Source organism: Tursiops truncatus, chromosome 18 (assembly GCF_011762595.2).
Source record: "Tursiops truncatus isolate mTurTru1 chromosome 18, mTurTru1.mat.Y, whole genome shotgun sequence".
NCBI lineage: Eukaryota > Metazoa > Chordata > Mammalia > Artiodactyla > Delphinidae > Tursiops > Tursiops truncatus.
The window spans coordinates 52,040,495-52,184,673 of record NC_047051.1 but is presented as its reverse complement, the minus strand read 5'-3'; the positions used below and the strand labels follow the sequence as shown (position 1 = coordinate 52,184,673).

The window sequence follows — 144,179 nt, the reverse complement described above, 5'->3', positions numbered from 1 at the left end:
TATCTTTCTCCATTAGAAAGTCTCTCTTCCAGGCTCTTACACAGCCCCAATGAGCAAATGGGGTTCCCACTTAAACAACAAGGAAGATTCTACAGTGGAGTTGCAGCCACAAAGGTCAAATTTGTCATCTTCATTTATGAAGAGGAACTGTATACACCACTTCCGCTGCAGAAGTAGGCTGCTCATGGTTTTGTACTGCAGGAGATCACTCATTCAACTAACCCCAAATCCAGATTTCCTTGAAACTTGGTGCCTTTGGGTTCTTTATATTCCTTTATCTGGGCCCTAAAAGGACATATCTGGTAGACAAATTACCTGGAAACTCAAGCCTTGTGCTGCATACTTTCATGAATGATGAAAACAGGAGGAAATGAATCCAATGTGTCATAAAGGAAGAATTAAGCCCTGGAGGATGGCAGGGTTTCTGAGGTCATTCAGACTGTGACCATTATGATCATGGTGACAAGAGGCAGTGTAGTGAAGTGGTTAGAACAGTTTTAACTACAATATGGTATCCTGGAGGGAAACCTGGTACAGTAAAAGGACATTAGGTAAAAACTAAGAAAAACTAAATAAATTACGGACTTTGGTTGATATTAACATCAATATTCGTTCATTTTTTTAAATTTATTTATTTTTGGCTGCACTGGGTCTCCACTGCAGCACGCGGGCTTCTCATTGCAGTGGCTTCTCTTGTGGCGGGGCACCAGCTCTAGGCGCGCAGCCTCAGTAGTTGTGATGCATAGGCTCAGTAGTTGTGTCTCGCAGGCTATAGAGTGCAGGGTCAGTAGTTGTGCATGGGCTTAGTTGCTCCGTGGCATGTGGGATCTCCCTGGACCAGGGCTCGAACCTGTGTCCCCTGCATTGGCAAGCGGATTCTTAACCACTGCGCCACCAGGGAAGTCCTGGTTCATTATTTATAACAAATGCATCATACTAATATAAGACATTAATCACAGGGGAAACTGGGTGTGAGGTATGTGGGAACTCTGTAACATCTTCCCAATTTTTCTGTAAATCTATAACTGTTCTAAAAAATAAAATTTTAGAACCTGGGGAGAGGGAATTGATGAGGGAATAGATGAAACAGGATTAGACCCAGAAATAATAATTATTGAAGCTGGGTCATGGGTACGGGAAAGTTCATTACACTGTTCTATTTAGCATGCTTGAAATTTTCCATTGAAAAAGTTTTTTTTAAATAACTTTCATTAAGAAAATAAGATTAAGAAATACTGTCCTAGACAACATTTCCCCCACAGTTCTATTTAAGCATCAGTAAAATTACCAACTACTAAAAAAATTTTAGAAATAAGAGGCTTGATTTTGACATACCAACTCAATCTAAAGCACCATTTGTTTACTAAATAAAGTCCTCTCACGTGATATTTATAGCTACTACAGACAGCAGACAGCCGTGCTCTCTAAGGAAATAGGTTTGTATGTATGCATAAATTTGCAGATGCTATACATCTATTTCAATTAAATTGACCCATATTAATATTCCAGAGTAGACTTACTCTCTAGCTTTAAGATTGTTGTTTCTTATTGCTTTGCTATCTCCAGCCTCTAGGCTTGGGATGAAGGCTATGTAATGAGCTAGTGAGCGTCCACCACAAGCAACCCTAACTCATATATTTTACATGACTTATTACATAATGGATAATATGTAGCTTTTTTGTTGAAGTTGAGTAAATAACAGAATAATGGTACTTGACATGTTAAAAATCTTTCAAAATGATCATGAAACAAGGAAAAATATACTCTCTCACATATCTTCTAAGACAATTTACTCTCAAAAAGACTAGTCAAACTACATAGTTAAATGCAATAAAATAATAATTAGTGTAAGGGTACCTTACAATGAGGGTAGAAATAAGTATTTTATAAACAGGGAAACTGAATGAGAGATTAAATCCAAACTCACAGAACTGGTGAGTGACAAAGCCAGATATATAAACAGAAGTCTGAACGAAGTTAGAGCCCATGGTTTTTGAATTAGATCAGATGCCTTTCTTCTAAAATATTCAATATAAAGACTCAAACTGAAAAATCTAAATTGCACCCTTAACCTACAGTCAACATCTTTCTTCTCTAGGATAGAGACCAATGAGCCAACACTAGCATTCCAGGAATTGTGCCACCATGTTAGAAGACACATATAGCCTAGGTTTTGTTCTTCTTCTCCTTCAATTCCCCTGTGCAACTCATTTTTCTTTATATTTATCAAGGTAATGCTATTATTCTTTTTGCTATATTATTTAATCCCCAAACAACTGTTTTCACCTTTTTTGTCATTGGCAAAGTTATGGAGGGTTATAGGGTTATTGAGTTCCCACCTTACAACACAAGGGAGTTTTGCTATTATTTATTAAATATGCTGGACTGCAAGTGTGCAAAATATCTGCATACAAAAGCAAGGTTGACCCAATTTAAGAAACTGCCTGCAGGGGCAGAAATAAAGACACAGACATAGAGAACAAACGTATGTACACCAAGGGGGGAAAGCTGCAGGGGGTGGTGGTGTGATGACTTGGGAGATTGGGATTGACATGTATACACTGATGCATATAAAATGGATGACTAATAAGAACCTGCTGTATAAAAAATAAAATAAAATTCAAAAATTCAAAAAAAAGAAAAAAGAAAAAAAGAAACTACCTGCAAGAAGAATTATGTGGGAGTTGCACAATCCAGAGTTTGATATTAATGAAAGAGGAGTCTTGACAATACACTCTACAATCCCGTCATTTCAAACCTCGCCTCCTTGGTTCATATATTCCGTTGTATATTTATTGACATATATTTATGAGATGTACTTCAGGCTTGATAACACACTGAGAGTGGCCTAGGGAGTAACTCCCAAATACAGTGCCTCCCTCCACTGTAGTGCATTCGGGTAGATGAGGCAGAAGTAAGAGAACACTGGATGTGAACAACCCCTTCAGCAAACCACTCTGTGTCCACCGCCTTTCTGACAGCATAATACTTCACACCTGCTCAATGATGAAGAGCTTGATGAAAGAATGAATCATACCTGTAAACCCTGGATGCTTTCTAAACTAAGGTTACCATATACAGAGTTCACCCAGGTAACACTTTTTTTTTTTAATTTCTTTCATTTATTTATTTTTGGCTGCGCTGGGTCTTCGTTGCTGCGCGCAGGCTTTCTCTAGTTGCAGCGAGTAGGGGCCACTCCTTGCTGCGGTGTGTGGGCTTCTCACTGCGGTGGCTTCATTTGTTGCAGAGCACTGGCTCCAGGCACACAGGCTTCAGTAGTTGTGGCTCGCAGGTCCAGTAGTTGTGGCACACGAGCTCTAGAGCTCAGGCTCAGTAGTTGTGGCGCACGGGCTTAGTTGCTCCGTGGCATGTGGGATCTTCCCAGACCAAGACTTGAACCCGTGTCCCTGCATTGGCAGGTGGACTCCCAACCACTGCATCACCAGGGAAGCACCCAGGTAACACTTTAACAAGCTGCATGATTTCTGTGTGTCACCAAGAAGACTCACTGTTTCGCTCTGCCGTTATTAGTGTAGCTTCCAAGGGAAAAAGCCAGTTTCTTGCCAGGGGCCTCAGTAACATGTAGAATTCTCAGAAACACTGAATTCTAATGCCGGTGTTAATCCTCGGCGATTTTTTTGAAACTCTGCATGGTTTAGCTTCACCTACACAAGACCTAACAGAGATTTTCTACAGAACAAACATCAGCAGAGAGAATAATTGTAAGGCCTTTTACAAAAACAACTGTTAAGACTATTTAGAGACAGCCAGCAACGTACAAACCTGTCCCCACTTGCTGAGAAACCCAGAAGCTGTTCTGTTGAACCAGCCTAACTCACCCAGTAGACAAGCCTCCCAGCCTAGCTCATGACGGGTCTTGTCATAATTCAGCTGGAGCCACTGGTAAATATCCACCTGTCTATTACTCATTAATAGAGACAGGATGTCAGCTGTTTCCGTGACTTGGAGAAACATAGGCTTTTACCACCTTCTGGCTTACTCTCAAAGTAATATTAGAAACAATAAGGCAGACAAAGAAAAGAAGGACAGGAAGATGCAATGTCAAAAATAAAAATAAATCATCATTGTCTGATGGATACAAAGATTACAAAGCAAGCCTTTAACTTGCTTTACAGGTTTTCGTAATTCAACTTCGGCAGTTTGGTCACCTTCTTAGGAGATGGAGAAAAAAGTCTCCAAACTGATTTATGTATTAGCACATTTTATTCTGCTAAGGCTGATAGGTATTTTCATCTTGGGAAGTTATTAACCCCCATCGGTGATCTCTCGATTACATAACTGGTGCTGACATCTGTTTGGGCAGTAAATAATTTGTCATACAATGTTTACTTATGATATGATTAGAGATCTTCTAATTTGAATATTAAACAGAATTGCTTCCTGTCTTCAATTTTAATCTCAGGATGTACTTTCTGTGTCAGTTACCACACCAGTGGTTGTAACAAATCAGTGTGCAAATTCAATGGTTCAACCCAACACAAGTTTATCTCTCACTCATCTAGCAGTCCAGGGTGTGTGTTCTGGGACAGCAATGAGCTTTCCATCACACGAGGAGTCAAGGACCCAGGCTCTGCCCGGGCCATGGCTCTCCCCTTCTCCCATTCCTTAGAAACATGTCATCATCTGCATTCAGCAGTGGGAAGGGACAGGAAGCATGAAGAAGGTACAGCCCTGATTAGATGCCTTGGCGTTGAAGCAACACACATCACGCATGGGCAAGGGAACTAGAGTCAAGGGGACTCTCACATGCAGTCCTTACTGGGAAGCCACTTCCATGGCGTCTACACCTTGGAAGGAGGAACACAAATTCTAAGAGACAAGTGAGCGCCCCCTCTGCCGCAAGCACAAACCTATAGGGATGAGGAGACACACAAAGCGAATTATTTCCAAATGCCTTCCAATTCATTGGGCAATGCCTGAAATTTTACAAAGTCTTTTATTTAGGTTCAGACTGTGACCACCTGTTACAAGGTAAACGTGCTTCCAGCTGTTCAGTTATTTACATCGTGAACGACTCTCTACTCCTTTCTTTAGAGAAGATATTGGTAGCGTGAAAGCGGCATGAGGAGAGCCTGAGTACATGGAGGGGAGAAAAAGGACCAGGAGGATGGTTGTGGAATTCCTTCCTCTGAGGTCTTCTCAAACCTATAGCCAGAGCCCTGGGACCCACAGAGATACCTTCATCCTCAGCGAAACTGCAGACAAATTCTGACCCTGACAATGAAAACTGAGGATCCTGAATTAAGTAGCTCTGGAAACTCAAGGTCAGTCACACCTGCAGCCACTCAGGCTCTGGTCCTATAACCAGGACTCGTGTTTGGCCTTCGGTCAGCTGCCGTGACAAAGTCCCCGCCTTAAACAATTCCTATAACTGGCTCTTTGCCTCTATATCTGAGTAATGACTTAACTTTGCGTGGCAATTTCATGGGCATCAGTCTTATATAATCTTTGCAATAATTCATGCGTAGAGGAGGCATTACTATTCCCTTCATAAAAATGAAGTAGCAGAATCATAAGCAGGTTAAGTACTCACTCAATTAATGCAGCTATTACATGGCAGAGCCAAGAGCTGAAATCAGACCTCTCATTCTCCATCCAGTATTCCTTCCACTAGGAAATACTGTCTTACTGAATATGCTTCTTCCTCTAGGCCTCAGGTTTTGGGCCTATTTGCTGGCACAGTCCCCTAGTCCTCTCTGTGTCTAGAGTTCTGTTTCTTTGATGCCTTTATCCCATAGATAATTAATTATGGATCATTACTATCTGCCAAGCACTTCCAAACCAAACAGGCTGCTTCTCCTTATAGAGGTTAGTCTATTCACCAACAAATAAGTGTATACTTTCAGATAATAAGTGCTACAAAGGAAACAAATGGTAAAATATAAGAAATGCAAGTGGCAGATGTAGAGACATGGGAGGAGGAAACCTACTTGGACAGGGCTGTCAGGAAAGCCTCTCTATGGTGTCATTTAAGCCAAGACCTGAGAAATGCTGGGTCAGCAGTGAGAAAAAAGTGGTGGTATTTGTGGGTGGGAGTCTCTGGACCAAGAAAGAGACAGATAGGAACAAGGAAGGGGAAGGGAATCCATGGAACTGAAGCAGGGTGGGGGAGAGGAGCAAAGATGTGTTTGGAGAAGTAGCAAGGTCCAATCATGGAGGAGTTTGGATTCTATTTGGTTTACATTTGGGATCCCCTGAAAGGTTTTTTAAACAGGAAAGTGATGTGATCACATGTATTAAAAGATTAGTCTCCCTGTGCTAAGGAGAACAGAGGGGGAGAGGGAACAGATGAAGGCACAGAGGCATTCAGTGGCTCAAGGATGAGAGGATGGTATCTTGGAATATGATCGTGGCAGACAGATGGAGCTCAGAGCAGAGCTGAGATGTACTTTGGAGGGAGATTGACAGGACTTGCTGATGGAATGGCTTTGAGCACCAAGAGAAAGGGAAGAATTAAGTTTCTCTTTTCCAGCCTTTGGCTTTTGCAACAAGTTTCTAAAGGTAGTATCTTTCTTTTTTGATATAACTTTATTTTTTAAATTTTTATTGGAGTATAGTTGATTTACAACATTACGTTAGTTTCAGGTGTACAGCAAAGTGAATCAGTTATACATATACATATATCCACTCTTTTTTTTTAGATTCCTTTCCCATATAGGCCATTACAGAGTATTGAGTAGACTTCCCTGTGCTATACAGCAGGTTCTTATTAGTTATCTATTTTATATACAGTAGTGTGTATATATCAATCCCAGTCTCTCAATTTATCCCTTCCCCCCATCCCCTGGTAACCGTAAGTTTTCTTCTACATCTGTGACTCTACTTCTGTTTTGTAAATAAGTTCATCTGTACACTTTTTTTAAGATTCCATGTATAAGCAATATCATATGATATTTGTCTTTCTGTGTCTGAACCTTCAAGTTGCAAACTTTCAAAGATGCGACCGTGCAATCACCTGTCCAATCACGTAAGTTAGCTCACATGTCTGGGGTACATTGTCACGTGCGTGCATCCTCTACAAGTGGTTGTGCTTTTGTGTACTTTACTGTACAGTAGTACAGTATCTTTATTTTTGAGGCACAGGACCCAAACGTAGAACGGTACACAAAGGTTGTAACAGCTGTTCAGAATGCAATCCAGTGCTACTGTGTCATCTATGATGAGAAAAAAAGAGCTACTACCCAGACATCATTAGATCGTTTTTTCAAGAAGGTCCATAGAATTGAATCCAGCAAGGAGCCAGAACCTGTGCCATCCACGTCAGGCGTGAGTGAAATTGCAGCTTGCCCTCCGTCTCCTGTTGCTGACGACCCTTCAGCTCTGCCACCTCCCACCTCCTCTCCCTCCTCCAGTCAGTAACTCTTCTTGCCTGTTCCCTCGATGCCAGCCCGTATGCCAGCTGTTGTACTGTACTACTGTACTTTTCAAGGTACTGTACTGTGAAACTAAAAATGTTTTCTTTATTTTTTGTGTTTGTTTTTTATGTATTATTTGTGTGAAAAGTATTATAAACCTATTACAGTACAGTACTATATAGCCGACTGTGTTAGTTGGGTACCTAGGCTAACTTTGTTGGACTTACGAACGCGCTCTCAGAACAGGACTCGTTCATGTATGTGTAGGGAAATTACTGTACTTTGATTTTCTCTGCTTTAGCAAGTAAGAAATGATTTTGATTGCCTTGTTGTGGGGAGGAACATCTTCACCCAGGAAAGCTAAACAGACAATGGGTGTCTAATGTCTAAACCCTACCCAGTATGCTATCACGCATGACAATAAGAGAAAGAACCAACTATTTGTATTCAGAGGGTTAATGCAACCTGATCTCTAGGTGGGTGACCAGAGAGGATAAGGGGCAACCAACCTGCATACAGTAGCTCTGGGCTGAGGGGGCAACACCTCAGCACTGATGCAAGGACCAGCCTTGACAAACCATGCTGACCCATGCCAGGAGCTAGGTGTGAAAATAAACAAATATCAATGATGGCCTCACATGCAGTGTTCTTGGACACACCCATGGTTCTTAATTAAGGTAGCATGGAATTATATACAGGCTTCACTGTTAGAAAAGCAATTACAAAAATCCCAATTCAGGGAATAAAAATGGCATCAATTTTATGATATTAATATAAAGTACCAATAAGCATCAGATATGCAGATAATGCCAATGGGATTAAGGATTTGCTTGAGGAAGGATCTATTCCTCTTTAACATTGTTTCAGTTGAGGACCACATCAATGAAAAATAATTTTGTTGACCCTTTTTTTTTTTTTTTTTTTTTGCGGTACGCAGGCCTCTCACCATCGTGGCGCCTCCCGCTGCAGAGCAGCAGGCTCCGGACGCGCAAGCCCAGCGGCCATGGCTCACGGGCCCAGCCGCTCCGCGGCATGTGGGATCCTCCCGGACCGGGGCACGAACCTGCGTCCCCTGCATCGGCAGGTGGACTCTCAACCACTGTGCCACCAGGGAAGCTCTGTTAACCCATTTTTGATAATTATTTGAAGATGCCCAGTAATTGGTCTGGGTTGACATCACAGGTACCAATACTGCATTCACTGTTTGCCTATTCTGAGCAAGACACGGTCAGTGTCATTCATTCTTCCTTAAATATCAGAATTCTGTTACGACCCACTGTGTTAGCTCAGGAAATGTTTTCTAATAAATGTCAGACCACCCCCACACAAAAGATTTTATTCCCATTTTACTGGTATGGAAACTGAGGCTTAGAGAGGCTTTGAGACTAAAGTCACCCAACTAATAAGCATGAGAGCCAAACTCAAACAGTTTTTTCTCCTTCTTCAAAACTCTTCCTATTCTTGTTTCCATGTGGCCATCTTCCTGAGAGGTGGAAATATCTGAATGGGACTCTTATCAGATATACCAGAATATATGGTATTGTGCTTCAAAGTATACTTCAGGGGGCTAGTTAGCCCCTAACCACCAGTTTCAACTTAGAACTCTTTCCTGGAAACTGCCTTCAGAGCCTGTTTACAAACTGCAGAAGATAATGAGTCTGAAGTTTATAATCATCTCTCAGAAAGAGAATAAGTAGCTGCCTCCTCTGTGTGAGTTTAGGGACATGAAAAATGCCTCAATATCTTCCCCAGATAACTCTCTCACCCACTGGGTGAAGCCTGAAATCCCCCCAATAAGAGCTTAATCCCTTTAATTTAAAAGTTTGATCCCATGTTAAAATGGAAAACCCTGCAAGAAGAGTAACAAAGGATCTAAAAGCAAAGTGCCAAGCTGGCTCATTCTCACTGCAATTATTCTAATTCTCTCTTATCCTATTGTGAATGCTCACTTATTCACGTTTTTTTTCTCTCACTTTTGCTCCTGAGTTTGAGAAACAAACTCATGCTGGAATGCTAATATCTATGTTTGTAATTAATGTCTTATTTGCCCAAAGTAATTTGCATATTTTAATAGTTTTCTGGAAATACATTCTTTTTTTTTTTTGGAAATACATTCTGATTGGTAAAATTTTCAAGCCAATAGAAACTATTTTTGCTGATGTATCATCCCATGTTGATAATCATTTTTCAATCTCTTAAATTCCATTTCTTCTAATTAGAATATGGTTTTGGAGAATCAATCAGGTTTCATATGGAAACTTGTTTTGCAGTCAAAAATTCCTAGGAAATTTCAATCTATCCCAATTGTTTTCTACAAGAAGAAAAGTAGAATTACTGTGACTCTTTGTTTGGCATGAGTAGAGGTCTTTTAAAAAATAATTGATACAATGCATTTGCTATTCCTTTTAGCAGCCATGCAGAATTATTTATTTTACTACCTATAACTGAAATACCGTAAAAAATCTTATTTCCAAACCACAGAATGACATTTTAGAATTTAGAACATGGATGTTTTTATCCTCTTACACGACCAAACAAAAAGTAGTAAGTCCAAGCATTCAAATTAGTAGTGCATAAAATATCCTAAATACTCATCAAATATCGCCTTCACTTTGTGCTGCACAGACATGCACGCAGATATGAATAGAAGAAACACAGCCACGTCTGTGTTTGTGAGAACAGGACCTCATACATCAAAAAAGACCATATTACATTCCCATTTTCTTGTTTCCTCAAGTTCTGTCACTCATTTAACATTGACTTAATACTTACAAAAGATAATTGACAGAAAGTCTTTCTATCGGAAAGCCACAATTTAGGTCACATACTTTGCTTATTCTGTTTCTAAGTCTTGAAGCAAGTGGCAGTGAAAAAAGTTATTCTCACACCCAGCCTGCGGTGATCAGTATTTGAAACAAAAGGGAAAAACAAATCTATAACCACCCCACTTAATCTTTAACCTTGACTTTGTCCCTATCCAATTCTTATAACTAAGAATATTCAGAGGAATTATTTTAGATTGGAAGGAATAAAGCAAAGACAGAGAAAGAGAAAGAGGAAAGAAAATAAAATCGGTGTTCTAGAGAGAGTTACACCTACTTACAGTAAAGCAAAATAATTAAAGACAGACCCTCTTTGCTTTCCCTCCCTCAAGCACACGGTTAAATAATTTGCAAAATGGTGGGGCAAAGAATCTTTGCTTTCTTCTTGCATTCTCCGCTTTCAATGTCTCAATACCTTCAGCAAGTTTTTTGGTTCATCAAATCCCCTCCTCGTATTCTATTTAAATGACATTAACATTTGCCCACTGGGAATAGGACTGATATTATCAACTTACTTGTAACAAAAGCTATGAAATTTGAAACAGACTGTGGGAAAATGTTGGCTCAATGGACAGTACTATATTTCTGTTTCTCTTTTCTGGGCCAGAATGTCAAAGAGATAAGTCTCTGAATTCACACAAGTTACTTTCCCTGCCCTGGTTGCACATTGCATGGCAGATGGCCGAGTGTGGACTAATGTTCTTTAGTAACTTAAGTGTGGGATGGAACCAAAGCCAAGTTATTATCTTCACTTTTTTTTTTTCTCTTGATCAGAGAAACAGCTTCAAAACTCATGACCCCATTCTTAAACAGTGAAATGTCTTCTTTTAAAAAATCCTGGGTCATTTTAAGTAACAAACCAGGGAGAGACTATAGTCTATGCTTTTGTCACAAAGCTACAAGAGCAAGAGGTTTTTAATAAATAGCTATTTTCCAGGCAATATTTTTCTTTCATTAAAAAATGTTTTTATAATCTACCTACCAAATAGTATATAAAACATTCTTTTGTATACATTTTATATAGAATGTATATAGAGAAATAGATGTTACCAATATAGCACACGACTCCTGGGTGCCCCTCCTTGAACACCTCTCCCTTCCCTCCAAGGACAATCACCATCCTGAATTTATTAATCATTCCTTTCCTTTTATAGTTTTACTTTGTATATGTGGATCACTAAACAATTTGTTAGTTTTGTCATCTTTGAGCTTTACATAAATAAAATCATGGAGTATGCATGCTTACATGATTTGCTTCTTCCACTTAATATATTTTAAGATTCATCTATGTTGACATTGTAGCTTTCATTCATTTATATATACTGCTATATAGTACAAATACACCAGAATTTATTTATACATTCTATAGTTGGTGAACATTTAGGGGTTTTTTTCTGGTTCTTAACTCCTCAGAATCATGCTACTATGAACATTCTTGTACATGTCTGATAATGTTGCCGTGAAGGAATTCTTCCAGGAGTTTTATCAAAGGGTCCTAAACACAAATTCTACCTTTACTGGATAGAGGTAAACTCTTTTGCAAAGAGACTCTACCAGTTAACACTCCCACCAGCAGTGGATGAGGTTTCCATTGATCCACATCCTTTCCAACACTTGATACTATCTAACTTTTCATTTTTGCCAGTTTGATAAGTATTATATGGTATTTCATTGGAGTTTTATGCTTCATTTTAGTGATTACTAATAAAAGTAAACATTTTCATATGTGTGTCAGCCAGTCAAGTATCCTTTTCTATAAAAGACAAGTTTGTTCATGTCTTACCTACTTTACTATTGAGGAAATTTGTGTATGTCTCTCTTCTTTATTAGTAGGAACTCTTTATATATTTACAGTACCAATCCTTTGTAGCTGTAGATGTTCATAATATCTTCTCCCAGCTTTTTGCTCATCTTTTCATTTTCTTTGTAGTTATCAAAAGTTGTTCATTTTAATGTGGTAATTCATCAATTATTCTATGTATGGTTTGAATGTTTAACGTCTTAAAAAATCCTTTCTTGCACAAAGACTATAAAATCATATGAAATAAGTGATGTGCTTGTTTCCTTTACAGTTCTTTTCCTCCCTTCCTCTTCTGTCTGCCACCTAGCCCATGCTAGGACCACTTTCTTGATTATAGCCCAGTCTAGTCCTACTCCCTGGGAATAATGCTCTATAACTCCTGGCTCTGTGCTCTTGGTTCTACCCTCTGAGTCATCCTTCCTTTTCCATAAAAATAGCCCAAGGTTATAGCAGAGTAGAATTCTAAGCTTGTTCCTGTTAGCAGTAAGTTGGAAATCCAAAGTCCTCTTTTCACTTTGTGCTGGCTCTGTGCTCTTCGTTCCAAGTTAGTATAAACAGATATTTAACTTACCAGTATAAAATGCTAAGACAGATAGCAATAAATTAAAAGTATACTCAATATTTATATAAAGAGATAATTAAGAAAATAAGCAGTTTTAATCTCCAATGCCAGGCAGACTTTAGTCAAACACAATCAACCACTTGCTAGCTCTGTAAACACAGGCTCCTGTTAAGTTCTCTTTATTTCAGTTCTATTATCCTAAAATGTGGATAAGGAATGTAAATGAGTCAACATTTAAAATACTTTCAGGACCTGCTACGTGGTGAAAACTAAATACATTTTGGTTATTGAACAATGACTCTTATTCCTTCCCACATAGCATTTATGTTCAGATTAACAAGAAAAAGTTGACAGTAAGCAAAGAAGAATCACAAGCTATTTAGCCATTTTAACCAAGATTTTTAAAAATATAATAAGTAGTGGTAGAATTGTTTTTGCAGTTTTATATTGTTTCATTTTATTTATTTATTTATTGGGCGGGTAAAAGCAGTACTGTTTAATGAAAAAAAGCACTGAACAGAGTTAGAAGTCTTGGCTTTTCATACTAGTTCCTCCTCTGACCAATAACTATTTGATGTGAGTAACTCACAACCCTCTTGAGGCTTAGTTTTTATATCTGCAGAATAGGAATTCTACCCCTGCTCTGTTTTCTCTCCGTGGTTATTGTCACTATCAAATGATACAAAGAGGCTGTCCAAAGGAGACAGAACCATCACTGAGTTCTGTGATGTGTGGTCTCCCTTTTAGACCTCTCAAATACCCTGATTTTGAGCAACTCACATATAATGAAACAGACTCAGAAAGTTTAAGCAACTTGTTTCGGCTTACTTGCTAAATAGTGGAGCTGGATTTGAATCGAGATGTGTCTCCAGCCCACACACTTTCTCATGACACTGCACTTGGAAAACGATCATCCTTTTGGCATTACGTCCTGGATCGTGTTAACCAGGATGAATGAGGCGGACTCGGGAAGACACACCTGGAAGCAGGTGTGCTCACAGAGGTGAGGGTGGGGAGTGAGTGGGGCAAAGCCAGTGCTGGAATGAGAGTCAGAGAGCCAGAGCCTAGGTGGGTAGCAGCAGAACAGTCGGATAGATGTAGGCAATCTAAAAGGAGGGAATCAAACACCTGGTTGGAATGGCAGCCATAAGGGACCCACAGGTGAAGAGGCTTGCAATCAAGACAGATCAATTAGCTTCAGCATAAGGACACCAGCAGCAGACAGGTGAACCTCTGAGTTAGAGATCACGGGAAGGGAGAGATTTTTATCTGTTTTACTCACTGCTGTACTCCCTATGGCTGGTAGATAGTAGGTGCTCAATAAGTAATTGTTGGATAAATTTGGGGGCTCTAAGAAGAAGACAACAGAGTTCCAGAAAGTTACTGAGACAGTGAAGCTCAGTTATCAGAACTAAAAGATCACTGCCCCCTAATCAGCAGGAATGACTTACTGCCAAGTCAAGAAACCCTGTCCTACAGGGACCTCTGATTTAAAGTCAAAAATAAACCTTGGAATTCAGGTAAGGTTAGACCAGCAGGTGGGAGAAAGGACTAGGGGAGAAGAATCAAGCCCATCCCCTTCTCAATCTTACCTCACGTTGCTTCATGCAAGTCCTACCTGTCCTAACCCCATTCCAGCTGCCACCTCCTCCCTGGATCAGTAAGCACGGGCATCCCGGTACATTTGTAACTGGGCTCTGAAAACATTTTCTTCAGGTAGCCAGATCCTAGTTCTTGCTCAAAGCTCTCTTTGGAGGAAGAACTCTAGCTCTCAATTCCAGCTGGTTCCTGCAGAATTCAGTCTGTGTTTCTGTGGCCTCAATTCTCTGGTGGCCCTTTCGTTGATACGAAACACAAATTCATAATGCGATTGTCTTTTCATACAGAGCATTGCCATCACTGAAAAGGAACTATCAGAATGTACCTTTAACTCTCCCTGGCAGAGAAGAATGTCCATACTGACCCCTCCCTAGAGCCGGACCCAAGTCTGTCCTTGATGTGTGAACTTATGGGAAAGGACTGGGCTTCACACAGGCCCATCCTCAGTTTTCACTTTCTCCCCTCCATCCCCTCCATGTCAGTAATCTCTCTCTCCTCACTCCATCCCTAGAGCTTAGCAGGAATTGCCATCTTGTTTCATGGCCAGAACGGACTTTACAATGTGCAGGTGGTATCCTTATCCTGCTAACTGTTCCCAAATATGAGTTCTGGAAAGCTGCTTTATTTTCAGAACCTCTTAACTCAGGATAAGGTATGGGTCCTACAAACTGTTAGAAAGCTTTGGACTTTGGTTTAAGGGAACTACTCATAATCTGCTCCAGTTATTGAAAATAGCAAAATAAAGTTCCCTGTGGTCTTTTAGTATGTCGGTCTCCAAATACCGAGAAAATAATGTATCAGCTGAGTTGGACAAATGAGTTGGTTAACAATGCTCTGAAAGGAGATAACACTTAACCAACATCATCCTCTGTGCAGTAGAAAAGGAAGGGCCATAATTAGCACAGAGGATTTACATTTATTTTTCCGTTATGATCTGAGCTTAATCAAGATATACACTGGTCATATTTATGTCTATCCAACACAAAATAATTGAGTAAAAGCAATCATTATCTATCTTTATTTTAACACCTGATGCAGATGCAAATACTCCCAGAATGTCTACTGAAGCTTAACGATCAAATTAACCGCAGCAATTCCCCACAGCAGAATATTTAATTATATTCTAAAATGTGGATAAAGGGAAACAGTAAAAACATTGATTTGGAGACAGCATAAAAGGCAGATGTCATCAGTAAGATTACACTTTGAATTTTATTTAATGTAGGGCAAAAGAGAAAAAAATGCTTTTCTCCCAACTATATTTTTTCATAGAGGACATAGGCACTTTTTGTCCCTCAGAAAATTACTGAATGGAGGAATACAAATGCTAATAAAAACCTTTTGGCTTCTTTTCAGTTCCTAACACATACTCTGGAGTTCATGCTACGGTTATCAGGAGAAATCTATGGAAAATAAAGCTGAACAGAACTGCAGATCATCACCTGGCTTAACCTTGTCAAGCAGGGATGAGACCGGAAGTGCCAGGTGACACTGACTGACAGAAATGAAAACCCGTGAAGAAAACACACTGAGGAAAGGATAGTGAAAAACTTAATGAGATCTGTACCCTACCATGGCCAAGATCAGAGAAAAGTGATATACGCATTATGTGTTCCAGCAAACGGATAAGTTCCAGCAGCCTTTTTTAGCCTTTCCACAACCCTCTTTACACAGTCTTGATGATGGGCAGAGGGTCATTTGGAGAGATAATATTTCTAATTGTATAAATTATATTCCTGATGTCCTAATACCAAGGTTATTACAGTTCAAAAATCATTCAGTGGATTATGCAAGGTCATAAATTAAAGAAAAAAGATTTGGAAACCACAGGAATTTTTAATTTCCTAGAATTTTTTATTATATTCTTGTTTTAATTGTGGTAAAATATGCATAATATAAACTGTACATTTTTAAATGTGCAGTTCAGTAGTATTAAGTATAGTCACACTGACAACCAATCTCCAGAACTCGTTTAATCTTGCAGAAAACTGAAACTCTATTTCTATACCCACTAAACAACAACTCCCTCCCCCCAACCCCTGACAAACACCATTCTACTCTCTATATCCATTAATTTGACTTCTCTAGGTATTTCATATAAGTAGAATCATACAGTGTTTGTCTTTTTGTGTCGGGCTTATTTCACTTAGCATTACGTCCTCAGTGTTCATCCATGTTGCATATGTGTCAGAACTGCCTTCCTTTTTAAGGCTGAATAATATTCAGTTGTAGCATGTATCACATTTATCCATTCATCTATCGCTGGACACTTGGGCTGCTTCCACCGTTTGGCTGTTGTGAACAACGCTGCTACAAACTAGTCTTTCCACTTTAATCCTATGTTTGTGCCTCAGACCTGCAATCATGAAAAACTGCCATATCAGGTCCTTCACATTCCTGCTGAATGGGAAGACTGACCACAAAAATGTGATGCGTCTCCTACTAAGATACTGAATTCTATTAAAGAACCCTGCCCCATCCCTCCTCCCTTCTGTTGTTTTAATGTGTACCTATAAGACATTTACAAAAACCTTAAGGAAGAGGCATAACATACGAACTTTGAAAAATTATATCCCACCTGGGGAGAAGGAGGTGTGTCAGAATCTGGGGCAAGGGGCTAATGTGTATGACTTTAAAAATCCTGTACTTTATCCTGACACACATAACGTCTTGAGACCTACACCAATGGCTCCCTGGCTTTAAGATTTGACTGCCCAGTTAAATGTAAAAAAAATATTCCTTAAAGAAAAACATTCAAAATTAAGTAGTTTGGAATTTAAGGAAATTCCTTAACTGTAAAAGATTTAACTCAATGAAAAATTCACTTCTTTGCTAGAACAAATAAAAACTATCTCAAGCACATCCCACAGGAACCAATGGTCTGTAACGTGAAATCAGCACCTCACTAGTTACAAGTCAAGTTCCTCCCTTCCTGCCACATGACCTTCACCAGGCCCAAGAGAAAGAGCAGGAGCTGTTAGATCCGTTTCAGGGCTAAGAAAACTCATGCGCTGGGTGGGTAAATGAGCTGCCATAGGCACCATGATCAGCAAATGGCAAAAATCAAATGTAGAACCCTAGACTTTTCTGTGGAACACAGAACTGAGAGTATTTAGAAACCTTTATAGCAATTTACAAAGCACATTCTGTCTGTTGAATCTAAAAAATAAATTAGGGTTTGTACTTTATGTCCTGGGAGTTTTCTTTTTTTTTTTTTTAACATCTTTATTGGAGTATAATTGCTTTACAATGGTGTGTTAGTTTCTGCTTCACAACAAAATGAATCAGTTATATATATACATATGTTCCCATATCTCTTCCCGCTTGCGTCTCCCTCCCTCCCACCCTCCCTATCCCACCCCTCCAGGTGGTCACAGAGCACAGAGCTGATCTCTGTCCTGGGAGTTTTCATTTCATTTCTCATAATTAATTTCACTGTATTCTAAAAAGTATATCAGCCCACAAAAATTTGAGGGTTAAAGAAACTAATCCTTCACCACGGTTGGACTCAAATTCCTCTCAAAAGCAAATCAACCCCTAATGGGTGTAGGTGAAAATAAGCATGTATCAGGAATTCTATACACCATCTCAAAATACTTTATAAGTAATAGTTAAGAAATGCAAATATTCACAAAATATGAGAATTTTCTAACCAGCTTATCAAAAACAGCATACAGTGCACAAAGAGGTAAACACTGCACTTCAAAATACCAGATGTCAAGGACAGAATCTGAAAGTGAAGGTTAAACGTTACCATCAAGGACAAAAGATGGTTTGACAAGGCATAGTTCCTTCTTCATGGCACATAGAAGAAACCACAGCCCTGCGCAACCACTGCCCCGTTGCTGACCATTCCAGGGGTCTCTGGTTGTCAACCATTCCTTAGGTCACTGAACCTCCCTGCTGGAGAGAACATCCAGTGTCTTTTCGTCACCTAGGGTCACTCTACAGGTCAGGAATAAATGGCAAAAGGGGCATCTTTGGCACCCAGCTAAATAACCACGTCATCTGCTTAGTGCACTCCTGTAGTGTTTTCTTTTTTTCTTTTAGATAATAGTTAAATTCAGGTTCAATACAATTTATAGCATTAAAACCAGATTCTTTTTTGAGGTAATAAACTAGGTTCTACAGTTTCTCTCTCTGGTAAATTGGTCCTTTAAAGCCGCAAAGTTTATAACAGATCTGCCATGAACACTCTTGTAAACATGAATTTTTTCATATTCAGGTTTCTTTTCGTTGCCTTAATTTTCAGGTAATTATACTCTTTTGTTCCACCCCAAGCAGCACATTACCTTCCTTGGTATTTATACATCCCAATAATTGCAGATGGTTATCAAAGCCTATCTTTGCTGTCGCTAAGCCCAGATGAACCTATTTAATTCCCTTACGTGTCCTCTTAAGTCAGTCCCTCCAGCCCCCTCAATCATCTCCCTGACTCCTTGTCGGAATGTTTTCCAAGAAAACGTCTACATCTTTCCTGGTCTCGGCCTCCCAGAACAAATGTGGTTTTCAGGTGCCATTTCATCAGGATCACTTCCCTACCCCGGGGTAAATCTCTTGAATTCTTCACATCCCTTTGGTCTTTTTCCCCCTTCCTATATCCAGCATGGGTCCACGGTATTTTGCTGCCCAAGGCAAAATGAGGCTTCTCTTCTTTTATGCCATGTAATTGGATTTATTTCAGAAAGTTTCACATTCTCTCCTCCACTCTCCCCACTCCTCCTTCTGTTCCTGAATTATAGATACACTGCTAAATTATCTGGCTGCAAAAGACCATCAACAAATCCAAAGTCTTGTAGTATTTGGAAAGGTCAAACGCTCTAGGAAGTGTGGACCCTGATAAGTCATTTCTAAAAGCCTCGGTGTCCTGTCTGTAAAAGTGGGCAATGACAAAAATAAGAAAATGTTTGTAAAAATATGAAAGAATATACAAAATTATTTGTAACAGGGAAGGAATTCTATAAAGTAAGCGTTTTGTTCTTTTTTATAATAATTCAGGCTTTGTTAGAAATAACAAGGTCACAAAATGACTTAGCAAAAGTAAATACTGCATGTGGAAGAAATGCTACCAGTAATCCAGACTTTATGCTTCCTCTCTCAAAAGTCTTCAAAATTATGAAAGGTCTGTTGCTTAAATATTGTCCTGTATATTTAAGGACTATAAATATAGTCCTATCCGGGAAGGGATTTTGTATAAGGATGAACAGTTGGCCTGCTGGACATAAGGACTGCCTCACTGGGAGAAGGGAGAGCACAGAAAGCCCCTCCCACAGGTAGCAGTTCAATTGTTAAAACTTTCCCAAGTGGAGATCTGGGCCTCCGTGCCCGGGAATGCATGCGCTGATGCCACATATCAGACATTTGGATGCATGTTGCTGGGATCAATAGATGCTTTGGGGAAAGACCATAAACTCCTGAGAGTGACTGTCACCAATTAAAGCATAACTGTTCACGCCAGGGAACTCCTTAAGCTGTACACAAAGAGACTCTCATCTTTTACAACCAGAAGGCAAGAAAAATTTAGGATCCAACCCCAGAATTACTTTAAGAGCAGCAGAGCTCCAGGAGAGGTTGTATTCTCAATCTTGACCCATTCATGACTCCAAGGTCAGGGCTCTGATTCTGAAGTAGTGGGAACGTAAGATACGGGGTGAAGATACCTGAGTGGATACATTAAAAAAAATATTAAATCCTAAGATTTTCCTGAGCCTTCTGGGCCTGCAGAAGTGGTCCACTCCTCCCTGTTAAAGGCTAGTGTCAATGCAACTAGTCACTAAACAATCTATGATGAGGAATAGAAGAGAGTTTTGTTCGAGCCAAGTTGAGGACTCTAGCCAGGGAGCCAGAGATTCGAGAAGCATTCGAATTGTGTTCCACTGGACTACAAAGCAGAGGAGGCTTATCTAGGCAAAAACTGCAAAATTGCACAAATTGTTTGTCAAGAATTAGGATTGGAGCTGGCAAGAAGTAAGGGTGCTTGTTAAACAAGGATTGGTCACATAGTGACAAGGGGAGACCTCAAGACCATAAGGTTGCAGCTAGGAGCTGGTAGCAGATAACTGTTTTGAGTACAGCTGGTGGTATCCTTGAATCTGATACAGTTCAGAAAATTCAAGTTCTCAGTGATGCAGAAACATGTCTGAAACCACACCCATAATGGCCACTCGGCTCCATTTTGGATGCCTGAGCCACAGTTACTCCATTTGGTTTGTAAACGATTTTAAATATGTCATCACTAGTGACAGACCTCCCTTTCTTAAAAATTATGAAGGAACTTCTGCCTTACAAGATCTCACACACACACACACACACACACACACACACACACACAGCATTCTTGATCTACTCCCACTTCCTGGCCACCAGACAATAACTAGGACTAAGTCAAAATAAAATCCTGCTGAAGAAGTATTGGATCTGCTAACAAAGCAAAGAGATTATAGCTTAATATTGCCTCAGGGCCCGAAGATGTACGAGCAGAAACTGGAGGAGTACAAGATGGAATTCCAAGTACCACATCAATAGGAGCAGAACATACAACTGGACTAGAAAGAGTTTCTAGGATGGCAGCACTCTTCTGGGATACACAACTTCACATACCGGCAAGGATCCCGGGAGATAATACTCCTACATTGCTAGGACGGCTCTGGGAAGCTTGGAGAAAGTGATAGCACTCACTAAATGAGTAGAAATGCCACAACTATCACGGTTAATAGTAAAGAAGGGGTCAAAAAACTCAGAGACGTGGGCATGCTAGAGTGGAATATAAATGGTAAAAATGAATGCATAAATGAATAAATATCTTCCCTTACCTTGGAAAGACACATTTATACACTGCTGCCAGAATTTTCTTTCTAAAACTCAAATCTGATCACATGACTCTTCATTCACACATACCAAACAAAATTTAATTGTTTTAGATTTATTCTTTTTATTTTTATTATCTGTGCCTGGCATGTATTTGCCATATCAAAAAATACTTGTTGAATAAATGAAAGGACCTGCTGAGCTCTCAAGACTCAGTTCCTCCTGCTACCTTCTCTTCTAAATACCTCTCATTTGAAAGGACAGACAGGATGTCTTTCTCACCACTCCCCAAATACGACAACCATTCACAGCCTGGGCCTCTATATAAGCTGATCACTCTGCCTCAAATGCTATCTCAACCTTCTTTCATCCATTCACCCAACAAATGTTTACTGAGTGCTACACACACCCTCTCTGCCAATTCCAATTCACTCTTTATGACATCCTCTCTGAGAAGGGATTCCTGTCTTCCCCAAGATAAGCGGGCTTCTCTGGGCCATGGCACCTTGAACCTTCCCCTCTAGACACCTCCCCTTTGAACTGCTATTTGTCAGTTTACATGTCTTTCTCTCCACTTCACTGAGTGCACTCAAAGCAGGAAGACCACCCTCTAGCTCAGACCCCAGTGAACAGGAAGATGTGTTGCGGATACCTATTTCTTTCATCTGCCTGGTCTCATTTTCAACGTTCTTGTAGCAACACTCCTGCTTCTTTGAGGAACTACTGCACTCTCCCCCTGCTCCCCACTCTGTGTGGCTCCAACTTCTAATCCCAGTTCATCAGTCATGGGTATCACACATGCCCTTAGTCACAGAGGTGGGCACGTGACCCAAGCAGGGACCTGTGTGGTCCCTGCACAGGAAGGAGCTCCCTCTTCCCAAGGGGTGGGGGGGTCACTAACTTAAAGCAGCCTGTGGCCATGACCTCCTGCTCTCAACCACATGAAGGAAGCGCATCTGAAATAGGGAGAATGTGGCCAACAAGCAGAGAGAAGTAGAGCGGGGATAGCAGACCTAACATTGTTTTAGTCTCTGAAGTCCCTGAGGCCGGATGCACCCCGAGTCATTCAGGTAAATCATCCCAAAAAATTGTTGAATGAACACAAATGAAAATTTTAAATATACTTTCAAAACAGTGTTCATTGTCAAAACTCAAATCAAACATATTAAATTATTCGATAAATTATTATCGAGCCTCTACTGTGGGCTGGGCCTTCTTTTAGATGTTAGGCTGGCACAAGCCACTTACTCTTTTCATAATATAATGCTAATTCGAAATTAGCACTTACCTCCAAAAAAGGAAACAAGCCCTTAGAATTTTATTAAATATTTGTATCTTAGAGTGATAAGCCCAGTCTTTTTTATTGTATCTATTCTTGGTTATTGGGATAATTTATGTTCTAATGTGAAAGCAGATAATAGCCCTCCAAAATGGTATAGATATTGGATCAGTCATGCAAAAGTCAGCTAAACAGTAAACATAATATATCAAATGAGGTCAGGAATAAAAATGTATATTTTACCCACAATTGTATATATTTACCCACAAGAATTAAGATGGATTTGATTCTCAATAAGGCAAGAATGATAATGTAAGAATCGTATTACTTGTTAATGATCTAACTAACTTGCCACCTAAAGGCGCTGACACATTTCCCCTGAAATAGAGTAGCATGGAGTGGAGGTACCAGATGGCACACTCAAGAGGTCAGTGTTCTCTTGGAAAGCATGCAGCCTGAAACTTAACATCCCTAAAGATGTGATCTACCCCAAACAGAATACAGGATTCCTACCACCTGGTACTGTGAATCCTGACTGTAGAATTTTGGCATTCAAGGATTAAATACATGAGGTATAAACTCCTAGAGAATAACTCAAATCAGTGACATGTATTTTTCCCAAGGCACCAAATAACAAGGCTGGTAATTTCAAGCAAATCTCTTAGCTAGACCTATGTGTGTTTCCCAAATCTGGCTATGTCTCAGAATCACAGCTTTTTAAAACTAAAGCTATCTGGGTACTTACCTACCAGTCAGATTCTGAATCAATGGATCTAAGATAAAGCCTGAGCACCAGTATTTTTTTTTCAGTTCCCAAGATCAAAGCGATGTAAAGCCAGATTTGAGATCTAGGAAACAGTCCAGCACTCCTATCTGAATAAATCTTTCTTTTTCTCTACCAGTCATCATGCACACTCAACTTTTTTTGATGTCCATTAAGTGAGATATAAAATTTCAGCTAATATTGGAGAGATGGTTAACTTGCGTCATGAAGCTATACTTAGGAAATGTGATGTTTTTCCATATCCAAGAATTGGGGAATTCATGAAGATCTTAGAACACAACCCTCCTGAACATCAAGAGTCTACTATATCTTATAAATTTTAAGATTGCAATGACAGCTATATTATATTTAAAAATCGTGAATTTTAGAACTCACATAGACTTGGGAACTCATTCAGTCTAACTTCCTCATTTTACAGAAGAGAAATCAGAGCTATTGATGTTAATGTATTAACATCATTAATGGATTTCATTCGGATGGCAGATGAACTCTGAAATGTATATTTTAGTGTAAATTTTTCAAATTCTGCTTTGGTGAACACAGCAATGTCCTAAATCACAAAAGCCTTCCAAAATACTGAAACTGATCTGTGGAGTCCACTGTGCCATTGGGTCAGTAAATAAATTGGGAGCTGATTCCATCTGTAAAAGCCTCTCAGTTGGCAACCATGACTACCTTCCACCTATTAAAATGGTCAGTTGATCACTTAGATCAACTGATCATTTAGAAAGGCTCTAATCTGAAAAACAAGGAAATTTCTATAAATCAAGTTGAAAAAAATGTTGACAGAGTACTGTGTTCTAAGATGGAGCATATTCTAAAATGGGGTGGATCATAACATAGGTTTGTGGCTCAGGGTTACCTCCAGGAAACACTCAAGGCTTCTGAAGTTTGATTAGTGAATCTGAGCAGAACATGTAACTTTCTAATCATAACAAACATAATGTTCAAAAAGAATACTACTTATTGGTTTTCAAGAGAATTCTACCTCAAGTGAAACTGATACAACATTTCTTGTAGACATGCACAAATTGGTTCATTTGTATACAGTGCCAGCTTTTATAACACTGAGAATAAATACACTACAAAGTTCTCAAAAGTTATCTTCAGATGTTTAATACCTGTATAATTGAGGAGGCTTGTGGCTCTAGGTGACTTATAGTATGTCACCATTTTATATAGCAACACTCCAAAGAAATCTGTCAAGTTTAGACTAAGTTTGTACAAGGCAAGACTCAGTGTGAAACCTATCTCAGATCACTTCAGACATTTTTAGCATACATACGAAGCTGGCCAGAGACAGAATGCCCACACCAGATCTACAGCATCTACCATCTGTAGCATATGTCATTGGTCAACTGTGCTTCAGACCGTGGGGGAAATATTCCTGAGATGCCGGTGATTTTCTAATTTGTAACAAACAGAGACATAGAACCAGGCCCAAAAGGGTCAGAGCTTGAAGGGGGATTATTTCTTTTGTTCATTAATTTGTTTATGCAATAATCCCATATTAAGCACATTCATTACAAATACAAACTAGCAACTTAGATCTGGAGCTTTCCATTGATAAGTTAACAGGTTATATAGTATCACCTTGTCTGTTTGAGATTTACTGAACTGGAAAAAGAAAATTTATTATTTCAGTGTAAAAATTGACTTAGAGAAAGAAAAATACATATTCTCAACGAGTTATTCATACTGTAGAAATTATTGAAACTGTTATTTAGGAACTATCACAAGACTGTGCTCTAAGAGTTTCCCAATAAGGAAAATAAATCCTCCCCTGAGTCTCAAATCAAAACCAATAAGTTCAAGTACAAAGTCAACAAGTAAGGTCATCCCATCTGTGAAGATTTCTTTAAATAGTGACATAATACAAGGTGGATCCCTCCTATTACTTATTTAGTAATTTCATCTTAGCACATCTGAAATTTTAAGAAATAGTAATTTTTTTCTATGCCATCAAGTTTACTGGTTATTCATCCATGAATAATATCAGAGGTAACAGATGCTACATTTAGGAAAAACAATGTCACATGCTATACCAGGAAGTTTTTAAAAGAAAAGAATGGTTTGGAAAAAATAGAACTCAACATCACATTAAAGAAATTTTTATTCTAAATATATTAGAGGAAGTATTTGGAGGGCATAGGCTCATATTTCTAGTTCAGAACTTCCTTTCAACTCTTTCTACTCAGTCAACAAGTTTCTCATTCCAAAAACACGTCTAACCTCACCTAGGCTGTATAATTTTTCTAAAAGCACTCAGTTCTCAAAATGGCCAGTGTCCCAAACCTTTCTATTTGAAAAAAAAGGGCAAAAGACAAAGAAGAACTCAATCTAATCATCTGAATTTCTCTTTTTTCCTATTCAAGAATGAGAAGTATTTCAAAGTAAAAGGTTAGTGACATGTAGAAAAATCCTTGTGCCATAATGCACAGTATAGAAAATACTTAGGACACTTATAATACAATATTGTGTTACCATAAAATGTTTTATTTAAGTCCCTCATCTTTCTCAAAAATAAAAAAGCTTGAAAGAACCCAACAGAAAAAGACATCTTAACATCTTAACACTGATTAAGAAATGAAATTATAAAATAAAAACTTAAGTATTGAGGAGAAAGCAAATATTCTAAAAACATAATTGAGAGTGAAATTTATCTGTGATCATCCTGAGAGGTAGGGATAAAATAAGAAACACAATCACCTATGTTGACCCTTTGAATGTAGAAGTGGAAGCACATCAATTTCTTGACTAAAATAGTATTATTAATATCATCTAGGATTTTATACTGTGTGGCTCAATAGCTAATGTTTTTGACAATGGTTTTCCAACAAATACAGAAGTCCTCTTTAAATGACTCTTTCTTATATAACCCCCAGCTTTCCAGAGAACACATCCTGGAGATAAAAATAGGGTCATGAGAAGAGTATTCTCCAATTCTATGCCAATTGAGAAAGTGCAACCCATGGTAAATTCCTCAACAAATGAAAAGTCCCCAAGAAGGGCCTTCTTGGCTACAATTTGCCATCCACAATTTTCTTTCTCTCCTGTTCTATAGTGACAGCTCTGTCACTGCTGAGGCCAAAAATGGTGGCTACATCACTGTAGCTCACAGAAGTGGCCATCACCAATGGTTAGCAAGGACATCAACGTTGTTGCTAAGAGTTGATGTCTGTCCTGAGACTGCCACCTTCCATTTGAATACACTAAGCTTGACTTTACCTTCGGGGCTTGCCCTAGCTATTCCTCTGCCTGGGAAGCTTTTTCCTCATGTCTTCATGTGGCTAACTCCCTCAGGAGCCCGTGTCTCTGCTCAGATAGCCTATGTTTCCCTGAACATGCTACCTAAAGTTATCATTATCCCCTAGTCCCTCTCTATCCCATAACCCTGTTTTATTTTGGACTTGGACCTAGTCACCAAAACAATCAATCACTCCTTCTTTCTGATTCTTCCTAGAAGACCAAAAAACAAAAACCAATCAAATCAAAACAAACAAACAACAAGAAAAACACTTAAAGTTGGCCAAGTTAATGGGCAGATAGTGGGATGAGTTCCTCAAAGTTGTGCAGCATCAAATAAATAAAAAGCAGTCAGTGCCCTCCTTCTATCTGGTTTTGAAATTCAGGTTTACTTCCAATGGGTCCTGATTGGACCTCGTGCAGCAATATAGCAAAATGTTAAAAGGTAGCAAATATATTTCAGGAGGTTTTTCCCAAATTAAATATCTGCACAAGGGGCTTCCCTGGTGGTCCAGTGGTAAAGAATCTGCCTTGCAATGCAAGGGATGCAGGTTCGATCCCTGGTCAGGGAACTAAGACCCCACACATCACAGGGTAACTAAGCCTGCAGTGCCTCAACTACCGAGCTCACACACCTCAACTAGAGAGCCCACGTGCCACAAACTACAGAGCCCACACGCTCTGGAACCCGTGCACCACAACTAGAGAGAAGCCCGCACACCACAACAAAGAGCCCACGCGTCCCAACGAAAGATCCCACAGGCCTCAGTGAAGATCCCACGTGCCGCAACTAAGAGCCAATGCAGCCAAAAATAAATAAATAATTAAAACAAATAAATAATAAATCTTACCCAAAATATCTGCACAAATTAATAAGGTTAATGTACTACTAACCTCAAATTTTCCATTTGTCCCCAAAGTATGATCAATTAAACATACTTTGTTAAAAGAAAAAGTGCTGATCTCTAGAACAGAGGTGTCGGCACATGTGGTACAAATAGGAAGAATTTCGACTGAAACAAGTACATCTCTGAGAAACAGGCACTCTAAAACTTAGAGCAGTGAGGAATCCAGAAAGTTTGGTTAGGTGTGAGAGGAAGTTCTTTACTTAATGGCAAGCCAGAGCATGTGAAGATGGCAGAACTATTTCATAAGATTACACAGTGGCTCCTTACAAACTGAAAGGATTATTTAGCCATAATCTCCGTACTTCCCAAAACAATGACACTGTGATTACAGCGCATGCCCAACACCGATAAGAATATTTTTATTACTCACCAAGCTGACTTCAAAAAGGTTCAGGATTCGTTTGCAGAATTTAAGACAAGATTTAAACAGCTAGAGTACATAGTATTTGTTTAGGTTGTCCTTTTTGAATGTTGGCATGAAATTGAGGCTGATTATGAAATGTTAATATGCTGACCGCCATGGTGTTACCTGAACTGGATGACCTGGCATTGCTGTTGAAGTCTCAAGGCCACAACAAGGTATATTAAACTTTGGGAAATACAGCCACAGGACACACCAGCAGAACTTGCAAAACTCTGCTGTGATATCGCAAGGACTGTTTAATTAGTATTTATAGTTGATGTTTCCCAGCCAAGTCTCTCAGTACAAAAAAGTAGATTTGGCATTGCAAGGACTCATCTACCCTCTCAGACTTCCAGCACCAAGTATTCATGAGACTTCATGACAGTAAACTTAATTTTTTTCCATTAATGTCTGTTACAAAATTGGTGAGTGACTTGAGGAAAATATTTTGACCAAATCTAAAGATCATAAACAAAAAAGAGTTGGTGGGGGGGGGATTCAAATTACACTTTTTCCTATTTCCTAAATACAAATTTGTCCTGAGAAGTAGAATCAAACATCTTTAGTTTAAAAATAAAAACTAGGTTTAAAAAAAAAAAAAGAAAGATATACCATGCTCTTTGATAGAAAGGCAAAAGTATCAACTTGGATTTTTCCTAAATTAGTATGTAAATTTAGCTTAATTCTAATAATCATGCACATGGATTTTTTAAACTAGATATACTAAATGAAAAAGAAAATAAAAAATTAGAAATAAAACAACAAAAATAACCACAAAATTTGATGAAATAGCAATAGAATATTTCTATATGGTAAAAAAAAATATGTGTATATATATATATATTAAATCAAGTCAAAATGCTAAAAACAAACTGGAAATATTATTTGCAATTCATGTACACAATGGGGAAAGGACAGTCTCTTTAACAAACTGTGTTGGGGAAACTGGACAGCCACATGCAAAGGAATGTAACTGGACCACTATCTTACATTATACACAAAAATTAACTGGAAATGGATTAAAAACTTGAACCTAAGACCTGTATCCATAAAACTTGTAAAAGAAAACATAGTCGGTAAGCTCCTTGACACAGTTTTGGATGATGATTTTCTGAATCTGACACCAAAAGCTAAAGCAACCAAAGCAGAAACAAACAAGGGGGACTACATCAAGCTAAAGAGCTTTGGCACGGCAAAGGAAACCACCAACAAAATGAAAAGGCAACCTACTGAACAAATGAATGTATTTGCAATTCATATATCCGATAAGGGGTTAATATCCAAAATATATAAAGAACTCATACAACTTTATAGGAAAAACAATTTTTTAAAGAGCAGAAGATGTGAAAAGACATTTTTCCAAAGAAGACATACAGATGGCCAAAAGGCACATGAAAACATGTTCATCATTAATCATCAGGGAGATGCAAATCAAAACCACAATGCGATATCACCTCACACCTGTTAGAATGGATATTATATCAAAGAGACAATAAATAACATGTTGGTGAGAATGTGGAGAAAAAGGGACTCTTGTGCACTACTGATGGGAAAGTAAATTGGTGCAGCTGCAGTGGAAAACTGTATGAAGTTTCCTTAAAAAATTAAAAATAGATCTACTGTATGATCCAGCAATTCCACTTCTGGGTATTTATCTGAAGAAAATGAAAAGACTAACTCAAAAAGATATATGTACCCTTGTGTTTATTGCAGCATTACTTATAATAGCCAAGATAACCTAAGTGTCCATCAAATGGATAACTGGATAAATAAAATGTGATATATAAAATATATATATACACACACACACATCACATATGCGTGCGCATGCACACACACACACGTGCACACAATGGAATATTACTCAGCCATAAAAAAGAAGGAAATCTTGCCATTTGCAACAACATGTATGAACCTTGAAGGCATTATACTAAGTGAAAGAAGTCATTCAGAAAATAGAAATACCATATGATTTCTTGTATATGTGTAATCCAAAAACAAAACAAACAAACAAAAAAACCCCACAAAAAACAAACTCATAAATGCAAAGAACAGATTGGTGGCTGCAAGAGCAGGAACAGGGGATGGGGAATGGGTGAAATGAGTGAAGGGGTCATTAAGTAATTTTTTTTATAAAAAGAAAAGTAGCATTCTTGGAATAGGCTGCATACTCACAAGAAGCAGAGAGATAAAAACACTAGATATACTTATTTATTATGTGATGTGATACAAAATGGTTTGTGGAAAATGCTTTTAAGACACCATATCTATGGTGGTAAGGAACTAATTTTGGATCTAATCATCATTCTTTAGAAAAGACTGTAATCCAAGTTAGAATTAAATAAATAAGTAACCTTAAAACAAAACTTTTTAAAACTCAGTACGGAAACTTACGTTATAACACAACACAACTGAGATTTTATGGATGTGGGTGGTTAAACATGTGGGCCACTGAAAATTTAGTTAATCTGAAAACTTTCAGAATATATTTCCTTGTATGTATTTGTCCATAGTAGGGTTAAAGCTTTTAATCTGCAGTCTGTCTAGTGATCAGAGAGGTAATAGTTAAGGAAAAAAAAGAAAGAAAGAAAATGCCCAAAACAAACTGAGAATAATATTTGCAATTCATGTCAAAAAAAAGTCTAATTTCTCTAATACCAGGAGCTTCTAACTATCAATAAGAAAAGACCAACAAAAAGCAATCAAAGTTTAGAAGCAGATTAGTCACTGAAGAATAAATACAAATGTCTCCTAAAAATATGAAAAGATCTTCAATAAAGAGTAATTTTAAAATGCTGAACTCTACTGAAATTCCATTTTTCACCCACCAGATTAGCAAAGTTCAAAAAGTTTGATGAGGTACAGTGATGGCAAGTATATAGTGAACCAGGAATTAAATTGCTGCTGGTGTGTAAATGAGTCCAAACTTCATGGAAAGCAATTGGCAATATCTATCAAAATTTACATGCACATACTTATGGAAATTCCGCCTCTAGGAATTCATCCAGTGGAAATACTTGCATATGTGCAAAACAATATTTACATAAAGATCTTCACTGTAACATAGTTTGTATTAGCAAAAGTTTGGAAATTGCCATCAGTAGGGCATTGCTTAAATAAGCGACAAGTCATCTAAACCATGGCAGCACTCTTGCTTTTCTACATGATGATCATTCTCCAACATCTGTTTTGCTAACAGGCCGTACTTCGCTAATCCTCTCCCCAGCCCTAGGAGATTAGTCTTGAAGTGTGCAAATCGATCATGGTCATTCCATTCTCCCTGTTGGAATACAATAAAACCTCCAGACCACTGTCTCTGGAGGAAACCAGTGGCTGGGGGATAGGAACTGAAAGGAGATTTACTTTTCTCTAAATGCCTCTTTGAACTTTCTGAATTTTTCAACAAGGACAAGTATGTATGAAAAAAAATACATAAAATTTGTAAATAACGTCATCTTCCATTTCTAATTAAGAAAACTGAGGCCTAAAAATTATATTTTTGAAGGTTTTGAAAGTAGCAGCAGAAATGAAACCTAAGTCTATGTACTCTAGCTGTAAAGTGAGTCCCAGCAAGGCCCAGCCTATCTGGATATAAGGTCTGTTGTTATTTGCTTTAATATCATCTCTTTTCCCTGGTGAATATGCAGAATGGTTTAAAAACTGATAACCGTAAATTCAGGCAAAAGAGTTCAAATTCTATCTCTGCCACTCCTTGAGAGCTATATGAGTTTAAACAGGTAATGTACTTACTTGCACCTCAGCTTATTCATCATCAAACAAGATAACAATGAAACCTCAGGGCTGTGAGTATTCAGTTACAGTTGACCCTTGAGCAACACAGGTTTGAACTGCAGGGGTCCATTTGTACGCGGATTTTTTTCAATAAACACGACAGTACTACTTACCCCTCCTTGGCTGAGTCTGCGCACGCAGAATCGTGGATGCGCCCACCTTGGGACTTAAGTAGCAGTGGCTTTTGATATCCATCGCGGGTCCTGGAACCAATCCCCCAAGATACCAAGGAAGGACTGTGGTTTAAATGAGATAAATTAGAAAAAGCTGTTAGCCTTGTGCTGGGCTTTAATGAGTGCTCTAGTGGACATTGGTTGTTGTAATGTGCTCACTTAGTGAAAGTAGATTCAAATGAAGTTTTGGTTCAATATTTTGGGAATTTCTCAGCACTCATTAAAATAATCTGAAATACCGCATCAGGGATCGTAAAACTAAGATTGGGATAACTCCTTTTAAATCAGCTAAAAGAGTATTCTGAGCAGTATTTCTCACACTTAAGCTTTGCCTGAACATTGGAATCACCTGAAGAGTTTTTTAAACTACTGATGCGTGAGTCCCACCTTCAGCGACTCTGATTTAATTGGTTTGGGCTGCAGTCTGGGCAGCAGAATTTTTAAAGAATTTTTAAAGGTCTAATGTGCAGCCAAGGTTGAGAACCACTGGCACAGACTCTTCATAAATCATCTCTTCTTAAGTTATAGCTATTCTCATGGTGTTGGTAGAGGTTTGAGGGCTTATATATTTCCCTCAAAGATTACAAGTTTCATCAGGACAAGAATTATCTCTTTCTTTTTCTTTTCAACCTCTGCTTTCTATTTTTCCTTTCATCTCATTAACTGCCCAGGTGAATCTTTATCTTCTTCTGTTGATTGATTGGCTATTAAAGATTGCAAACTCTGACAGCAGCTGGAAGCCTCCCTCCTTAAGAGTTTTCCTCAGGCTCTTTTCTGGGGCTAATGGCGGACTCCGGGAGGACTTATGCCAAGGAGTACTTCCCAGAACTTCCACTGCCAGTGTCCTTGTCCCTGCGGTGAGCCACCACCACCCTCCGCCTCTGCAGCAGACCCTCCAACACTAGTAGGAGAGGCCCTTTAATCATCAGCACAATGTATGGCACATGCAGAAATCGTTTAGACAAAAAAGTGTTTCAAGAGAGATTCCAGGAGAGGGGGAAGATGGTGGAGGAGTAAGACCCGGAGATCACCTTCCTCCCCACAGATACGTTAGAAATCAATCTACACGTGGAACAATTCCTACAGAACACCTACTGAACGCTGGCAGAAGACCTCAGACCTCCCAAAAGGCAAGAAACTCCTCACACACCTGGGTAGGGCAAAAGAAAAAAGAATAAACAGAGACAAAAGGATAGGAACGGGACCCGCACCAGTGGGAGGGAGCTGTGAAAGAGGAAAGCTTTCCACACACTAGGAAGCCCCTTCGCGGGCGGAGACTGCGGGTGGCGGAGGGGGAAAGCTTCGGAGCCACTGAGGAGAGCACAACAACAGGGGTGCAGAGAGCAAAGCGGGGAGAATCCCACACAGAGGATCTGTGCCACCAGCACTCACCTGCCCGAGAGGCTTGTCTGCTCCCCGCTGGGGCGGGCGGGGCTGGGAGCTGAGGCTCGGGCTTCGGTCGGAGCACAGGGAGAGGACTGGGGTTGGCGGCGTGAACACAGCCTGAAGGGGGCTAGTGCGCCACAGCTAGCCGGGAGGGAGTCCGGGAAAAGTCTGGAGCTGCCGAAGAGGCAAGAGACTTTTTCTTCCCTCTTTGTTTCCTGGTGCGCGAGAAGAGGGGATTAAGAGCGCTGCTTAAAGAAGCTCCAGAGACGGGCACGAGCCGCGGCTAAAAGCGCGGACCCCAGAGACGGGCAGGTGACACTGAGCCTGCTGCTGCCACCGCCAAGAAGCCTGTGTGCGAGCACAGGTCACTATCCACACCCTCCTTCCGGGGTGCCTCTGCAGCCCGCCACTGCCAGGGTCCCGGGATGCAGGAACAACTTCCCCGGAAGAACGCACGGCGCGCCTCAGGCTGGTGATACGTCACACCGGCCTCTGCCGCCGTAGGCCCGCCCCACTGCATACCCATCCCTCCCCGCGGCCTAGAGTGAGCCAGAGCCACCAAATCAGCAGCTCCTTTAACCCCGTCCTGTCTGACTGAAGAACAGACGCCCTCCGGCGACCTACACGCAGAGGCGGGGCCAAATCCAAAGCTGAGCACCGGGAGCTGTACGAACAAAGAAGAGAAAGGGAAACCTCTCCCAGCAGCCTCAGGAGCAGCGGATTAAATCTCCACAATCAACTTGATGTACCCTGCATCTGTGGAACACCTGAATAGACAACGAATCATCCCAAATTGAGGAGGCTGAGCCGTGTGGATGAAAGGCTCTTGGTGCTGCAGCCAGGAGTCAGTGCTGTGCCTCTGAGGTGGGAGAGCCAACTTCAGGACACTGGTCCACAAGAGACCTCCCAGCTCCACGTAATATCAAATGGCGAAAATCTCCCAGAGATCTCCATCTCAACACCAACACCCAGCTTCGCTCAATGACCAGCAAGCTACAGTGCTGAACACCCTATGCCAAACAACTAGCAAGACAAGAACACAACCCCACCCATTAGCAGAGAGGCTGCCTAAAATCATAATAAGTCCACAGACACCCCAAAACACACCACCAGACGTGGACCTGCCCACCAGAAAGACAAGATACAGCCTCATCCACCAGAACACAGGCACTAGTCCCCTCCACCAGGAAGCCTACAAAACCCACTGAACCAACCTTAGCCACTGGCATCAGACACCAAAAACAACGGGAACTACGAACCTGCAGCCTGCAAAAAGGAGACCCCAAACACAGTAAGATAAGCAAAATGAGAAGACAGAAAAACACACAGCAGATGAAGGAACAAGGTAAAAACCCACCAGACCTAACAAATGAACAGAAAATAGGCAGTCTACCTGAAAAAGAATTCAGAATAATGATAGTAAAGATCCAAAATCTTGGAAATACAATAGACAAAATGCAAGAAACATTTAACAAGGACCTAGAAGAACTAAAGATGAAACAAACAATGATGAACAACACAATAAGTGAAATGCAAAATACTCTAGACGGTATCAATAGCAGAATAACTGAGGCAGAAGAACGGATAAGTGACCTGGAAGATAAAATAGTGGAAATAACTACTGCAGAGCAGAATAAAGAAAAAAGAATGAAAAGAACTGAGGACAGTCTCAGAGACCTTTGGGACAACATTAAACGCACCAACATTCGAATCATAGGGGTTCCAGAAGAAGAAGAGAAAAAAAAAGGGACTGAGAAAATATTTGAAGAGATTATAGTTGAAAACTTCCCTAATATGGGAAAGAAAATAGTTAATCAAGTCCAGGAAGCACAGAGAGTCCCATACAGGATAAATGCAAGGAGAAACACGCCAAGACACATATTAATCAAACTGTCAAAAATTAAATACAAAGAAAAAATATTAAAAGCAGCAAGGGAAAAACAACAAATAACACACAAGGGAATCCTCATGAGGTTAACAGCTGATCTTTCAACAGAAACTCTGCAAGCCAGAAGGGACTGGCAGGACATATTTAAAGTGATGAAGGAGAAAAACCTACAACCAAGATTACTCTACCCAGCAAGGATCTCATTCAGATTTGATGGAGAAATTAAAACCTTTACAGACAAGCAAAAGCTGACAGAGTTCAGCACCACCAAACCAGCTTTACAACAAATGCTAAAGGATCTTCTCTAGGCAAGAAACACAAGAGAAGGAAAAGACCTATAATAATAAACCCAAAACAATTAAGAAAATGGGAATAGGAACATACATATCGATAATTACCTTAAATGTAAATGGATTAAATGCTCCCACCAAAAGACACAGACTGGCTGAGTGGATAGAAAAACAAGACCCATATATATGCTGTCTACAAGAGACCCACTTCAGACCTAGAGACACATACAGACTGAAAGTGAGGGGATGGAAAAAAATATTCCATGCAAATGGAAACCAAAAGAAAGCTGGAGCAGCAATTCTCATATCAGACAAAATAGACTTTAAAATAAAGACTATTAGAAGGGACAAAGAAGGACACTACATAATGATCAAGAGATCGATCCAACAAGAAGACATAACAATTGTAAATATTTATGCACCCAACATAGGAGCACCTCAATACATAAGGCAAATACTAACAGCCATAAAAGGGGAAATCCGCAGTAACATATTCATAGTAGGGGACTTTAACACCCCACTTTCACCAATGGACAGATCATCCAAAATGAAAATAAATAAGGAAACACAAGCTTTAAATGATACATTAAACAAGATGGACTTAATTGATATTTATAGGACATTCCATCCAAAAACAACAGAATACACATTTTTCTCAAGTGCTCATGGAACATTCTCCAGATAGATCATATCTTGGGTCACAAATCAAGTCTTGGTAAATTTAAGAAAATTGAAATTGTATCAACTATCTTTTCCGACCACAACATTATGAGACTAGATATCAATTACAGGAAAAGATCTGTAAAAAATAGAAACACATGGAGGCTAAACAATACACTACTTAATAACGAAGTGATCACTGAAGAAATCAAAGGGGAAATAAAAAAATACCTAGAAACAAATGACAATGGAGACACGACAACCCAAGACCTATGGGATGCAGCAAAAGCAGTTCTAAGACGGAAGTTTCTAGCAATACAGTCCTACCTTAAGAAACAGGAAACATTCGAATAAACAACCTAACCTTGCACCTAAAGCAATTAGAGAAAGAAGAACAAAAAAACCCCAAAGTTAGCAGAAGGAAAGAAATCATAAAGATCAGATCAGAAATAAATGAAAAAGAAATGAAGGAAACAATAGCAAAGGTCAATAAAACTAAAAGCTGGTTCTTTGAGAAGATAAACAAAATTGATAAACCATTAGCCAGACTCATCAAGAAAAAAAGAGAGAAGACTCAAATCAATAGAATTAGAAATGAAAACGGAGAACTAACAACTGACACTGCAGAAATACAAAAGATCATGAGAGATTATTACAAGCAACTCTATGCCAATAAAATGGACAACCTGGAAGAAATGGACAAATTCTTAGAAATGCACAACCAGCCGAGACTGAATCAGGAAGAAATAGAAAATATAAACAGCCCAATCACAAGCACTGAAATTGAAACTGTGATTAAAAATCTTCCAACAAACAAAAGCCCAGGACCAGATGGCTTCACAGGCAAATTCTATCAAACATTTAGAGAAGAGCTAACACCTATCCTTCTCAAACTCTTCCAAAATATAGCAGAGGGAGGAACACTCCCAAACTCATTCTATGAGGCCACCATCACCCTGATACCAAAACGAGACAAGGATGGCACAAAGAAAGAAAACTACAGGCCAATATCACTGATGAACATAGATGCAAAAATCCTCAACAAAATACTAGCAAACAGAATCCAACAGCACATTAAAAGGATCATACACCATGATCAAGTGGGGTTTATTCCAGGAATACAAAGATTCTTCAATATACGCAAATCAATCAATGTGATACACCATATTAACAAATTGAAGGAGAAAAACCATATGGTCATCTCAATAGATGCAGAGAAATCTTTCAACAAAATTCAACACCCATTTATGATAAAAACCCTCCAGAAAGTAGGCATAGAGGGAACTTTCCTCAACATAATGAAGGCCATATATGACAAACCCACATCCAACATCATCCTCAATGGTGAAAAACTGAAAGCATTTCCACTAAGATCAAGAACAAGACAAGGTTGCCCACTTTCACCACTCTTATTCAACATAATTTTGGAAGTTTTAGCCACAGCAATCAGAGAATAAAAGGAAATAAAAGGAATCCAAATCAGAAAAGAAGTAATGCTGTTACTGTTTGCAGATGGCATGATACTATACATAGAGAATCCTAAAGATGCTACCAGAAAACTACTAGAGTTAATCAATGAATTTGGTAAAGTAGCAGGATACAAAATTAATACACAGAAATCTCTGTCATTCCCATACACTAATGATGAAAAATCTGAAAGTGAAATCAAGAAAACACTCCCATTTACCACTGCAACAAAAAGAATAAAATACCTAGGAATAAACCTACCTAAGGAGACAAAAGACCTGTATGCAGAAAACTATAAGACACTGAAGAAAGAAATTAAAGATGATACAAATAGATGGAGAGATATACCATGTTCTTGGATTGGAAGAATCAACATTGTGAAAATGACTCTACTACCCAAAGCAATCTACAGATTCAATGCAATCCCTATCAAACTACCACTGGTATTTTTCACAGAACTAGAACAAAAACTTTCACAATTTGTATTAAACACAAAAGACCCCGAATAGCCAAAGCAATCTTGAGAACGAAGAATGGAGCTGGAGGAATCAGGCTCCCTGACTTCAGACTATACTACAAAGCTACAGTAATCAAGACAGTGTGGTACTGTCACAAAAACAGAAAGATAGATCAATGGAACAGGATAGAAAGCCCAGAGATAAACCCACGCACATATGGTCACCTTATCTTTGATAAAGGAGGCAGGAATGTACAGTGGAGAAAGGACAGCCTCTTCAATAAGTGGTGCTGGAAGAAAACTGGACAGGTACATGTAAAAGTATGAGATTAGATCACTCCCTAACACCATACACAGAAATAAGCTCAAAATGGATTAAAGACCTAAATGTAAGGCCAGAAACTATCAAACTCTTAGAGGAAAACATAGGCAGAACACTCTATGACATAAATCACAGCAAGATCCTTTTTGACCCACCTCCGAGAGAAATGGAAATAAAAACAAAAATAAACAAATGGGACCTAATGAAACTTCAAAGCTTTTGCACAGCAAAGGAAACCATAAACAAGACAAAAAGACAACCCTCAGAACGGGAGAAAATATTTGCAAATGAGGCAACTGACAAAGGATTAATCTCCAAAATTTACAAGCAGCTCATGTAGGTCAATAACAAAAAAACAAACAACCCAATCCAAAAATGGGCAGAAGACCTAAATAAACATTTCTCCAAAGAAGATATACAGACTGCCAACAAACACATGAAAGAATGCTCAACATCATTAATCATTAGAGAAATGCAAATCAAAACTACAATGAGATATCATCTCACACCAATCAGAATGGCCATCATCAAAAAATCTAGGAACAATAAATGCTGGAGAGGGTGTAGAGAAAAGGGAACACTCTTGCAATGCTGGTGGGAATGTGAATTGGTACAGCCACTATGGAGAACAGTATGGAGGTTCCTTAAAAAACTACAAATAGAACTACCATATGACCCAGCAATCCCACTCCTGGGCATATACCCTGAGAAAACCATAATTCAAAAAGTGTCATGTACCAAAATGTTCATTGCAGCTCTATTTACAATAGCCAGGAGATGGAAACAACCTAAGTGTCCATCATCGGATGAATGGATAAAGATGTGGTGGGCTTCCCTGGTGGCGCAGTTGTTGGGAGTCCGCCTGCCGATACAGGGGATGCGGGGTTGTGCCCCGGTCCGGGAGGATCCCATGTGCCGCAGAGCTACTGGGCCCAGGAGCCACGGCCGCTGAGCCTGCGCGTCCAGAGCCTGTGCTCCGCAACGGGAGAGGCCACAGCAGTGAGGGGCCCGCATACTGCAAAAAAAAAAAAAAGAAAAAGAAAAAAGAAAAAGGAAGATGTGGCACATATATACAATGGAATATTACTCAGCCATAAAAATAAACGAAATTGCGTTATTTGTAGTGAGGTGGATGGACCTAGAGTCTGTCATACAGAGTGAAGTAAGTCAGAAAGAGAAAGACAAATACCGTATGCTAACACATATATGGAATATAAGGAAAAAACAATGTCATGAAGAACCTAGGGGTAAGACAGGAATAAAGACACAGACCTACTAGAGAATGGACTTGAGGATACGGGGAGGGGGAAGGGTAAGCTGTGACAAAGAGAGTGGCATGGACATATATACACTACCAAACGTAAAATAGATAGCTAGTGGGAAGCAGCCGCATAGCACAGGGAGATCAGCTTGGTGCTTTGTGACCACCTAGAGGGGTGGGATAGGGAGGGTGGGAGGGAGACGCAAGAGGGAAGGGATATGGGGATATATGTATATGTATAACTGATTCACTTTGTTATAAAGCAGAAACTAACACACCATTGTAAAGCAATTATACTCCAATAAAGATGTAAAAAGAAAAATTTTTTAATTAAAAAAAAAAAAGAGTTTTCCTCCTCAGGTGGTTACCTGCTTAGTGAGAACCACATCAGGTGGGGTACATCTGCCACACTGCTAGGGCTCCTTCTACAGGCAAATATTTCAGAGATGCATCTGGTTCTCAGCCAAAGCAGTCAAGTTCCCTGTTGTTTTTCCTTTCCTCCCATTTGTTTTCAACTTTTACTGAATTAAATAATGATGCACATGAAACCGTGCCCGGAAGTAACTATCTTGGTTCTTGCCTTCAGGCGTTTAGGGAAGGAGTGTGATACAGCAGAAGAGCACTGGATTTGAAGTCAGGGTGTGGGTTCAAGTCCTGGTCTACCACTTACGCTGAACAATCACTTTGCATCATTGCTAGGTCTCAAATTCCTAATGCATGAGATGGGTAATAATAATATAGGGTTGTTAGGATAATGAGATTAGGTGTCTGGAAAGCACTTTATAAAATATAAAGCATATTTCAAATAATAATTATTATGATTGTGAAAGGAATAAGTGAAAACCTTAGGCAAAGGATTAAATCGGTTCCATATAACAATCATTTAGCATCCCTCATTTAGAAGAGAAATAATTTCCCTTAAGTCTTTCCTTGTTTGCCAAATCTATCAGATCCTACATCCCTGTCTAAAATTTAACATGGTTACCCTTATTCCCAACCCTGTAAAATTTGTCATCTAAACACAAAGCAAGTATGTCATTGTTGAGATATTCCTTTTCCCAGTGAACTCGTAGAAGGAAGATATGATGTAAAAAGCAAAGGGAAGGCAGCTAGTAGGCATTCGCTCATTTATTCATTCCGCAGGTGTGTACTGAGAACCTGCCATGTGTCTTGAGAGCCTGCCGGGTGGACAGGGCTATCTGAGGAACTGTGGTGAAGTACCAACCAGGACGAGCGGGGGAAAAGTGATAAATGTTACAACTAGGAAAGATGGCGATCATGAGCAGGAAACCTCACGGAGTCAAAAACTATAGAAGTGGGCTTCCCTGGTGGCGCAGGGCCGATGCAGGGGACACAGGTTCGTGCCCCGGTCCGGGAAGATCCCACAGGCCGCGGAGCAGCTGGGCCCGTGCGCTGAGCCTGCGCGTCCGGTGCCTGTGCTCCGCAACGGGAGAGGCCACAACAGTGAGAAGCCCGCGCACCGCAAAAAAAAAAAAAAAAAAAAAAAAAACTATAGAAGTGAAGCTTGAATTCACCGTCCAAATGGGGCTGGGCAGGATTGGTGCCCAGGCACGGAGAACAGGAAGGTCTGGGTGAGAGAGAGTACGGTTCGTTAGAATAGCTGAAAGAAACTGAGCACACCTGGAGTGTGTGAGAGGGAAAGTGGTGAGAGAAGAGGCTGGAAGGGTAAACAGGAACCCTAAACCTTGGAACCCCTGTCAAGGGATTTGGATGGTATCCTAGGGGCATTGGGAAATCATTAGAAGATTTGAAACAAGAGTGGGAACCTCAGATTTCTAGGGGGTTTTTTTGTGGGTTTTGCTCTGTTTGGTTGCAGTTCGGAGCATGCTTTTGAGAGAAGGAACGAGGCGAGGAAACTGGTTGTAATACTCCAGGGGGAAAATGCTTGTGATCTAGTCTTGTGACAAATGGAATCAGAGAAAGGAAGGGAGCATTCTTCCTAAAACTCAAATCTGATGATGTCACTCCCACACTTGAAACTCTTCAAACTTTTCCCATTGTCCTTAGGATAAAGTTTCAAAAACTCTTAAGACAGCTTAAAGGGCCCTTCACGTTCTGGAACCCCCTTCCTCCCCGCTTACACACCGACCCTCTCTGCTCCTTGTATGTACTAAGCTCTTTGGACCTTGAGGTCTATTACACATAAGCCGCCTAGAAACTTCATAAACTGTTTGGTTTACTGAGGAATAAATGAATGAAGTGAATGACTGAAGAGATGTGTATCAGTTAGGCTTGTAATTGATAAAACTCGGAGGGGAGAAGGACATCAAGGATGAAACAGATGTTTCTGGCTTGAGCAACTGGTTGGTTTAGGGAACCTCTGAAGAAGAGGCAGAGAAGATCGTTCAGTTTGGCTTATATTGAGCTTGAGATGGCTGCAAGTTATCCAAGAGGCGATCCTAAACAGGCTATTGGACCTCAGTACTTAACATACACCTGATTCTGTGCCAGGCGCTTTCACACCTATTATCTCCTGTAATTAACTAAAGCCAAATGTAGGTAAAAAACAATTAACTATATGATCTAATTTTAAAACAGGCGCTGCACTAATTATGTTAATCCAGACTATGAGTAGCCCACATCTATTCATCTGGGGAAATGAGAAATTTATCCCTGGAGGAGTTTTAAACTATTGATTTCAATCACTTCATTTCCAAAGTATCCCTATGGCACAATTATGGGAAGACTTAAAAAACAAAAACAAGCGTAGATGGGTTGGCGAATAATTTTATTCCCATGGAGACATTTTAGCCTGTCCCAGTCTTTTGCATGAGTAATCGTGGGGCCCAGCTCATTTTAAATAAGTCCAACAGAGGTAAAGAGGAAAATGCCCTACCACCTTCAGCTCAGCCAACATTCTGCATTCCATACCACCGTCAACACCAGTCCCTGCAAGGGTTCTCCCTTCCTGCTTTTGACAAAGTATTAAAACCCAGACCTGTGAAATATTTCTTCTACCTGGTTTATATATTTTATGTATCTTTGTTTCATCTCCAGGTGCAACATTAGCATTCCAGAATACATTTCCATTGCATCCTTCAAACCTGCGGACTCTAAGTTCCCCAGCAATAGAACCAAGCTCCTTGCTCCATAATATTTTAAAACAATGTTTCTCAAAATATGATCTATAGCTCAGCACACTGGAATCAACAGGGCTGATTTCTTAAAACACAGACTTGGGTCCTTACCCCCAGATCTACTAAATCATCATTTCTCAAGACAGAACCCAGGAATCTGCATTTGTAAAAAGCTACCCAGGTGCCATATATTCACACTAAAGTTTAAGAATTCGGATAGGGCTTCCCTGGTGGCGCAGTGGTTGAGAGTCCGCCTGCCGATGCGGGGGACGCGGGTTCGTGCCCCGGTCTGGGAGGATCCCGCATGCCGCGGAGCGGCTGGGCCCGTGAGCCATGGCCGCTGGGCCTGTGCGTCCGGAGCCTGTGCTCCGCAACGGGAGAGGCCACAACAGTGAGAGGCCCATATACCGCAAAAAAAAAAAAAAAAAAAAGAATTCGGATAATTTTTCTTAAGTAAGGTAGACAATTCTCACTACACATCTTGCTATCAGAAATAGTTATAGAGAAGTAACATACCAGAACAATAAATACGTTCAATAAGTTAATAAAAATTTGAATCCACAAGTAAAAACAAGAGACTGTTTTAACACTCTGAATTGGACTCCTTGAAAGAAAATTTTAGAAGATTTTACCCACCTACTGCTGCCACTAGAATAATTGCTGGAGAACAAATATTTTACACAGAACTACTAAATACCAGGTAAGTGTTCACTGATTACAAAAAAGTAAGCTAATTAAAGGGGGTACTTTATTTATTTTTTAAATTTTATTTCATTTTTTTTATACAGCACGTTCTTATTAGTTATCTATTTCATACGTATTGGTGTATATATGTCAATCCCAATCTCCCAATTCATCCCACTAAAGCAGGTACTTTATAATTAAGGTATCTTATTGAGAGTAGGGAAGATTCACGTTACAGAGTAATTCCTGTGTTATGAGGGTTTTGTTTTTAGATTCTGTTTTGTTTTGTGCATATTTGTTTGGTTTTTGGTAAGTGCTTTTCAAAGACGTTTTCTAAAAGGAATGGCAGAATTGACTCACTGAATTAAACCCTCAACTATTGCCCACAAACCTTCATTCAATGTCTGTATCTTTCCCATAGAAAGATTCTGTGCGTGTGTGTTTATATATATATTTAATACTCAACCTAAATACAGATATTTCAGTGTGTTTAAAACTCTTGTTTTCCGAGACAAATAAATACTGTTATTTGAGAGATGCTGGACAAACAGAGATATGTGAGACTTAATCTCTGCGTTTCTCTGCATTTTTTAAATTTGAAAAAGAGAAGACAAAATCACTTGTGAACATTTTCATTCACAAAGCTGCAGTCTTTCTTTTATTATTCAGATACTGAAAGGTTAATTTTTAAGTACTTTTCGTTTGCGAAATAAATAGAAAATTCTATTATCCATCAATTAAACATAGGTAAGAAGTAACAGACTTTGAACAGAGGAGAGATACATATTATGCATGCAAGGAAAATTAAAACTCGAGATGCTGCCGGGGTGCGGGGCACGTGCTTTGATGTACAAAAGAACCATTGTTCGTGTGGGACAAAACCTCCCCAGTATGGAACAGAGATAAAAAGGCGGGAGTTTCTAGCAGATCAAGGTCAACTGAGATCTATGAATAACATAAATGCTATTAATCTAGTACCGAATGAATCACGGGAGTTCAGCAGGGTATGGTTATGTGGCAGAGTTCGTGGCAGGAGTGTTTTATGTCACTTTTGTATTAGATAATGAGCATATTCATCCAGATTCCTAAATACCATCCAAACTGGCACAGAAGAAGCCTTAAGGAGCTTGAGAGAACAAATCAAAGAACTAGATCTGAAGCTCAGAAAGGTAATAGGGATGTTCAAACAGTGCGGCAAGTTATGTTTGCAGGCATCCGTACAATCTCACCCTGCAGGAAATAGCGTGAGAAAGGATTTCTTAGTTGGATGGCTAGCAGCTTATTATGTATAATGTTGCCTCCCTCATTATGTCCTAGTTTAATACTTAGAAACGATGCAGACAGTAATACCTTAAAAGACTGGATGCTGGAAAACATGGAATTCTTTTCCTCTGATGACTAATTTAAAATACAAAATGAGCTACTTCTTTCTTCAGGGAAACATTATAAAATCAGTAAGTATCATTCTGTTTTTTCCAGATTAGAATCTACCTAAACGCTTGGGATACCTTTCATCTAAGTCTTATTGAAATATATATTTATTTTATATATATATATATATATATATATATGTTTATTTATTTACATTCCACATCCATTTATATTTTTTAGTCTTTATTGGAGCATAGTTGATTTACAATGTTGTGTTAGTTTCTGCTGTACAGCAAAGTGAATCAGCCATACATATACATATATCCACTCTTACTTAGACTCTCTTCCCATATAGGTTATCACAGAGTATTGAGTAGAGTTCCCTGTGCTATACAGTAGGTCCTTATTAGTTACCTATTTACATATAGTAGTGTGCATATGTCATATATATGTGTATACATATACATATATATATAGTAGTTTGTATATGTCAGTGTGTATACGTATATTTTAAAAGCACAATTAAAGGAGTTGAAAAAAGGAAAAAAAGAGTTGAAAAGGAAGGAGAACTGGGCAGAAAACAGAGGACTTGTAACTGGTGCTAGTAAACTCATCCAACAGAAGATAGGAAGGAAACAAAAGAAAGAGAAATAAGAATAAAAGAAAGTAAAAGTAAGGAAATAATATAAAGATGAATTTTTTTAAAGTAGACTGCAAAGCCGTACACCTTTCACTAAGGGACTGCATTTCCATCTACCCAATGGAGCATAAAACCTTATAGAAATACATTAAAAACTCACAAAAAGCAAGCACCACAGAAGACTGGCCCATGATGACATCTTAATTTGAACACAGCTGGCCACATGTACTGAGCTCCTACCACTTAGACCCTGTTTCCACTTTATTCATTCTTTTATTCATAAATATTAAATGCCTTGAATTGGGCATTGAGGATACTGCGGTGAACAAGACATACATAATTCCTGCCTCATAAAGCTTGTTGCTTTAAGATTGATTTCGGTGGTTAAAGAGGGTTGAATAGTGTTCTCCAAAAATTCACATCTATCCAGAATCTCAGAATGTGACCAACTGGAAATAGGGTCTTTGTTAGGATTTTGAGATTAAGTCAACCTGGATTCAGAGTGGGCCCTAAGTCCAAGGACTGGTGTCCTTACAAGAGGAGCAGATGTAGAAACACAGAGAAGGTGGCAGAGGAAAGGTGGAGGCAGAGATTGAAGTGATGCATCTACAAGGCAGGGAAAGTCGAGAACTGCCAGCCGCCCCCAGGAGCTAAGAGGGCAGCACGGGATGGTTCTCCCTCTGCTTGCAGAAGGAACCAGCCCTGCTGACTCCTTGATTTCAGACTTCCTGGCCTCTAGAACTGTGAGAGAATGAATTTTTGTTGTTTTAAGCCACCCAATCTGTGGTCATTTGTGATGGTAGCCCTAAGAAACTCAGATAGTGATGCACAGAATTAATGCAGACGTCAAAACCCAGACTACAGTACCACTGAACATGTGAGCAGCCAGAGGAAACAAAGATGCAGACATCAACAAAATCCTTAATAAAGGAACCAAAGAATGAAGGTGGGCTTGCCAACAGAAGGGACTTTAAGATCATCGAGCATCATCCTGTTCATTTTAGAGCTGAAGAAACTGAAGGGATCTGTCCTTTGGCTTCCTTTCTCCTTCGTCTCAAGTGAGATGTAGATGGTCTCTTCTGTGTCAGGCAGGAAAACTCTGGCTGGCTGACACCCCGAATGATTCAGCTGGATTCCCAGGGAGTGGGAAGTTCTTTTATTCTAGAGCACTTAACCTGTAGGTCACAATGGGAGAAGCAAGAAATATGGACTCCCTGTCCTTTAGAAACACATCCACAATCCCAAATATGAGACCTGTTACCTTTAAGCTATAAGTCAAACAAGTATATTTTTGGTTCCTTGGGTTAAAACTAAAGGCTTAAAACAAGGCAGAAGGAAGGGAAAGTGTAGAATATTTCCACCAGTGGCATTTAAAACGAGGGCAGGATGTTGCTATCTGGCTGATAGCAGACCAGTTCTATCAAACCAGAAAAGCCGGACAACACACACACACACACACACACACACACACACACACACGCGCGCGCGCACACACACACACACACACACACACACACAGCCTATTTAATTATGTTGAAGGACTACGAAAGTAGCCAAAAGCTTGAGGGGGTCAAGATCCTTGGTAGAAGGAAAGTTAATTGAGAAGCCGGAGAGAAAGTGGCTGCCGAGATGCAAAGAAACTGAGCACAACCATGAACGGTCTCATGGGACAGGAGAGTCAACAACGGGAGCTCAAGACCATCAGGAGACCCAAGGTGTGAGGAACCAAGATCCTAGAGAGAAGGGAAACACAGGAAAATAAGCCGCTTTTGCTCTTGAGACACTCATCCCTTCGTCTGTGGTGCAGTCCAGGAGAGGAGGAAGTAGATCCAAAAGGTGCTCTGCTAAGTGGCTGAAACACTGAGCAGAGCTATTGGCAGCCTTACTGCACTGGGAGATCAAAAAAAAAAAAAAAAAAAAAAAAAGAGTATGGGGGCTGCCAACGTGGAGGTGCCCAGGCAAACATTTCAGGGTTTCAAGTGAGATTTCCTACACCTTCAAGTAAGGGCAAACCCCAAGTAGAGACGCCTTAAAGATTGGAACTCGGCCCCAAGTCAGCTTGTTCCCTAATTGGTTTAAGGTGATCTGCTTGTCTACTACCTGCCTTCCAGAATCTAAAGAAATTCTCTCTGAAGAAAGAGAACATCTTCGAGCCTTTCTACAGTTTTTCATATGTGAGGTCCAGCCTTCCCTGGAAGGTGAGCAGACACACTTGAGAGAGAGAACTAGAAGGAAAGAAACCATCGTGGAACCAGACCCAGTTATGATTCGGATATGGAAAGGATCAGACCCAAACTTTAAAACCAGAGCAGATTTGCACATCCCTTTACCACAGACAGTCCACAAAGCACCACAGACAAACTTGTAGTGCACGAAACTAGAATGGGACCTAGCTAAGCATCTTGGTGACTCAGAAACTTCTCCTCTGAAGGCTGTTGTCCTGAGGGAGAAGAGGGAACTCTGAACCATTGGGAACCATTGCCCCAGAGGCTCAGTCCTGTACCCCCTTAGTGGCTGAAGCCAGTATTTCCCCAAATACTGCCAACCTGGCAGTCTGCATAAGGGATATGCAGACCAAGTCCTGGAACAGGGATATCCTTGCGGTAACAGCTTCTGGGACCAAGACAAGTAGGCAGAAAGGAAAGTGAGGGGGCCCCTGGCTTTCCCCACTGGCAGCATCAGAAAGGCTCCGAACGGAGAGAGGAGCTCTGATGCTGACAGGTGCCAACCTGGGAGGGAACCACTGCCTCCACGGTACCAGGACAGGCGACGGGCTTTGCTCTGGTCACTCACGTCTGTGCTCTGGGTGTCTTTGCATGCTGAAAACCAAGGACAGGGCTTTTGCCCTCTCTCCCCCTTCCCCTAATGACGTTTAGTGGTGAAGCAGTTAAGGCAGTATTCCTCCTCTTGGCTGGGACTTCGCATTTTTTACTGGCACCGTCTTATCCCCAGGGACAATAGCAGATTGTGTGCCGTGTTCGCAGAGGGATCTTGTCCTGGCAGGCAGGCTTCCAGTCAACACGCTTAACATCCTCTGCAGAGACCGTGCCGCGTGCCTTGTTCCAACCTGACTTTCAAGTGTCTTTTATAAAGACAATCATCCTAATCACAACGGGCAACTGCGTGAGGACCTGGCACAGATCTGAAACCAAACATATTCCTAAGAAAGACTGAGGGAGAAGCAAAGAGAGAGAGAGGATGCCCCAAAGGGTAGTAGGGAAGGTGGCCTCGACTGAAATCCTGGGACCAAAATGCTCCTGACCTCCTGCCTGTTCCCTGATTAGAAAAAGCCCTTCTCTTCCTCATACCTCTGACCTGGTTAACAGCCCTAAACAGCTTTCTGTTGGGTAATTTTAACCACAGCCATCACCCAGGTGAGGAGCTTTCCTGGCAGAAAGGTAAGAAATTTCAAGATACGCAGAACTGCCAGCCAGGGCCCGAGGGTCTGTGTCCCCGACCAGCAGCCACGCCCTGAAACCACAGTTCCTCCCCAACAGCCAGGGGGAAAGCACCCCACAGGTCACCCCCAGGAAAGGCTCTCTCGGGCAACGAGAAATATGAACTAAGAGAAAAAATGACTAAAGCCCTCGTATAGTCACAGTTCATAAAGCACAAAGCATTCTGGACTTCCATATTTCAAAAACTTATGTGAAGAAGACAGATTTTAAACATAAGGAGACAAATTCATCAAGGTAAAGCAGCTTGCCCGAGGTCACGTGGCTGGAAGATGCCAAAGCTGGTTATTCAAATAAACTTTCTGGGGGAGAAAAGACAAATCCGTCACACAGAAAAATTCCCAAATAATTTACAGAGATGCTCTGCCCTCAAGGAGGTGGCACGTAACTGCCCACACCGTACGTGTGGGCTGAGCACCGTGACGACCTTCCAGGAGGACGGCGTGGGATCGTGAGGGTAAGTTCACCGTGGAGAAACCTGATACGACCTCCGCCATCAGGTGGTCAATGGCAACATCAACACTGATAAGTCACAAGGATTGGATGTGATGAGAATGGCACTTTACCTCTGTGGTCTGCCTCCCAAAAACCCATCAACCCAGTCCAATCGTGAGAAAAACAGCAGACAAATTCCAACTGAGGGACATTCTACAAACAAACACCTGACCAAACACCTGACCAGCACCTTCTCAAAACTGTCGAGGTCAGCAAAGACATGGAACGTCTAAGAAAGTGTCTCAGCCTAGAGGAGCCTAAGGAGACATGATGATTAAGTGTACTGTGGTATTCTAGACAAAATCTAGACGGGAAAAGGTCATGAGGTGAAAACTAAGGAAATCTGAATAAATTATGGACTTCAGTTAATGATAATGTATCAATAGTGGTGCATGAATGGTAACAAATATACCATGCTAATGTAAGATGTTAACAATAGGAGAAATTGAGTGCCAGGTAGATAAGAAAGCTCAGTAGTATCGTCTCAATTTTTCTATAAATCTAAAACTGTTCAAAAATTAAAATTTCACTTGACTAAAATGCCCGAATATCTCTGCCTAACATCTTTCTATAACAGCACACAGTTCTGTCTCTTATTAAGCAAGCATTTTCTTGGTATGTAACTCAGTTAATTAAGTCTAGCTCCCTGACCAGACACTAGATTCTGAGAAAGCAGGGACCACGCCTGGTTTTGCTGAGCATTTGACCCCTACCACTTTGCACAGTGGCTGGCCCCTAGTAGGTGCTCAATAATGCTGAATGAATGAAACTAGTTCCAAGGGTGTTTAGAACAGCTTTCTCTAAACACATTAAATTCAAACATTCAAAGCTAGGGCAGAAAGGATGCTAAAATATTTAAAGTAGCAAAACAAGAAAACAGGATCCCAGCACTGATTTTAATTAAGGTATTAATTCTGATGGTGGGGATTAACATGGACATTTAAGAACAAAGCACAAAAATATCAAAACACTTAACACACACACACACACACACACACACACACAAAAAGAGCAAAGCACAAACCATATGATCCAGCAATCCCATTCCTGGGCATACATCCTGAATAGATGAAAACTCTAATGCAAAAAGATACATGCACCCCAATGTTCATAGCAGCACTGTTCACCACAGCCAAGACACAGAGACAGCCCAAGTGCCTATTGATAGATGATTGGTTTAGGATGTGGTGTATATATATATACATATATATAATGGAATATTACTCAGTCATAAAAAAGCATGAAATATTGCCATTTGCAGCAACATAGATGGACCTAGAGAATATCATACTAAGTGAAGTCAGACAGAGAAAGACAAATATCATATGATATCACTTATATGTGGAATCTAAAAAATAATACAAACAAATCTATACAAAACAGAAGCAGATTCACAGAACTAGAAAACAAACTTATGGTTACCAAAGGAAAGAGGGAGGGGGAGAGGGATAGACCAGGAGTATGGGCTTACCAAATTCAAACTACTGTACACAAAATAGATAAGCAACAAGGATTTATACAGGGAACTATATTCAATATCTTATAATAACCTATCACGGAAAATAATCTGAAAAAAAATATATATGTATAACTGAATCACTTTGCTGTATACCTGAAACGAACACAATATTGTCAATCAACGATATTTCAATAAAAAATAAAAAATTTTAAAAAGAGCAAAGCACAAACTAGAGCAAGGTTACAAGCATGAGTTGGAACCCACATTACAAAGAAGAGGAATCAAAGAGTCAATGAACTTCAAGATACATACAAGCAATCTGGTATCCCATTAAAAGTCAGTGGGATCCATGTGTACTCACAGAAATACAGCATTTGTAGGCCTGAAAGCTATCCTTTCACTTTCTTGGCTTCTTGGCTTTATTCAAAATTCTTTGTACAGTCTGAGTTTCCCTACAGAAAGAAGACAAAATATTTAAATGGTTACAGAATAGATAATCACCCCATGAAGAAAAGTTAAGAAGTTGAGAAAGGTTATCCAGAAAAGGAAAAAGCTAATAAGTGATCAATAAAAACTACTTAATGTGTAACAAGTGTCTGTAAGGAGAGACCTGACTACTTTTGTGGCTTCACAGAAACCACATAAGAGAAAAATTAGCTTAAATTGCCATGAGGCTTTTTCATCAGAAACTTCCTCTCATATCTTGGAGAGCTTTAAAATTAGAATGGCCAGCCATCTGGTTGACATGGCCCTACCAAGAAAGAAGGGTGGTCTTCAGGAAAGTCTTTTAGATCCTTATCAATCTATGATTCTATTATTTGACTCTGTCTTGACTCTGCACATACACAAAATGATGGCCACAAGGCCTTCTTCCATCACCAGCCAGACCACAATCTTCACGTGGGCAGAAACCATTTCTGTTTTGTTCACCTCTCTCCTCAGCACCCAACCTTAGTGCCTGGCTTTTTGGTGTTCAGTCAACACTTGTTGAACATGCACATTAATAAGTAAATCAACATTGAATCATAAAGAAGATGGCCAATTATTTTCTGCTTTTTTAGACTTATGAGAACTCAAACTAGAAGAACAAGAGCAAAAGAATGTTGCTATCGTTAATTTCTATTCAATCATCTAAAAGAACTTAAGTAGATATTCTACAGAAAAGCCTAGGAAAAGGCATTAACACAGGGCCTGACCCACTATAGTCACTATGGCAAATGTAATTTACAAAGATAGCCACGTTTAATGTATAACCCATCCCACTCTTCTTACAAAGTGACACTGACACACCTCCATTAGGGTCCACATTCCCTTTCCTTGAACCCAGGCACACCTTGTAACTCTCCTAAATGTTACAAAAATGATGCAATGTTATTTCTGAGTCTAAGTTATACAAGGCAATATATGGCTTTCTCTCTTTCCTTTAGAATGTTTACCCTTGTAACCCAGCTACCATGTTGGGGAGAGGCCTAGGCCACATGGAAAGGCCACAGGTGGTGACCCAACATCAAGCACTAGACAAGTGAGTGAATGAGACTTCAGAAGATTCCAGCCCCCAGCCTTCAAGCCTTCCCACTGGGGCCCCAGTCACCATGGAGCCATCTCTCCTGTGCTATGCCTGAAGTTTGGACACACCAAAATCATAAAAGTTAATATATGATTATTTTTATCTTAAACAACTGAGTTTCAGGTAATTTGTTACACAGCATGATAAGTAATATAGGGATTACTCGATGTTAGTTCAATTAGTTTAACTGGCTTGAATATCCCCAGGTCAGCTGAACAGATTTGCTGAACGCCTACTCTTACATGTCTGGCACAGGTTTAGGCGCTAGGAATACACACACTTGAGTCAGGCCCCTCCCTTCTACTAGCTTCCTGTAGGGAATAAACACAAAGTAAAAAGTTAATTTCAGCATACTATGATCTGTCTTTCTATTACTAGTGGATCCTTCCTGGCTCAAACTTGGATCCTGAAATGGGGAGCTGGTGACCCCTGTGGGCACCTCTTAAACTGATTGGCATGTGATCTCCTGGCTTTTCTTGTGATGGCGGGGACAAGAAAAGTAGCTAAAGAAGGAGGTGGAGGTTATATTTACAGTGGGGTGGGGCTCCTGAGGAGAGGGAGAGGTACAGAACAAGGACAGGCATCGTTTACACAACCCAGGCCTGATTCTGAGTCTCTTTGAGAGGGGAGTCAATTGAGAAGTGAAGAGAGTTAAGCTTTTGAAAGATCTTGTGACACCCTCAGTGCAGTCAGGGCTGTTTCAGGGGCCCAAGTGGTAAAGGCAGAGTCTGCAAGACATCAATACTGTGTTACCGCGTTGGTTATTTCTTATTAAGTTAATACATTCATGGTCTGGGGTTTTTTTAAATTGTGATAAAATATATATACCATAAAATGTACCATTTTGGCCATTTTGAAGAGTACAGTTCAATGGCATTCAGTATATTCACAGTATTGTGCAACCATCACCACCATTTGTCTCCAGAACTTCTTCACCATCCCAAACTCAAACCGAAGCTCCACATCCACGATAACTCCCCGCTCTGCCTCCTGCCAGCCCCTGGTAGCTTCCTTTCTACCTTCTGGCTCTACAAACTTGACCATCCTAGGTACTGGTTCACAAACTCAGGAGCATCCCAGTGAAATCTGAGACCGGCGCCTTACACGGAGGTGCAGGGAGGGACCGAGAAAGAGGCAGCCCACTCCAGGGTGGTAGGTGGCAGTTTTAACAAGCAGGGGAACTTACTTATGAGGCTTGTCTTTAGGGGCCGCACGATGAGTGTCTGTCCGCCCTGCCCGCCAGCATCTTAACTGTTTATACAGACGCCTTAAGGGGGTTCAGTCACGTATGCATTCAGATGGTCTCAACAACACACTGCTCCCTCCAGCCTGCGTCCTTGAAAATGTCTCCTAGTGTGGGAATGGTGAGTGAAATATACATTCACAGAACAGGGGCGGCGGGTAAGGAGCCTCCCATTGCCCGGGTCCAGTTCACGGGTGAACCAGCGGTCACATGCTCGCGATGACCTCCTCCAACCCGCTACCCCTCACAACCTGCTCTTACAATTTTACAGGCCCCTCGTTTTTTGCAATGTGCCCTGAGCGGTCAGCGAGGGGTGTCACTAGCGTGGAGGTAGTTCATTCGGTGGCCCTCTGGCTGCACTGGAGGCCGATACCACAGCAATGATATAGGCACGTGCAAGAGAAAAGACAGATTAAGAAAATGATTCCCAAAATAAGTAAGAATGTTTCCATTAAGAGTTCCATCATCCAAACTTTTGACTTTTTAAGTCCCCTAGGCCAGAGGTCAGATCATTCAGAGTGTTCACTAGTGTCCTCATGTGATTTAATAAAGATGACACATGAGCAGACTCATCAGGTATGAACGAACACACAACAGTCTGTTTGGATAATGACACAGGTGCCTCCTGCGAGGCAGTAATAATGTCCAAGGTCATCCTGTTTTGGAGGACAGCTTTTCTCATTAGAGATTTCAGTATTCAGTAATGACAGGCTTTGCCAGGTATTACTTAAGCCTTGTTCCAGGCCAATGGAAGGGACAAAGATGGTGGCCAAATGATTGTACCAGTGGAAAAGGGAACATGCGCACCTGGCCTTGAGGAGAGGGAGGTTGGCAATGTCTGTTACTATGGGGTGGATTCTCTCCTGCACCCAGGGAAAACCCAGGGCACAGCTGCCCAATCTCCCAGGTGGCAGCCGCAGCCACAGATGTGTACCATGTAACCACTGGGTCCCACTGGGGGTGACCCAATAAATACATGGGCGTGAGCAGTGCAACAAGTCAATGCCACACCAGTCACTTTCCTTTAATGTGATAGAATGGCTGCACCGTTCCAGTGATATCCATCCCTTATTCCTGGTACAATTGTGTTGGTTCTATTTAGAGTGATTTTTCTATTCGCAACATAGGGGTGCCCACGTGCTCAAATGTCTATTACCTGGGTGAGTGACATGAACCCACCCCAAGTCTGAGTATAGTTACCCATCGGTCTGGTGATGGAATTTTTAGGGCCCTGTCGGTCAGTAGGTTGATGCTTGCCTGTGTAGTTTAACTGACAGAAAAAGAACACCCATGCATTTTGATAGCGTGTGTCACAGGCCAGGTGTCCGGATCAGTGTGGGTGATATTAGACGAATTAAGAGTGCTAGTCCTAGTTTGTTCTTCCTTAATGTACTGCTTTAGGGCCTTCCAATCCCCTTCCTGGAGTGGCGATGCCCACCGTGGCAATCCTGACAAGCTAGAGAGGGGCAGCTGCTCACATACCCAATAGCTGGATTGATTCCTTTGCCAGGCATTCAAGTGGGCCCGCTGAAGAAAAATATTTCCATCAGGTGCCCATTCTGTGACCAAACACCATAAGGGCAGCAGAAGTCAAATGTTGAAAAGACAGATATTTAGTAAGAACTTGCATGCGAAGGTCTTCCCCTTCTACAAGAATTACGCTTGTGGCCTGACCCTTAGATGTTAATGGGGCTGCAGCGTTAGAAGTCTGACCCAGTTGTGCAGACCCTCCATGTTGGCCTGGGGAGGCAAAACTGGGAGGAGATGCCAGACGAGGACCCGCACCTTCTCCCGTCTCTCAGTGCTGCACGTGCCATTCCAGGTAGAGTGCGTTTCAGCAGATCCGGTGTGCAGCAAGACAACAGGATCCCAGTAAAAACTGAGGGCTTCCCCCTCGGCCAGGGTGCAAAGTAATCCATCCATCCTCATGGGACATCACATTGCAAATTCCAGTGGATAACGCCTTTCCCAGGCATGATGGGGCCTGGTGTTCACCGCAGCTTAGCACGTGGATCCACGGTAAGAATCGGGACAGTGGTTGTTTCCCGTGACTTCCATAACTTTATAGTGTTGGGTGTTTCAGCAGGGGTCCCCAGGGCATATGGGGCAATGCTGTACTGGTTGCTCATGCGAATGTATAAAGGCTGGGATAGTACTTTAGTCCACTAGGCCAAGGCGGCTTTACCTGTTAGCCATTTAAGCTGCTGCTTTAATATTCCTTTCTTCCTTTTCTACCAACCTTGCTGCTTGCAGGTCATAGGGGAGATGGAACCTCCCTTCAGCGTCATGTTCTTTTACTCAGTCTTGCACATCATGACCTTTGAAACGTGACCCTCGATCACTATCAGTTTGATGAGGTTATCTGTACGTGGTATTCAGCTTCTCTAATCTCCTAATGGTGGCAGTCTGGTTTCCATGGCAGCAGGGGAACGTTTGGGTTAGGCCACATGCCCTGTCCACACAAAACAGGGCATATTTACAGCCCTCACTCAGAGAGGGAAGGGGCCAATATTATCAGTTTGCTAATCTGTCCCTGGTTGGAAACTCCAGTGAACGGCTTCAGACTCCTTTGGCAGTTGCCATGGGTGTTGTTTAGAATACACAGAACGTACTGTTACCAAATTAACCAAATCACTGTCTATCAAGGGCAAGCCGGCATCCTTGGCAACATGCCATCCCGCCCAGGTGCTCTGGTTGCCACTTTTTCTAAGTCCCTAATCTGCTGTGTCTACTGAAGGATCAGTTGCTAGGCTTCCTACCCAGGCTAGGGCAGCAGCTTCCCGATTGCCAGGGGGTGTCAGCACCTTATGAGCCAGGACGAGGAAGACAGTGAGGGTGTCTTTCCACACATCCTGACCCCACAAGGACTTATTCATGATCATCTACCCCTCAGCTTCCCACTGTCCAAGCCACAGGGTTAACCCCTTTAAAACAGCCCAACGATTAGTGCAAAGGGTTAACGGCCAGGGCTTCTGAGTGACCGCCAGCCAGACTGCCCCGTTCAGCCCACTGGCTGCTGCGGTTCGTTCCTGTTTCCATCCAGATGGTGTCAGTGTTGGGCTAATAGAGACTGCAGTCCGTGTGGACAGATGGCCCCAACTAGACCATCTGCATGCCAGACATCAGTGGGAGTTTCCCCCCTCCGTCTCTAAGGGCTACAGGGGCCGCCACAGCTATGGGGCGGGGAGGGGCATCTGGAGGATCCACATACTCCACAGGGCCTGGAAGCACCCACGTTTCTAGAGACAGTGGGCTGGCGGGCAGGGTGCTCCTGTGCGACAAACGGGTGTGTCATTTAATCAACATGGGAGTTTAAGCCATGACAGAGGTAGGTCAACAGAACATATTTCTAACCCACGCTTGATAGGAAGGGAAGTTCTTGCCAGGATATATTGTTCCTTCATGGGAGGCTGTACCTGGAGGGGCTCTTTGTACACAGCAAGGAGCTAGTGCTCTCTGGGGGTATCAGGTTTCTGCCCTCTTCCAGAACTGAGACCAAAATCCTAGGGGTGCTCTCTCCTTCTGTTGTCCCTGCCACACTGCCCAACCCGTACCTTCCAGAGTCACACATGCCTCTAATTCAAATGGTAGCCTGCTTGGGAGATGCCCAGAGCTTTCATCTGCTTCACTAGTTCACTTCTGCCTGCTTGAAGGGAGCTTGCTGCTCTGATTCCCAGGCCCACATGTGCCCTTTCTTTACCAGGAGGTATAAGGGACAGAGGCACTGTGCCAGGTGGGAAGAAAAGTCCTCCCAAGCCCCAGAATTCCTACAAAGGCTTGCACTTCTTTCACCTTCTTAGGGGTTAGACAGGCTTGCACCTTATCAATCACGGCTTATGGGACACTCTGGGTCTTGCCCAACGAAACGACTCCCAAAAACTTTACAGTGGTGCCTGGGCCTTGAGTTTTCTGTGGGTTTGCCACCCATCCTCTCCCTCACAGATGTTCCAGTAGAGTCTGCAGAAGGTCCTGCAGCAGCGACAAGACTTCATAGGTTAACACTATATCATCAATGTAACAGGCCATTTTTCTGAAGTGGGGAAGACGAACAGGGCCAGATCTTGGGCTACCATCCCGTGACATACATGGGATGTCAGGTAGCCCTGGGGAAGCAATTGTTGCCCCTCCCACGTGAAAGCAAATGGATCTTATGACTAGGTGGCCAGCAGTGTACTGAAAAAAGCATTTGCTAAGTCTAGTACAGCATGGTACATTCCTAGGACAGCAGCCAAGATATCTAAGATGGTGGCAATGTCGAGCACAGCCCCTTGGGTGGGAGCAGTACCTTGTTCAGTGCTCTGTGGTCCACGATCATCTGCCATGAGCCATCTGGCTTTTTCACCAGCCATACTGGGCTGCTAAGGACAGGACATAAGATATCCAGTTCTTGGATGGTTTCTTTTATTTCCTTATGCCCCCAGGCAGTTAACATTGTTTGACAATTACCACTCTTCCCCAGGGGCAGTAGATTTACTGGTTCCCAGCTGGCATATCCCTCAGCACTGGTTTGATTACCCTAGCCTGGAGGCAGAATTCACTGACAGAGGTTTGCAGAGTTTGATTTTGTAGAATATCAGTGCCCAATCTGTTCTCTAGTATTGGAGAGATAAAAACCTCGTATTCTCGAGGGGGAGAACACGCAACTTGCAGTGTCAAAGGGACCTTCGCCCTCCGTAACCATTGATGGCACTAAAGGGACCAGAAAACTTCAGAGGGTGACCATGTATTAGAGTACATGTGGCTCCAGTCAACCAGAACTGTCACCTTTTGTTTACTTCTGGGGGAGTCAGTGAATAGTGAACTCAACAGGATGCCTCCGATAGCCTCCAATGGCCCTCACCTGGAGGTGATCTTGGCCTGCATCCTATACCCGGGGCATGGTGGCAGGGGGCACCCTGAATAGGACTGTATCCCTGAGGCCTCTGCTGGAGCAGGCAGGGCATCGGGGATGGTAGGGGCAGATGGGCAGGTCTGCACTGTTCAGGTTTTAAGGGTTTCCACAGGAGACCAACACTGTGTTTCAAGTGGGTCCTGGCAGCAATGAGGTCAAACCACATTCGCTTCCACATTACTTTTACAAGGTTCTTTACAGCCATTTGGTATAGCCTTTCGGGTTTCTGAGCTCCCTTTCTATCTTGGGTCTCTCCCATAGCCCGTACCCGTTCCAAGGATTTGTCATTTACCCCCCAGATCAACAGTGGATTGCCTAGCATCACAGATATCTTGCCCACCAAGGGGCTCAGCATGGATATCAGTGTCCAAGCTGGGTGCTGGTGACAGACTGGAGTATTTTAGCCTTCATTCCTGCAGTGAATGTGGCCTGATCGGGGCTTTCAAAAACAGGGGTGTGATTGGTCTGTCTCATTCCCAGCTCCCTAAGAACTTATCGCACCTCCTCTATAAATTTCCAGGGTCCCACATACCTAGCGAGGGCCCCCTCATTGGGCCAAGCCTCCCCACAGGCTAGACTAATCCGACCTGTAACAGAGTGAGGACACACTGTGACCCCACCCAGGGGAACACGCAGGCAACACTGAAGGGCAGGGTGTGTGGCTATGTTGCTCATTTTCTCTGCCTCTTACCCAGTCATAAAAATGCCACTGTTCCCACAGCTACACTAACTTTGCCTGTTTACTTTCCCTCCCTTTCGCTGGAACTTAGCAGCTATACCAATAAGCTCAGTGGGAGAAACTTTCCTCATCATGAACGTGTCCTGACTTAGGGGCTGCCCTGTCGACTGGGGTTGTCGCTGTGCTTTTGCTTTCCTTTCTATTAGGGTCCCACGGCACCTATGTCTTAGGGGGCATTTCATCCATTTCACTGTCAGTCACAGCATCCTCCCCTTCACTCTCCTCACTTTCCCAGGGATTCCAGCTCGTAGCCTCCCGATCAGCCTCAGTCACCAGCCCTCGGACCGTCAGCCGTGGCAGGTAGCACCCTCCTAGGGTTTTAAAACCACACCTAAGGTCTCCAGCCTCGCGTCCTGCTCTCCACCATGTCTGCCTGCCCTGAGCTAGTCCTCCTGTAACCTCAGCTCTTCTTCCCGCTTTCTAACTCCAGCTTCAGCCTCTAGCTGGGCATCGGTGGCCACCCAGCAGTCCAGCAGAAGCCGCCCGCCGTGCACCCATTCGCTTCCTTCCAGCCCGCGGCGTGTCCTGCACAGCTCCTCAAACCAGCGCGGGAAGCCAGCCGGCGCTCTCGGCTTCCCCAGACGCGCGTGGTGGTCCACGGGCATCTAAACCCAGGCCACCCCTCCCCACACGGAGGTCAACAGCCAACCTGGGATTTTCCCTACAGATGCCTCTTTCCCAAGATCCATTTCTTCGGTCTCCTGGCTGTGGAATGGCAACTCTGGAGCTGTGGAATTCCAACTGTGGAATTCCAACTGTGGAATGGCAAACTCTGGAGCTTCCCGGGTGAAATCTAAAACTAGCCCCCATACCCAGAGGGCAAGGAGAAGCCAAAGAAAGAGGCAGCCCACTCCGGATTGGTAGGTGGCAGTTTTAACAAGCAAGGGAATTTACTTACCAGGCTTGCCTTGGCGGCCGCAAGACAAGTAGCTGTCCGCCCCTGCCCGCCAGCATCTTAAGTGTGTATAGAATCCTTAACGGGGTTTAGTCAGGTATGCATCTGAATAAGCTCAACACCACATTGTTCTCAAGCCTGCATCCTTGAAAACTGCTCCCACTGTGTGAACAGTGGGTGAAACATACACTCAAAGGACAAGGGAGGGTGTGAAGAGCCTCCAACCGCCCTGGTCCAGTTACTGGGTCAACCAGTGGTCACATCCTCTCAATGACCTCCTCCAACGCCAGATACATCATGTAAGTGAATGATACAGTATTTGTTTTATGTGTGTCTGGCTTACTTCACTTAACATAATGTTTTCAACTTTCACCCATGCTGTAGCATATGTTAGCATTTCATTCATTTTTAAAGCTGAATAATATTCTATTGTATGTATATACCACATTTTGTTTGTCCACTCATCCATGGATGGACACTGGATTCCTTCCACCTTCGGCTGTTATGAATAATGCAGCTATGCACGTGGGTGTCCCTGCTTTCAGGTCTTTGGGGTATATCCCCAGAAATGGAATTGCACTGCATGCTGGATCACTGGGCTCCCTTTCTCAGTTTATCTCAATTCCCCTGCGTCTTCAATCTTTGCTCAAAGCCAAGCAAAACCCCATCTTGGGATCCATGCTGTCTTCACTGTCCTTGCTGCAGGTGGCTGGGCTACTGGAACAACTCGTACAGCCACATAGATTGGCTGGAGTACGGGGCCCACAACACTGCCCATCAATTCTTCCATTGCTCTAGAACTCCATAGCCCACTCCCACAGTGGCTATTCCAAGCCTTTACTGCACTCCTCCAGCCCCACACCTTCCTGGATTCTCTCCGCTCAACACCTTACTTCACCTCTTAAAGTGAGGTTTCCCAATCTCCTTCATTCACATTGCACCTTCATGATTTTTGCTCTAATCATTTACCCTGGAACTATCATTTAGTATGTCTCTTTAAATCATTTAATTTTTAATTATTTATTTATTGGCAATAACATCCGGAAGGGTCCCAGTTGTGCTATACAAGATTTTTTTTTTTTTTTTGGCTGCGTTGGGTCTTTGTTGCCGCGCAGGCTTTTCTCTAGTTGCGGCGAGCGGGGGCTACTCTTCGTTGCAGTGCGCAGGCTTCTCATTGCGGTGGCTTCTCTTGTTGCGGAGCATGGGCTCTAGGCGTGCAGGCTTCAGTAGTTGTAGTATGCAGGCTGAATATCTGTAGCTTGTGGGCTCCAGAGCACAGGCTCAGTAGTTGTGGCGCACGGGCTTCGTTGCTCCGCGGCATGTGGGATCTTCCCGGACCAGGGCTCGAACCCGTGTCCCCTGCATCGGCAGGCGGATTCTTAACCACTATGCCACCAGGGAAGTCCCCAAGATATTTTTTCTATAACACAGCTATTCAAAATGTTCATTCAGACACCACTTACAATTATTACCATCAGTAAGTATACCATAATTTGGAAAACTGTCTTCTGTGAATGAGATGAATGGCATTGAGAGCGTACCTGTTCATCCTCTACAAGCTCTCCTACATCCACACCCAGGAGATCCCACCGTCTGGAATCTTAACTCCATCACCCATTGTCCTTGATCCATCAGGAGCCTCCTCTCTCCTCCCACATTTTGACCTCTTTCAGCTCTTCTGGTTCGCATCTCTTGTGCTAGGACTTCGTCACCTGTCCCACTTAAGTCTCCACGCTCTTCTTTCATCACACTCTACTTCTTGCACAGAAACACTAAACTGCTTGAGTTTTTAGCGCATATTGTTTTCTCTCACCTTCTTACCGTTGCCCAGGGTCTTTTCTCGGTCTATAATTCCTTTCTCTACCTCCCCACCTCATCTGAAAAAAAAAAGATAAGAATCTATGGACTGAAAGAGGATAAGAGGTTTGATTTCTTTCTTTTTATGATCTCTAATTTTAAATGGACACAACATATGGCCAAGTTATATACATTTGCTCAGTTATACCACCATCCCTCATTCCCAGACACCATTCTTTTATAAAACTCTATTATAAAATTTTTAATATTTTTTCCATTCTTTACTCTGGCATCAAAAGACCTTGTGGATGTATAATACTGACAATAACACTACCAAGTCCACAAGTTCAGCTCTGAGTACAAAGTAAAAGAAATGTGTCCAAAATGTCTTTTGCCACAATATAAAGTCGCTCTCAGCAGATATAACATATTTTTCTATGTAACATAAATTAAATCTTTAAACCATATCTTGTTGCTAAAATAAAAGTGCTCTCTAATTTTATCTAGATATCAGACAATATAAATATTTAGAAAGTTTGTTATACTTAATATAATGATCTTTCTATTACCAATTAATAATTATAGAATTACTATATATAATGCTTTTGATTTGCTCAAATTATTTGACCAAGGTAATCTTTCCTAGAAGACTTCAAATGGATGGATGGATTTCTTCCTAAGTTTTATTTTTCCAAGGTCACAGGAGGAACAGAAATTTTAGTTTGTCACCTCAGTTTCCAAGTCTAATACCTGCAACTTTTTATTGCAACAGTAAAGCAGCAGAAATTACAAGAACTTTCTTTCTTGCTACAGACTGCCCATAAATCCTACATTCCACTGGATGCTGGACAGTGGGTACTGGATGAGGCACATTTCAAGTGCCAGTTTTTTATAGAACATGTCTACAAAAAGATTAATCATTTTAATGTTGTTCATAGTTATCCTTGAAACCTGGGTACGCTAGTAGTTAGAAAATATCCTGTATTTTACGCTTCAAAGTTCTCAACCTATAAGAACATTTTTTGTTCTTTCACATATCTCACATCATTTCATCGCAACCATAATCTTGGTTGTGTGGCAAGTGCCCTCTTTTCTTATTCCACTTCCTTCTGAGAGAGAATTGCCTTAGTCTGCATTTGGGGAAGCCATATGCTTCAGGGGAAGCTGGGTAATTCTGCCTCTGCTGTGATAATGAGATTGCCTTTGTCAGTGACTGGTTTGTGAATGACAAAGAAATGTGAGGGCAAATCTCTGAGGGACCTCTAGGGAGGTTTTAAAGCACACTAGGGGAACCCCTCTCGTTTCCTGTCTCTGGAAGCTGAAGCCACAGAGGAAGAAAGTGAGCCCATAAGAGGCTGTAGGCCGAAGGCCCAGGCATTAAAGGGAGTGGATGGAAGGGAGGAGACAGAGGGCAAAATACTTATAAACAATAGACAATATATACAAACGTAAAATAAATATATAGAAAACATACAGAAAAGTGTACAATGGCACGCTGACATAGATCCTTAATGCAACCAAAACTCCAAAGCAGTAGCACACCTCAACAAAAGAGAGACTGATGCAAAAAACATCAAGGAATGAACTACAACTACATGTATCCCCTCACCATGTATCCTCTCTTATCGACTCTCTTCATCTCCCCCAACTGTAGCAACTTTATCTAGTCATGGGGCTGGGGCGTTACCTGGATCTGTCCAATACTCTTCTATGCCTCTTGTTTGTGTCACAGGGTTATTATACTTGGGTCCTTCAGAGTTCTGATTTTTGACACTGATTTTCTTACAACTCAAAATTTTTTATCTTCAACTACTGTCCCTGCCATGAATGTCATATGTACATTTGAGAACATGAAACTAAAATTGACTTTTTTTTATTACTCAAGACCCTTACTTGATAGTCCTGGCATTGCTGTTCTAATAAGCAGACGCTGAGAACACTTAGTACTACCTTCCCTGCTGCCTGGCTAGAGAACGCATGGTATGACTCACAGGCAGATCAAGGAAAGAAGTATAGGTTAATATTTTAGGTTATCATCTCGTTACACTAAAGAAAAGTTTGCAATTATTTTGATATCTTATTTCAAAATAAGTATGAGAAAATGTAAGACATTTTCCTTTAACTTATCTTAAATAAGTGAAATAGAACATTTATTGATGATGTATTGATGAACAGCAAACCTATTCATGAAAACCCTGATTTATTTTCAGTTTAATTTTGACATATTGTGAGGGTTCTTTGTTAAAGATATGATGTTAAGTTAAAACATTTCTTAAGTATATTTCCAACGGGACAACCTTATCCAACAAAAATCCAAAGTTCCAATTTGCCCGGCCAATTTGACGTAGTCCTGATGTGGATGTAGATCAGGACTGCAACAGTAACATGGGCATTAGTCACAACCTTGCCTCTTTCTGTTGAAGAACATTTCCAGTTTGCACTGGGAGCTGAATAGTTTGCCCTATATGGGAACAGCCCTACCCAGGCTGCCTGCATCCAGGGTTTCAATGCAGTTTAATACAGTCCCTCCACACAGTGTCTTTTCCTATCAGGTTATTTTCTCCTATCCTGGATTTCAGAGCCAGGTGACCTAGGTCAGCTCACCACAATAGTGCTTCCTTATATAAGAGCTTGATGGGAAAGAATAAAGTCTACAACTTGTCAACTCATTTCTGCTTGTAGCACTGCCAAATTTGGGGGCAAATTTCGCTTCTCTTTTGCTCTACATGCCAATGAATGGTTGGGCCATCCTTGGGGCTCCCTTATTCGTTACTCTTCTCCTCCCATTCTGTCTGTCAAGTGAAGTTCTTTGTTCGAGACATAACACACAAGGCACTGCCGTAAGATTACTCAGCCTGCTGTGACAGTCAGCTTGACCATTAGGGTCCCTGGAGCTGACCAAAGAACCATGATCAGAATCTTCATCCTTTTGGCTACTGTTGGAAAAAGCACTGATGTCATATTCCATACAGTTTATAGGCTGTGATTTACCGCTGCTGGACAATTATTGTATTCATCGTTTAATTATTACATATAAAGCTGTCGTGAACGTCTGTATAAAGAATTTTTTCTTCAGTTGAATTTTTTCCACGTGATAAATTCCCATAAATGAGATTATTAAAACTACTACAAATTACAATTATGACAATTGTATAGAAATAAAATTTAGGGTAAAACCTATTTTAGAAAAAAAGAGAACACAACTTGCCTGAAAATTTGTGGCAACTCTGCGTGGGGTCAAGACCTGGGAGGAAAGTGTCAAAATGAAAATTGTATTAAGGTAATGAGATTAGGAGTGATTTTTTTTTCAAAAATTTATAAAATGATGTTAAATTTTGCTGCAATTTTTTAAAAGAGCACTGAAGTTTTCTAATTATAGGGGACATGAGTTTCTCATTGAAAAAGTATTTATTCTTATTCTCTAAAGAGTATGTGGAAAAAGAGTGAGTTTTCTTCAGAACATTAGAGCTTTTAATGACATATTCAAACTATACTGGTATTGTTTGCTGGGGTTTCAATAGTTGAAAAGTATCTAAAGAACAATAACAACAACAAAAAGAATCTCAAAGTACCCTGTTTTTATTGTGCTGCTCTTTGTCATAAATGTGCACATTTGGGGAGTTGTAATAATGACTGATCTACTAATTCAACATAATTGAATAATCATTTTTTCATATTTTAGTCTTCATTCATTCAGATTTGAATTTAGTTTACATCTTGTATGTAGATTCCAGAGGAAAGACAAAGCAAACAATGAGAAGGAAAAAACACTGAGGGTTGGGTGGATTTGCTTTGTGTGAACAAGTAATAAAACATTTCCTCTATTTGTAAAATTGTCTTAAAGGATGGAGAATAGCATTAATGCGTTCTAGTAGCTTACTTTAAATCAACATTTAAACTTTAAGTCTTTATTCCTTTTGCTTCTAAGTATCATTATGTATCACTTTGTCCTTACTTCGACAATTAGGTAATCTCTAGCATTTAATAGGAAGCTTTTGTTTTATGTCTAGAATGCCCACGTTCGCTAAAGTAGATACTATTTTTAAAAATTAATGTGCCTCATTAATTTCTTTCTGAAATCACAGTACAAAAGTGCTGTAGACTGCTGCTGTGAATGCTGTGTGTTTTTTTTCTTTTTTTGGAGGGGGGAGGTTGTATGTTTTGGTTTTGGTTTGGCTTTTTACTTAAGATTTTATGCTGTATGGTGTGTGTCTGTGTGTGTGTGAGGAAGCGAGAGAGAGAGAGAGAGAGAGAGAGAGAGAGAGAGAGAGAGATTTGGTAAGGTTCAGCAGGGGAAATACAAGGAAAAAGAAGTTACAAGAAGAAAGTTTCAAGTTTTGCAAATAGGTCACTCATTAAAGTTTATATGGTAAATGCAGGAAGGCTCATCCCGGGGTTTTATAGAGCATTCTGGGTGGGCAGAAGCGTCGGCAGAACCCAAAGCTTACGTAAACCATTGCTCTTTCAAATACCCCTCTAACTCCTCAATGAACATTCAGCTACTCCTTACCCTTAAGTAAACACACTCAAGAATCAAAGGAAGACAAACTCGGTTACACAATTCAACAAACTATTCATTTCTCATGCACCTTTTACAGATATGTGAATGCTAAAGAATGCTGGACCTGGAGGAGAAGAGGGATGTACAATAAATTACTTAAGGAATTAGCAGTACTTTTTATTTTCTTTACTTAAGAATGTCATCTTTTCCATTTTTAAAGATTTTCAAAAGTCACCCCCAAATCTGTGGCATAATCAACAACAATATACACTAGAGATGGAAACATCTAAGATTTTTTAAAGCATTTTTAATTTTTATGGACATGGGCAACTAAATAGATGATCTGCTTCCTTAGGAAGGCATAAAACACTTCTCCAGTAAAAGCTAAAAATGATTCCTACCTCCAAGAATCTTGCTAGCTTTATTTCCCAGGTATTTTTAGAAAAATTTCAGTTTATGGGCTCCACTGTACCTCTGGACTCTTTAGTCTCATAATTCAAGGTCACTACTTCATAGTTCTCTGGGTAACCTTGTTCCTAGAATTCCCCTTCCAAGCTCCCATCACCAGGGAGGGCTCTGGCTCTTATACTTTCCACACAGCATCAAGTTCAGGGCTTAATAATCATAAGGCTTTATCTGCTTCTATTAGCATTCTTGAGATACATTAAAATAAATAGCCAATGACTAAAATTGCTTGGATTTTTCTTCACTCTAAATGACTTATAAGATTACATACTTACTTGAACAGTCACATGAGAATTTCTTGACATTATTTTTCCTGGTTTAGATTTTTAGTTAACTACACAATTGAAATCCCTGTTATATGACAAGAGATTTTTGAATGAAACCTGGAAGTTTCACATTATGTTTTGAGACTGGATCTTAATGAGTACCTTCTGTTTTAGAGGGCTTTCTCTGGACAGGAAAAGGAGTTGCTGCCTTGTTACTGCAGGCAGAGTGGAAGCCCAGGTCTCCCGCTTGGCCTGCACTGACATCCAAGGAGGGGGCCCCCTCATTACTGCTGAGGAGGGAAGGTTATTCCAGCTCCTCACATGGTGTCCACTAACCCTGAGGAGGGGTGGCGTTGTTATCACTGGATGGCGAAAGTCCTAACTCCCCTCTAGGCCTCTTCTGACACCCAAGTGCAAGCTCCCTACCTGGCCTTCTCAGCCCAGTGGAGGGAGGGTGCCTCGTTACAGCCTGGCAAGCATGGACGTCTAGACTCCTCACTTCGTTGGTGAAGGTAGCAATGAAACCATGTTTATATTCTGTGTGTTTGGCTGCAGCAGAGTGGCTATTGTCTAACAGTTTTCTGTCTTGTTAGGTTGGCCCTTTCCTGGTCCTTTGTAGAGAGATCAGAGTTTTGCTGGGGGCTGTTTGTGTCTGTGGCCTTTAGTGTTTCCGGGATGCTGGCTTCTTTGGCTCCATGTCTGGGATATACAAAGCAAGGAAAACTCAGGGAACTCACCCCCATGTTGTCTCCTTGGTCCCAAGGTTCCTGGCTGGTCTGCCTTGTTCCCTCCACCTTTTCTTAGTTAGCTATGTTCTACATAATGTTCAGATACAAGCCTAGCAAAATATGTGCAAGATCTATATGTGAAAAATTACAAAACTCTGACTAATGAAATCAGAGAAGAACTGAATAAATGGAGAGAGTTTCCATGCTCATGGATGGGTAGACTCGATATTATCAAGATGTCAGTTCTTCCCAACTAGATCTATATAGATTTAATGCAATCCTACCTAGGATAGACTTTCACATATTTGGTCAGAAGTGTTTTGAGAGCAAAATATTTGGGCTTTGAAGTTAAATGGAATTTGAGTGTAAATTGTGGTCATCTCATAAATGGTACAGTTTCTTCAGATTTTGTTCTAGATAAAATAAAACTGCCTAAAAGATTTCAGCTGAGGACTCCAGCTTCTAGGAAGATGGAGTAAACATACTTTCCCTATTCCTCCCACTAAATACAACTAAAATTCCTGCTTTCACTACATCTGCATCAGAATTTTGCTACAAGTTTTGATAACTTGTGTTTTCATTTTCATTTAATTCAAAATATTTTTAAATTTCTCCTGAGATTTCTTCTTTGACCCCCATGTGTTATTTAGACGTGTGTTGTTTAATCTCTACATATTTTAGGATTTTCCTGTTATCTTTCTGTTACTGATTTCTGGTTTAATTCCACCATGGTATGAGAACAAACATGGTATGATTTTTATCCTTTTAGATTTTTGAGGTGTGCTTTGTGGTCCAGAATGTGGTCTACCTTGGTGAATGTTCCATGTGAACTTGAGAAGAATGTGTGTATTGTGCTGTTGTGGATGAAGTAGTCTATGATATCAATCATATCCAGTTGATTGGTGGTGGTGCTGAGTTCAGCTCTGTTCTTACTGATTTTCTGCCTGCTGGATCTGTCCAAAAATCCTGCCCTAAAAGACTTCAAATATAAGAATTCAGATAATCTTGCGTTTGAGGCATGTGTATTGAAGACAGCTAATGGGACATCTAGTCAACAGCAGACCTAATGGGATGTATATTGTGAGTTTCTGAGGAACCCCAGATTTGGGCAGAATTGGGCAGATGTACTCTCCCCAGGTAGTACTGGACCGTGGCTGGCTTCCCTGGGCAGGGGTGGAACAGAGCATCCCTGGAGAACAGGGCACAACTGGAATTCCTGTGAACCACTAGCTGCAGAGAGGAAGAAGACAAGTTGAGCAGAGCATACCCAGGTATTTACATTTCAGATTTACCCATGAAATAAATTATTCCCCTGGGGAAGAGCTAATAAAGAGGTGGACGAGGTCAGGAGTTATACCAATTACATTCCCTCCACACAGATGAAACATCAAAAGTGGTGACCTCCCACCCCTTCCAAAAGTACACATTGAATCTTAAAAAAAAAAAACAAAAACTCACAAACATGTAAGATATTAGCATTATTGGAAACATTTTCCCAGAATTTGAGGACCCAGAGATTTGTCAACTGTAGATGAATGGCTGAAGTTAATACACAGGATGACGCTCACATTACAAGTAATTTCTCTTGCAGAATATTTTATATTCAGCCTTTACTCTTGCCTTCAGACAATGATAAACTAGGTTTGTGTTGGCCAAGAAATGGTAAGAGAGGAGGGGGAAAGGAAGAAAGGTCAGGAAGTCAGGGAGGTAAGAACAAAGAAGAGACAGGGGGAGAGAAAGGCAGGGAAGAGGTCATCACTGTTAACAAGGAAGTGTGAACAGTCCCAGGGTTTTTCTACCCAGAGTTGAGAGTGTGGTCAGTTTCAGAATCTGGACCCTGAGCAGGCAAGAGGTATTTATCTCTGTAGGGCTTCTTTATATCTTATTGCTTTAACTTTTCTCTGGTAAAAATTATTTTTGTCTGGGGAAGAGAATTTGGGGTGGGGAAAAATGTATTTCTGATTAATATTAAGGGGGAAGGGCTTCCCTGGTGGTGCAGTGGTTGAGAGTCCGCCTGCCAGTGGACAGGGGACATGAGTTCGTGCCCCGGTCCGGGAAGATCCCACATGCCGCGGAGTGGCTGGGCCCGTGAGCCATGGCCGCTGGGCCTGCACGTCCGGAGCCTGTGCTCCGCAGCGGGAGAGGCCACGGCAGTGAGAGGCCCGCGTACCACCAAAAAAAAAAAAAAAAAAAAAATTAAGGGGGAGCATGAGGCAGCACTCAAAGCCGCAGTAATCACTGCAAACCCACTATGGGGAGGCATCTGTGCAAGGCTTTCCTGGTGTGGACAACCCGTGAAGCTCAGTGTCCACCTCTCACTAGACCGGAGGGCAGAACCAGGGCAGGTGAGAGTGGAGACTGTGGGTTTTCTTTAGGCCCGTATGAGCAGCAGGGTCTTTACCTAGAACCCTACTGACTCAAAAGAAGAATCAGACTTATCGTTTCATTTCTAAAAATAAAAACCGAGATCACGCATTTGGGAGCTGGATCACTGTAAAGGGAGTGCCTATTTCAGCTGGCCATGTCCGTTTGTTGTTTTACCAAGCAGAGATTTGAAAATGGCACCTGCTTCCCCTGGCAAGGTTTTGTTGATGGCCAGTGTGGGTAGCACTGAATGATCTTTGAGACAGTGGATAAATTGTTGCTGTTGACATTTCCACTAAGCCCAGCTCTAGAAGCAACTGTTGAGAAGTTCATCACTCTGTGGGGCTCCCAACTGGAAAATCAAGAGAATGAAGGGGCAGAGTAAAGCAGATGTAAACCCACTGCTTTCACACTGCTGTTGCAATGACTTGACTGACAATCAATAAACCAGGTGCAAGGAGCTTGGATGGTCAGTAACCCTGTGGGCGTGCGAGACTTCTAACTTCTTTTTCATGTTGGTGGCTTCTGATGGCCTGAGCAGTTCTCCTATCAATTTTGGGGAAACAGATAGTTATGCCTGTGTATCAGTTTGAATTGCTCTTAAGTATCAGTAGTAAAAAACTTGACTAATAACAACCAAGCAAATTATTTATTTTTCTCATTGAGCAAAAAGTTGGAAGGTAGGTGGGTCCAGGGCTGGTGCAATGCTCGATGATGTCAGGGAACCTCACGGCTCCTCCTTCCTTACCACTCTACATACTTAGTCTACCAACTGTTGCCTCAATGGCACAAGATAGCTGCTTAAGCTCCAGATGTCACACTTGAGCCCAAGGCAGGAAAAATTTGGGAAAAGGAAAGGAGGGGCTTTAAATATCTGTTGCTTTAGTCAGAGAACCCTGCGACACAATTTTGGTAATGAAGCAAGGAAAATTAACTCTAAACCCAGAATCATTTTGTTCTTCTCTAAACCTACCCAGGCTGGTTATCCTCATCAACCCCAACCCCTTTCCACCTAATAACCTGGTTCTAGAGAATTTCTCACCAAAACAGCTGTAAGAGATCATAAGACAGGACATTTAAATGCTGCAAATACCTGATCCCGGAGCAGCCCAGCTCCCAAAGGCCTTGAAGCCACAAGTCACCCTTCATCTAGAGACTAAAGGACCACGGAAATAAGCCTTGGTTTCTCAGGAGTAAACTACATTCGCAGGAAGAAATAATACTCTCCCCTGAGAGCTGCCTCCTGGAATATAGAGAAAAAGGCACATTCTCTCCAACATTGTGCCTGGGAACATCTCACCTTGATGAAATTAGAAGTCATGGTGACATCACAGAACACAGGGCCATTCTAGTAAAATAATGTATGTGGAAAACGTCTGTGAGAGTATATGATAGTTAACAGTGGTTACTTCTGGAGAGGGAGGGGGAGTTGAGAGATATGTGAAAAGGAGATATCACAATTGATTCCATATATTTCTTGTACCCGTATATTTGGAGAAGAGGGTGCTTATACTACTCCTGGCTTCTGAAGTTAGTAATATGTCAAGCGGTAAAGTGAATGGCTCCAACGACAGGTGGAGAATCTCGGACTTGACTTTTTAAAGGTGTAACCGTGTGCTGGGCACACTGGACTATGAAGTTACACTGGGCCTGGATCCTACCCTCAGCGGAAGTGACTAGGCATGAATGCAAATTACTCCGACCCAGAGTAGAAGGTGAAGAGGTTCAGGTGCAGTATCACGGGAACTGAAGAGACAATTAGCTCCTTCTGAGGAGGAGCAAAGAGATGGTAACATATGAAATGTTTAAACATACTTGCACACTTCCATCTTTTCAAGGTCTAGTTCCAGTGTCATCTCTGCAGTGAAGGGTGCCCTAGTTCTCTCAGAGATCAATTACTCAGACCCATGATGTCTGTTCCCATCTATCTCACGTTAGCACCTTTTTCGGTTTATAAATCTGCTTCCATTAGCCTCTGAGCTAAAGGGCAGAAAGCATCTTACATACCCAGGGACACACACAGATCCCGGCCCTAGCAGCTATGCCACCCACCCCAGCCATCCATTCATTCAATTTGTCAAGATCTGTGCTAGGTGCTGGGGAGGCAAGCAAAGCTGAACACGAGAAAATATCCACCACTGGGGACAGAAACACAAAAATCAACAGTGATGGCGCAGTGTCATAAATGCCTTGACGGGAATAATAGAGGGGTCTAAGAACCAAGAGGACCAGAGTCAGGGCAGGAGAGAATTTAAGCTCTTTTTGAAGAAGATGGGAAGAGGAATAAGGTAGGAAATGGATTTCATGTGGCGGCAACAGCATGATCCCTTCAAGAACTATGAACTGACACTCAAAAACATCTCACCCCAACTACGATCACGGTAGAGTCCAAGGGACTTAGCTCCAATCTATGTGTTTCCCTTTCAAAGTCATAGACATTAAAAAAATAAATAAATCCAAGACTAAGAACCCATCATTCATAAGAGAAAGCTGGTGAAGTAATTTATCCTAGAATCAGAAACCACCTGCCCACCAACCTATTTTCTGTTCACTTCCCAACCAGGATTTCAGTGCACTGGCTCCCTGAGCAAAAGCAATGAGTCACCAATGATAGAGTGTCAGCATCTCATCAGCTCACAGCGGAACTCTGAGGGGACTGGCCTATAGGCTTCCGAGCTTCAGCCCAGAGACGTGTGTGCGCTTCCTCTGCCCCACCAGTTGGAGCGCTTCCACTCTTTGCATAACTGGGCCCCTTAAAATCAATGGTCATCTAGGCAACTGTTGCTTTAATTCCACTTGCCACAGAGGAGATACAGGGAGCCAGCACTCGATCAACGTGATGCTACTATAATCACCCTTTCCAAAGGGACTGGCAGATAAAATGCCCACATCAGGCAAGGGCTTACTTCAGGTCCTGGAGGCATTTGCTAACACTAACTGGCAGCCCAGTCAGCAAACACACTGAGCCGAAAGATGTAGTGTCTACCTTTTTCTTTGGCATAAATCTCACCTAATCCTCAGGTACATATTGTGCTTCCCAACAAACAGATGGGAAAACTGAGATGTGTCGGTTAAGCAAATTGCCTGAGCTTGCATGAGAGCTGGTATTTGAGTCCGGGGGTAATCTAGCTCTAAAACCCAGTCTTTCTGTTACACGAAGCTCCCTCTCTTAGTCATCCACAGGCTCCTCAAGGATAGAGCAGGGAAGATACTAGTGGAAAAACATTATACTTTTTTGAGGCGAGAAAAATCAACTATATGGTAATTAATCCAATTCTGCTCGCTTTACAGGATTATGGAGAAAGTAACTGCCTTCTCAGCACAAACAGTTCTATTCTGTCCCAACGCTCCCACACTGCCCTGCAGATACAGCCCTGCGGAGAGCCACGCTGTGTGTTTAAAGGCAGGAAAACCAGAAGGCTCTCAGTGAGAGAGGTCATGAAGCAAGAACTCCAGAAATGCTCATTAACCGTTTGAGATCTGTATTACGTGCCTTTTCCTTGCCCTGCAAAGTCTGACTTATGTCTTGATCCTAACACTTGTAACTTCCTATCACTTGTACACAAGGAGATAGATATAGAGAGAAACACATGATAAGAGAGGCATCAGCAGGACTACTAGACCAAAATCCACAACTTCAAACTATGGGAAGGAAATGTGCTGTCACAGGGCAGATGTATTGCACTGGAACCTCTGGAAATTGAGGCTGGGATGTTAATTTCCCCCCAATTCCCAGTTGACTATAATGCACCATATTGAATAACAATCACAGCTCTAGAGATATTCAAAGAATCATTCAATCAAAAATTCACCTCTGGAGATCCTGTAGAATTAGGGATATGTACGACCCAGCTGTCTCTTAAAAGTTCATAACTCTCAGCTGAAAATGGTATTTAAGGTGAGGGTTTCAGCCATTTTGGCGAGTTACTCAGTTTTTCTGGGTCTTTCCCACGTATACATGTTATTAAACTTTTGTTTGATTTTATCCCGTTTGAAAAAAGAAGGTTCATAAACCTCAGTGAACTGACGCTTTCCACAGTCTCATCATTTTAAAAATCTGGATTTAGGAAGTGATATTTCACACTTTATTATATTAGAATGAGTGGTCACCAATGCTTGCCAGCAATTAAGGGTCTTTAGGTCTTCTCTCTGAATGAATAAAATGGGAATTAAAGGTTTACAGCCCAAATGCCATAGTTAGTCAAACCAAATCACTATGCAGGAATTTACATGGCTGAGAAAACTAAGTTTGATGGAAACGAAATAACATATTTCCACACTAGGGATTTATGCACAAGTACAGTTCTTATACCTCTGAAGAGTTCATCTTTCCAACAAGGTTATTTGTTACTTTTCACATTCTGAGTCCTCCAGATTGCTTCTGAGCTTTGGGCAAACTTTTGTTGTACTTGCTGATCTCACTATGCTTCTGGTAAAGCTAAAAGAAGAAAAGAAACTGCTTTAAGGAAGGATAGTCTGTGGCCCTTCTCGCTGTCACTAAAGGTAAAGCACTGATTTAATTAAAACAAACACGAAGGAGTAGGAAAGTAATAAAGTGGGTTTGTTTGTTCTTTTTGTTTTGCAAGCTTGAGAGGAAAACCACCTCCAAGATTATGTGAACCAGTGTGTGATCTGGGCTTGCTATAACCTCAGCTGTTAAAGGGGCAATAACCCTATCTCTTCCCTATTTAGCTGCTGAATTTTTTTTTAATGGTTTCCATGAAAACTAAGTGGGTTTTTTAGAAGCAGGTAGCTTAATCTCTCAAAACAAAAACAAACAAAAAAAAGAAAGGTAAGTTGAAAACATCAAGAAAGAAAAGTGAAAACAAGCAAACATGTTGAGTTCAAAATAAACATTTTCTTTTTAACTGCTTAACTTTTACGAAGTATGGAATGAGCTTTTTCTGTTTTTCTAAATAATTTTAGGGAAGGTTGCATTTTAGGCCATATGTCCCAAATAAGAACACACACCCATAAGCAGGTCTGATCTATGGTGACGACTAATCTTTTGCAAAGTAGAAAGAAACATAAATTATCTTCATAAAGCTGATGCTTTTGCATTTATTAAAATTAAACTGCAATCTATCTCCCAACATACAAATTACTGTGACAAGTTAAATGATGTTCCCACATTCCAACCTAATTCCATGCCAGTTGTTTTCATGTAACATAAGTTTGATCATATAAACATTTTGTGAGGCCAAGGTGGCGATAATATATTGTGAATCAAACTGATTTTGAAAAACATGCATGACAGGTTCACATTTCCACATTTACTGAACTTTATTAACACATATAAAACATGTTTTATATATGGGCAAGGACATTCAATACTAAATGGCACATTATCCTCTAACAGTTGAACTTTATCAAGAATGAGGTTTTAGAATATAATACACTAATATTTCATGACTATTTGAAGAATTAAATAGCAAACAATTAAAATAACAATTAACAGCAGTTTAAACATACAAAAAGCTCACTGTTTACTATTGACCATAAGCGGAATCATTCCAATACAACTTCTATTTAAAAAAAAAAAAAAAAAAGGAAAAAAAAAATAGTACCATGTCTGTTCTACAGGCCAAAAAAACGGGTGTCTAGGCAGGGCTGATTAGGTGACTCCTGCCCTAATACTGCAGTTACTTCTCTCAAAGGGCAGTGGGTTTAGGCAGTCACTTCTCAGCACAGTGTAGAGTTATATACAGGGTGATCATATAATTTCTCCTCCAAATTAGGACACTTATGAGAGAGGAGGCACTACATAAGGTGAGGAAATAGGAATAACCAGATCTGTTATGAGCAAACTCAGGATATATATGTCACTCTAGTTAAATACAGTATCAGATGCACTATCATTACCTTTGTGCTTTTGGGGACAGTATAGACCAGTTGAAAAAAATTATATTAAATTAAGAAACCCTGAATTTTTCTCCAACTGGACTTTCTGAACTCCACTTTTCCTGTCTTCAGAGGTTTTGCTGGAAATATTAGTGATTATTATCTTAACAGGTTAAAATTTATGAACTTCAAAGGCATGGGATATAGCTTATAGACTCAAAAGGCTAGAGATTAGTATTTTTTTCTGTTAAAAAGAGATTTTCATTTTAACCAACTATAATAGAATTTGTCTTTTAATTTCTAAGATGTATCCTGAACACACTATATAGAAAATGTATTTTTACCTTAAATTCAGTTTACTTCATAAAAACATAAAAATGGATTTTTCTGGCCATAACTAGCTTATTCAAATATAATAGAAATAATGTAATATATTTTTTGTATTAACTTCCGAGCTCCAGTTCACACTCATTCAAAAATTGTTTATAGACACCCTAACAAGGATTTTGATTTTCAATCTTTAAGGCAGGGTGCAAAGGCAATTAAGTATCTCCAAAACACAACAGCAGCTATTCTGTCCAAGCTCACAGGAAATGAAGGGAAGTATGTAGGATCTGATAAATCCAGAAGAGAATGTTGTTTTTTAAAATAATATTCTGATTCTCCTGATTGGATGATGAGATTTAAGACTACCAATGAATTGTACCAATTAAAGAGGATCAGGTAACATCACACTTGAATCTTACAGATTTGGGGGGGGGAAAAAATCAAAACAAAAAGTGAAGTTTTGACATTGGGTCAACATCCACATGCAGAAACTAAGTATTAACGCCACAGAAACAAAAATAAAATTTTAATAAATTGATGTATGATAGATGATCTAGATATTTTAACTTACTATGTATCATAGCTTAATTTCATTAAAAACTATTACAAAGAACAAAGTACAGGTCTACAGGAAAATTAATGTGCAATAAAGAGACCTAGCACGAGTTCACATTTCTTCTAAGTAAATTTTAACTTTAATTAATTTCCAAATCAGGCAACTAAATCAAACATTTTGTTTCTTTACCCCAGGCTATTGTTTTACTTCAATGGGTGTAACACAGGTACTTTAACAAACAATAAAAATTCTAGCAGGGGAGGAGAATAAATGAGGGAAAACAAGAAAATAGGAGGCTCAATTAGCAAAACAAAACATGTTTTATTTATCAAAGACAATGAAATAAATCAGAAAATACAGAGAAATACAAAAAAAGTTATAAAGCGTAATAAATTTTATTTTTTCAGAAATGGAAAAATGACCCTGAATAGTTTTAGATGTATCTTTTAGTAGTCAGTGTCTAATAATAAACAAGCAATATATTTTATATGTTCTATATAGGTGTATCAACTGATTTTTAAGTTTAAAAGATAATTCCCATCATTTTTAATGTTGCATTTCAAAAGCAAAGATATAACTGAAGAGAAAACAGATGAGACATAAAATGATTTGTAAAATGTAGTAGCTTATGAATGTAAAATAGATTCCAGTTGTAATAATATTCACACACACTCTCGCAACACACTCACACCCCTATGTTCCACAGACACATTTCCATAACTTGAAAACAGATATTTCACATATCTCAATTCAGGAAATGATTTTTACAAGTTAATCCTACAATCAGAAAGCAAGAAGCTATTAAAAGCACAAGTTTTTATTTGCTAAATTAAACTAAACATCTAAAGGAAAAAATATTACAATGATATTTAAAGATACTTTTTATTGGCTTTTTAAAAGACAAAATGCAAATGAGAGTATCTTATTCAGAAAATTAATTTTCAAAAATGTCTTAAATGAAATAAATATACTATCTAATACAATCTCTTCCTGCAAGAATCTCTAAGATGAACAATGCTAAAAACCAAACTTCTCATTTGAGAAACCCTAAAACTGTCAAGTCCCTTTAAAAAAAAAAAAAAAAAAAAGATTTTCTTATAAAGGACATGTGGCATACCCACATTTTCTTAAAATTTGTCCTAAAACTATCTTTAACACCCAAATTTTCTATATATATTAAGTTCACTTAATTTAAAATGAATGAAGAGATATCTATCTAGACACAATTTCTAAGAAAAAGATGCAGAAGGTAATTTATGCATGGTTATTTACAGAAAGTTTTGCTAAATAATGATGTAAATATTGGTTCAACAATCTGACAAAGCCTAATAATCAGCACTGCAGGTTTCAAAAAACTTTATATATAACAAAGGATGTTTCAAGTGTAGAGTTACTAGATAAATCTAAGAGCCAGAAACTAAAGTATTTGACATGGTTAATAGTTTCATTTTTATTATGTTAAATGTCAGGTCAGAAGTCAATGGCATTTACACGCTGGAAGACTGTTTATCATTCAACTCTTTCAATTATATCAAACACTGATTAATCAAATGTGACTGCACTTTACTGCTCCCACTTTATGGTTTCTTTCAAGTATACCCAAATCTTTTAAATGGGCACATATGCAACTGTGCAAAACAAATGAAATATAAATATTTAAGAGAATGAACAGAAATGGCTTTTAAGCATAAACCACTCTGCCATTCAGTTATGAAGCTCTATCTTTTCCTCACTAATTTGTCTTCTGCTTTTAGTAGTCTTCTATCTTATTAAAGTTGCAGGTTTACAGACGATCTGGAAATTTCACATTGATACAAGAAAGGAATGTCTGGTCGATGCAGTCTAGGGACAAAAAGAATTAGCCTTAAAATGTATTAAGTTGCAATTATCTGAACGACAGCATAATGAAAACCGATCTTATAAGCAGTATTACATCAAGTATATAATATCCTTTTGATAAGAATGACATAAGGTAGCATATATCAAAATATATTCTAAAGTTTAGGCTTCTAACCATCTAGAAAATATTTACATTAGAGTTTAAACTCTTGAAAATGCAAACAAGGTAATCACACTGAATATTCACAGAATATCATTTAAGTTAGTAAAATTACTTTGCCTTTTATCTTACAGGTAATGCCGACAAACTCTTAAGGTCACTGCTTGTAAAGACATTTTACCAGTTAAAGAGAAAATGTGACATCTTCTAGGGGTAGGAAGAAACCTTAGTGGAACATTTAAAGTGATATTTAAATATAATCCAGAAATGCAATTGTAATCATTGTTCTCTTCAGCAGAAATAAGTAAATCATGTCAGCTTACGTAAAACTCATATAAGCATAAAATTTAAGCAACCAAATCACAAACCATACAATTTATTTATACTTAAGTCATAGCAACTTGAAGCATTTTGTACTTAAAGATACATCCAGAAGTTAAGTGTTTTAGTAGACATTTTGCTTATGCGGTTCAACTACTTTAAAAGTTCAAATCAATGAAGTGTATGGTACTTGCTTTAAAAGTATCAATAGTATAGCGAGTAGAGATATGAGGTCTCTTCATGTGAAGATCTACTAGCTGCACAATAAATAAATGCCTTTACTATAGACACAGCCTCCAGAAACTCACTGGATAACCAGTAAGACAACCTCTGCTCATTTCTTTATATTCCCATTTATTCAAGTTGCAGCCTTGGTTGTTGATACAAACTGGCACACATTAAGAAAATAGTAACAAAGCTCCTATTTTCTTCACACAACTCTTATTCATTGATCCAGTTTGTTAAGATCAGTGCATGGCAAGTTGCTTTTCAATCAGATTTGTTTTTTTGTTTGTTTTATCCACCAGATATCTATGTGAATTTCACACTGTTTTATGCAAAATGCCCATTCTCTCTGTGTAAGTGCTTTGTCATATTTTGTTTTTCAAGCTTTCAAATGCTGTGCTGGTGGTTACTTCGTATACATCCTGTGGTCAAGCTTTAAAAAGAAATTTAAAAGTCTGATTTAAAGTTTCAGTTTACTCATAATACATTTTTAAAAATTAAAATGTATGAAATTCAATTTTTAAAATGGAAGTTATCTTAAAAGTTCACAACTTCTTAAATTTCAGTAAGTGACTGTTAACAGTATAAAAATCTATTAAATATGCTGAATTTGAGTAAACAACATGAGTACACATTAAGCATTTAATATGCATCTGGTGAATTTGAATACAAAAGGAATAAACAATTAATATATTAATATTTCTTACCTCTATAATAAGAAGAAATATCTTGTTCTATGAGCAGCTGCCATGCTTTCAGACATGTTTCTGACTTTTAGATAATTAACAAATCCTCTGAAGAAAAGAAGCAGGCCTGAGAAGGTTGAAATAATACAGATATGTTATGTTCTTACACAGAAAGGGGACACAATACATTTTAGATAGACAATTATAAACAAGATCCTCTTGGTCTAAGGAATTTAACATGTAGGATTACAGTCATTCCATAATATATTTTACATTATAATGACAAATCTATTGTAAGGAAATATAATAAAATTTAACTGCCACCCCCAAATTCTTTCAATTTGTTACACCTAGATGTATCTAAAGTAAAGTAAATCCAGCCAGGAAATCCAAAATTACACAAAAATACACACTTACTAAATTATTTCTTAAAAAGCAAAGCTACCTAATGCATTTAAACTGATTCAACTCATAGAAGTCCCATTTTATACCAAACTTTTTAATTACTATAACTACTAAGCAAACTAAGACATATTTACTGATATAAAGTATTCAAGAGAGAACATATGCATGTAATTGCTAACAATTGTGGGATAAAACCAATAACAAGCCTGTCTAGCAAGATCAGGTGCCTGTCATCTGCAAGATTTGTATTTAGAGATATGTGCATTATGTAAATAATTTACTTATTAGTTATTATTTTCAAGTAATAAAAGACTAATTTATAATAAAAATTAAGTTGAGAAAAATCAAGAAAGAAGACTTTGGAAGCAGCCACTAGTGATTTCTTAAATGATTTGAGATGTATCTTCTATCTATCTCAGTGTTCTCCTCTGTAAAATAGTATTTTTAAATAATAATCATTTACATTAATAATCATTTATAATAATCACAGGTATCTTTAGTAATCAATTAAACAAAGCCTGTGAAATGCTTCAAAGTTTCAGGTGAAAAATATTAGCTAAGTATAAAAAGCATTACCATTATTAGTAGAGCTAAGTCTTTGATATACTTAAGCATACAATTCTAAGGGCAACATTTATTGACTCCAGTAAATTTTTAACTAGGTAATGGTGGGCGGGAGGGCAGGGACCAAAAGATATGTACGCATGCAACTTTCCTCACCAGGAGGAAGAGTCTGTCAATTTAAAATGTAAAGTCTCAACTCAAATTTGTAACCCAATTCTAAGACAATAATCGAAGCACTAAAATAAGAAGCATGGTTATAATAAATTAGAAAGGAAAGATAGAAGAGATATACAAATAATGACTTAAACAAGTGGTATAAGTTTCACCTAAATCTGATCCCATCTGCTTCCCATATCCTCTTTCCACTTGTGACCCCCACTCTGAATTCTCCCCTCATGCCCTTCCAGATGCTGTTCAAAGATAATGATATTGTGATCCAAACATAAAAGTACTACTGAAAAATGTACACCAAAATTATTTGTGAAATCCTTTCTTTTGTCTATGAAGCTGCTGATTCTAAGACATATTTTGTTCTGCTCAGGCATTTTCCAAAATAAGCCAATTCACATCTAGAAACCGATCACTCAGCAGCTATTGTTTCTCAGCATTCTATGATGTGCTCAACACTCTTCTGAGTATTATGTGAGAGGAACATTTTGATCATGAATTAAGTTTTCACATTCCCCTAAATGCTAGATTATGGCTCTGATATGGAACTGGGGCTGCCCTCTGCATTCTACTCTGTCTCACAGTTGCCTTCCGAAGGCTCCTCAATCCGCTAATAATATTTATAAGCAAGTATCTCATTCAATATGCTTAAATACCTAAAAGACTTTATCAATTTTTTCACTTTTACGGAAGAAACTCAATAATGAGCACAGAATCAGTCAGAAAACAATTACCAATACAAAAAACTGGCTAAACTTTTGTACAAGTCTGCCTCCCCAACAAAATCACAACATTAGAATAATTTCATTATAATTATTAGAGAAACAATCTAGGATTTTTAGTGACCTTAACCGACCACTAAGATTTTGTTTCCCCAAAGATCCAAAAGATGCAACAGCAGGACTAAATATAAACTCAAGGAGAACACTGCCACCTACTGAAATGCTATTTTCTGGTATAATTATGTTACTAGAGAAATGTGGGCTCTTAAACCTAAAAAGAAACAAAATGTATTCTTCATGTCGGTAAATAAATTTGAAATGTGGATTAAAGGTATCATGTGATTTTAAGATTAACTTAATTATCATATATCTAAAGAGGAAAACACAAGGGATTGGAAATCGGAAATCCATAAAATTCCTCAATATTAATAAAAGACATGCATGGTAAGAAGAAAACTCAACAGAAGTACTGTGATCATTAGGCATGAAGCCTTTCCTTATGCCTGACTGATTAATGATTAATGCAGGGTACACTTCCAAAGTGTAAAGAATGTTTCAATGATCCAAAAATAAAAGAATGGACAGAATATCCAACTATCCTCCTCTCAACACTTCCTACGATCATTAAAAGAAAATTATGCATGTATATTTTCCAAAATAAATGCTGAAGGTAACTATTTTTTAATCATTTTAGGATTTTCAAGTTTTGTAGGATTGACTTATCATTCAACCACTGATTCTTTAAATTGACAGGCTCTGAATTTTAAATCAGAAATCCAGAATGCTACATAGAATTATCTGAATAGCAAAGATGATATAAGTGTTTGGATATGAGAATTTTACAACAGAAAAAATTTTTTCCACATAAATTATAAAACAGTATATTTACATCTCACATTTTTAGGAAACATCAAAGTTAAACTAAATGCAAATTAGTCATACTGAAATGCATTAAGAATAAACTTACCAAGTACAAGAAATATCCACCAAAGCCAATACTGTCCATTGAAATATCCAGTAAAATAATCAGAAAACTGTGGAGTGAACATAAATATATTAACCGTATTTGTGTACCTAAATTTGAAAATCATAAGTCTTAGTTTCAGAATGATTTACCTCAAATAATCTTTAGCACTTAAAACAGCACAAAAAGAAAAACAGAAAAGAAAAAAATACTTAATGACATACACATATAATTATTTGAGAAAAAATAACAGCAAACACACTTATGCAAAATCTTTTAGAAACAAAAAATAGTTTCAAACTGCTTGTAAAGAAGAAAGATAAGTGCTATATATCTGAATCCAACATTTTCTCATTAAGGAGTTCACATGTCAGTTCTTTTTTCATAATCTCTCAAAGCCACAACTACCATCCCAAACACACTACAGCAACCTGCTGCTTTAGATATTAACACCAAAAGCCACATTAGTTTAATCTTATCAGATGGGGATGTTCTGCTGACCTCTAAAAAGAAGAGCTTTTGACCTTCTATACACCCCCTACTGTTAATCACTGCCAAGAATACTAGGCACATAAAGACCCCCAACTCATTAGAGTCTTTTTATTTTCAAACTAGATGCTCCAGCATTCATTTCCCAACAGTGAGCTGAGAACAGCGAAATGAACCTTGAAGCGGCATTTCAACAGTTCCTATTAGTGGCCGTGGTAGGCAGTTTATATTCTCTGTGAAGTGAGGATATGAACAGGCAGACGGAAGGCAGGGTTTGATGATATTGGACACAGGTATCTTTTTCTTGATTAGACTAGGGACATGATGATTTATTATCTTCGAAAAGTTTTCTTTTTAAATCAGTCTAATATTCCTGCTTATTTAATCTACTCTGTTTCCATTGGTCTCTGAACCGAATCTGATTTAACTAAAAATGAGTTTGTTAAATGCAGATTTGTCCTCAGATGTATCTATCTCCAACTTTATAGGTTATTATTTCCAACTATTCATTGGTAATTTCCATAAAAGCTTAAAAATCTTATAGGTGTGGTTATAACAAAAACGCTTACAAATTGTAATGTTACTAGTGAGGAAGTATATCCACTAAAGGTTATCTAAATCTGTTTTTAAAAGCTTTTAAATTATTCTCACAGGAAGTATTTACAATATATGAACCATGATCTAGGTTCTCAGCTTAGAGTTTTAGAAATTACAAAGATTAGAGATTTCAGAGTACCATCATAGATGCAAATCCCACATACTCCTACACCTTTAAAATATGTACAATAAAGGGAGAACTAGAAAATTGTGGGAATATAGCTTGTAAAGTAGTAAAGCACTACACTACTTTTTAATCAAATGATTAATAATTAGAAATAAAAGGTTTTCATACAGGTTTTAGAGATTATAAGAACAAAAGGAATAAAGAACCTAAGCAATACATTTTTAACTTTCTAATTTTTAAATATATTTAAAAATATATTTCTAATATTTAAAATATATTTAATATATAATATTACCCGACAAGAGGCAACCAGAAAAGAACAATGTCATTCTTCACCAAAAATACGAACCTGCAGCTATTCTTTATTTATTCCCAAGTGAAGAATAGAATTACCTTCACTTTGAAGTCAAAGAGAAAAACTCACCATGTAAAAAGGATAAACTAATAAGCTTTGGGGTTCATTACTAAGTTGTCAAGTGTTTCAAAATACTAAAAGTCATAGGGTTGAGCCAAGCTGTGTTTTTGGTTTTTTTAAAATAACTAAATAACTCATGTTGACTGGTCAACCGCAGGCTGCAGAAATCAAATTTTGGAAAATAAATTAACCAACAATAAGAATTTATCTGATTTAAATTTGACAAAAAAAAATTCATCTGATTTTATTTTATTAATATGACACCAGTATTTTATTGTTTACATCCTGTCTACTTTCTAAAAGACTTGTCAGTTTTTAATAAAATATATATGACTTTTAAAACAAATAATAGAAACATCAAAAGTCTTAAAAATAATATCAGAATCTGGGCTAAAGATATTTACACTAAATATGAGGTTCACAGCAGCTCAGAAACAAAAAGAAAAGCAGCAGTTAATTTATAAATTGCTTATTATCTAATAAAAGGAAACACCAGGCTTTCAGGAGAAAATCTTTCTCTCAGCATTGAACTACAAGGGAAACTTATTGCCTTAAGCATTATAATAAAAGTCAAAGTACAGTGTTACAGAGGCAGTAGAGAATTAGGAGAAGAGGCACTGAACTGAAATCAAGCTAGATCCAAATCCACATACAAACTGTGGGACACTGAGCAAGTTATTAGACTTTTTATTCTTAGTTTCATCATCAATAAAATGGCTGGCTTGTCTCCAGCATCACTGATACAGACAGGGTTAAAGAATTTAGTGCCTGTAATGAATTATGACTGGAACATAGTAAGTACTCACTGAATGGTGGCTACTGTTATTTTATAACAAAAGATTTTTTTTTTTTGGTACGTGGGCCTCTCACTGTTGTGGCCTCTCCCACTGCGGAGCACAGGCTCCAGACGCGCAGGCTCAGCGGCCATGGCTCACGGGCCCAGCCGCTCCGCGGCATGTGGGATCCTCCCGGACCGGGGCACGAACTCGTGTCCCCTGCATTGGCAGGAGGACTCTCAACCACTGCGCCACCAGGGAAGCCCTATAACAAAAGATTTTTTAAAATCTTTCTCTTATATCAATTCTCAATATACACTACAGGTATAATATTAACCTTAACTCAGTAAAGGTATTTTAAAAGGAAACTCAACAGTCCCAGTGATTAAACTTGACACTCTTATATACCTTACAAAACGTTGAGAAACTCCAGTCTTTGAATTTAAGGTCCCCATCTTATCACAGTGACTGGAGTTGATTACTAGACAATCTAACCCCTTCTCAACCTGGGATTCTAAGAGAGAATTAGGCCCTAATATCCTAGAGGCAAAGGTTGCATATAATGCACTAATTTCTTTTTTATGAATGTAGAATGATACTAGCAATTCAATAACTTTAGGAGAATTGAGAAAATCAAATCATTTTCTGTGTTCTGTGACTCAGACAAGAAATCTCATTTGAATAATTGTAATTAATTCTATTACTAACATAACCAAGGTTGGACATTACCTAGTTCCAACTCTTTCGAGATTTTCTAGTAATAACTTCTGCAAAGGCAGGGGCTGTCTCTTTATCTCTGCATGCCCCATAACACCTAACAGATTTATGCTAATGGTGGGAACCCACTCTACATTTTTTAAATGAAATTGAAACAAGTAATTGCCAGGGGGGCAGTTCTTACAATGGCTCAGGTTTTAATCACCTTAGAAGAAGCCAGTCCACAGGTCCCACCAAGAATCAACTGTTTAATAACCAAATCCTATAATCTAGTCTGAACAGAGACAGGGTATGAGAAGATTACTGAAACCCTGGGAAGTAATAAAATAAGTTTAAAAATAATGAAGAAACACATAAAATTCAAAGTTTTAATATTTTTATAATGGGTAATTTTTTAAATCTATTTGACAATGTAGGTGCATAACTGAAGTGTGTGAAGCACTTAATAAAAGCCGACATATTAGTATATGATTCTACTGAAAATTTCAGGAGGACTTGACTCATTCAACTAGAAATCAATGTTTAAATATATATGATTTGTAGAAAGTATGTATTTTATTAGTTGTATATAGCATTTAAATGTGTGGGTAACTTTTAAGAAGAGTTATTAATTAACAAAGCCACTTTCCTAGCCTTACCTAAAGAAATCAGGAGAAAAGCTTTGTAAAAAGGAGCCAAAAGGGGCCTTCAAGAGGCAAAGGAAAAGAGCTGGGGGAAGATTATGTTAACAATACTACTGCCTGTACAACGGGTACAAAAAATTATTCGGGGGCTAGAAAAGCTGTTGAGATAGGAGAAAGAAAAGGACTTCTTGTTATCTCCCTACACATTACCTCGTAAATGATACGAGATAGACAGAGGGTGATTTCCAGGAACAACAGGAAAATGAGAAGAAAGGCTTAGAAGGAATGTAAAGGAAAAAAAGATGAGTTCTTATAACCACCTCAAAGGCCTGTACTGTACTTTTTTAGCTCTTAATGTTACCAAAAAAGAAAAAATAAAAATAAAAAAGAAACAGTGAGAATATATTTAAGTCCATGATAATTTCACTAACCAATGGAAATTTTTATGTTTTAAAACTGATTTTAGGCAGACCTACACTATATCACAATAGTGGCAGCCATGATTTACTGAGCACATATACTTGTGCAGCAACTGAGCAAGGTACTCTCAATATGTCATGTTCATGCCTCACAAAAATACTGAATGGCAGCTATTATCAGCTTACCATGAAGAAACTAATGCTCAGAACAATTTAAAAACTTAAAGTCAGAACATTGATATACAAAAAGATGAGATTCAAACTCAGATTTATCCGATTTCAAAGTCCTTTCCACTTACTGAGGCTTCCCTGGTGGCGCAGTGGTTAAGAATCCACCTGCCAATGCAGGGGACACGGGTTCGAGCCCTGGTCCGGGATGATCCCACATGCTGCGGAGCAACTAAGCCCGTGTGCCACAACTACTGAGCCTGCGCTCTAGAGCCAGCGAGCCACAACTACTGAGCCCACGCGCCTAAAGCCCATGCTCCGTACCAAGAGAAGCCACCACAAGGAGAAGCCCACGCACCACAACAAAGAGTAGCCCCCGCTCACCACAACTAGAGAAAGCCCTCAGGCAGCAACAAAGACCCAACGCAGCCAAAAATAAATAAATTAATTAATTAAAAACAAACAAACAAAAATTTCTTTCCACATACTAACAAGCTCTCATATAATACAGTCATAAAATGTCCACACCACAGAGATCACTATGATAGTTAAGGATAGAAGTTAAGAATAAGTCTCAAAATAATTGAGCTCATATACACAAAATGAACATTTGTGAACCACACAGGAAATTTTATGTATTTTAATTTTAGAGACAAAAGTGATAGAGGCTATCAAGACACTCACCCTGACAATAAGGATCCATTTGATCAATGAAAGGCCAAATCCACAGATGGCACCATACCTTCCAGCTATGGTATTGGTGATACAGAAGGATAAACAAAATCCAAGCCAGTTGAAAATAAATGCCACTGAAAGCAAGAGAAATAATTCTTTTAAAGACCACACTTTGGAAACAAATTAACAGAGACATAATATAAACATCAATAATACTTCATAACTCAATGGAAACAGCAGTTCTTTCTCTTAATTCTGTACTAATTAAGTCTTGTTTATAGACTATAGTTTATCTTTTGCAAATGTATTAGTTATTTACTATACATTAACAAGTGGGTAAGCTTGGTTTCTTGTCAGTTTGGTCAACAAGAATCAATACCTTACAGCTTATCACCAAAAGGTGAAACTGCATTTTTTTTTCTTTTATACATACATTTGTTATTGAAGCTGCATTTTTAAACCAGTTAAAAATTAGATCACAATGTAGCTCCCATGTGATCCTACCCAAAAATTCTAGTCTAAGCCATCATCAGCCAGCCAAATTAAAAAGCAATATTAAAGATGAGCCGAATAAATTATAAACTATTGTTCCCAGAGCAGATACTGTTCATTGCCTTCTCTTCTTACCTAACAAAACCTGTTGTTCCCCTTCCCAGGAACCCACCGACCTCTAGAGCCTGTATTTTTAGGAAAGGCTGGACCCCATACTTAGCCCCCAAAGGTGAGTCCTGTCTGGGAAAATCACAGAAGGCCCAAATCCCTTGCCAGTGAATTTTTTTTTAATAGGACTTCTGAAAAACATTCTTAAAAACACAGCAAGGAGAGGGAAGATGGAATATAGGTAAAACAACAGTGGTTTTGAATTGATCATTGTTGAAGCTGGGAGATGGATACACAGATGTTTATTACACTCTTGTCTAGTTTGAGAATTTCTACAATGAAAGTTTTTTAAAAAGAATAGAAGAAAAGGCCCTTCTTCCACTGGGTATCACGTTTAACTGTAATGCCTGGAACTGCTGCAGGGAGCTTGCTATCAGCCTGAGGATTAAACCATCACTCCAAATAGTGGGGGAGTGAAGAAAACCGAAGTAAAGCAAAGCAGAGCCACAGCACTGATATGGTCTGTGCCTGAGGTCTGCTCATCCAGGGACTTCTTGTTTTGTGAGATAATCTCCTAACTATTTAAAACAGTTGAAGGGTTTTCTATTTCTCATAGCAGAAACCATTCTGACATAGGTCCTTGAGATATAATCAGAGTACCTTATTTACGTCCAAGACAGCAACATCATCAAAATAATAATAGTAATAATAATAAAACTAAAGATCAGTTTGAACCTAAATCTTGTTCAGTGCCCAGCCTCTTACCCTAAATATCTCCAACCAAGCCTCAGGGAGAATAAAGTAAATTACCTAGAGAAATTCTAGTTTTTCAGAATTCTAAAGACAAAGAGGAAACATTTTAGGATAAGTTTAAATGAAATGGCTATTTTTTCGAAGTAATGCCCCTACTCCTGTTAATTTCTTCCTTCCTAATACTTTCTAGTCGCAGCTTTTTTGATCATTTATGGGAAACTGTACTATATGGTGTGATAGTCAGAAAAATCAATTTTGAAATAAGAGACTCGTGTTTGAGTCACATCGTACTCACTCACTAGATATATGACCCTGGACTCACTGCTGACTTCTGTTGAGCCACAGTCCTCTGATCTTTAAGTACCTACTTCACAAGATTGATAAGAGGATTAAGTGAGAATGTAAAGAGCTTAAGCATAGTACAGAAGCTGGCACACGGTGACTGCTAAAAAAATGCTAGCCATCATCACTACCCATACAAAATGATCTCTTCACATTACAGACTAGGTCCCATCTTTCCTGCAAAACAACTTCAAGAGACACTACTATAAATAAAGCTTGTTTACTCTCTACCGTACTGTACAACAGAGATAGGATATTTCCATCATTGTAGAATAATCTATTGCACATAGCCACTCTGTATCAAACTGGCTAATATTTGTGTTAGGTTAGGGAAAGCACATAACAAAAAATAATTTTATATCTATTTAAACTAAAGAATTTATATTACCAAACAGCAGTAGAGATTCCCAACTGGTTGCTACCTATGTGTTAATGGCAGGCTGAGATATGTCTCTCCTCAGCCCTTAGGGCAGGCAGGTGAGGTCTGGGGCAGAGGACAGACTGCCACCAGTCCTGAGCACCTTACTCTTTTATCTCAGTGTGCTATAAACATTCTATCATTTTGCAAGCATGTCGTGTTGTTGAAACATAGGAGGCACTGATGGAGAAAACCCAAAACAGCAAACATTCCAAAAGTGTATTTTCACCTGAGTATGTGTATGTTTAGCTTTGGGGAAAAAATAATTTAAACACTGTCCAATTTCTTCAAAATCAGATTTACCAATATCTATTATATGTATCATTGTAGCCAAAAGAGAAATAAGATTCAAAAGAACAAAAAAGTAGTTAATGAGCCACCATGTTTTCTTTATGCTCTCCGCCAGCAGTATGAATTCCTATAAATTGTGCTCATGTGATATAATTTGTTATAGACTAAACTCTGTCCCCTCAAAATTCATAGATTAAAGCCCTGACCTCCAGTGTGACTGTATTTAGAGATAGTGCCTTTAGGGAGGTGGCTAAAATTAAATAAGGTTATAAGGGTGAAGCCCTAATACAATAGGATTGGTGTCCTTATAGGAAGAGGAATAGACACGAGAAAGCTCTCTCTCTCTGCACACATGTAGAGAAGAGGTCATGTGAGGACACCACAAGAAGACAGCCAACTGCAGGCCCAAAGAGAACCCTCACCAGAAACCAAATTTTCTGGCACCTTAATCTTGGACTTCTACCCTCCAGAACTGTGAGAAAATAAATTTTCATTGTTTAAGCCACCCAGACTGTGGTTTTTCGTTATGGCAGCCTGAATAGACAAATGCGTAACTTAATCATCTTTAATTGGTTTAAGCACTACAAAAACAGAGAAGTTGTGACTACTGAAGCATAAATAGATTCACTTTTTATGCCCCTTGGCCTACAAAATAGAAGTAAAGCTGAAGAGGTCTTTACAGTACAGAAAGAGCAAAGCATTCAATTCTGGATCCTCTAGGACATGTCTGTCTCAGTTGTCAAAAAAGAGAATTTAATAAATTGTACACTAAACCTTAAGTATGTAAAATCCATAAAAGAGATAATGTGTAGTAGAGGCAGGTGAACATATACATGCCTAAGAAAGAAGACAAGAACAGAAGGACAAGTTAAGACTGAGAACAGGTAGGCTCCACACAAAGTCACAAGCCAAGTAAGAAGCATAGCTGGGACTGGAGTATCCACGTCTTTTATGCCTATATCGAGTGATCTTTTCATTATATACACCTCCCACCTACCCAAAGAGGTTGGCAGAATAATCTAGAAAGCAATATTGTACACTGTAGTTTATCCATTAACTAGTAAGGCTACACTTTAAAATTTTCAATAGCCACAAGATACTTATAAATAATAAAGGGGAAAAGAGTAACTTCATAGTGAAGAAAGCTGGCGGACACTACCTTAACCTGACGAGAGTTTACATCACTAGTAATAAGACATATCTAGATCATTGCTTCTGATTTGATGTACTGAAAAGAACACATCATTTCTGTGGTATTCTTGAGGGGGAAAAAAAGAAAAAAAAAAGGAAAGAAATGCAAAACCTGAATCTAATCATGAGGAAACATGAGCTAAATCCAAACTGAAAGACATGCTACAAAATAACTGACCAGTATTCTTCAGAAGAATCAAAGTTGTTATGAAACAAAGAAAGACTAAGAAACTGTTCCAGGTTGAGGCAGACTAAGGAAACACAGAAACTAATATAATGTGTAATCCTGAAATAGATCCTAGATCAAGAAAAGGACATCAGTGAGACAACTGGCAAAATGTGAATAAGGTCTACAAACTAGTTAGTAGTATTTTGTAATGTTAATTTCCTAATGTTGATCATTGGACTGAAGTTACATAAGTTAACACTTGGAAAATGAAAGTTATATGGCAATTGTACTATTTTTGCAATTTTTTCCTAAATTTAAAATTATTTCAAAATGAAAAGTTTAAAAAGTTTTAAATTAAATTTTGACACTTGCTTTGAAAATAAACAAATGAGTATCATAAATGAATGATACCAATATACTAACATTATGCACTTATTAAATTTTTTATCACAGAAAAATCCTCATTATATATAAATGCACCAGGTTTCAAACACAGTAAGTTCCCAAAGAATAATCAGTTTCACTATACTTGATTCTGAACTGCATAAAGGCAAATTCCTATCTTATCCTCATGCAATTCTCTTTGTTTAAACTATCAGCCATTGAGAAAAACATAAAGCTAACAATTTATTAATTTTAAGACATTTCTACTAAATTATAAGCAATGAAATGACAAAATTTTTTTCTTATAAACAGAACAAATTCAATAAAATGTTCACAAATATTATGAGTTTCTTAAGGTGTAGTTATAATTCTTAGATGTCCCCCCTTTCTGGATTCACTTACAGTATGTGACCTCATCTAAAAACATAGCTTTACATGAACAGAATAAGTCATCAATGCATTGTTTTTCAGTGTGTAGTACCCAGATAACCCCTCTAAGAACTGTCACTTTTATGACTCATCCATGGTAGGTACTTGAAAGAATTTACTGAATAAAGATGCTCAAGATCACTAATCGTTGGGGAAATGCAAATTAAATCACAAAGAGACACTACCACACAACTATTAGATTTCTAAATTTTTTTTTTTTCCTGTGGTACCTGGGCCTCTCACTGTTGTGGCCTCTCCCATTGCGGAGCACAGGCTCCGGACGCGCAGGCTCAGCGGCAATGGCTCACGGGCCCAGCCGCTCCGTGGCACGTACCCATGTCCCCTGCATCGGCAGGCGGACTCTCAACCACTGCGCCACCAGGGAAGCCCTAGATTTCCAAAATTTTTGAAACTGTTAATACTAAATGCTGACAAGGATCAGACCAATAGGAACTTTCATTCACTGCTGGTAGGAATGCAGAACAGAACTGAAAGACAGTTTGGCAATTTCTTACAAATCAGAATTCACGTTTCAAAACACCTTTCTAATTCTTTTTAAAGTTACGTACAAGTAACTTAATATCTTTTAAATTATGCTTCCCTCAAGTCTAAAATGGGAATAATGCCGGTGATTAATTATTACTATAGCATGCTGACGTGAAGATTCACACACAGTACAAAAGGCTAAACCTTAGAAAAGTTTTCTAAACAGAATCCATTACATTTTTAAGCATTAGAGTTCAAGGTCATTTCCACAGAACGTCAATTATCCAACGAACCAAACCTTAATTTCTAGCTTTTAACTAACATATAACTGACTTCTATTCCATTCTTTTAGAGACAAAATCTCTTAAAAGTATGCTCAGATACAAGCACATAAGGCACACACAAGGAATTTTTCAGTGACATTTCAAGGGATTAGGAGAAGCAAAACATTATCAGGGGATACACACATTTCGTTCTTTACATTTTCTGAACATGGACAAGAAATTATCTCACCAAATTTACGCGTAAACTTTTTTTTAGGGTTACATGTGGTAAGAGACTGAATTGTAGACATTGAAAACAGAGAAGGAAAGAATTAAACTGACAGAAGGTTTTAACTGAAATATTCTTATTGATAATCACTGCAGTTTTATTTGCACAACTTGTATAACCTGAAATGCTTAAATTATAAACCACGCTAAAGAAAATCTATTTCCAGACCTTAGAAATAGACAATAGAACAGAACATAGACAATAGCTACTGGATAGTTTAGAGTTTGGAAAATATAGCAAGTTGCAATTTGTAGAACAGCCACTAGGTGGTAGTGACTACAAATAAATCTATGCTCATTAAAGCAAATAAACTGAAGTACTGGCCTACACCCTACCCAAAGAAATGTATCAGGAAATGAAGGTGAAAAATAATTTATAATCTTACTCTTATAATACTGGTGCAGTATTTGTAGAAGAGGAAGCATAAAGATATAAACTGTAGAAACATAATTTAGTAAAAATGTAATAAAATGCAGGTAATTTACATTAATATATTAAATGTAAATATTTATATTCATATTAATTAATGTAGCACCAGTGGCCAAAAATAAGGTCAACCTTATTTTTGTGCCTAGGTTACTGTGCATTTACAACACTGGTGTATCAGTGAAATGCTGTCAGATCTAAAAAATAAAGATTGATAAGAAGATAGCATGGTTAAGTGAAATATAGAAATGGAGAGATAATAACTAAGCTCTAGAGTCAAATAATTAGATGGTGTCAAATAACATGTTTTTATTGCTAAGCAACAGGTATTTATACTAACTACAAATAACTACAATAAATTTAAATTCTTTCTTTTTCCAATGAAGATTTCTTAAAAGACATAACCATGAAAGGAATTAATGTTTATGCTACTCTTTTTGTAAAGAAAATATGTGGGAAGCCTGTTATTAATATAAAGGGTTACCAGGTTGAACTTAAACTAAGAAAAAAATTAAAGTTCACTAGACTAACAGTACAAAACAGAGTTATTTGTAGCCAAAGTGTTCATTTCCTTTTCATCATACTTAACATCATATCTAACTACAAATTATAACTAAAACCACAAGACATAAATATTGCATATACAGGGAGCTTCCCTGGTGGCGCAGTGGTTGAGAGTCCGCCTGCCGATGCAGGGGACACGGGTTCGTGCCCCGGTCCGGGAAGATCCTGCATGCCGTGAAGCGGCTGGGCCCGTGGGCCATGGCCGCTGGGCCTGTGCGTCCGGAGCCTGTGCTCCGCAATGGGAGAGGCCACAACGGTGAGAGGCCCATGTACAACATAAAAAAAAAAAAAAAATTGCATATACATTAGCTGATTGCCAACCTGAATATAATTTAGTAAATCTGAAGAGAAAAATGTAACTGCCTGCCCATCCACACACACATTTCTGAGCGGTTCAACTACTATTCTTCAGTAGATGAAATGAAATAAGGAAAGGAAGCAAGAAACCATTTGAAAATGGAGAAAAAGGTAAGGGAATTTTCAGACTAAAAAGTAACTCAACTTAGGAAGTATGTATTTTCTATTTTGTCTATTTTTTTTTGTCTGTTATTAAAATTGAATGTGGTACTTTACATAGGTAAAATATTCCTCAGTTCTAGCTTCAAAATTAACTCTACAGCTGAAATAAATTAAATCAGCATTCTATCAAAGAAGGTATGAAAGCGTGGTCATTTAACCAGGTTGAGGGCAGAAATTAACCCTACCATAATCTAATAAATGTACTTAGTTGAATACTGGGTTTCCAAAAATTATTTTATCAATTTAAACAGTTTGAGTGTCATAATATTATGTACTGAGTGTACTATGTGCCATTCCTGAGATAGGAACTGAAATAATGAAGACTCTAATGAAGTCTTTCCACAAGTAGCTTAAGTCTACTTTATAAAGTCAAATGTTAATTTAAGAATGTTGCAAAAAGTTAAAATTTTACGGTTTCTGGTCTTCTAATTACTCGCCATTCTGCACAAATAAGACAGAACTTCATACTCCTGTGTCTCAAATCACATTGTTCCAGTTCCCCAGAATATCTCCTTTTCCAACCGTCCTCCTGTTTAAAGACACTCAAGTGGAAGTCCTCTGCTCCAAAAGCAGAATTTATCATTTCGTTATACATGCTCCTATAGCCCCAAATGGACATGCAGCATTTCACATACAAAATCATATTTAGCTTTAAATATGCTTATATATATATCTATACAGTCAGCATCTAGCATAATAACTGCAATACAAAGTTTCCTGATAAGCGTTTTAACAAATTCTAGGATTTGTATCATATGATCACAGCTAGTTAAATGTCAGGATCAATTTACATTTTAAACAAGGTAAGACACACACTGACAATATCTGCCTTCCCTCACTGTCTATGTTACTTTAAATACATACACAACCAATAAATGCAAACAAATAGTTTGGAAATAGTTTCAGTTTTCACTTACTGAAAAACGCCAGCATGAAAATCCCATCATTACCCACTCTGAGCTGGTCTGCGTCACTGAAGTCATCTCTTGTTGGACACTCTTCCTCTTGAATCTGTAAAACATAAACTATTAGAATAGCTCACTAAACTATTGATAATTACAACTTTATTATCTTAAGTGTAAAGATAAAAATTTAAATAAAATCTAATGTCCTCAATGTATTGTATAGGCAAAATGAGATAATGAGTACAGTATCTGATACATAATAAGTACTCAAAAAACATTAGCAAGTATTAATTTTTCATGGGCACCCCTAAAAAGAGTAACTTTAAGAGTAAACACAAAAAAAGATAAAAATTAAATAACATCGAATTAATGAAAATGACATCACAAAAGATTGATGTGACACTGCTGCATCAGTGTCAAATGGAAAGAGGATTTTTCATAATCAGTGGTGAACTCTAAATTGGTACAAACTCTATGGTTGGCAATTTGGCAATATTTATCAAAAATTAAAACGTACACATCCTCCGACACAGTAATTCCAGCTCATGAAATATACTTATAAGAAATGATGTATTACAGATAATTCACTACAGCAATGTTAATAAGAGCAAAAACTTAGACACAATCTAAATGCCCATCAATAGTGGGCAACTGTCAGGAGATAATTCTCTGTGAGTCTTTCATGTTTCTACATGTCTCCCAGGTAGAGGCATTGGCTACGTTTTTTCTGTATTATTTTTTCAAGGATGTTTATATAGTAGATGGCTTTGGGAGGGAGAAATAGTATCTCTCTCCAGAGCAGAGATGTAGGCATGCTTATTGGCCATTAGAAAATATTGGGTTCCCCTGAACTCAGAGTTCCACACTGCGAGCAGAGGCATCGCTTGGCCCTCTCTGAGTTGCCCTGCAGGACCTGAGGCTCAGGAAACGGCCATGAGAAAATGCTAATACCCTGGCTACTACTACTGCTGTGAATAATAAAGTTCCTGTCTCTGACCCAGCAGTCCTGTGTCTTCTGTAAGCATCCACAAAACTGTGACAAGCTAATCAGTTACCTTGCAAGTAGGCTAAAATCTCAGACCGTTTATAATTCTTGAGATCAATGAAATAAATTATTGTATATCTAAAACAATGAAATTCAAAAAGCAATGTAAAGATTTAAAAATAAATTACAATCTCCAAAATATATTAAGTAAAAATCATTTATATAGTACAATACTTTTGTGTACAAAAATAATATACAAACACATTACTGTAGTTGCTTATAAATGTCGAGAAACTTCTCTGGAAGCACGTACGAAGTCTGTTATCACTAATTGCCTCCAATATTCAACAAATATTGATAGAATACCCATTCTACATAAGACTTTGCTTCCTGGTACTTGGGATATATGAATGTATGTAAAACAAAGATGCTTGCCTTTCTGAAGCCTATATCCCAGTGAGGGGAGCTGGACAATAAATAAAGACATAATAAATAAGTTACTTATACAAAAGGTATATAAATGCTCTGCAAAAAATAAAAAGTAAGGAAAGGATGTTTAGGAAAAAAAATGTAAGGAAAGGATGTTTAGAATGTTTAGTAAGGGCTACAGTTTTCAATATGGTGGTCGCATAAGCCTCATTAAGGTGACACTGAGCAAAGAATTAAAGGAGAGGTAAGAGAGCCATGCAGATATCTCATAGAGGAGTGTTTTAGGCAGAGGGATAAGCCAGTGCCAAGTTCCTAAGAGGGAATCAGACCTGGCATGTTACAAAAATAGTAAGGAGGCTAACATCATTGAAACCACAGTGAATAAGAGAGAAAACAGGAAGAAATAAAGCCAGAGTCCACTAAAGGACCCTGGATTTTACTGAGTGAACTGGGAGGTCTTACAGAGTTTTGATCAAATGATTGACATGACCTGATTTACAAACTCACTATCTCCATGTTACATATACATAACCTCAGTTGGGTGTTAATTTTCAATTTTGTGGCTCAGAGAAGCTCAGTGCCTTGCCCAAATCACATAGTTAGTTAGGTCAAGGCAGGCTTAAATCCAGGATACCAATGTTCTTTCCATGCGATCATGGTAGTCTCACTACAGATATTGCTTTTCTGAAAGAAAAAGACTTTCAGGGGCTTCCCTGGTGGCGCAGCGGTTAAGAATCCGCCTGCCAATGCAGGGGACACGGGTTCGAGCCCTGGTCCAGGAAGATCCCACATGCCGCAGAGCAACTAAGCCCATGCGCCACAACTACTGAAGCCCCCCGCGCACCTAGAACCTGTGCTCCGCAGCAAGAGAAGCCATTGTACTGAGAAGCCCGCGTACTCCAACGAAGAGCAGCCCCTGTTCGCTGCAACTAGAGAAAGCCTGCGCACAGCGATGAAGACCCAACGCAGGCAAAAATAAATAAATAATCATATTAAAAAAAAAAAAAAGACTTTCAAAACCATATTGCTCATTATTTAGGCAAAAAGATCCCTTCAACTCTGCAATCATATATCTTTATGGTCTTATGGTCAATTTAATAACTGGCAATGATCAAATACATATTAATGAATTTTTATATCATTTCAAGTTAATTCAAGAAATAAACATTAAAGCACAGTAGAAGGCCAAAAAAACACTGTCAATATGATGGCAAGAATATAAAATTTCATACTCTTTTTGAAACACCAGTCCAAGAGATTTTATCATAGGACATCACTTTTTTTTCTTTTTTTTAATTTATTTATTTCTATTTTTATTTTTGGCTGCATTGGGTCTTTGTTGCTGTGTGCGGGCTTTTCTCTAGTTGCGGCGAGCAGGGGCTACTCTTTGTTGTGGTGCGCAGGCCAAAATTCCACCCGAAATCGAATGAGAAGGTCAAGGAATGCAGAAGGTAAATTTAAATAGGAGAGTGCCAAAAAATGATGACACAAATAAGTAGTAGTAAATACTAAAAAAACTACAAGCACAAAGAATTACTTTTGATATTACTGAATATACATATCAATTAACACAAATAATATTCTCAGAAGGAAATGATAACATTGTCTTACTCTTTGAGATGTTTCTGCTGCTGCAGCTGCCATTGCAGCAGCTTTGGCCTTCTCAGCTTCATCATACGTAGGAAGAGAGGTAGCAACACTGTAAGGAGGTGGCACAGGATAAAACTCACTGTAAACTTCTGTATCTGAAGAAAAGGATTTTTAAAAAAGATAACCATTAAAACAAACTAATATTATGTTTATAGCCAGAACGTAATTTAATAAGTTACAGAACGCCACTAAAGACTATCACTATTTGTAGTCCTATGTTATAAGCTATATAACATATAAATTACTACTACAATGTATATATTATTTTAGTCCTATATTTATTATCAAGAGAAAGAACTGACAAATGTCATCTAACGGCTGATATACCAAACAAGAACATCAAGAATGAGACTCTGAAAATGTGGGCAACACAAAGGAGGTAAACTCACCTCACCATATATGAGCATCCTCTATGTTCCTACTGCTATGCTCAAAGACTTTATTTGCCCATAATCTCACAGACAAAAAGTAAAAATATCAGGAATAATGGTAACAAACACTGAAACAGCACTAGCCATTTACTATAACACTGCTAAATACATTAACCTTAGCAACTCTGAGGTTCAGTTAAGTGATTTGCCCAGTATCACACAATCAAGAAGTGGCAGAAGCCAGGGATTTCCTGACTCCAAATACTTTATTATTTATTTATTCTCATATTTACTTGATAATATATAAGACGTTAATTTTTCTACACAGGTCAATTTTAACAACTCCTAAGAAAACTCAGTATTTCTCTTTGCTAAAAGATTGATGATTTTTAACTCTTTTTTTACTCTTGTCCCTTCTCCCATTTTCCCCCCATCTACCTAGTTCTTTAGGTTTTCTTTTTTAGAAGAATTTCTCCCTCCCCAATTTTTAAGCTATTTTTGAAATATGATCTCCAGAAGTATATTGCAGTATTAAATATAGACTGCTAATTTTTTTAAAAAACTGCATCATTTATTGCCAACTTTGGTATAAGTAAAATCATACACACAGGCCAATCAATTGATTAGACTTACGCTAGAATCACCGACATAAAAAACAGGCAGATTCTAAAAGTAGTGCACACCACAACGTTTGACATCACCTCTGTGGTTTCCTCCATCATAACTACAGCATTTTTACGTCTTCCACATTGTTTACAATTTTACCTATCTTTATCAGATTTTCTTGCATTTTCCACATGAAAAAACACTGCACTCCAGCAATATTTTTCCTGTTGTGTTTTAATATACATAGGGTTTTTTTTTGTACATAGGTTTTAAAATAAGTATTTTTAATGCTATCAATAAGAGCTAAGGATCTGAAGTTAGGCAATTTTCAATCTAATAACAGGAAGTGGTTAGTGGGAGTATAATACTGAATGTTATCCACCAAAAGTCACAAGAGTCATAAATTCTTAGAAAAGACTTATTATTAGGATGTAAAAACACCATATACCGTCAAGTAAATAGATTCCTTTAATTCTGAAGATGGGAGTAGAAGCAAAATTTAAGTAAAAACCGTGATTATGAATTTAAACAATAACATTAAAACTATACATTTTTAAAACTGGAACAATGGCATATATATATATCCAAGGAAATGAGATCCTTACATTAAAAATAGATGTGTAAGTTTCTGAAAAATTTTAAGACCCAAGATAGAAAAAATATCTCCACCAATAACAGGTGAAAGTTGGGAAGGAGCACCTTTAATTTTCACTTGTTAATTTTCCTTACTTTTCTTCTACCCTTTGAGGCAGTGGTTGGTTCTCAACCACAGAATTTAAAGTCTGGGGAGCTCCAATCCCAGCTCCTCTTCTTAGAAGTTATGTGACCTCAAGCAAATCACTTAAGCACTGTGAAGCTCCACTTTCTCATCCATAAAGCTGACCCAGCGAGGCTATTACTTGCTATTATGGGACGAAATAGAAGAGTATTCAAGAGGACTCTGTGAACTGTGCAACGCTATGCAAATGTCACCTTTTATAACTGATGTTGCTCAGATCTATAAAAGCAGCCATAAGGTGACCTACTGAAGAACATAATCTCCACAGAAAACGGGCACTGCCCATGCCTATAATATAACAGCACTGACTAAAAAGCTGAAGAAAAATAACATCAACAGTTTTCATTAAACAGAAACCCCAAATTCTAGAATTACTCAGTTCTTGTGCTCAATTATAGTCAGGAATGGCCTTTTAGCACAGGTGAAAAAATTAAAAAGACCAGAAATCACAGAGGAGACTGTGAGAATAACTGAACTTCTAGGTACCAGGCTCCACTTGTTTCACAGTTGAAATTTATCTAACCTTTAAAAATGTCATGCTACATTATCAAAACTATTCCAGATCACAGAAAAATGAGAAGCTTCTCAATTCACTTTATGTTGCTTCCATAATATTAATACCCAAACCAAAAAGACAGCACATAAAGTCATAGATCACACTAATAAAGCCACAAAAACTCTAAAAAAATATTAACAAATTTAAATCCAGGAGAGACTAGAACATGATGACAAAAAGAATTTATTCTAAGAATAAAGGGATGGATTAGCTTAAAGAAGAAATCTGTTAATAATACATTTCATTACAACAAAAATTGAAGGAGAAAAACCATGTAATTTTACAATAAGGTACCAAAAAGATGACTCCCAGGTTTCTGGCCTGTTGGAGCCATTTATTGAAATGGGGCAGACTGTCAAAGGAGAAGCTCTAGAGGGTGGTAGAGGGAAGAGGCTGTATACAGTTGTGGTGGTGATACTCTTTGAAACTCTTCCCATGAAGAGGTGGAGACTAATTCCTCAATAATCTTGAATAGAGACTAAGTGACTCACTTCTAACAGCTTGAATGTGACAGATGTGACCCTGTGACTTTTGAGGCAATGTCACAGATTCCATTTGGCTTTCTCTCAGAATGCTTGTTCTTAGAAGCCAGCCTCCATTCAGTGAAGAGCCCAGGCCACAACAAGAGGTCACATATAGTTGTTCTGGCCAACAGCCTCAGCTGAGGCCCTAGCATCAGCCAGCAAACGTGTGAGTAAGGAAGCCTGCAATTACCTCCAGTCCCAGAGTCACCATCAGACAACAATCACATGAGACCCTAGCAGAGAACTTCATAAAGAAGCCCAATTCCCCCCAAACCATGAGAATTAACAAGCATAAATGATTGTTATTTTACTCCATTAGGTTTGAGGTAGTCTGTTAAACAGCAATAGCAACAGTAGCCACAACAAAGGGATTGCAATTTCACTCTCAGCATCTTCCATCATAGAATGATTAACTTAGCATTACTGGGAAAATACAAATTGTGACCAGAGAAATAGATGAGGGTAGTTCTTCAGAATGACCTGCAAGGATGAGATCAAGCAGTAGCAAGCAGTAATCACATCAAGGATGAGTAGCAAGCAGTAATCACTGCCTTGTATCCAGGAAATATCACCATGAGTGGGGGGGACATTATGTGTATGCTTCACCTCCATTCACATGTACTTACCACATTCTCACATTCATCATTAATAATACCTTGTTTACGACTATATAAGTAAACACACACACATGGGTATGTTTATATATTCATGTGTGTATGCATTATATGTGTGCATGAATATATATGTATATATGGTTATTTCTTCCAAAAGTTATATGGCTAATCCACTGGGAAGGGATTCTAGTAAGCATAAGAAAGTTTAACAAGCTACACTTTTAAATTAATTTTTAAAACAATGAGACAGGTAATCTATGAAATATTTTATAAACTACCTTTAGAAAAACTTTTTTTAAAATAATCATAAAACCGAAGAAGCCCATTAACAGACTTGATAATTACACAAAACCATACTGGTAAAAACAAAACAAAAAATCGAGCTATTAAAAACATTACTAGGACTTCCCTGGTGGTGCAGTGGTTGAGAGTCCGCCCCGATGCAGGGCACATGGGTTCGTGCCCCGGTCCGGGAGGATCCCACATGCCGCGGAGCGGCTGGGCCCATGAGCCGTGGCCGCTGGGCCTGCGTGTCCGAAAGCTGTGCTCCGCAACGGGAGAGGCCACAGCAGTGGGAGGCCCGCGTACCACAAAAAAAAACAAAAAACATTACTAGTTGTTTCACACTAAAAACAACAATACCTGAAGTTGTAGGTACTTCCACAGTAATACTGCTATAAGGTGGAGGAGAAGAGTCAGTCTCAAGTCCAGATGCTGAAGGAGCAGCCTGCACATTTTGTGGTGTTGGGTCTGAAGTTGACGGCTGCTCTACAGCAGATGATTCTGAATTATCCTCTTCATTGTGAAGCTAAGAGAACAAAGGAAAATGAAAACATTAATGTGAATCAACTTAAAAAAAATTTTTACAGATCATTTCAGGCAAAGAATCATTTTTTAGCTAAAAACAAGGTAAAATAGCATTTAAAAAGATGAACAAAATTTTTAAGAGACATAATCAGTCAATAAGAAGTTTAGAATTTTTATAGTTTCTTTACAATAAGGATGAAGTTCAAATTGTTAGGATTTATAGAGGAAAAAAGTCATGATTACAAATAGATTCAAGTTCTCTCAATCCTACAATAAATATTGTCTACCATGCATCAGTCACTGTGTACTGCAAAGAAAACTTCTAATACAACCACAATACCATATCTATTACACTAGTATCTAAAATAACTAGAAATGTAAAATGAATTAATGAAATAGAATAACAATATATATACATTCCAAAATGTATATATTGGAATACTCTGAGGAGGTTTTCCCAAGTACCAAAAGAATTACTAATAAAGCAAAATAAGTCAGTGTGCACATAAAATTCTGAAAAACGTCATTACAACAAATTTATTGAAAGTTCAAGAAATGCTAGATACTATATTGAGATCTTTATCACTTAACTCATTCAATCCTCACAACAAACCTGTAAGATAGAGACTATTAGACTGTTATCCCCATTTGACAGATTAAAAGAAAAAAAACCAAACCAAAACCACCCTGGACGTGTAGAGACTTAGAGTAACTTGCCAAACATCACAACAGCTAGCAAGGGTAAAGCCACGAATCATACCCAAGCAGTGTGGCTGCACACCTCTTACTTCATTTATAAGGAAGGAAGGAAGGAAGGGAGGGAGGGAGGGAGGGAAAGAAATTTTGTCACAGAGCAAATCTGTGTGTTGTGATACAATGCATTTTTGGATTTTAGAAAGAATAGGTGAATTATTACTCCACTTTCTAGGAGCTTCGATAAACTTAGTTTCTCTGTACCTCAGTGTCTCCATATGTAAGTTCTGAATGCAACCAAAATCCTCACAGAATTGTAAAATAATATTTGAAAATCATCCAGCATAATGCCTAACACAGAGAAGGCATTTAACAAATACTAGTTCCACCCTTCTTCCCTTTTATTTAATATACTTTATTTTATAAACTCAAAAGCAGAAATTATGTGGTACTCTGTCAGTCCAATAAGTAGTCACTCACTTGCCTCTAAAGAATTTTTTTAAATATGCCAAGTAAAACAGGAGGTCAATTTACTTCACTGCTGTCTGCATGTGTCTTGGTAAGCGATTACACTAGCAAAACACTTTTGGGAGTTCATAAAGGTATTATAACTTTTAACAAAACAGTATAAACAAACCTAAAATCATCTCAAGTTTAAGAAGACAACTTTTTCCATAACACTATGGACAAAAAATGTTGCCTGCCATTCCAGTAAACAATGAATGTTGCCCACCATCAAATCATCAGCCACTGCAGCCAACCCCACACAGTGCACCCTGAGGGGAGCTCAGGATGGAGAGAAACAGGATACTGGCCCTAGATAGTTAAGAAGCATATCTAAAGAACAATTTCAATAAGCCCAGACTCTTGCATCTCCGCATACACAGAAAAGCCCTGAAATCATTAACTTAAGATGTCTGTTTCGTGTGATCAGCGGTAATCTTCTCATGCCCTACTCTCCCCCACCACCCCAGCAAGAACTCCAGTGCACCCCGGCTCCTCGCCGTCCTCTTTGCAACAGCACCTCAGAGCTATCTGAGAGGCTGTCTCTGGGGCTATAATCCTCAGTACGGTCCTCAAATAAAACATAACTCGCAATTTTTAGGTTATGTGTTTTTCTTCAGTCAACAGCACCAAAGTTGATACAATAGCATCCACTCACAGAAACTGAATTCTAAGGTCAAATAAGCATAAAGTCAACTCTGTATGAGCTTTTACATTTATTTACTTGCAGCACTTTTCCAAGTAGGCACTAAATGAGCACCCTCTTGAATAGCAACACTCTGCCCTGGTGTCATAAAGCATCTTCTGTTTCCCATTACAAGGCACCCAGGAGAATTCCCAATGTAGTCATCTTTGACAACACTTTTAAGAGCAAAAATGTCAGATGAACAAGTTAAGGCAAATAAAGTACAGATCAATACTTAGCATATACTTAGTAATTTAGAATATATTAGTATATTTAGTATATATAGTAATTAATATTACTAAACAAATAATAATGAAGGTGTCAAAAAAGAGGAAGCCACTTTTCCATATCTACTATTAATACTGCAAATGTAGATGAAATGTACTAAAGAGAAAATCCTACATGACAAACAACTCTCCTCTAGTTCCTCACAGGAAACACCCCCTACCACATCAAATATACAAATACGCTCCCCAGAATGACCAACTCTCTGCTTAAACCTGTCGAAATATATTCAAATAACTACAATAAAAAGAATAACTACAGATACTTTTACATATGATCTCAGAAGTAAAGCTTTGGAACTTATAAAACACACCAATTTATTTCAACTGCCTTACCTAATACCTCCAGTTTTATTTTTACAAAATTATAATATAGGGGACTTCTCTGACAGCCCAGTGGTTAAGACTCCACACTCCCAATGCAGGGGTACAGGTTCGATCCCTGGTCGGGGAACTAAGATCCAGGCATGCCACACAGCACAGCCAAAAAAAAAAACCCATATATATATATATTACAGTGAACAGTTGCTCTGTGTTAACCGTAAAACCCAATAACTCAGTCAACAATCTCTACCCACTGTAGCATAGAACTTCCAATTTACTTTAAATGCAACACTGTATTTTGATATCTTTGGTGTCTCCATAAATTAACCTACTGTGTGATGAGACAAAATTACTTTTAAGGAAGGACAAGAAAAATTTTAACATAAAAATTTTTCTGCCATTTGAGGCACTACCCCCTCCCCTTTAGTGTGCATTGTACGTCTGCACTATACATTAACTAGATCCCCTTAGAAGACGCAGGAATGCCTCCTCACTCAAAAAAATTAATTTCCATCTGGTGCCAGCAAGGTAACTCCTTAGGAGATAACATTCCTTTCTCAATTCTGTAAAGAGCCACAATGACCCCACTACTCACCTTGTTGCACTATGTAAACTGCCAATATGTTACTTTGTCTCAAAAACTTAAATAACTAACTGTGCTTTGACCTCTAACCAGCAGAACAGCCCTAGGAGCTCTCTGAAAGACTGTCTCCCGGTTTATAATCCTTAGACTGGCTCGAATAAAAATTTCCATTTTGGGCTTTCCTGGTGGTGCAGTGGTTGAGAGTCCACCTGTGGGACTCGAGGGACATTGTTCCAGCTAATGATTAAGAACTCTCCAGACAATAGGGGCTTCTTAGACAATGGGTGAATTTCCAGGATGTCCGGCCCCCTTCCGAGAAGGAGGGAGATAACAAAATGTAAAAAAGGTGTCTGTCAAAGACCAATCAGGCAGCTGGGGAGAAGGAGGGAGATAACAAAATGTAAAAAAGGTGTCTGTCAAAGACCAATCAGGCAGCTGGGGACAAGTTCCCTCTCTGGTCCGAGCCTAAGCCGGGACCAATCAGCAGGAGAACACAACCAACTCTATAATTTACATACGGGGAAGTGGGAAACTATAAAACTGACATATTCGCGCCCAAAAGGGTTCCTTCTTCGACCTCCTGCGTGAGGACCAAGGAACCCCGGTGCACCGGCCTTCAATAAACCTCTTGCGTTTTGCATCGACTTCCGACTCTTGTTGTTTACTGGGCGAGTCGAAACTCCTAGGAGACCGCGCAGGTCTAACACACCTGCCGATGCAGGGGAAAAGAATTTCCATTTTCTTAGATTGACTATTGTTTAATTTTTTCGACATTTGATTGCCTTTTACCTAAGTTCTTACAAGGGTTCAAATTAAGTTACATGTTTATCAAATTAGACAATGCCAATTTGTAGAAATTTTTCCTTAATCATGCTGCTATGTTGTTAAATGGTTCTATTTTACATTCTATAACAATTACCTAAACAGCAAGAAAAAAGGGTGGGGGAGGAGTGGGGTGGGACCTACATATATTCAGTAATGAACCAGGCTCTGTGTTCCATCCACACATCACCTCAAAAGTTATCTTCCCAGGGAATTCCCTGGCGGTTTCACTGCAGAGGGAGCAGGGTTCGGTCCCTGGTTGGGGAACTAGGATCCCGCAAGCCAAAAAAAAAAAAAAAAAAAAAAAAAGTTATCCTCCCAGCTTGTCCTATTTATGAGCCTCCTGGGAAAAAATGTGGGCAATAGCACGTGAAAATTAAAGTATCTTTAATCTAGTGACCAGGGTGATGAAAAGTTGCACACTAAACCACAGTTTTTTAGTCCGAAGGGTAGAAGGATGACAAGAGGGCTTTGTTAAACGTATCTATCTATCGCTAGTTTTTATAGATGTATATTAAGTATTTTTAATGATAAGGAAACTGTAATCATTATGATTAGCTAGCTGGAGGTCTAGCCTTCCTGTGTATAAACTATTGTTTCTTTTACTTTAATTGGCGTGTCTCCTATACATATCCCTTTATTCTATTTTAAGGTGATAAAATACTAATGTAATAACTAGAAACTTTATTTCTGAGAAGCTAGAGATCTCAGTGAATGTTTTCTAAACATACCAAGATGAGAATTATGGAAGTGCAGTCAAGTGTTGTTTAGTGAACAGTGCCCTGTACCAGGGCCTCGTAGGTTAGCCAGTTGTATGGTCTTTTTTTCACCTTTCTTCTCATTTCTTTTCTCTTCTTTTGTTTCAGTTTGGGCACAGAAATTGAACTACAGGGCAGAACTGTAAGATTTTTGGGAAATAAAAACCGAGCTATCTCTAAAGTTGTTTATTTAAAAAAGTTTCTAAAGAACTAATATATGTTGTATACTGCCATATTCTGACTACATTTATTACCAAAGGGCAACACTGGGAAGAAGAGTTAGTAGTTGCAAGGAGATAAATTTTAGCTCAATAAAAAAAATTTTTAATTTTTAGTTAGAACTTTTTAATTTTTAGAGTACTAGGTTTTCTGTGGGGCAACAAATCCTTTCAGATTTTGTATGACTGACTATCTGGCAAGACTGTTTTATAACTAGGATGCCCATACAGCTGTTTTCCCCAGGACTGTCCCACTTTACACCTGTTGTGTCACAGCCCCATTCAATTTAGCGTTTTCTCCACCCCGTTCATTCTCAAAAAAATTGTACCGTCGGTCAACTGACATATAATGGGATTCTTGGCCTTTGTACAAAATTAGTAGATGACAAAGGTTCCTTCTGACTCTAAGATAACATGATTCTAGAAAAAAACCTCTGGTAGCCTCTATCATTCAATGTTGCCTTATCTAACACCTGATTTAGAGAAGCTAATAGGTATGTGTTGCAGTAAAATCAATCTGTAGAGTCAAGCTACTCATTTTAGTCACCCAAGAAGAAAGTGAGCTACCTTATCTATGCTGCTAGGGATAAGGTGCTAAGAAATTTCTACAAACAGCCCAAGTGTTAAAACCAATAGCTCAGAAGACAGCGTCCCACAAAACAGTGCTGCTTAGCAAAGGGAGCTAGATTTTCTACCAATAACACTAAATTACAGCAGTCGTCCTCACGCACACACATACCATTAAGCAAATGAACAGAATCTTAATTTGAGGTTTACTCCCCACCAAATTTTTTCCACTAAACTTTTGCTGTCTCTGGATACCTTTCTTCTGAGAACTAGCTTATGATAAAGCAATGATTAGCAAATGATTCGAAAATGATACAAATGATTAGGAAAGAGCGCATAAGCAACAAGTAAATATTAAAGGAAAAATATTTGCCGTGTCTAATTTTCAGCTTCTTCTTTTGGAAGTACAGAAGTTTGGTTACAGTTTTATATTTCATAATATAATACAGGCATATTTCTGCTCATAAAAACCTTTCTTGTTAGTATGAGAGAATATCATTATTTCATGGTGTTCTACAAAGAACACAGTGGGCTTCAGATGCTCTGTCACCTGAACAAGTCTGCAAAACAACTGTTAAAAACCAAGTATCATCAGATGTTTTATGAAGACATAACAAAGTGTCTTTTAAACAAAAAGGATTCTTACTTCATTTTTAAACTGTTACTGTCTGCTCATGATATGTCAACTGAAAGAAAGGTGCAAAAGAATATATACAGTATAACTGAGTCTTTTTAAATAATGAGAGAGATAAACACAACACTGTAGATCAACTATATTTCAGTAAAACTTTCTTTTAAAAAGCTTTTTCCTACAAATTCCAAAATAAATAAATAAATAAATAAGAGATTATTTGTGTAGTACATATAGGCAACCAAAATTTCCGGAAGGACACACAAGAAACAGCAAAGAGCTGCAGGTGGGGAAGAGATTTCATCATTCTCTACTATTTGATTTTTCACCCTAAGCATAAATTACTTTGAATTTTTTAATTTTTAATAAATAAAACCAAAATGCAAAAGTCCTCTAATTTCTGGTTTGGCATGTCTCACAGGCAACAATGTACCTAACACTATATCCTATGATAAAAAAGCTTTTTCCACAGAAAATGTAATATCACTATAATACCTTCCCTGGGTTTATGTATATACAACTTTCTATTAAAAATGACACAATCTGAAACTGTAACCACAGGAAAAATATATGTGAAGAATGCAAATGAGGAACTGTATCTGTTTTTTTAAAGGAAAAATTGAGAGGGATAATTAATGGGGTAACAGAGTGATTAAAGAACATAAGACCAAATTTATATTGCCACACTAGACAGTTCTTCTGAGCTTCTGACCTAGATACCCACTCATTAATTCATTTCTTAAAACAACATTAAACATAATCACATACTAAAAAGGGGCTCTAGGCTCTTTATGTACAATTCTTTTCCTCCCATACTGCACTGCCTAGTTGACTTCTACACACAGTTCAGGTCTTAGCTTAAAATCAAGTTCTCAGACTTCCCTGGTGGCGCAGTGATTAAGAATCCGCCTGTCAACGCAGGGGACACGGGTTCGAGCCCTGGTCCGGGAAGATCCCACATGTCGCGGAGCAACTAAGCCTGTGCACCACAACTACTGACCCTGCGCTCTAGAGCCCGCGAGCCACAACTACTGAGCCCGCGTGCCACAACTACTGAAGCCTGCATGCCTTAGAGCCTGTGCTCCACAAGAGAAGCCCCTGCTTGCCGCGACTAGAGAAAGCCCGCTCAGCAACGAAGACCCAACGCAGCCATAAATACATTTTTTTAAAAAATCAAGTCCTCAAGAAAATCTTTCCTATCTCTCAAAAGTAGATTAGGACACAATCTTAAAGCACCCTGTTCTTTAGCACACTTACTACAATAGCAATTATTTATGTGCTCATTCATTTACAATCTGTTTTTCCAGCTAAAGTAAGAGCTCTACAAAACTGGAGGTTATGTCTGTCTTGCTGAACACTATAAAAATAAGCTCCAAAGTATTTGGAATCAACTTTGGTTAAAATTAAAAGGAAACGCAATATAGGTCACCAGTCACAACAGTATAAAATGGAAAGACTGGAGAAATAACCTTGCTATAACCCAAGTACTGTGAAGTCTGTAACAGCTAGTTATTACCTTAGTAAGTTAAAGGAGAAAGAGTTAGAGTATATTTACATCCCAATGACCTCCAAGGAACAAAGAAACCAAACAGATGGGATAAAGATCTTATATAAATTGCTATTTTCAGAAGAATTCAGCCTCCAGTTAAATTCCTTTTTATATGCTAAAACTGCAGTGTAAATCGGCTAGATCCTAAGATTCTCTCTTTGAATACAAAGTCTTCTATATGGTACGCTCATTAGTCGTGTTCATAGTCCTTTAATTAAATGACAAATACTTGACCTTATTCTTAAATGTTTATATCAACAGAAAGATACACTTTTCAAAATTCTATTTAGCTTACTCAGATCTTACCTAAGAAAATACATATTTACAAATCTGCCCTATAATTATGCCTCTTTAGCAATAGGTCAATATGATCTTAACACAGATTATCATAGTCCAAGGGAAAAAAAGAGAGAAAAGAAAAAAAAGAAAGGAGAAAAAGATATTTGAGCGGCTGGGCTGGCAATTTCTCATACTTTCATCTAAGGTTGTCTGTCTACGGGGCACTGCTCCCTGCCATCCCCCACTTACCTTCTTGGTCTCCCGCTAATTTCTCAATCTAGCACACATGAATTGAGCATGAAAAGACCATAATGTACGCCATATCTGTCTATATATTTTATTATAGGAAGATGTTCAGCTTCAGCCTCATCTTTCGTGGTTTTATACCAAAATATGTGTTACATAACATATTTTAAGTTTACTTTTTTTTTTCTTTTGCATGTACAAAGTTTATTTTATTTTATTTTTTTTTAACATCTTTATTGGGGTATAATTGCTTTACAATGGTGTGTTAGTTTCTGCTTTATAACAAAGTGAATCAGTCATACATAAACATATGTTCCCATATGTCTTCCCTCTTGCGTCTCCCTCCCTCCCACAAGTTTACTTTTAAAAGACTGCATTTTTCAAATCTGGCCAGTACTTGGGTTTTTGTCCTCTACAACTCAAGCAGCTTTTTGAGATATATTTGTTGATGACTACGCTGTGGTCTTAAGCAATTAAGTTATCTGTGGCAGACTTGTGATTGTCTCCCTCAAATCCCTTCCATCCCTCTTTCATTATAGATTCACAGTAATGTGGGTGGGACTGAGCCCACCCTACTACCTATGTTGGTCAGGATAATTTTCTCCTTTGGCACTGCAACTGCTTCCCAACCAGCCTGGCCCTCCTCCTGGGCAGGGTGGCTGTGTCAAAGGTGGGCAATAAAATAAGCTAAGATTATCCACTTAGAGGATATAGAAAACTGCTGTGGAAATAATGATACAGAGCAATTCCAGGGTTTAAGATTTCCTTAATTGGTTTGGGGGCCATAATTTACAAACCCCGATGGAGAAGGTGCCCCTACGCATTTTTTATAAGCAGAAGAAAATTTTAATGATAATGTTTGAATTTACAAAACTATTCAAACCCCGAGTTTTCAAAATAGCTCAGTGTTCTGATTTTTATAAGCTAACATACTGGTATTTGTAAAGAAATAAATGTTCCCTGCCATTCCAGTTCTGTAAGGATAAAGCCATTAGCTACTGCCATGGCCCAGGGACAGCGCACCCTGAGGGGGATTCAGGATGGTGAAAAACAGGAAACATTCTGTGCTTTGGATATACTGGCCCTTAGATAGTTAAGATACATTTCTAAGAAAACATTTCAAATGACCTCAGATTCTTGCATCTTCCCATACACAGAAAAGCACCAAAATCATTCACTTCAGATGTCTTCTTTGTGCTTAGCAGTAATCTTTTTATCTTGACTACCTGGTTTTCCCAGCAAATAAAGTTCATAGGCATCCTGGCTCCTCCCTTACCTCTCTGGAGCAGTTCCTCGGAGCTGAGAGGCTATCTCTCAGGCTATAGTCCTCAGTAAGGTCCCTGAATAAAACTGAACTCACAACGTTTATGTCGTGCATGTTTATTTCAGTCAACATATCCTATCCAACATAAACAATGATAAATATAATGACAATGGCAACTTGTAATGAAAGGTTCTCTTCTGTTTCCATAATCAAATTAAATAAGAACCCTTTGACAGATTCTCCAGAAAGTTTTTTACCTGCATGCACCAAAATAAGTCAGGAAATGTCATAACTGGTAAAGTTTAAAAAGCAAAATTGGCTAAAGAGTATACTTCATAATAGAGAAGTGAATCTCAGATATTAAAGTATAGTAATAATATTAAAATTAGCCCCCTTCTAGCAATCAAAATCTGAACATTCAAGAGGTTTTAAAAGCAAAACTATTCGGGCATGAGAATAAAAAACAAGAGCTAGCAAACTCTAACTGCAACCATTTCCTTCCAGGAAACTATCAGTTCCAAGTTTGTGCTGTACTTCATGAGTCCCTAGAAGCTTAGAGATCCTTTAATTAGATCTGGGAATATTATTACCTTCCTAGTCAGATCATAAGCATGTGAAATTTAGGAAGTATGCTTTATTCATCGTGGTATCCCCTAAAACAAGTAGCAGAGTTTAGGACACAGAATAAGCTTCACATTAAATATGCAGTCCCCTAAGCCTCCCAGAGTTTTTCTTCTACCAAAAGGCAAGAGAGAGCTTGGTCAAGTAATGGATGCACTGAACATCTCAAGATCAATAATCACAACTCATATATTCTATGATTCCCATGGTGTTTTTACACATAGTAGAAACCTGAAATATTTAATCATTCAACTTTTGCGGGCAATCACCATAACTTAATAAGTAAATATCTGTCCCCCAAAGCTTACTGAATTAAACTAACGGTATTATCCAAAAACCACAGATAACTGAATTAACACACGCTAAAGAAGAATATAAATTCCATCACCCAAGTTTTTAGAGTAACTACTCTAGAGACATTCTTACCACAGCTAGACAAGACAGTCAATAGTAAAGAAAGTCACAAAAATCACAAAGAGCTGCCCCCTCCCAACACAAAATCAAAGAGCTGGCAAGGCTAGGTCAATGCATAAACTACCTGAGACTCTACACACTGAAGAAAGAAGCATCAGTGACTTTGAGCACAGAACAGTAATAAATGTTCATACATAGGACTTTTATCCATCAAAAAGTAGTTTACTATTAAAGAATAGAGATACAAAAACCAAAAACAGGTCACAACAGGGGTGACCTTTTGATATAAGTTAATAAAAATGAAGACTCTAGGAAAAACAGATTTTATTAGACAAAAGAAATGAAACAACAGCACACAGGAAGAACATAAATTATTAATTCAAAAAGTAAATATTTCTAATAATTAAAGACGCAAAAACGGTGTGTTAGAATGGAGTAGAAGTCGAACTACTGCTAGTAAGAATATAAATTCACTCAACCACCTTGCAGATCAATTTGGCAATTCCTAGTAAGGCTGAAGGTGTGTAGGACCCAATAATTCCACTTGTAAACGTCAATATTAGAAAATTCTCACACTTGCACATAAAGAGGCACATACAAGAATGCTCATGGTAGTACTATTTGTAATAGTGAGACACTGATAACAACTGTCTGGTCAGCACAAAATGAATAAATATTATTCCACTAATTTGTATAACAATTCATTTTAAACTTATTAATTAGACCTACATGAGTCATCATAGATAAATCTTTAAAACACGGTAAGTGAATAAAGCAAGCTGAAAAAGTATAAAATAGTAAAATACTGTAATAAATACATGCTAACATCTGTTATCTCCACAGTGGATATAGAAATATCTTTTACATCATTTTCTATACTTCCCTTTATGCTTGAAATGTTTCATAGTTTTAATATTTACATTAAAACAAACAAAAAAAAGCCAGCTAGCCAAGTTGTCTTCCATGTATAAAGTATATATACCATCCATGAGTCCTTGGGAAAAACTACTCCATGATGAAAACCAGGCAATCATAAAATTAAGCAAATAAAAAGTAAATAAGGAGAAAAGCAATGAGAAAAGATATGGTGGTTAACACTGAGTCCTTTCAAAGACAAAACTAATGCTAAACATTGAGCTAAAGACTAAATAAATAGCCGCTGGCAAACAGACAGCAAACCTGAAAAAGTAAAAATATAAGCAACATAAAAATCAGGAACTGGGGAAAGAAAACATGAGAGAAAGTATTAATACCACTCACCTCATCTTTCACAGCAGGGATTTAATCTCTAATATCTAAAATTAAAACATGAGGTTTTAAAAATTACTCCAATTTCTTACTGATTTTTATACTCTTTTAATTTTAGTGAAATCCTACAGAACCTAACAACTCTGTGGTAAAGAAACCTTTATCTAGAATTCAGCAGTTCTTTAAGGATTTTTTTCCTTGCTGTTAAATCCAAACAAAATCGTATTTTGTATTCTCATTTAAAAAAAATAGAATAGTGGGACTTCCCTGGCAGTCCAGCGGTTAAGATTCCACGCTTCCACTGCAGGGGGCATGGGCTTGATCCCTGGTCTGGGATCTGATCCCGCATGCCATGTAGTGCAGACAAAAAAAAATAAAGAGAGAGAGAGAGAAAAAAAAAAAAGAGTAGTGTCCCATTCTTATTACATTATTCCTGTCCATAAGCACAAATGGAAATGTGTTCACCAAATGTCAACATAATTTATTTCTGGTTGGTAAGATTTGGGTGCCTAGATTGCTTCTTTTGTACTTACACTGCTTGTATTTAAAAAAATAAGTATATATCACTTTTTATAAGAATATACTTTAGCCTAGTAATTCTCATTTTAAGAGAATTCTTAAATTCTACATCCAAAGAAACTAATCAGAAACTTAAAACAGGATTTCTTTGTAAAGTTGTTCATCATAGTGTTATAAAAATGGAAAACCGAAAACAATCTATTCATCCAAAATAAAATAAACACACTGTATCAATATAATAGAATCCTATACAGACATTTAAGGTGGTGTTTCCAAAGGATACTTAATGAAATAGGAAATGCTCATGATACAGTGTTAAAGAAGTAACAAAATTGTGTGTGTGTAAATCATATATTATTCATATTATTTTAAATAAGATGAACTGTTAGCAGTTTCAAAATGATTGTTAACAGACAAATGGGTAGCATGGGTGCTTGAAAACTGTATTTTGTTGGGGTTTTTTTTAACTTTTCTGTATTTTTTCTAAGTTCTCTAGAACAGAGATGAAAGAAAGTATGAAACAATCTTTTTTTGTTCTTAATGTAGGACATATGTGATAAAGAGATTTCCATCTATGCTTACAGGAGTAAGTTTCTACACGTTAGAAAACTGACATTTATAAAATTGCTCAATGACACTAAAACTGAAAGAAAATCACCACAGACTTTATATCCATTCAATAACCTTTCATAATCATTCTTGTCTTTACAAGAAAAGAAAGGTACATAAACCCAGATAGATGATGCTTGTTACTTTCCATCAACCAGTTAACAGTACTAATACATAAAGTAATACCAGCATGTAACCATTTGAGTGTTATGATATTCTAGTGAAACTCATTTGGAGGTCAAAATGATTCATAAAGGCTTTCTCTTTGTCTCTTTCCCACCTATAACAAGAGTTTTCTTCATGGTGCCCTTCTGTCTTAACTAGTTGTTAATCACATTATATATTTGTCTACATAATCTATTTTCACAGTCAGTAATATTATCTATTCCTTAGAACTTCAATGAGGATGGCACACCAACACTGTGAGCAACACACCACCAATGTTCCAACTGCTTTATTCTACGTCCAGCTGATAAAAAACCTCCACAAACTTTCCACAAACAACTCTGAGAAAATGCTCATTAAGCACTCAGCACAGCAGCAGTAAGCTACTGTGGCAATAACTGTTGTATCGGTCACCATTCTTCCACTGCAGCCCTACATATAAAGCATAGACAGTGCTTCCTCCATCCAAACTAAACTTTAGAAAGCAGATACATTCACATTATCTAACTGCTATATGGTAGGAAAGTGCAAAAATGATAGGGACTTGTCACAAGGACATACGAGCAGATAGTCAAATCTGGGATGATCTGAGCCTCAAAATGATGATAGTATGAGACAATAATCAATAGAATAAAATTAAAATCCATGAATTCATACTAATATAAATGAATAAATAAACTGGAGGCTACAGGAGTTCTTCCTTATAGAATCCTACATAATAAATGCAGAAGAAATGACAGAATTAGGAAATCACCATTTGACAACCATCGTTATAACTCTTTCAGGTAATCATAAACAATGAGTTCTAAAACCAATGGGTGAAAGTATAATTTTTTAAAGGAACTTTGTGGGGTATACTATAAAATAACTGATATGAATCGTTCCAAAACATTAATGTAATCCATGACAAATAAGATTAAAGAATTGTTCCAGCTTAAGGGAGACAAAAAGACACTAAGCACAATAGCTAATCATGGACTAGATTCTAATCTAAAAATAAGTTTTTTCTTTTGCTATAAAAGACACTAGTAGGGAAACTGGTAAAATATGTTTATAGATTACAGTATTGCATAAATGTCATTGATTTTGATAACTGCACAATAGTTTGTAAAAGTATGTCGTTTTTAGAAAATATACACTGAAATATTTAGATGTAAAGGGATAACATGTCTGCCACTCATTTTCAAATGCTTCAGAAAAAAATATAGCGTATGTGTATATATACACATATATACAAAGAAAATATCACAAAGCATATGTGATAAAACATCAACATTTGAGGAAACTGGGTGAATGGTGTACAGGAAATCTGTGTACTATTTTTTCCACACTTAACTGTAAGTCTAAAATTAAAATTATTTTAAAATAAAGTTAAAAAAACAAAATGCTATATGGCAAGAAAATAGAAAAAAAAATGTTGTATTAACAAACAGATTAATTTAAAACTCTACAATCCCAGCTTCTAACTTCCACTCTATCACTAGAGACCTATATGATCATTAAAAACCTCTACACCTTCAGTCAGTTTACAAAATGATTTCTCTACATTTAATCAAAATCCTAGTTTCCCTGGATGGCACTACATCCCTCAAAAGCCTCTCAAACGCGAAATGTTAATCCTCACACCACCACCCCTTATCTGGAAACAAGAAGACAAAGAAAATGTTCTTGGATACAGCCAATGCTAGATCAAGAGGCTTTCTCGAAATTCACACTGTCTCTACAGCCTGCCAGACTTTCTCTCATCCTGTTCTTAGTATTTACAAGGGTCTAAATCATTCCCCAATGAGTAAAACTTACAAGCCAGCCCCCTACCTCCAATATCATCTCCTCTACCTTTATTCCTACTATAATACAAGACAGCTAAACCAACTTAACACTTCAGCTATGAAACAGGAAGCAATAATATGCAAAGTTGAATGGTCTAATAACTCCATCAGTTCTCTACTTCTCTGACCTGAGAGTCATCTAGAACTGCTTCTACTAGAAACTATTAGATTTCTACCTCTTAATTCCTGGTCACAACCTCCTGGCCTTTTTTACTCCCTTACTTCCACTTAGTCTATTCCTTGGGCCTTCCATTTGCTGCCACCTGGTTTACTTTCCATCCTACGTAGCCTGGACTATAAAGTGAAAAACCTGCATGACACTCACCCTCAATTTCCTAGTTCCCATATCCTCTGCCACAGCTACCCCACCAACACCCAATTTGGGGTGAGTCTGTCTACTATCTCCTGGTAGAAGGAGAGAAGCAAATCCCGTAACTGTATAGACGGGCGCCAAGTACAAATTTAGTTTCCAATTCCAGCAGGGCCATCAGAACTAGTCATCACCATGGCAGGCGTTTCAGCTCCGCCACTCTTCTAGCCCCCGCTTCCAACCATGGAACTCTCAGTCCAAATCTTTGCCTCCTACTTCTCAGAGGAAAACAGGATTTCAAGCAAAAACTCCTTCAGTTTCTCTCCCCTGAAGCTCTAAATTTAGCGTACGGCTTCCATTTATATTCTTTACTCCTAAATGCCAAATAACTGTACAGAGAAGATCCTGCCTCCCAAAGGATTGTTTGTTTGTTTTTTCTTTATGATATGTCTCTCCTTTCTTTTCTCCACTAACTTCTTTCTCTCTGCCCACATGTATATTTTATTCACACCATACTTAGAAAAAACCTGCCCACAGCTAAAATTTAAATTTTTATCTTGTGCTTTTTGAACTATTTCCATCTCATCTCGTCCTTCTTTTCCTTCAATAACAAACATCCTAGAAGAAGAAAAAAAAAAATCTGTGCACTTCTAATTCCCATTTCCTACCCAATCCATTACCATCTGGCTTTCACTCAAACAGCTCTTACTAAGAACAATGACCTTCTTTCTAATTGTTAGATCCAAGAACCTACTCATCCTATCAAAAATCTTGAATACAGTCGTCCCTGGATATCCTGGTATTTATTCCAGGACCCTCCACTCCCACTCTGCAGATACTGAAGGCCCACAGGTGCTTAGATCCCTATATAAAATGGCATAGTACAGTCTGTCCTCCATATCCGCAGATTTCAGAACCCAAGAATACGGAGGGTATGGTGTACATTCAACACAGTTGAGTGTAGTTCTAATTGGTTTTTCTTTAGCTGCCAGCGAAGTAGTTCCTCTGGTTTTCCTCCTACCTTTTTTTTTTTAAGATTTATTTTATTATTTATTTATTTAATTTATTTTGGGCTGCGTCAGGTTGTACTTGCGGCACACGGGATCTTCGTTGCAAAACGCGGGCTTCTCTCTAGTTGTGGCGTGAGGGTTTTCTCTCTCTAGTTGTGGCGTGTGGGCTCCAGAGCACGTGGGCTCTGTAGTTTGTGGCACGCAGGCTCTCTAGTTGAGGCACGCAAGCTCAGTAGTTGTGGCGCGTGGGCTTAGTTGTCCCGCGGCATGGGGGATCTTAGTTCCCTGACCAGGAATCAAAACCGCGTCCCCTACATTGTAAGAAGGATTCTTTACCACTGGACCACCAAGGAAGTCCCTGGTTTTCCTCCTACCTTTGACTATTCATTGTTTCTTTTGTAGGGGTCCTTACTTTCCTCTGCCAACTTTAAAGAGTCTTAGCAAAAACTGAATCCAGAGCTGTGGATACTGCCTCTTACACAGAGAGTACACTGAAGCTCCAGTCTACGTCATTAATTAGTTTGATTTAGTTTCATTTGCAAAGGCATAAGACAACTAATCCCATGTAATACTGTTAAAGTTACTATCACAAGCATTCATTTGTCGTTTAAAAAATTACTATAGTGTACTGTCTAGTTTGATTTCACATTCTTTAAGATAATCAAGTAGTTGCTAAATGAATAGAAGATAGTTTGATGCCAAAAAATCTAAATTTGAGTTCTAGATATACCACCTCCTGTATAACTCTGACTGAGTCTTCGAGCCTCATCTTCTTTCAGCAATTCATTCATTTTCAGTCAGTCAGCCAGTTATCAGTCGCTCAACCAATGGTTACTAAATGCCTAATACAGCATGGGTGCAGGAAATAGGTGCAAATCCCAACCCATCAGTCCCTAGAACTTCTAAATTGTAACAACTAGGAGTTCTGAGGCAAGGGCATAATACAGTATGACTAGAGTGGCAACAGGGGGAATAAAGAAAATTAAAGTTTGCATACTGTATCACAGGTAAACCAGGGAGCCAACACCAGCAAGGACCAGGCCTGAAATACGAACCTTCTTCAGAGTTAGTTTTGTTCTTTCCTCAGCAAACACAGAGAAGCTAAGAACGGAATCCTCAAGCAAAACTAAATACAGTAAAATCAATTACCAAGACATGCTGTTGTTGATTAGTCACCCAGGAAGCACAGAAAATGCCAAGATGCCATTGGCAGCAATAGTTAGAGGGTTCATCCATCAAAGTGTTACATGCCAAAGCAAAGCCTCAAAAACTGGCTGATAAAAGTAAATACATAATCTGAATAATTTCATAATATCAAAAGCTAAATACACATACAAATACACACACACTCTCTCTCTCAAAAAGTTGACATTTATGTGTCCCTAAACTGATTTCTTTATTTCTGTATACTTATTCTCATGTTACAATGATCACTATAATGCCATATTTCTAAAGGTATTTATCAATAAAAAAAAGAAAAAAAACACTGTTACACCAAGATTTTCCACAACACTTGACATGACTTTTTCTAGTAAAAATTTACACACATGTGAATTCATTACTGCATGGATTTGCACTAGGAGCAAAGATGCACAAGACAAAAGTATGTTATAACTTGTGCCTTTGAAGAAACCAGAGCGAAAATACTATCCAGAGAGAAACTGCATAGGTGGTTCTTTATGGTACTCAAATTCCAACTGTCAGCAAACCCATCTCAGCACACATAATAAAACGAATTTACCAAATAGTTTTGGAGGGGTAGAAACTCTGGTAAACTAAGTTTTTAACTTTATCTTTTGAAAGACTGGATTCTCCTTTAAAGAGAAGCCTTAAATGTTTTAGCATACTAAAACACTGATAAATGTTAGTATGCTTAATGTTTTAGCATGCTAAACATTGATAAAAGAGGACTTAAAAATATTTCATTACATACTACAGTAATTTTTGCTTTTAATTAATAAGTCAATGAAAAGCACTACGTAGGAATATATCATGTACCAATAAGCAAACTAACAAAATACTGGCACGAACAGTTCTGAGACTATCCTCAACCACCTACGTTGGACTAAGGATATGAAGCATACTGGTTAAGTACAAAGGCTTCGGAATCAACTTTTTAAGACTCAAATCTAGACTCCAGCACTTACCAACTCTGTGACCTGCTTGGACCTCATTTTTACCATCTACAAAACGGAATCTATTTTCTTACAGGGCTTTCAGAAGGATTACAAAAAATAACACCTGTAAATACTTAGAATAATGCCTGACATAGTAAAGGCCCAATAAATGTTACTTTAAAAAAACAAAACAAAGACACTTTATGTATAGCATCTACTCTAGTTCCTACAACAATCCTCTGAGGTGAGTATGGCGGAACAAACTTTAAATAACTGAACTGACACACCTAGTTAGGGGCAAAGACAGGATTCAATTTCAGATTTTACTGTCTCTAAATTCAGACTCTTTCTATGTCAAGATGCCTCCAAAAAAAATTCACAGGTAGTAATCTACCCTTCCACAGGATTACCCTTATGAGTATTTCTGATGCTGATTCAAGTACACACACACACATACACTACACACACCTTTGAATTCACCCATCTACTTCTCTTTAATGCCACTAATTATCTAATTATCTAATCCAAGCCACCATTATTGCTTACCTAACTACTGCCATAGCTTCCTAACTAAATGGCAGACCCTGACATTTGGGAGGTCCCCAATGAAAAGGCTGGCTCACCAAGAAGTGACACAAGCCTTGATTAACAAGTCAAAAACACACAAACACAGCTTATAGAATATAAATAAGCAAAGAAAGAACACCCAAATTTAAAGAAAACCTCCAACATGAAAGATAAACAAAACAAAAATATTAGAAGGAAAGTTAATACAGGGAGTAGAAAAACAAAAACCTCAAAAATCTTTAGTTGGCTCAAGTTTCAGCATGGCAGTATAAGCCCCCAACAGTCCAACCCTCCCACTGACAGCCACTATAACCTTGAACAAAATATGAAAAACAACTATCTGAGCATTCTGAACATTAAGGAAAATAGGGATTTGGAGGGAAATTAAACCTTGGAGAAGCAACCTGCACAAAGAGTTTTCCCTTTTTGTTCTTTTTGCAGCTTTGCTGCAAGGCAGAACCATAGTTGTGGAGAGGAACCTTGTCTTGGGCTACTAAAACCTCAGTAGAACCCTTGCTATTTCTAGCCGGAGGAAGCATGCAACAAATGGAGCCCAGGCAGGCCAGAAAGTGAGGGGAAATCACTACCCCTTGAACCATGCATGTGTAGGACTGAACTAAAACAGATGAGTAAAGGCCTAAGGAATTAAGCTTAGATCTGAACCACTGCACACAGAATGGGAGACAGTATTTACATTTTCCAGAGTACCATAGCAAAACACTCTGAAGATCCAGTATAAATCCAAAATTACCAGAAATACAAAATACTAGGAAATATAAATCACTCCACAGGGAAAAGGCAATCAAGAGATGCCAGTTCTAGGATGATTCAGATTACTGTTACCATACAAAGATTTTAAAGCTGCTATTACAACTATGTTCTGGGAAGTAAAGCAATATTACCTTGAAATCAATGAAATGGCAGGGAATCTCAGCAGGTAAATAGAAAACAAAAAATTGAACCAAATAAAAACTTTAGACTGGAAAAATAAAATACATGAAATAAAAAATTCACTGGGTGGGATCCACAGCACAATGAAGATAGAGGAAAGAGATAGTGAATTTAAATTGACAGAATTTATCCATTCTAAAGAAGAGAAAAGAAAAAGGATTGAAAAAATAAATAAGCTAACAAACAAACAGAGCCACAGGGACTCTAAACCTTTAAAAGGTCTAGAAAACATGTCATTTGAGACTCAAAGGAAATAACAGACTGCAGCAGGAAAAAAAAAAAAAAAACGGAAGAAATAATGTCCATAACTCTTCAAAGTAGTGAAAGGAGTAAATTTACAAATTCAACCTCAGTGAGGCTAAAACAGAACAAATTCAAAGAAAACTACACCTAGACACATCATAATAATAGAACTTCTAAAAATCAAGATAAAGAAAAGTTATTGGAACAGCCTGAAAAACCAATATATTACATACAGAGAAACAATGATTCAAATAACTACAGATTCCTCATCAGAAATCATGGTCATCATAAGAAAATGGAACAAAACCTTAGAGGGCTGAAAGAAAAAAAAACTCGGCCAAGAATTCTACACCCAAAATATGTATCTATAGGGGAGATCCCTGGTGGCCTAATGGTTAGGATTCCACGCTTTCACTGCCGCGGCCTGGGTTCAATCCCTGGTAGGGGAACTGAGATCCCAAAGCTACGGAGCACAGTACTGCCCCACAAAACAAAAAATCTAATACTTCAGGAATGAAGGTAAAATAGACATTTCGAATAAAAGAAAGAAAATTGATTAGAGTTGATCTGCATTTTAAGGAATGATAAAGGAAGTTCTTTAGACTGAAAAAAAATTGATAGTAAAGAAAAACTTGTTTCTTCAGGAATGAAGAGAGAGCATAGGGAATGGTAAAAGTCTAAGTACATATAAAAGATTCTTTTTTCCTCATAAGTTTTATAAAATATGTGTTACAGGCTTCCCTGGTGGTTGAGAATCTGCAGTGGTTGAGAATCTGCCTGCTAATGCAGGGAACACGGGTTCGAGTCATGGTCTGGGAAGATCCCACATGCCGCGGAGCAACTAGGCCCGTGAGCCACAACTACTGAGCCTGCGCGTCTGGAGCCTGTGCTCCACAACAAGAGAGGCCACGACAGTGAGAGGCCCACGCACCACGATGAAGAGTGGCCCCTGCTTGCCACAACTAGAGAAAGCCCTCGCACAGAAGCGAAGACCCAACACAGCCAAAAATAAAAATAAATAAATTAAAAGAAGGCTCAACGTTTAAAAGAAAAAAAATGTGTTACTATTTAAAACAAAAATGATAATGTTTGTTGGGGATTTCAGTGAATGTACAGGTAATACATATGACAACTATAGCGTCAAGTTTGGCAGGGGGAAGGGAGTACACAGTATACAGTCACAAAGTTCTACTTTTTACATGAAGTCATATGACATTAATGTTAAACATATATGTGTATATATATATATATATATATATACACACCTAACTTTTCACTGGTTATTATAATCTTAGAGCAAGCACAAAAATAATAATATTAACATTAATAATTGATAAATAATAATATTATTAATATTAATTAATAATAATAATATAAAGAGGAATAGCTTAAAAAAGCAATAGAAATTTTGAAAAGGAAACTAAAACAATTATTTTGATCAAATGATCCAAAAGGCAGCAGAAAAGGATGAAAAGAGGAAAAAAAAAAGGGGACAAACAGAAGGCAAATAATACAACAGTAGAAGTAAACCAACCATACCAATAACTACACTAAATACAAACACTCCAGTTAAAAGGCAGAAGCTGTCAGAGTGAATAAAAAAGCAAAATCCAACTATATGCCACCAACAAAAGGCACACATTAAGGACTCAGGTTGAAAGTAAACAGAAAAAGATATGCCATGAAAAAAATAAGAGAAATAAAAAAAAATAAGACAGGAATGGCTATATTAATATCAAATAAAACAAACTTGAAGACAAAGAGCACTGCCAGAGATAAAGGGGGCATTTCACAACAATCTCAGAACATAGGAAGCAAGAAATTGAGACAATTAAAGGGAGATAGACAACTCCATAACCACAACAGATTTTAACACCCCCTTGCTTATCGACTAGTAGAACAACACAAAAACAAAAATCAGCAAGGAATTCCCTGGCAGTCCAGTGGTTAGGACTCAGCACTGTCACTGGCGGGCCCTGGGTTCAATCTCTGGTCAGGGAACTAAGATCCTGCAAGCCGTGTGATGTGGCCAAAAACAACAACAAAAACAAACAAACAAAAACAAAAATCAGTAAAGACACAAGATCAGATCAATACTATGAACCAACTTGATATGACATTTATACAACACTATATCCAACAACTCAAGAATATACATTCTTCTCAAGTACACATAATACATCACCAAGATAATATACTGGTCCATAAAACAAGTCTCAATAAATTTAAAAGGAATGAGACCATACTGAGTGCGGTCTCTTACCACAAAAAAATTAAATTAGAAATTTTTTAAAAGATATACAAGAAAATCCCAAATAAATGGAAATCAAATGGAATTCAAGAAATAGCCGATCCAACATAGTAAAGTGATGAAGGGAAGTCTCAGTATGACAGCTGCGTACTAGGCCTAGAGAACAAATACTACAGATAGAAACAGGAGGATGGAGGGCTCTAGGAAGAATGTCTTCAAAGAACAAAATAAAGGAACTAATACTTATCCAGTGCATGTGACCATGCAAAAAAAAAAACGTAGCTGGAAAGCAAATTCTGAAAAATGACCAGAGGATCTGCAAAGAATTAACAACAGATACATAAGGGGGGTGGGGGAGGGATAAATTAGGAGTTTGGGATTAACATACACACACTACTATATGTAAAATACGTAAACAACAAGGACCTACTGTATAGCACACGGAACTATACTCAATATCCTGATATATATATCAATATATATTTGCTATACACTTGAAACTAGCATAACATGGTAAATGAACTATGCCTCAATAAAAATTTAAAAATTTTAAATCAATAAAGAAATAAAAGTCATAAAATGTGAACACTAATTATCAATTTAACCAAATATTAGGAGCTTTTCATACACTTAATCCTCACAATAATTCTATGAGGGAAGTACCTATACTATCCTTACTTTATAGATGAGGAAGCTATGGCAGACAGAGGTTAAATAATCAGCCCAAGGTTACAGTGCTTGTAAGTGAGAAGCCAAGATTGGAAACTACCAGGCTCATCCTATACCATCCGTACTCCTCATGTCTGGCATCGCCGTCAATTAAAGAAAGTTAACTATAATGAAAGTTCTGTTTCCCAGGACCTTTTAACTCAGCTGACATGTTTACAAGTAATAGAATAAAATTTGTCCTCCAAGCTTTGCTGCATAACCTTAAGCAGAACCTCCCTCAGGCAGCCTTCTGTAAAATGAGACGGTTGAAGAAAATGATCACTAACTACTTCCACAATATCTGGAAACAATTTATTTTCCTTTTTCCATAAGTAAGCCAAATAACCTACCCATGGTTAATTATCTGGCAAATGCAAGTCACCAGTCAGATGAGGAATTATGTAAAACTACCAGAATTCATCTAAACAGGTTTCTCGGTACTATTCTAAAAGCAAAGTACATACCCTAATTATGGATATTCAGAATATCAACACTGTATGGGCTGGGCAACATACTGTTACTTTTACATAAGAGAACTCTGGAAAACTGTTCACTTTATAAATATATCAGTAACCTCATGGATACACTTGAAATCATTCAGAAACGCATTCATTTATTTCTTCAGTAAGTATTTACAAGGCACTATATAATGGGCCCAGAACTACACTGTATACTATTATAAACAAGATAGACCTAAGCCCTACTTCCCACTGAGCCTACAAAACACATACCATGGAATAAGGACTATGATAGGGATAAGCGCACAGTGTTAAAAGAATACACTGAACTTGGTAAAAAAAAAAGGGAGGAAATGGAGACGGTGAGGGAAGGTTTTCTGGAGAAAAGAACATCTGAACAGATTTGAATAAAGAATAGAAATTCATCCCGGAGGAAGCAGAACGAAAAGAAAAAAGGGCAATCACATGTTCAAAAGCCAGAAGAGCCCGAAGGCAGGGGAGATCATGGTCGGGAGTGGTGCCTGGAGAGGAGCAGGGCAAGAGAACAAAAGTATTACAGTTTACAGTTCAAGACACGGCACGCGTGCAGGGCAGTAACAAAGTAAGCAAGGTGAGGTTAGCGGAGGCTCATGTTGTTCTCTAAGGTTACAAACAAAAACTTAAAAGGGTCTCAAGGGTTATTTCCAGTGTTAATCCTTCCCCTTGTGGGGAAATCACACAAAAAGTCATGCTGATATAAATGAATGCCCTACCCAAACGAGAACAAATGTTCTCTAAAAACTATTGGATTTCTTCAGTCTAACATCCAACAGGCTACAAGTCCTACGAGCCTCAAAATTAGTAAAGAAGTAAAACTATCCAGTTTATTTCCTTATTCTCAAAGCCTCTGCCAAATAGCACAATTTCTTTACATAATGTAAAGGGTAAGTCTGGAGAAACATCATAGACAAACTAAACCACAGCACATTTCTAAACTTTTAAAATACTAAATCGCTGATATTCAAATCTTAAAAGTCAAAACCTTGAAATAATCTGATAGTAAATCTTAGACTACTTGCAGTATTTCCCAACTTGCACTTGGCATGTCTTTAACAAGAATTTTACCTACACCTTAATTCCAGCTAAATGATCAAACTTTTGGAAGAAACCATAACAACAACATGGCATGAAAACATAGAGGATGATTTATATAACCAAATGGTAGATAGGCTAGCCTTAATCACAAGGATCTTTTGAGTAAATTTACATTTAATAAGGTCAGCAGAATGTATTCCATAATTATTTAAATTTAAGTCAGGCCTACACATGTAGAATATGTATAAAATTCTAAAATAATATATTATTAATACACATATAATCAGACAGTGTTTTAGCATGTAGGTGTGACATTAAGGAAAGAATAAAAAGAAAATAGTCTCTTAGTAGTCAATATAAAGCAGATGAGAAAAATCAAAGCAGTACCCACAACTCCACAGTCAATGAAGGTACTAAGCAGGACCACTGCACGTGGCTTCATGGGTTCCTTACTGAACAACCCTATGGGGCCAATCATATATCACAAACAACCTGAGAGAGCCCAAGTCTCAGTAGCAAAAAAAAAAGAATTCTTATAAAAATAAGTGTGTGTGTGTGTGTGTGTGTGTGTGTGTGTGTGTGGAGAGAGAGAGAGAGGGAGAAGGGGAGAAGGAAGGAGGAGAGAGACACAGACACTAAGCAACATACTGTTAAGCTGTAAGGTAATGCAAAACATGCACACACACATACACACACACACACACACACACACACACACACACAATCTGAGAGAGCCCAAGTCTCAGTAGCAAAAAAAAAAAAAAAAGAATTCTTATAAAAATAAGAGAATAAAATAACATAAGCAAGGTTTTGAGTCTATGGAATTGCTCTTGAGCTAGCACCACTCATTCAGTCATTCTTATCAAATACTTCCTAAGTGCCTACCATACGCCAGATAATGGAACATACAGCAGTGAACAAAACATACCTGTCCTCATGAAGCTAACGCTCAGGGGAAAGAAGGAGGTAGGAATTAAACACGTAAAAGGTTTGAAATTATCAGGTCGTGATAAGTACTATGGGAAAAATGAAGCAGGAAATGGGGCTAGGGAGTACTGTGAAGGGGGTATTGTGATTTTAAATGGCCTCAATGAGGTGACAACTCCAACAGAATGAAGATTCCATCAGACATGAGAAACTTGTCTTTGCTGTTCTCATAGGAAATTTTATACTCTAACTGGGATCTCCACACCAATTCTAGTGATAGACCAAGTGCCTGCCTGATTACCAGGTACAAAAAGTAAGTGATGCAAAACAACCTTTACCACGTTCCTAAGGGTTTATTTCAAGACTCAGTGAAATAAAAATTTGTCAGAAGCATCCTGCAACAGGCCCAAACTTAAGGTCTTTATGAGGTGCATTCCTCTTTCATCTACACCAGGGGTGGGCAAATTACAGCTAGCAGGCCAAATCCAGCCCACCATCTGTTTCTGTAAGTGAAGTTTTATTAGAACACAGCCATGTTAACTTGTATACATATTAAGTATGGATACTTTTGCACGAAAGCAGCAGATCTGGCACACAGCTGTGACACAGACCACATGACCTGGAAAGCCTAAAATATTTACTATCTGCTCCTTTACCGGAAAGTTTGCTGACCCCTGGTTCTAGATCATCACCACCACCACTACCATCGTCATAGTGAGATTCCTTTCAGGGCCCTCTTCACGAACACATGGCCAGTGCAGTCACGTGGAACCTTGCCTCAGGAGGGCCTCATGCTTGGGGTTTAATGCTCTATGGTCACCTTTCAATTCTTAATAATTTTATCTTTGAATCCAAGTTTTTTAAGTGAACTCCAATGGGACAAAAAAGCATGTGCCAGGGACCTGGTGCCTCGGCTCACAGGCAGTCTGCCTCCCCAGGAAAGATTCTCAGGCAGCTAAACGCCCTGGCTCAGCTCAACTCACCACCTCATGACTAGGAGTACGGCAAGGTGGTAGCTATGCCCATCCCAGGCTGGCGTCACCGTGATACATTCCCAAGCAAAGCAGTATCTAGCAAGTCCTGGCATGGAGGCTGCAATCCCTTGGGGGTGCTGTGGGCTAAGACAGCAGGCCTCTCGGAAGTGGAAACTAGCTTTCCTACCCAAGGCCGGGACCCCACGTTTTCATCTGGCAATGCACCGGACTTGACTGCTTTCACGAAACAAAAATTACAAACGAGAGTTCCATTCTTCTATCAAATCTATCATAAAATTGATTTCTTTGTTTTGTCCCATTCCACTGAGCCATCCCCCTTCACCTTGCTCTAGGCACACAGCTCTCTTCTTATTTCTTAAACCAACAAGCTCATTTGCACCACAGGCCCTTATCACACCTGAAATACTCATCAGCTAGAACATTTCAATCAAGTCTTGGCCCGAGTGTCACACCTGCAGAGTGGACAGTTTCCTAATAATCCTGATTCCAATCCACTGAGGAGTCAAACCCACTGGTGAGGCATACCATCTCCAAAGATGCCACCATCAATTTTTTGCCTCCATGTATGTGCACTGCCTCTCCCTCATTGGGAAATGGAGTTTATTTCCCCTCCTTATGAACCTGGGCTGGATTTACGGCTGCTTTAACCAACAGAATGCAGCTGAAATGACATTCTGGAGTTCTAAGCTGAAGCCTTAAGAGGAATGGCAGCTTCCTCTTCCTTCTGTGATGTGAAAGGCCAAGGTCATACTGAGAGGGCACATGAAGAGGACACACAGAGGAGAGCTGAAATGATCAACATTCAACACTGCCAGCTGAGCTCCCAGTCAACAGTCATCAACAACTGCTAGCGAAGGGAATGAGTCATCTTGGAGGTTCCAACCCAATCAAGCCCCCAAATGGCTGGAGCCCCAGCTAACATCACATGGAACAGAAGAACCGCTCTGCTGATCAGAGCCAAACCAAGGAATCTTGAAACATAATAAAATGCTTGTGTTTTGAGTAGTTTGTTACAAAGCAATATAAAACTAAAACACCAAGATTTGAATACCAGATCCATCACACCTAGATCCACACACATGCCTGTATATATGTAACCTCTTTATGTCTCATTTTTTTCATCTGCAAAATGAAGATCATAACATTACCTATTTCACAGAATTATTCTATGGAATAAATTGTGCTCATGTGTGTAAAGCACATAGCAGAGTGCTCAGCATATTCCTGACATAATGCAAAAAGATATTATTATTCTATTATTGCTATTTTATTATCGATAAAATGTATTACTTATACCATCATCCTGCTTTACCTTCTTTAAACCATCTATTACTATCTGAAATTATGCTCACTTATTTATCTGCCTCCCCTCCATCAAAGTATGAGCCATAAGACACGAACTTAACTGTCTTGTTCACCAGCACCTAAAACAGAATTTGACTGACAGAGATACTTTATAAATTAATATTGAATAAATGAGTTATAGGACCTCAGTTTCACAGTTAATCAATAATGATATCTGTTCGTGCCCCGGTCCAGGAAGATCCCACATGCCACGTGAGCCATGGCCGCTGAGCCTGTGTGTCCGGAGCCTGTGCCCCGCAATGGGAGAGGCCACAGCAGTGAGAGGCCCGCATACTGCAAAAAAACAAACAAACAAAAAATAATGATATCTAAAAACTGCTCCCATACCTTGTCTTAAGTATAAATCTGACAAGAGGCACTCAAAACACAAGATACACACATAAACTATCTATAATATGTTATTTTCAGGATACAATTCCAATGCATTTACTTGTTACTGCACAAATACTACACCATTACTGGATCATGTACTGTTCAAATATGCCTAAGTGATGGCTAGCATCTGACTCAGCACCGTTCAGGTGCTCTAAAGTAGCTTATTCGTTTGTATAATTTTTTTTAAATGAACTGTACTCAATCAAACTAATGACACACTCTCAGTTACTATTGCTACATGCACAGAAACAGCCAGAGAAACTTCCATGTGGGGTCCATTCAAAACCAAATTACCCTGGCAACACAAATTAACATAATACTAATCTTCAAGCTATGGAAACTTGGTTTTAAACACATCTGAGAGTGAATTTCCTGAGTTACAGTATTTTAAAAGTTTAAAATCTATATTAAAGATGAAATAAAAATCAGACATTCACAGAGCCCTGAAGCACCTCTGAGGAAAAGCAGCAGTCTAGAAGGTACACAAAGATACACAAAAACACAATTCAGTGTAACAAGTTCTCTAATGCTGTGATTCTCAACTTTTCCTCTGCCGTGATGTAGAGATGACAGATGCAAGAAACTCACCCTGCCTCCCTCTTCCAATTATAATTTCGTAGGAGTTTTTACATCTAGGAACAGGATTTTATAAGGCAAACAAACCACAGGGGTGTGGTACAGAACGTTAGGTGAGAAATAAACACATGTAAAGTCAGGGAAGTAAGTAAGAGAGAAGACATTATGGTTGAAGCTAATAATAAGTATACCCTGCTGAACTCCAGCAGTTAGTGCATAAAAATTAAGACAGGCAGGGGGGCGGGGAGGAAGGGGGTGGGATTGCTAAGATGTGGCATTGTATAGGTATGGAAAGGTCCATTCAAGGAACTTGTATGTTAAGAACATAAATTTATACTTCAAAATCCAATAAGCCTGGGCTTCCCTGGTGGCGCAGTGGTTAAGAATCCGCCTGCCAATGCAGGGGACACGGGTTTGAGCCCTGCTACAGGAAGATCCCACATGCCACGGAGCAACTAAGCCCGTGAGCCACAACTACTGAGCCCATGTGCCACAACTACTGAAGCCCGTGCTCTGCAACAAAAGAAGCCACTGCAATGAGAGGCCCGCACACAGCAACGAAGAGTAGCCCGCGCTCACTGCAACTAGAGAAAGCCCACGCGCAGCAACAAAGACAACACAGCCAAAAATAAATAAATTCATATAAAAAAAAAAATCCAGGGCTTCCCTGGTGGCGCAGTGGTTGAGAGTCTGCCTGCCAATGCAGGGGACACGGGTTCGAGCCCTGGTCTGGGAAGATCCCACGTGCCGCGGAGCAACTGGGCCCGTGAGCCACAAATACTGAGCTCTATGCGTCTGGAGCCTGTGCTCCACAGCAAGAGAGGCCGCGACAGTGAGAGGCCCGCGCACCGCGATGAAGAGTAGCCCCCGCTTGCCACAACTGGAGAAGGCCCTCGCACAGAAACGAAGACCCAACACAGCCAAAAATAAATAAATGAATAAATAAATTTATTAAAAAAAAAATCCAATAAGCCCACCAGAATGGCTAAAATTAAAAAGTCTGAAACACCAAACTTTTGGCAAGGTGGTGAAGCAGCCAAAGCTTCCATACATCGTTGGTCTAAGTGTAAAATGGTACACTTGGAAATGGTACACAGACTTGGAAAAAAGTCTAGTGGTTTCTCATAAAATTAAGCATATGCCTACCCTATTACCCAGTAATTCCACCAAAGAGAAATGAAAACCTTCGCCCACAAAATGATTTGCACAAGAATATTCCTAACCACTTTGTCCGTAAGAGCCAAAAACCGGAAACAACCCAAATGTCTATCAACAGAGCAATGGATAAACAAACTGTCCTATATTCGTACAAGTTATACAATGAAATACTATTCAACAATAAAAAGGGATGCACTACTGATACACACAATAACAGGATCAATCTCCTAAACTTCTTGCAGAGTGAAAGAAGCTTTGTAGACTATATGCTGTATGATTCTAGAATAGGCAAAGCTCATTCGAAGTGAAAAACGAAACAGTATAGTGATCACCTGGTGGGTTGGAATCAACAGGGAAGGGTCATGAGTGAACTTTCTAGGGTGACAGTAATGTTCTTTCCCAGTGGTCAGGAAACTTTCTCTGTAAAGGGCAGAATAGCAAATATTTCAGGCTTTCTGGGCTCTGCCTCAAATACCCAATTCTGCCACTGTAAATGAATGGCATGGCTGTGCTACCACAAGACTTTATTTACAAAACAAGAGTTAGAATGTAGTTTGTTGATCCCTGCTCTATACTTCAAAAGGGATTTGGGTTACACAGATGTATGTACTTGTCAAAACTCATCTAATTGGCCATGGAAGATTTGTGCATTTCACTATATGTCAATTTTATCCTAAAGGAAAAAAACCATAAAGAAATATTGAACTCTAGGCTGATGATAAGCATGTGGTTGGCAGTGAGGTACACTGATATCTGCAACTTATTTTGAAAGCTCAAAAAATAAGATGGAGGGGCTTCCCTGGTGGCGCAGCAGTTGAGAGTCTGCCTGCCAATGCAGGGGACACGGGTTCGAGCCCTGGTCTGGGAGGATCCCACATGCCGCGGAGCAACTGGGCCCGTGAGCCACAACTACTGAGCCTGCACATCTGGAGCCTGTGCTCCGCAACAAGAGAGGCCACGACAGTGAGAGGCCCGCGCACCGCGATGAAGAGTGGCCCCCGCTCGCTGCAACTGGAGAAAGCCCTCGCACAGAAACGAAGACCCAACACAGCCAAAAATAAATAAATAAATAAATAAGCTCAAAAAATAAGAAGAAGAAGAAGAAGAATTGACAGATATACGATAACACAGATGCAACAAAATGTTGGGAATTGTAGACCCTACAACTGGTATATGGTATATGGAAGTTAACTGTGCAATTCTTTCAACTTCTGTATATATTTGAAAGTTTTTTCTTTTGTTTTGTTTTTGGCTGCGTTGTGCGGCTTGTGGGATCTTAGTTCCCAGACCAGGGATCGAACCCGTGCCCCCTGCGTGCCCCCTGCGGTGGAAGTGCAGAGTCCTAACCACTGGACCACCAGTGAATTCCCTGAAAGTTTTAATGTTAAAGTGGCAGGAGAGGATATTCAGTAAGAGACCACTGAAGATTTTTAAGCAAAGAAATGAAAATCAAATTTATATTCTACAAATACAATTTATGCAGCACAAACAATACACAGAAGGATGGTCAGATGAAGGAAGAAAGCACTAAGCAAGCTATTACAATAGTCCATGCCATAGAAAGTATCAACATTTGAGGAGTAAGTACAAAGTGAGTTCATGCAGAGAAGGAAAGTCAGGGGAGTAAAGAGTAGAAAGCTCCTTCATTTCAGGAATGAGGAAGGAGTTTCAAGGAGAACGTTCACAATGTCAACATAAAAGAACTTAAGCAAGAAGAGAACTGAAAAGTACCTAATAGATTAAGCAATGGAACTTGATGATGTAAAAGAGGTGTGGTAAGAATGTAAACCAGATAAAGGATATTGATAAGTTCAAAGGAAACAAACAAGTGATGATCAAAGGAATCTAGCTGGGCCAAGAGAGGAAGGCAAAACTAGGGAGCATCGTAAAGTAAAAGACTGAAATACTTCTTTAAAATGGAAAACAAAAGTAAACAACTGCACCTAAAAATCACCATATATTATCTCATCCATAAAATGTACTCTTGGGTAAGGCAGGCTGCTATGGGCCTGAGTGTCCCTGCACATTCTTGCTGAGTGTGAAAGGTCAAGGTTACCACAGCATTTAACTGCCTCTCAGAGAGAGGTGAACTAGCTTGTTTGTTATTTGCTACAATGTTTGCAGCTTGCTAAAAAAAAAAAAAAAAAAAAAGTGCTAGACCCTTGGTCCTGAGTTCCTTAGCTGTGATCCACTCTGTTCTTCCATTAGACCCATCACCCTCATGGGACCTGGTTACAAGGAAAACCAGCACAAATATGCTGATGTTCATGAGTCTACAGGGCTGTGAGTAATAATGTCATTTGTTTCTGACCTGGGAGTCTCCTGTTTTTCTGCCAGCAACCATGAAAAATTAACAGACTATCAGCTTGTAAACACGGTAAAATCAGATCTTAAGACTTTTCACTGCTCTTGACACGGACAACAAAGAACTAGTTGATATTCATGTTGCTAAATAAAACAAGAGACAAAAACATAGTCACTAGCAAAAACTGAAATATATACAATATTTTATAGTTTATTTACCTTACATTATTCATAATATTTATCATGTACCAGTCTCTACACTGTATTTTTTACTTGCACTACATTATATAATTCTCATAATAATCCTAATGAGGTAGGTACTAATATGAGGAAACTGAGGCCTCAAAATGCTATGTAACTAAGCCAAGGGCTCACAAATTGTAATCAGCACAACCTAAATATAAGCCCAGATAACTTTAAAAGATGTGAGGGTTTTTGTTAACTATTAATAGTCAACCTCCTTACCAGCTGATTTATCAAGGGCAACTCTAATTCATATATAACAGCAAAGTATCTATATCATCACAGTATGGATAGTTCATTATTTTTATAGAAAACTAACATTTTGGAAATGTTAATATAATCAAAGTTTTCTCTAAAAATCTGTGGTCAAGGTTTAGGAAGAGCTAAGTTAAACAAATCCAAATCACCGTCTTTACGGCAGAAGCTCTCATGGTTTTAAATGTACAAATGGATGTCTTTATATGCTAATATATATTATAAATCTTCTAAGACCATCTATTATCACCATTCTGAATGACACAGTTTGGGAAACTACTGCTGCAATCCACAGTGCCAATTTAACTTATACACAGAATACCTCTGAAAGCTTAGTAGTCAGCTTGGTGGTTCACATACACAAAACCTTTAAAAGGGAGAACATCAAAGTTAGAGTGTGGCATAACAGTTCCAAGCCAAGTCACCTACTTCATAGTTTGGCAACACTGCCCATTTCCTACCAGACAAAATTGAATTTCCCATAACACAATGGAACTACCTGGCTTTTTCTGAAATTAGAAGGGTAACAAGTCAAGGCTTTTTGTATTTGTAGCTCTGTACATTGTTATCACTTAACAAAATTTGGACGCTTTTAACAATGGAGGAGAGATCACAGAAAAAGTAGTTTCCACATAAAGCTGTGAATTGGTTAATGGTAGTAAGTCATTCTGATGGTCCTAGACATCACCATTAACTTACCAATACGGAAAGCTAAAATTTAACTCTATGAATAAGTGGAAAATTAATATCGTATACCATTTCAACACCAAGCATGTTTTCCTGTCTCCTACTTAGTCAGCTCTAAACATTCAACAACTGAACCTGTTTATTGCTCCATTGTTATTAATCATTCCAGAGTTTTTTAAAAAAAACAAAATTGAGTTAAAGTCAGCCACACAACAGTTGTGTTCATTATACAAGCCAGAGCTGTAAGCTGTAGATTGGTCCCTAGCTTGCTGCAAACCAACTCAGATGCTTTTTTTTTTCCTTTGCCCTCTGCTCTGAAGGAATGACTCCACCCATTCAAAGTCTATGTAGGACACATCTCCAGTAGTTTGGAGTGGGGGGCATATACCTAGGTAAAGTTACTAATCAGGCCATTCTCAACAAAACTAAGAGTTATTCTAGACAGATGAAATTACCAAGTAATTACACAGGAATTGGAATCAAAATCTGAATGTAAACTGTACTAAGATTTTCAAACACTTCACATTACAACGAAAACAAATTGATGTCCTACCTACTTGAAGCAAGAAGTATCTTTAGAAGGGCAGATTTTTGCCCTCTGCTCTGAAGGAATGCCTCCACCCATCCAAAGTCTCTGTGGGACACATCTCCAGTTTGGGGGGAAAAAAAAGGCAATAAAATATGATACTGTCGGGACTTCCCTGGTGGCGCAGTGGTTAAGAATCCGCCTGCCAATGCCGGGGACACAGGTTCGAGCCCTGGTCCAGGAAGATCCCACATTCTGCGCAGCAACTAAGCCCGTGCGCCACAGCTACTGAGCCCGCGCTTTAGAGCCGGTGAGTCACAACTACTGAACTGAACCCCGCGCACCTAGAGCCCGTGCTCTGCAACAAGAGAAGCCACTGCAATGAGAAGCCCGCACACAACAAACAGTCCCGCTCGCCGCAACTAGAGAAAGCCTGCATGAAGGAACGAAGACCCAATGCAGCCAAAAATAAATAAATAAATATATTAAAAAAAGAAAAAAAATGATACTGTCCACTTATTTTGAAAGGAGTTGTAGAGAAAAAGAAAATATCTTAAAGCTGACAGCAATTTCCAACATTTTGGTGTTAGGAATTCTTAAAAATAATAATCATAACTACTGAAAGCAAATGTGACACTATAATAAATTAAGGCACAAATACATCAATTAAAAATGTTTTGAGGGCTTCCCTGGTGGCACAGTGGTTGAGAGTCCGCCTGCCGATGCAGGGGACACGGGTTCGTGCCCCGGTACGGGAAGATCCCACATGCCGCAGAGCGGCTGGGTCCGTGAACCAGGGCCGCTGAGCCTTCGCGTCCGGAGCCTGTGCTCCGCAACGGGAGAGGCCACAACAGTGAGAGGCCCGCGTACCGAAAAAAAAAAAAAAAAATGTTTTGAGCAGTGATTTTCATATGTGAACATGGTGGATTCTGATAAGCAAAACCCCCAAAGAGAAAGAATTCGAATCAGTTAACACCATTAAGGAAAACAAATAGCAACAGGAAAGAAGAGATTAGAGAAAAGAAATCCCACTAGTAAATGCAATAGGTATTCAATATTTACCTATTGCATTTTATTTTTACTAACATCTGCAAAAATAGTAATGCCTTAAAAAATAAAATGTGTATACACTAACAACCTGAAAAATGCCTTCCCAAACTGGCAACATTTTCCAAACCATTCCAAAAATACTGATAAATTTTCACAGAATTCAGAATATACATCATTTGGAGGTTTTACCGGATGTAAACCAGATGAAGTGGAAGCCTCCTGAGCTTTTATCTTAAAAAAAAAAATGCAAAATTACATACATCGGGATTTCATCTTTCAGTAGCCTTTGCATATGTCAAAATACACTTATTAATAGAAATTCTTTACTTCACAACTTAGTGTCTCCTGTGCAAATAGACCTGAAACATGAAATCTGCACTAACATACCTATATTTGTAAATTTCACAAACAGTACTATTAAATTGCATCGTCGGTGCTCCATATTAATGTTTTTCTCCTCTCCCTCAGTAAATAGGTTTAACTAAATTTCCACCTCAAAGTTTACAGAATAACATGCTACCTAGCTGCAACGAAACAGTCAACTATGCTGGGTCCATTTTTAAAATAAGGTTTACGTAGGAATCTCCAATGACACCACCGGAATTAGTATCAGAGAAAAAAAAATTAGAAAATTTGACACGGAAAACATAGAGGGGCACTTTTCACTCATTTCAACATACAAAGGTTTATACGGTTAAGCTGGAAAACCTTGTATTTAAAGAAAAATTTTCAAACAAGATTAGCATTTTTTAAGTAAAACTTCCTGTTTCCCCTCCTACCAAAAAAAAAAGTGATAGAAAACAGAAGGCAATCACTTTTAATTCTAACAAAACAGAAAAGGACAAAATGACAAGGTTAACTAGAACTGAGAAACAAGTTCAGCCCCACGACTATTCTCTACAGTTGCACGATTTTTAAGCCCACATTTTTTTTTTTTTTTACCAAATCCACTTCCCACCCTACGTAGGGCTTACACCTGCCTCCTCCCCACCGACTCCATCTATGACGGCGACACCTTCCCAGCAGGTATGTGAACTCATTTCCAGTATACAATCCGCAGGAATATCTCTGAAGTGTCTGGGTCAGGGCATAACGAAATGACCGAGAAAGTGAGACATAAAACAGATACAAGTTTTAAAGGGAGGCGTAGGGGTATCTAACAGCGGAGGGATGGGGACCTCGAAGGAGACTGGGGTGTGGAAAGAAAGGTCTCAAAGGAGCCACAGGCAGGCTCCATCCGAGAGGTGTGAAGGAAGCAAGGTCCTGCCAGAAGAGCCAAAAATAAATTAGCCAGCACGTCCATTCCGCGAATAACCCGAGGAAAGGGACTCTGGGGGCCACGGCGGGGGGCAAACCCGGGGTCCCCGGCGGCGCAGGAGGCCCGGGCTGGGGCCAGAAACTCACCACCTGGTAGCGGCCAGTCCCCGGCTGGTGATGATCCATCCTGCCCGGCTCGGGATCCGGCTTCCGAGCGGGCGAGTGCCCTCGGCGCTCAGCCCCCTCGGTCACCCGGGTCGACGACGTCGTCGCCGCAGCGACCCTTCCGCCTCTGTTTGTGCCGCCGCGGTCGCCCAGCCGGACCACCTCACTTCCCGTCACCGCCGCAGAAGCCGCCGAAACCTCCGCGTCGGCCGCAGCTCTGGGCCGAAGGTCCGGGGCACCGCAAGCGCTACTGAGCATGCTCGGGATGGTCGCGCATGCTCGCTGGGGCCTCCGCCGTCCCATCCGCGTCGCGAGTTGGCGGGGGGCGGGGGGTGGGGGCGGTGTTTAGCTGGGTGGGTGGAGGTGGAAAAGTCAGGCAAGTCCCAGGGAGCAATCTAGGTTGTCAGCCTGTCCGGAGTGGGCGGTGGCAAAAGGATCAGGGGAAAAAACATCACCGTCCTTGATTGGTCTTTTTGTTTGGACGGGTTTCGCGCAGGCACAGTCACAGCGCACAGACACAGATGTCGAGGAGAGCGGGGACGCATTCCTAGAACACCTGAGGACAGGTCACCCTGTTTCCCAACACTTCCTCGTATTACTCACCCAGCCTAGGACAAGGCACAGAGATCCGTCTCTAGGACCTTCCTAAAACTCTTATTCAGAATCATCAGTGAGCTAAGGGATGTCTTGTCAGCTTGTTTTGTTTGTCCCCTTCCTGGTAGTAAGAGATTTAAGAATCCAACAGGGACTCTACAGCCATACTCATGTATCTCGCCAAGGAAAGAGGCCTCTAGCCTCTAGAGCACTAGGTTGCTGGAAGGATACAAGAAAATAATGAAACAATATAGGACTCTTGTGGCCATATTCATATCAATAATTCCAAAGGGTTTAACAGTAAGGAATTACTCCGTGTTTAACATTGTCAGTCGATCTCAGTATCCGGTTAACCACACATGACCTACTATGTGTGAGTATCTCCCACGGGGTGCAAAGCATGTTTCTCTAGCAAGTAGAAGAGTATGATGGGGCAGCGTACTCTTTAACCCAAAGACCTGCTTTCTATACCCTGAAAACTATGATCCCACGTGACCTGGCTCAGCTATCTTTTTTACTTAACTTCCCTCCTGAATCGCCAAAGGAGATTCCTGGAATGACGAAGGCTACTGGGTGGGCCTGATCACCTAATTAAAATAGCAAAAATACAATAAAGAGAGAAACTCATTGAGAGATCAGCTGAAAAAATGTAAGCCTTCCTCTGATTGCTTTATTCAAATAGATGAGCAGTTCTTCGCATTTTTGCCGTCTTGACACATTTGGTGGTTAGAGAGTGTTAATTAATAGGCTAACAATAAGAGGCAATGATATTGTCATACTTAAATGTCCTTAAACTTTCTTTAGGTCTAACTTAATGTGTTTTAGACTCTAAGATAATAAACATGACATTTCATTGTGTTACTGTACAAGAGCTCACTCTCACAATTTCACCCCAAATGGTATCACCTTTCAATGATCAAAACAACCCCCAGTTCAGCAAAATGCAATTAGATTCCTACACCATTTATGGTCTGTACGGTTCATTTAGAACTTAATTTTATACGCAGTTGCACTTTCATTAATCATTTATATGTCCATTTGTTTTTCAAATAGACTGCTGCTCAGGACAGCGGCCATTCTTTACACCTAGCACACCCGAACAGTAATGGGAACATACCGGTGAAAACCAACATCCTGACAAAAAGCAAACATCCTAAATCTTGTTAGAGTAACAAATTCTTTCAATTTTACTCTCCTCCCAAGTTTTGTAAATGTTTTGCTAATCTAGAGAGGTGACAAAATTCAACAGGAAAGGGGGTCTTCAGTGAAGAGGAGGAAGAGAAAGAGGGGAAAGAGAAGTAGAGTAACAGCTGATACGTATTGAGCCCTTCCCAAGCCAGGAACTGCACGTGTTATCTCATTTCATCCTCACAACTGTTCCATGATGTAGGCACGATTGCAATCCCGGTTTAACAAATCAGGAAACTAAGGCACCGAGAGCCACTTGTCCAAAGCCAAATCACTCGTAAGTAGTGACAGACTCCAGAGCCTCCACTATATTAGGCACCATGGTATAATACACCCTTAAAACGAACAAAGAAACAAACAAAACAAGTCTTGTCTCTTTCTGTCCACCACTACTGTGAAATTTCTGCAGAAGACCCCCCAAAAAAAAAAAGTGATGTGTCACAAAGAGCCAATCTGACTTCCTTAAATGCCACCTCCTTGATCTGTATGAAATAAGAGATTCTCATTGTTCTCCAAAGAGCTACTCTGAGCTCCTTTTGCCCATTTCTCCACGAAGCCAGTGTGACCTGTAATGGGCCATCACAAGCAGAGGCCCTGAGTTGTCCCACTAGGAGCAACTTTTTGGGGCAGATATGGGGGTAATGATATTCTTATCATTCTAGAGCCCTTAAGCAACATTTGAGATGTTGATATTTAATCTTTTGGTGGCGACAATTTGATATTTTATCTTTTGGTGATGACAAGTCTAGTTACCTAAGGAATTGGTGGTGGTCTACCACTATAAACTCAAGTGGGATTTTAGAATTAGAGTACACTTCACTAACACCTCTTGTTCTGGCCTAATCAATATTCATCTCCAAATACACAGCCACCAAAAATTTAACTAGTGCCACACTGCCAGTGTGACAGACATGGAGATAAGATGGCTGGATTCCCTGTCATGAAAGCACACTCTGCCTAGCGCCATCCAGCTGTTAGTTTTGTTGATGTTTCCTTGGCTTGGCTTTCTACCTTGAGGTCATGCTGTCTTCAGGGTTGCACCCTGCTGTTTACTAAACAAGGCAGTAGTCTAGCCCCACTTTTGCCTCACGTTGGACCCATTTAAGGGGCAATCTCTGCTTCAGAGTTCCCTGCTGAACTAGCTGAGATTTTGTCAGCTCTGCAGTATGAAGTGACAGCTCTCCGCACCCAATCCTTTTTGCTCTCACAGATGTTAACTCTCCAATAAATCTCCTGCACTCATAACTTCATATCAGCATCTGCTTCCTCGAGAGCCCAACCTAGACAAGTACCAATATTGTCGACTGAAAGAAAAACGCAAAACGTTGTGAGTTAAGTTTTACTCAGGGAACTTTCTGAGGACTGCAGCTCTGAGACAGCTTCTCAGATAGCTCTGGGGAACTGCTCCGAAGAGGCAAGGGCGGAGCCAGGATATCTATGAACTATTTTTGCTGGGAAAAACATGTAGTCAAGCATAAAAAGATTACTGCTAATCACAAAGAACAGACATCTCAAGTTAAAATGATTTTAGCGCTTATCTACGTATGGGAAGATGCAAGAATCTGGGGTCCTTTGAAATTTTTCCTTAGATGTGCATCTTAACTATCTAAGGGCCAGTATATTCAAAGCACAGAATGTTTTCTGGTTTTCTCCATCCTGAATCCCCCTCAGGGCACACTGTCAGAGGACAATTGCTGTGCCTGATGGCTTGATCCTTGTAGTAGAACTGAAATGTTGGCAGGCAACTCTTTTTTTATAAGATATAAAGTGATAGAACGTTATTATCAAAATTATGTTCAATGACTACAACTGCCCTTTCACATAATTGATGTTTCATCTCCAGAATAACCCTCAGTACCCTCCATTGTTACCATTTTCTCATGTGGACACAATGTATCTACAGCCTTCCTGTTAAGAATGACTTTGATTTTGTTCTTTAAAGTGATGCTGTCAAGCCAAGTCACAGGGACCCCTTTGCCTGGACATACTTCCCACTGGGAATCCCTCTTACCTTCCCAGAAGCAGAGGCATTCTCTCCAGAAGTAAACCAATTTCTTATCCTCCCTATCCTCCTCTGAACCTCTAAACAGGTATGCTAAACTGTGTATACATGTGTAGGATTTTTGTTGAGATTCCCACCAATTAAAGAGCAGCAGAGGACTTCCCTGGTGGCGCAGTGGTTGAGAGTCCGCCTGCCGATGCAGGGGACACGGGTTCGTGCCCCGGTCTGGGAAGATCCCACGTGCCGCAGAGCGGTTGGGCCCGTGAGCCATGGCCGCTGAGCCTGCGCGTCCGGAGCCTGTGCTCCGCAACGGGAGAGGCCACAACAGTGAGAGGCTGGCGTACTGCAAAAAAAAAAGAGCAGCAGACATGCCATTGCCTGCACATGACCATCTACACTGGCCTAAATCACAGGTAGGCAAATGCTCCAAATTTTCCTACTTCTTCAGTGATTTTTAGTTTTTATATCCCTTCCTCTACAACACAGAACTACTCCTCAAGTAGCTACTGATGGTTAGTGTGACCATAGGTCCTAACAGTTCGTTGCATTTGGAATATGTATGATTTTGTATATTTATCTAGAGAATGATCAAAAAGAGGTAAAATCACATTCTCTGTCTGAAGATTTCTATCTCTACCTAATAAAAATTCACTAGCCATTATTTTCTGTATATTAAATTCTAAAGTAGATTTTAGAAAATACAAGACACTATCGTCATTTTAGTAAATGAAAATAAGCATAATTATTACTGCAGTTTTATCTCTGTTACCATGTATGTGGATTTTTTTAAGCAGTTTGTAGGCTCGAACCTCATTTTAGCTTCACATGGTGTTCCTTATTTAACTGGTTCTGACATTCCTGTCATCTGTTCAGCTCTACAATTTTAGAGAGGAAATCTTGTAAAGCGAGCAACTTGACAATCAGGTATCTACTTCCT

At 39.1% G+C, this 144,179-nt stretch overlaps 1 protein-coding gene across 3 annotated transcripts; it reads right to left on the bottom strand.

Moving 5' to 3' along the window:
- Positions 1 to 73,992: 73,992 nt before the first annotated feature.
- NDFIP2 (Nedd4 family interacting protein 2) lies at positions 73,993 to 139,797 on the bottom strand. 3 transcript variants are annotated; one of them, XM_019921072.3, is made up of 8 exons: positions 139,441 to 139,797; positions 102,910 to 103,075; positions 98,780 to 98,913; positions 95,767 to 95,860; positions 87,735 to 87,859; positions 82,723 to 82,789; positions 79,918 to 80,023; positions 73,993 to 74,379 (listed from the first exon to the last, which is right to left on the bottom strand). In XM_019921072.3, exons 1-7 carry the CDS (start codon positions 139,759 to 139,761, stop codon positions 79,920 to 79,922), a joined length of 1,011 nt encoding a protein of 336 aa, XP_019776631.1. In that variant the 5' UTR covers positions 139,762 to 139,797; the 3' UTR covers positions 73,993 to 74,379; positions 79,918 to 79,919. The 3 variants fall into 3 exon arrangements, with proteins under 3 accessions (XP_019776631.1, XP_004324421.1, XP_019776632.1); XM_004324373.4 differs by lacking the exon at positions 73,993 to 74,379 and adding an exon at positions 76,967 to 78,507 and having other exon boundaries at positions 139,441 to 139,790; XM_019921073.3 differs by lacking the exon at positions 73,993 to 74,379 and adding an exon at positions 79,025 to 79,643.
- Positions 139,798 to 144,179: the final 4,382 nt, after the last annotated feature.

Bases quoted from the DNA above. Each gene is read 5' to 3' on its own strand.
- NDFIP2 (XM_019921072.3), bottom strand. From the start codon at position 139,761: ATGGGACGGCGGAGGCCCCAGCGAGCATGCGCGACCATCCCGAGCATG. The intron at 98,914-102,909 runs GTATTGTTGTTT...CCTTTTCTTCAG, and splicing joins GGAAGTACCTACAACTTCAG to ATACAGAAGTTTACAGTGAG. The intron at 87,860-95,766 runs GTAAGTGAAAAC...TCTTGCTTTCAG, and splicing joins TTTCATGCTGGCGTTTTTCA to TGGCATTTATTTTCAACTGG.